The following is a 138,216-nucleotide window of genomic DNA, read 5'->3' as shown; positions in this document are numbered from 1 at the left end:
GGTCCTGCTTCGTCCCTGGGTCTGGTCTGGGCTCCTCAGGGTCACTGCAGGCTGGGGATAAAGCGGAGAGCTGAGAGAGAGTAGGAACATGGCTTGTGATGCCACAGGGCAAAGCGGAAGAGCAGACATGTAAGTGTGTGGGTAGTGTGGTTTCACTGGGCATTTTCCTCTAAAATGTCTAAATTCTTAACCTACTGGTGTTGTTATTGTTTTTTGGGGGGGGGAAGTGGGGAGGAGGGAAGGGAAGGAAGGTTTTGAGCTACAAAGCAGAGTATAAAATATTTCCATTTCAAATCCCTCAATCTAAACTTTGCCACCCATGGAAACAGAAAAACATAAGATCACAGGATATCTTGGGTTGGAAGGGACCTCAAACACCACCAGCCCCAACCCATGGGCTGGCTGCCTCCAGCAGCTCAGGCTGCCAGGGCTCCATCCCACCTGGCCTTGAGCAGCTCCAGGGATGGGGCAGCCACAGCTCTCTGCCAGCAGGGCCTCACTGCCCTCTGAGTAAAGAATGTTTTCCTAACATCTAATCTAAATCTTCCCCTCCTTCAGTTTAAAACCATTTTGCCTTGTCCTATCACTAAATGTCACTTTATTTTTCTCTGAAAACTTTTCTAAAGGGTTATTTTTCCCCTCTTCCTTTCTCTTTTCTTCTTTTTTTTTTTTATTTTGACATTTACTTGAACAGCTTCAGCACAACACTTACCAGAGGTGGAAAGCTGAAATGTCATCCGTCACTGAGGAGCAGCCTTGAAGGCTGGATTTTCTTTGTCACATCTCACCAGGAAGTTACAGGGATGTATCTTAGCCCCACATTCTTAGAGTGATGGAATAAAGTCTCTAAGTTCTTAGACTGCTTTAATCACCTTATCTGCAAGCCTCACAACTGCCTTTGTGGAATGGGGAACCGAGGCAAGGGCAGCGTAAGCTGATGCACTCAAATTCACATAAGGAGCCTATAGCTTAGCTGCAGGCTGAACTCACATCTCTTCCATTCTCCAACATCTTAGCTCCTAGGCCATCCAATGACGATAGCAAACTTGGCATTGCGATTTCTCTCCCTGTGTCAGTACACAACTCAGTCACGACCTTCTGCAAATACAAGCAGCCTAATTCTGTTAGTTTAGGTATGATAATGTAATTTGGGCCATTTCTAGGCGGCTGAGGCACTTTGCATAAATGGACTGGTGAGTCCTAATGACTGCTCTTCAGAAATACTTACTAACTGCCCATAAGCAATTTACTTAGCTTTGCTTTATCTCAAACACCACAGCCTGCTCTGGTATGTTCTCACGCTAACATCTGCACAAATGGTCCTGCACACACTGAGAAGTGCAGATCTCAGCAGGATTTTATTTTCTCTCCACACGATGCTGAAACACAAGCTTCCTCCTGGCTGAACGTCTTGGCCAAGTACTGCAGCCCAAGCATCCACCTGCATCAGCACATGCTCCCAAACTGCTTAGGGCTGGAGGGGAGCCAAGGGCCATGCAGACCTGCAGGGGCTCTCCAAAGAAAATCAGATCCATGCTGGAATTTGCAGGATCCAGCAAGAGGCAGATGACAAGGAACAGATGTTCATCCTTCCCACTCTTCTGCACTGGTCACCAGCAGTTTTCCTGTGCCTGGTACAAGGCACTCGGATCCACGAATCTGTGCCTAAGGCGTGGCATCAGTCCTTCTGACCACAGTTAAGAGTTTTGTGTGCTAGTGATTTCAGGAGCACGGGGACCTCTCTGGAATCTGACCTGTGCACAACCTAACACTGAGGCAGCTCAGTCTTCCAGGATATTGCCTTGCCATTGATCATCTCTAACTTGTCAATGTCCTATCCCTGGAATTGCTCAGGGCCAGGTTGGATGGGATCCTAGGCATTCTGACTTAGTGGGTGGCAACCAGCCCATGCAGGGGTTTGGGACTGGATGGGCTTTAAAGTCCCTTCCAACCTAAGCCTATTCTATAGTTCTATAGCTCTGGACAAATAATTTCATTTTCCCCTGGGCTAAACTTCCCTCACATCGCATTTCTTGTCTATAGCAATATGAACCCCCGTGTCTGACAATATGTGGGTACAGCTCCTGAGATGACCCCAGCACACCTCACCACTCTTCCTGCGTGCTCCTCACACTCAGCTGGGAGAAAGGATCTGTTACACTGACAGATTTTATCATCCTTTTTTAATTTTCTCAGTCTTTTCTTCCTGCGTGACACTTTTGTCTGCTGTAGAGCATCAATTAGAGCACGGAAGTGACACTTCCAAGGCAGCCCCACGGTGCTGCTGGAAATCCTGCTGAGTGCAATTAATGGGCTCCTGCACGTGGCAAGCTCACACGTCGCAGAGAAAGAACACACTGTCCCAGCTCCTTGCTGCTCTTGTGGATAGCACTGTTTTCTTAGCGCTTGACAAGGAGATGAACTCACCATGTGCCATGTCCCAAGCTCACATTGTTTGCTTTGCTCTGTGTCAGTGCCTCCAGCTCCAGAAGAGACCTGAGCCCAGAGGTCCAGCATAGCCCTGTGGCTCTGAATGAAGCATTCCTAGTTTCCTTTCTAGAAAAGAAAAGTGGCTGATGCCAGAGGGATGTTGCTGGGCTTTTAGGACAGATCTGTGTGTTGAGGAGTGAAAAGCAGTTCGTACCTACATTGCTTCCCTGCGCCAATGGGGGACTTTCAGCTCGGACCAGATTGGCTTCAAAGATGGCTCTTCCTCTTCTACTACTTTTTCAGACACCTACGTCTCACAGAAAAGGAGGAACTATTTTGTCCCAAACAAAAGCACTCTCTGAGCTCCTACCAGACAGTCAGACAGAGAGATGGGCTTTAGAGGGAAGCCCTCCCCACGGGCAGAAGCAGAGCTCTGTGCATCTCTGTTTTTGCTCTGTGGTTGCATTTTGTTGCTTCTTTCCTTCCAGATTTTAAATGAAAAACACCACCACCACATAGCTTGGGGTCAAAAAATCGTGTCCCACTTTCTGCACAAGCTTATTCAACTCCTTCCTAGCCTCTTTGGTGTAGCGTGTTGTGACATGGAGATGGAAGAAAGTTTCAGAATGAGCTGGAGGAGCTCACTCAGTTTGCATCCCTGTTTGAGCCTGAAGGAGGTGGGCACGGGCCTGAACCATTTGTTTGAACCAAAGTTTTGCTAGTACTAAAAGTGCATTCAGAAAACATATAGATGCTGCCCCCTTCCCCCCCCTCCCCCCTCCCAAATATTTCTCGTGCAATCTGATGGTGATGGGTGTACCTGCAGCCTACTCATGCTGGATGCAGAATAGCTGCTGCTCTGCCAGCTCCTTATCCCCGTGAATCTCAGGTCTCACCTCTGCCCAAAGTGATTATTGAAAAATCAAGCTGAGCCTGAAAAGTGATGTCTACACTTCTGTCTGTCTCTAATCCCACTTATTTCATCAAAGAAGGACAAGACTCTGTGTAAATAAATGGCTCTGACCCCATCTGCCCACAGCAGTAGCTTCTGCATTCCCAAGAGCCTCAATTAGCCTGGTTGTGCCAGTGAGGCTGCACTAAATCTGCAGCTCTGGTGACACTGTACATGGATTAACTGCTATGGTAACACCAGTAGGACCAGGACAAGCAGCTTTTGGCTTTAAACTTCCCTGCTAAAGACAAAACTCCTCCTATCCCCCATGGGGCAATAAACATATATTGCTCCTACAGTTAAGGTTAGTTTCTGCAGCTGCAACATTGCAGCTAGAAGAAAACCCAAGCTACCCAGTGTGGATCCCTTGACAGATCCAATTCTGCAGCCTTGAAACAATAATCCAGATTGTCCTTTGTCACTCAGGTTGGACTTTGCCATCAGGAGGAGGTTGGGTGGGTGCAGGACTTGGGGATTTCACGTGTGCTTCTGAGAGCTGGCTGCAGGATGAGCAACTCCTCCTGGAGGGAAGGTTTGGCTCTGAGGGGCAAAGCTCTTAGCAGGACCTGCTGGTGCTGATGATGTGAGATGTCCCAGCTGCAGGGAAAATCTTTTCTGAGAATAATGTCTGCCTGCAGTTTGCTGGAGGAGCTGAGAGATGCTTCCTGAAGCACACCAGCAGAGATGGAACCCCTACCTGATGGCCAGCAGTTCTGTCAGGCAGACGCTTAGCAGAATTGCTATGTTTCATTTTACTTTTGAGTCAGTGACTGCAGCTTTATGGCAGGGAGACAACTTGCAACAAGTTTTGTTTAGGCAAAACAGGATGAATTCAGACATGAGAGGTCAAATTACAGTGGCAGATGTTGCAAGCTGCTGCAGCTGCAGCCAGTGGATCCATGCTGACTCACACCAACAAACCTCTGCTCTGGGGAAGATGCTTCAGTGCTGCATGAAGCAAAAGCAGCCTTCACTGTGCACTTCTTGCCAAGCCAATCTCTGCAGGTAAGACTTTCCAATTCCTTGGCAGGAGTCAGTCACCAATATTGCACATGGTAAATACTTTGCAAGAGGTGCTGCCCCACCATGAGGAGCTGCTCTCCCTGTGGAGAGATTTGCAAGCTGGAAGGGGCCAGGTGATTTTTCCAAGGGTATGGACTGGTCTGAGGAATGTCTACCTGAAGCAAACCATCACTAGCTGCATTAGGAACCCAGCAAGAGGAGGTTTCAGAGAAGTGTCAGAATGGATGTCTCAGTGTGCGTTACTGCATTGGTCCTGGGATAATTTGTTCCCAGCCATGGGAAATTATCACTGTATGTGTTCCCAGGTGGGATGGTGGAAAGATGATGGAGGAAATAGAATGTGCAAAAGGAAAAAATGGAGCACAGATATTCAATGTAGTTGAGATTGGTAGGAGGAAAAAGGTTTCTTACTTTTGTGTGTTTTTTGGCTATAAAATACTGTATGGGAACTGCTCAGTCATGGCCTGAACCTCTGATTGATCACCTGAGGTGAGCCATGAGCCAGCCAGAGGAGCACAGGTGAAGGCAATTCACTGTACTGCTGGAAGGGGTGGAGGCTGGCTGCACCCCTCCTAGACCTATTTAAGAGCTGGCTACCAGTGGGGAAGGATCTCTTCTGGAGATCACCTCTCTTGGTGTCTTCTGGTGAGCTCAGCCAAAGGGTAAGCTCTTCCACTAATTCTCTTTTGTGATCGTTGTTTACTTTGCCTAATTCTCTTGATTATATTGTGATTATAACATCTTGATATCTATTGATTATACAATTATATTGTAATTATAACATCTTGATTATACAAATACCGACAGTGGAACATTAAGTCTTTTACAGCTAGAAGTGTATGCCTACTAACTGGGTATCATCTTCACTGGGTGCTCTATAAATGAGCTCAAGAAAGACAGGAGAATCTGGCAAAGCAGCAGCTCTTCATGCTGGGGCCTGCATCTCCATGTCTCTTGCTGGGAGCTTCCACCAAATGGATACTGCTGCCTTCTGCTGTGTCAGCAGATGGCAGGGATTGCTTTGCTGTTTCTCAGGAGATCGGGGCACTCATGTGTGACTGGGAGATGAGTGATCACTGGTTTTGGATGAGCCATCCTGATTGTGGAATTGTCTAAATGCTTACAACCCAGGATATATGATTCAGCCTTTCCATCTGATCTCTGCCATGGCATGTGCACAGGGAAACTTCTTCCTGGAAACAGCTCAGCATGGGAAGTATTTTGAGCATGGGAAAGCGTATGGACATGACTTATAACTTGTATTGACTTATGACATAGTAAGCACACAACAGTACAGATATGTCTGGGATGTGGGATCATAGGCTAGTCTCACTCAGATTGATGTTTCTGAGTGGAGATCTCACACTGTTTGGCCCAGAAGACCCCCTCTGGTGACAAAGCTAAGCTTCATGGTCACTGAGGCTAAACCAGAGCACCCCAGATTCACAGTGATTGAAAACATGGTGAGAAGAAACCCGTGAAGCCTACATACAATGACCCTCAAATGAACATCCCACCTTTGCTACTGATGGGAAGAGGCTTCATTAGCAGTGCAGCACTAACCATAGTTGCTCCAGAGGAGGCATTCCTTCCAGAAATTGCCATGGGACTCACTGAGAGCAAGCTGCCCATCACTAGCTCCAGGTTGGTGTCCCTGCCAAGTCAACTGTAAGCCAGAGGGACTTCTTGTACTCTGTGCCAGCTTGATACGGTATAAAAAGAGCTGGGAGAGAATAGGGTGTGTGAAGTAGAGGAATTGATATAGCAGGAAGAAGAAGAAACTATACACAGGCCTAATAGGAATGCATATCTCTATTCAGAGTCTACTGCTTAGTGCAGGTCCATCAAGGTGGCCAATGCACGGTTCTGCCTGTGACTGCAGGCACCCAGCGCATCAAACAGCACATTTCTCACCTGGAAGTGCTTCTGTTGTGTCTGTCTTGAGGTCCAGGATGGGCTCAGAAGAAGACATGTGTTTTTTAGGGCTCTGCTCTGTTTCTGAAGGCTGGGGAACAGGCAGACTGAGCCAAGAGCTACCTAAAAAAAATCAAGACCAAAAAAAGAAACTCATAGAAAGTGAATGATGCACAGAGAGCAAGGAAGGTAGAGTTGGCTGCACTCCACACATGACCATCACCAGGGCCTAAATGACCTCCCAGAGAACCCTGCTGTGTGCCCATGGTGAAAAGGGGTCTGGGCACTATCTGCTTCAATGCCTCCCAGATCCCTCCTGATGGTAATAGCCCATCCTCTCCATGACCAGGTCTCAGAACTGGATCGTCCCACAGTGCAGTAAGTCCAGACTGCGTCATTTCCTTGGGCTGATCCTGCTCTGCCTGTGACAGTGGCTGTGTTTCTGCAGGATATGCCTGTGGGGACACATCTACTAGAAATCCCCACCCAAATCATTCAGGATTGGCAAATCTGAGCTGCTCATGTATACGTCCAAAGGCTGTGATGTGCACTGAAGTTGTAAGGACACAGTGGGACACACGTGTCTATGGCCCACCGCACACTCTCATCCATGTAGGCCCCCTTTTTACTCTATATGGATGCTGGAGAAATAGGCTTTGCAGACAACCTATCCACACACAACTCCCATGAACCACAGCCCATGAACTCATGGGGCAAAATAAGATGCTGCATCCAGGAGAGGGCAGCAGAATCCCAGCAAGCTCCATGCCCTTTGTCACTTCTGAATTACAGTTGCAAACTCTTTCCTGAGCTGTAAACACAGCTTTTTACTCTCTATGGCAATATTCTTCGCCCAGACACTCTGGAAAAGTTTTTGTGGTCACCATGTTTCAGCAGGCCTATAAACGGTTCTAGTTAATGTCCCAGAGTAGCTATTGTTGCACCCTTTTCATTGCAGGAACGCTGTGCAGTCCCAAGTTGAGATGTGGAGGAGGAAGTCTGAGCTGAACTCTGTGCCACGGGGCCTTGAAACACTTCTGGGTGCTGCGTGGGTTGAGGGCAGAATTCAGCTCCTGAGCCATCACGGTGCATCATGTCCTTTGCTGGCAGACTTGTCCCCTCTTCTATGGGTTACAGGAGCGTAGGACATGGGGAAGAGCGTCTGCTCCCCCCATATGAGACAAGGGAATAAAGCCCTGAATTCAGGTCCTGACACATATGTAGAGGGGAGAGAGTTTCTGATGGAGTCAGACCTGCAAGGCTGAGGCTTCTTGGTGTGCTTTAGTGACCCCAGGATGCAGCACCAGGCAGAGTTGTGGTTCCCTGTGCTGTCATGCAGCAGATGAGAGCAGCTGTGCAAGCCAGCTCTTATTAAAGATTTAAAAGGCAAGCTGTCAGCAGTGCTGCTAAGAGGTGGCTTTTCCTGTTATAGCTCTATCCTTCTCTAATACTAATAGGATTTGAGGGAGGAGGAGAAGCAGCAGTGTGCCGGCCAGCAGAGGGTGAGTGCTTCTCTGTGCAGAGGCTTTGCACACCTGAAAGTAGATCTTTCTAATTTTTCTTTATTGTCTGGAGGCAGAGGGGAGGTAGCAGTCTCCATGTCTTTTTCATAATTATATATGTTTTTTGTTGTTGTTGTTGCAAGGGGTCAGTAAGGACTATACTGAGCCTTCTGCCCTGTGTCCATAGAATCCTCCCTTGTGTCCTTCATGGCATCCCACTGAAACCCCTTGTGTCAGTCTGGATGAGGAATTTCTATGGGAGAGAGCTGCCCAAGATTTCAGCCAGCAAATACACAGAGATGTGGAGGCAGTCAGGTCTGAATTCAGATGGAAGAAAAACCCAACCTCAGAACGATGACATACAACTCAGAGCCCTGGGAGTTGTTGTACTGCAGAGTGCTCCAGGCATAGGAGGGATTTCATGTGTTAATAGCAATGACTTCAACACCAATTAGCTTAGCCCACTCTTCAGTCAATGCCATACAAACATATAGACAGGCTGTATATCGCAGGCAGTTTATGGCTTGATTGAAAGTGATGGCTCTGAAGCCAGTACTTGAACCAGTAGTTCAAGTCATCGTAATTCATGTGCTGCTTTCTGCCTCCCATGCTCGGGACACAGCAAGTGGCTGGAGCTCTTGGTGCTGGCCCTGGGTTAAAGCCTTCTTTGGCAATGGGTGAAGCAGGACAGGAGAGGGGATGGGGAGAAATGCTAGGAAATGAATTCTCCCCTGGAGTCAGCCAGAGTTTGAGGAAACCCAGAGCCTGCCTTGTACATCTGCCAGGACTGATTCATGAGGATGTACTTATTAAAGAAATACGCATTTATTGCTTGTTCCCTGCCAATCTCCTTCCACAAGGAGTCAAATCACTCCAGCAGAGAAAACAGAAGTCCCCCTGCTTTCACTGATACTGGTGCAGAATGAGGCCACCAGAGCAGGGTCACCTGTTTCTACTGGTGCCAAAGCCTCAGGTCCATTAAGAACACCTCTCCTGAGCTAAAACTTCATGTCCCAACCCTCATCAAAGCACAGCCTCAGCTGTGAGATCTGAAAATTTCACTTCAGCAGTGAGAAGGTAGCAGAAAGGACTGTGCTATCCTGGCTCAGGTTTTCCACCTACCTAGCTGCTTCCTATCTCTAAGGAAAACTCAACTTGTCTGGCCTTGTTACTCTCCATTTTTTGCCAAAATTCAGCTACTGTTTGCCCTTTTGTATGGAAGACATCTCCCCACCCAAATGCTTCTTGTTCTTCCACCGTTTTATGGAAAACGATCTCAGTCATGGTCCCTGCGTGCAAAGTGGAAGGTTCCTTCAAGAGCATCAAGGAATCGCTTGTAAGGAAGCAATGAGGAAGGATTGGGAAAGTGCTTTCCAGAAAGACTGTACATTGGAACGTGCTGTTCCCTGGCAGTGTGTCCAGCACAAAAGTGGCTCCAGCTGTCTTTCTTTACACCAGAATATGCATTTCTGTATCATTTCCAGGAGTCACCTTTCAGAAAGCAGACCCACAGGCGATTTCCACACAGTGCTCACTTCCTCTCTTGTTACTTTTGCCAAGAAGAAATTCCACACACTGATGGTCTCACAGGGAGATTCCAGGCAAGACTAGGAGACTGCTCAGTGTGCTGACCAAGCTGGGGACATCAGGGGCAGGAAAGTGAAAGAAGAAGGTGCAATGATTGCAACCCTTAATATACTGGGAGAAAGAACAGCAGAAATCCTTTCTTCAAGCCAAATCAAATGTTCTGCTCAATCCCAAAGGGAAGAGTTCATAAAGAGCAGGGGATGAGGATCTGGGTCACCCACTCTGTCAGATGCCTTGGCCATGTAGCACAGATCTGTGTTTCTATCATCCAAGCAGAGTCTCAGCTTCTGGGCAATAAGAAAGGGAAAAATGTCTTCTTCACCTTTTCCTTTATCCAGAAGTTCTTTTCCTATTTTGCAGAACCTCTGTCCAGCCTGATCCAGATGAGTCAGTCAAAACAGCAACTTACTCCCAGTGTGCCCCTTTGTCTTGGAGTTTTCCACCAGATTTCCTGTTTTTAACTTTTCTTCTAATGTCAGTTTGGGGAGCTGAGGGCCACAAAACCACTGCAGCTCTGTAATGATCTGAGCTAAATCCTATCCCAATACACAGAAACGCAGTATGCAGACCCTTATGCCATGGGTCCAGCTCCTATGTTCAAGTGCACATCCAGCCAGAGTGGACAGCAGGAGCATCATTATCTCTTTCCAAAAGAAGTCATTGAAGGGTGAATAAATTTTCAGAGAACAGAAACCACTTCACCCCAAAACTGAGAGGAAGTCTTGAAACTGCAGAGTCCTCTGCCTACTTTACCTTTTTCTCACTCTTTGTGCCCTCTCAAAGAGAGTTTGAGACCAAGGCATAATACATTGGAAAATCTGCCAGAGTCTGATCCAGCCTGGGGAAGCCTCTCTTCCATGTTACTTCTGAAATTTTCACCTTTCCATTTCCTATTAGGAACATAAATCCTCTGGATAATGACTGTGGTTCAGACCTACAGCCTTTCCCCAAAGCCAAGGAATGTGTGGAAAGCATTTCCCTGTGTGTCAGGAGTCAAGTATGGGCTGAGAAATGCAATGCAATGGAGGCACTGTGCTTTCAAGGGAGATACAGTGTCTTTCAACTTGTCCTGTTGGTCTCCATCTCCATGTATACATGCTCACAAGAATGTCTTACTGAGGATCCTCATTCATATACTAAACACACAAGAGATGGTTACATCTCCCTTCTGCATCCTCTCCAGCCATCCTTGTTCTGATCAGCCTTCAAAGAGATTAAAACCCAGTATTTGGGAAGATTTTGATGTCCTTATTGAAATGTGTTGACTTGGCTTCACTTTCGGTCTCAAAACCAGTTTATTCAGCAATACAACAGTTTAGATGACATCCTGCAAGTGGGATGAAGGTCCTATGGCCACCAAGCACTGAATCTCCTGGGAATCAGGAGCAGCACAACAATATTACTGAATCTGGGCTCCTCAAGCCCTCCAAGACCATCTTCACCACCCAGCCTTGCCCTGACCATCCTTTGGGGTGCCTTTACCTGGGAGGCTGAAGTGCCTGGAGAGTTGCCTGGAGAGCTGTCCTCGCACGACAGGACCTGGAGAAAAGGAAAAGATATGGGTCTGGCTCTCTGCTTCACTATGACAACACTGGTGACTTCCCTTCAAAAAAGCACATCCCTTGGAGGGGTACAAGGAAAGGGAAAGAGCACCCATCATATGAAAAATGATGTCCAGTGAATTTCCCTTGGATGTGCACTGTGATCCCAGCCTGGTTTTACATGGTTTGTCATGAAATGCCTCTGATAGGTAATTTGATGCATCCCTCTAGAGCACTTCATATAATTTTGCAGTAGTGATTAAGATGAGACCCTACCTTAACCGAAGAATAGGACCACCAGCTCAACCCCCTCTTATTATTTCATTTGAAGAAATGCCCTTGCACAAGCTGGAAATGACCATTTTTGAAGGGAAGATGTTTGCCAAAAGCATCCTATAGGAACAAGAACAAGGCAATGGACTGCATGGCATCCCTGAGACAAGGGAGATGTCTGAGCAGGTGGATATCCCTCCAACCCAGTCCCCTTGGCACCCCTCAGTACATCAGCACCAAAACCCCTTCTAACAAGAGAGCTGTGGAGAGCAGCCAACAGTTTTCTCCTTAGAAAGCTGTAGGATACAACCAGCTGTAGGGTACAATCAAACATTTTTGTGCTTGTTGAGAAGGTGAATGTCTATGGGAAAGCCCCAAATGGTGTCATTTAGTTTAATCACAGAAGAAGATCACACTGAAAAGAGACATCTCTCCCTCTCTAGCTTGAGCTGGTTGCCATTGGAAAGAAATTTTCCCTAGAAACACATTAATGCAATGTGGGACTCAGGCTAAAATTACACTTAATCTTGATATATTGTTTGAAAAGAGAAAAACAGTATTTCATTTTAAGCTGCAGAAGGAAACACATTTTCATATGTCAGAAAAGGTATTTTTTCAGTGCTATTTCCTGTATTTTTGGTGTATTTGCAACTAGTCTTAATTAACACCTGCATTTTTTTCAGCAAATACATGGTTCAACTGAACACGTTTGCAAGGATCCATTCAGGAACTGGAACTGATGTGGTACGCAGCAAGCAAATTGAAATAGTTATTAAAGGCAGAGTTAAAAACCGTCTGCATGCTCCTAATACACAGGGCAAAAGTATTCATCTTATGATAAGTCAACAAAATAGTGGATAATGGAGAACAGTTAATACATTTTCCTGAGTGCTTTTTGATAAAGACCATCAAAGAGGCTTTTAAGAAAACTCAATTGCCAAGGGGGGATTGTCTGGCTTCCGCAGTGTATTAAAAGCTTATTAAGATGGAGAAAAGAAGAAATGGAATCAAGAGTTCATTCTCGACATATAAATAATATAATAATAGGACATCCCTGAGAGTCCATTTTAGGATGAAATCTTTTGTTAACGATGCAGGGGAAAGGGCAAACAGTCAAGTGGAAAATTTTTACAGAGAGCAGAGAGTAATATCTGCTGGCTGAGGCCAGGGAGGCTGTGTGGGGACTTAACGAAGGCGCGCTAATGAAAAGCCTGCCGACAGGTTAATTGAAACTCTGGGCAGTGAAAAGCGATGCGTGTGGGAGGGCATAGCTTGAGATTTTCGTGCACTTCGGTGGGTTTTGAATTAGAAAAATACAGCAAGACCCCGGGGCTGTGCTGGGCAGATGAGGAAATGCTGGCTAAGCGCTCTGAGCTGGTTGTGTTGGGCACAGAGAAGAGAAACCACAGAAGATCTATGCAAAAATACCCTCAGGGAATAGAGCTGGGCTCTAATTTTGGCCACTTCCCCTCGGGACAGACAGACAGGAGTAGTGTCTGCCCAAAGCTGGTTGTGAAAGGCACAAAGGGGTTTTTACACTTGGGAGGGTGAGATAGGAGGAGCATGAGAAAACAAGTAAGGAGGGAGTTGATGGGGGAATTGCTATAATCATAAAAACACATGGCTTTTAATGGGAAAGCCCTTTAAGGAGGCTCTCCATCCCCAAATTAGGTTAGATACAAACTGACATGATAGGAGACAGAAGCCAAGATGCTAAGGGGTGCTGGGCATCACCACAAGCTGAGGTTGGGATCCTCCCAGAGCAGGGCCAACACAAACCGTAGGGATTTTTCATGGGGTTTCTTCCACCTCAATCTGAAACATCTCTGCCAGGCACAGCCAAGGGCAGGACACAGAGCTGGGCTGATAAATCCTCTCCCAGTCTTTCTCTTTAATGTATTAGTTTGCATTTTCAGTCTGCTCACGTATCATTTCTAGATAGGTCAGGGCACGTAATCCCCCTAGGTTTATTCATTATTAGAAAGCTTTTCAGTTTTCCCTTAACATCCTTTGGAGCTGATGTGATTACAGAATACGTCCTCTGGGACAGGAGTGGGAATTCTGTGAGGGTGGTGCAAAGGATGGAGGTACTCAGAGGAGCTGAGAAAGGGCAGCAGATGAGTGGAAAAGCCAGCAACACTTTAGAACCCTACTGCTATTATATATTTTTTATATATACATATATATATATATTTCCCCTGTATTCTTAAAGCACAAGCAGTAGCTCCCAGGTCTGCTCCACCATCAAGATTTACTCAGTGCAAATAGTTCTTTAACTCCACATCCTGCACTCAGAGCTCCTGCACGTGGAAAAGTTGATTTCTGACACCATGCCCACAGAGAGCATCCTGCTTTATTTACAGGAGGGACAACATTCCCCAAGCAACCATCCCCGGGTGTTGGTGATTCTGGACCCAAACTTTATAAAGGGGCAAAGCCAGGGTGATTCCCCCCAGCCATTGTCTGTAGAAGAATCAATCAGAAAAATGCAACCTCACGGAGCTTTAAGGTTGGAGCTTAATCCCTTTAAATCAGTGTCACTGTACTCCCAGCCACTGATTATTTAAATAATGGCTTGATATTTTTAAAAATTTGTTTTTAGTCCTCAGAAGAAAAAAAAACCAAACCACTGGATTTTTTTTCAGATGTGAAATGGTATAAATGGAAAATCACAACTGTACTGTTTTACATCTCCTTGCTGGCTATGCAGGTCGGTGCCCTCACTGCAGGGAAAAGCTGGAAAAGACTGGTAAACAGAGGTGGGATTGCCCAGAGTGAAGACATGCCTGCCAAAGTCTCCAAAGCTGATTTTAGCCTTCTCCCTGGCAATGCTAGGGCAGGAGAGGGGCAAAAAAAAAAAGAAAAAAAGTACTGTTAGCCTTTCAGATGGTGTGGTTTTGGTGGCCCTGTGGTGAGCTATGGCTTCTCCTTTGAAAAAGGTGTCGAGGCAGAGAAAACCAGCAGTGCTTTGTGAAGACCTGGAGGAGAGATGATCTGGGTCATAACTGGAGTTCTTGCACTGCATCCCATGGATGTGAAGGGTCACTGCTGCCCAGTTGCTGGGCTGTAGGAGAAGCAAATGCCAGCACCAGCACATGTGGTTCAGTGACTGCAGAGCAAGCTGCGGGTTGTGGTGGCAGGAAAGCCAGGACAGCCTGGAACTCCTTGAAGAGCTCATGAAAACATGTTCCCTCTGAGTTACCTGTGTTCATAGACAGGCACCATGAATCACATTTGGGTGCTGCCAGTTGCCTGCTAGAGCCTTCCAACCTCTGTTTATTATGCGTTTTGAAATCTGTGTGTGTCCCCCACCTGTAGCTCATTTCCTGCAGGCACCAAGGAGATGCAAGCTCAGATAGGGCTGTGGACGCAGGTGGGGTTAAGCAGAAGACATAGGCAACAGTGGCATGGGTTAAGCAAGCAGGTGCTGGCAGAGCAGAGGAAGTGAGGGTGATGTAAAACAGCAAGATGAAAGATACAGCTGAAACGGAAATGAGAGTGCAGCATCTTCTCAGTGACAGTCATGGGGCTTCTTATGGTCTACCCCAGCCAGGCTGTGGGCAGAGAGCATCCCTGTGATTCCCTAGCAGCTCTGGAGCTGCTGACAAATGAGAGGGGATGAGTGGATTCACAGATGTGTTCTAGGGGAGCACTGCTGGCAAATGCTTGTCCAAATTTATCCAGAGGAGACACCAACCCTCCCCAGGGACATGCCTCTGGTGCTGCTGGAGCTGATAGGAGGTGTTAGTAACGCCCAGTCACTTCTCTGTGGCGACCTCAGTGTTTCTATTCTCAGCCCTTCTTACCCTGACCTTACAGTACAACTGATTACCATCCATTTTATAATTAAACTTAGCCTGATGCTGAACTGTTTTCTCGTCATCTTCTTTCTAGACTAAACAAAGCCCATTTCTTTAGCATTTCCTAATAAGCTATGGTTACTAGACCTCATCACTCGTACTTGGATTGGACTTCCTCCAGCTTGTCAACATCCTTCTTACTCTGGTGGGCAGTATGTTCCAGTCCCAGTGCCAGGCTGAGGAGAACATACCCATGTCTCCCACCATCAAGGCTCCTGCAAACATTGCTATCTGGCATGCATTTTTCTGCCAAAGTCTCTCCCCCCTGATGCATGCTAAACAAAGCATAAGCCTTTTCTCAGCTCTGCTTTCTGCTTGATTTTGCCCTGTTTTACACCTGAGTGACTGACGTTTTCTCAGCTTCTCTGGAGAATTCCTATCCTGTTTCTTTTGGGCAGATCAGAGCATCCCATGCATTGTACATGGGTTACTGTCCCTGCCACCAGCAGAGCTGCTAATGACAATATTGATTGCAGCTGGTCTGCAGGCAGACATCCTGCTTGTTGCTCCAGCAGCGTCTGCTCAATTCATCTAGACCAGGTTTCTCAGCAGCAAAACCTTGCTTAGGAGAGAACACCAGGGTGTAGTTCCTGTCCCACAGCAGGAACTTCTGCTCTGCCCCTCCCAGCCCATATTATCTGTACCTACGCCTAGCAGGGGCGGTTTCAGGCAGGAAACCTCCAAATGACAGTGAGACAGCTGGGGAGAAGTGCTGAGCACTGAGTGGGTGGGAGCTCTTCTGCAAATATGAGGGGAGGGCTGGGGTCATACTCATGGGCTCCTATCATCAGCTTGAGTGTTTTTCTTCCCAGCCATCTGCTGCGTGTGCCCTCCAGCTCCTGAACATCAGCACCTAAGTCCTGGCACACATCATGGCACAGGTGATGGAGGCCGTTGATGCCCATTCCTGGATGCTTGGGCTACATCAGAGCAATCCGGACCTGCCAGCCCAGACTTAGCTCAAAATCATGAGCACCAATCCAGCCCATACAGAGGTCAAAGCTCCAGGCTCAGCCTTAAGCTAAAATTATTTATTCTGGATTATTTATCTTTTTCCCTCACTGTCCCTCCTCCACAGTCCAGCTACACTGAGAGTTCGCAAGGTGTGCTCCCAGCTAACGAGGCTGCTTCTGTCTGAGATGCCCTAAACCACCTCTGTCCTCATCCTGCAGCAGGGGCAGGCCCCACAGACTCCTGGCACAACTGGTTTCCCTGCTGACCCCGGGTCTCCAGATTACTGTGAGTTGAGCTCATGCCGACAGCTCCCAGACAAGCGGCTTTCTCAGGAAGCGCCATCCTGGAAAATGCAGCCCCAGAGAAAATAAACTCCCCCGAGCCACAGAGAATGACCCGAGCCTGCAATTTCTCCCTTGCTGTCTGGAAACGACTGGGGTTTTGTTTTCCAAGAGATTAAAACACAGGGTAGGGATGTTATTTTAGGGAACGGCTGAGCCCCATCAAACCTCGTCCTGTTTGTGCAGATGCAGAGCTGGGCTGGGCTCCAGGCCACCGTCCTCCCCCCGCAGGGATGGCTTTGGGCTTTGGAAAAATGACGCACAGAGGCACAGAGGGGGCTGCTTTGCAGGTGGTGCTGAGCTATTCCAGCCACTGAGCACAAATGTGATTGCAAACACATGAAATCCTCCCCCTGAAAAGCTTGTTTATACCTGGAATTAATGCTGGGGATCATTGTGTGCAGGGGGTCGTTTCTGGCTGTGGATTTTGGCCAAAGTGATGGAGTTTATGATGAAGGGATGCTCTACAGAGTATTGGACATAATGTTCATAGGGATGGAGTTGGACTGAGGTCCCAACTGTGTCTCTGATCAGAGAGACCCTTCTGCTGGCAGCCCATGCTCTACCCTCCCCACCTTGTTCCATGGTCCTGCATTCATCTATATTTTTTACAACTCCCCCTCAAAAAGACATCCCAGGGGGCTGAGGCTGGGCACAACAGGTGGGCTGTCAAGCAGGGAAGAAACCCAAACCCAGAGTCTCTAGGAGTGTGCTGTGATTAATTTATAGTGACTCAGCCTTTTGAGCAATGGTTTCAGATGTAAATAATTGCCTGCTGCAGGTACACTGGCTGGATGAGGAAAGTTTACTGCTTGGCACAGCCATTCAACTACCACATGCATGAAGCACCATGCACTTTGTCTTGTTCAGCTGCTGACAAAGGCATCAATTGGGTCATTAACTTGAATTTCCCAATCAGTTTGGCTACCAAAAGGACCAACTATTATCTTTACATAGGGAATGCCCCATAAACTCCGTCACCTTGGGGCTGTGCTCACTGCCCTGGGAACCCTTTCCCATCTTCGTGGCCACCCACTGGATGATCTCTGACAGATTGATGACCCTATATTGTGGTACACAAACTATTCACAGTGCTTGAGGTGAGGCCACTGAGTGGGACAATGAAAGAAAGTGAGATTTCCACTCACATTTCCTCTCAGCACACAGCCACTACCAACTCCATCAATACAGAGGAGCAGACTGATCACTCAGCTGACTCCCAGACCCTTTCTGTCCAGCCGGGTAGTTCAGTTCAATGCTGAACTAATTGCTACAGAAACCCAAAGCACAGTTTCTTATGGGTTTTGCACACACATCACAAGTGTATCTTAAGCCTACTGCTCAGGTGTCTCATAGGACTCCTGGTGGAGTCCATGGAGAGACATCTGCACCTCTAATGCTGTGAATGCCCCTGTGTTAGATGCCTAGGTGCCACTTCCAGATCGGCATCTCATCCTCCACCACTTCTGCTGGACTAGCAAAGGACAACCAGCTCAGACTGACATCCAGCTTGAAGGTGCTGAAGTTGCAGATCAATGTATCTGATTGCACAGGCTATCAGCTTCAGGCAAGCAAAAACTGTATTGGTAATGGCTCCATGTTGAAGGTGCAACCTCAGCTGTAATGTCCTTGCTAGTGAGTATCCCCTCACATTAATAGCTCCCTCTGTGCTGGAGTACTGATGTGTGGAGAATGGGTTGTACTGCTGAGGGAGGGACACAGTCAGCTGCCCATCTGCAAGGAAGCAGTCCATGCTCTGGCACTGTGGGACCTGCATGTGTTAAACTGCAGATGTTCTTAGCCCCCTCCAACAGTTTTTCATCTAGGACGTTGCTAAATATCTGAGAGTACACAGAGCTGTTGATCTTATCACTGGTGGACATACGTCTGCTCAGCAGGTCACAGTGACCACTGCTAGCTGGGGGATGTCTAAGTGCAGGTGCACATGGGGAAGCCTTCTTTGCCCTGGGAGTCGTGTGAACATCTCTTCCCTAGTGAGCCTGCAGTCTCCTCTTGGCAGCCTCTGTTAAAAATTCTCCTTGATTGTGTTGAAATTCTTCCTCCTGCCTGGTTGTTGCATGCCATGGCTACCACTCTCCTGTCCATCCACTTGGCACTGGGGGTGGGAAATTCTGATGAAGAATTTCAGCTTAAATGGCTTCTTACTGAAACAGAATCTGGGGAGAACTAATTGCTTTCAGTGTGATTTTTAATGATTAACTACAGAAGGAAAATCAGAATTTCTGGAATAAAAAAAGTGGGTAGGTTTGAAGATGAGAAGGGAAAGGATGGGAAGGGGATGGAAGGGGATGGAAAGGAAGGGAAGGGAAGGGAAGGGAAGGGAAGGGAAGGGAAGGGAAGGGAAGGGAAGGGAAGGGAAGGGAAGGGAAGGGAAGGGAAGGGAAGGGAAGGGAAGGGAAGGGAAGGGAAGGGAAGGGAAGGGAAGGGAAGGGAAGGGAAGGGAAGGGAAGGGAAGGGAAGGGAAGTTCACCTTCCTGACACTGACAGATGACCTCAGCTACTGCAGAGAGAGGGAGGAGAACTGCCTACGGCAAAGTTCCCCGGTGCCAAGACCTCATCTCTCTTGGAAAATGCAAAGATATCCCATCACATGGAATACTCTTTGCTTTCTGGAATCTGCAAAAGCATTAAAATTGGAGTTAGGAAGGGAGGAATGCTAGGGAGAAGAGTTCCAGACTCTCTGGTTAAATTAGCCTGGAGGTATTTGACGCAAGGCAACAAACCCTTATTGTAACCCCAATGTGTTGAGTACACGTTCAGCTATCTGGCATGCTGAGAAGCACTTTCCTGCCCAGTTCTGCTCGTGTGACTTCAAGAAGACTGGGAAGTCTTCCAAGCTGGGACTTGGGGACTTCAGTTCTCCGGAGCAAAATGAGTGTTAAAGACCGCAGTGTGACTCCTTGTTGATTTTTGTTTCCCCGGGGTTTTGTGTTAAATACTCTCCCTGCACACAAAGAACAATGATATTTTGGGAACGCCCACCAGGAAATGTTTGGCCGCACCCTCACTTTCTCTGCCCTTGGCGTCTCTCCATTAAATTGAATGAAGTCAAATGAGATGTTTCCACTTACACAGACGAGAAGCTGGAAATGCAGCTGCGTTGTGCAGAGATTTTAAAAATGCAAGTTCTCCAGAAAAGAAAATAAAAGCTTCAAATGTCAGGGTGGCTCCAAAATCAGTGAGATGAGGGAGCTGCCAGATTGCATAGGAAGCCATGGTTGCGGAGCTGAGCAGAGCAGGGAGCTGTGCTGGTGACAGGAGGGTTGCGAAATGGTTTCCTGTTGACTTCTCTCTTGTTTATTCTCCATCAACCACAGGCTCTACCTCCAACACCAGCACTGGTGGGGAATCCTTATCCCTGACGCCCCACTACCTCTATTCCTCCTCTCCTGAACCAGGATGCAGCTGCATGTCCCTGCCCACAGTCCCTCGCACTGTCCCCTTGCACCTACAGAAGACCTCCTCCTGTGTTCTTCGTGGCATTTAATTCTTTGAGTTGATTAAAACAGTATATTCACAAAAAGACTTAGCTGTAATGAGAGAAATAGGGCATAATTGCATGGATTTCACTAAACAAGCTGTGATGTGTTGTTCTGCTGTAGAGGGGAAGGATTTGGGTTTTACCCTTTTTATTTTTGCTTGAAAGCCTCAGCTTTGGGGAAGCGATCCCCAGCTGGGGTAAAGCACTGCAGCTCAGTGGGTTTTCTCACTTATCTGTGGGGAGAACTCAAGGCTGTTTAAGCATAGAGTTGCACCAGGTGAGGAAGGGATGGAGTCTGGCTGCTTAAGAATATGCCAAGAGGCTCCTTGCCCTTAATGCTGTTCCCTCTGCAATGTGCCCCATGGATGAATGAAGAACTACGGCTTTGTTACCAGACCATGTCCCTTTGGGTGCTCAAGGGTAGGGAAATCATCAAATTCTCTGTCTGCAAGTATCTGCTAATCTGGTTCTGATAAACACTGACTATCTGGCCAACTCTGAAACACAAGACTGTTAAGGAAAACTTGACATAGTTTTTTTTTAAGTTTCCTTTATTTATTTTATTTGGGCCTCTGGGCCTTAAACTCATGCTTTTGTTTGGTTTTCGGTTTTGAGTCTTCCCTGTCACGGAAAAGGGCTTGGAATTAAAAACCAAACAAAGGCAAAAGCTGGGAGTCTAATGGCACTGCTAAGCTAAGCAGCTGGGGATTTAGCCCTCGTAAAACTGAAACTCTAAATGCCCTGGTGGGGTCTGTCCCATGTCCAGGCTCTGATGGCCGCGTTGGCTGGTCCATCATGGCTCTGGCACTGTCTGGTGGCTCTGGGGACAGTTTTGTACAAAGTGGAAGTCACCAAGCCTGCTTACAAAGCCTCCACAGGATTTACTTTGGATTTCATGTGCTCTTTCATTGGCCTGGCCTCTCCTTCCATCAGGGACTTCTCCCACCAAGGTACCACCACCTCACTCCAGACCCAAGTAGAAGGTAGTGGTTTGCTCAGGGTTTCATTCATTGGGCTCTGCCTGGTTGTCTTCAGCTAACAGCACAGCATGTTGACATCTGCTGGACTGCTGCCTGCTTCAGAGCATCCCTCTGGCTCAGATGCCTCACCAAGTTCTGGGGATTGCCCTTTACTCTCATGGCTATTTGATCACTTGGGCAAGTTCTTCTGGGTTGAAGGAAGAGTGGGCACAGGGAAGCCACCACTTAAGTTAGAAAGGCAATGGATGCTTGAGAGCCTCAAAACCTCCTCTGAGCTCAGCTCAAAGCTCATGTTTTGTTTCAACCGTGTGTTGCTTTGCAGTTGAGAGGAAATCCAGGCATTTATGAAACACTCAGCAGTTCAAACTTGGAGCTGTGCTGTTCTGGCTGCTTGATCAATAGCATCTGGCTGAAGCTTATAATGAAAAGCAGGTGGCTGGCTGTACAGGGGTAAGAAACTGCTGTGATTTGAACTAGTAAGAGTAGGCTTAAATCAGGGCAGGGACTTTCAGGCTTCAGAAACCTCTGCTGTTCAATCACCCATCTGATCAGACCTGGGGAACAGTACACAGCTGCACTGCACCAGCACTGCCTCCTTTGCCCTCCTCTCCCCACTTTGAAGAATAATTCATTTCTTATGTCCATTGGGCATTTAGGTGTGGGTACTCAGAGCCACAGTCTGGCAACATCTGTGGCTCAAATAATAAGCTTTAAGCATCTGAGTATCTTTGATACTCCAGCTCTGCTCAGGACCTCCAGCTGCCTCCATGGGGACAAAAATAGTTCTCTTCATATCCTGCAAGGGCTCAGCAGGCTGCTTGCCTGTACAGCTCACATAAGGCAGGGAACACACAAAGACTGTTCTCTCGTGTGCTTTTGTTGCTTAAGGGTTGAGCTCATGTCTGGGCAGGGGAGGGGGACTGGAGGAACATGGGCACTGGAGTGCCAACCAAAGAGCTCTCTGAAAGGCCCTGGGTGTCAGAATGAGCTGTGGTGGCCTTGATGTGGTTCCTGTCCTCAGGAGTTGACTCTAGCATGGAGTCAGCCATGGCACCAGCTTGGGAGAACATACCAAGGACCTCAGCCATGGAAAAAGAGGATGCAATTTGTTCCTCCTCCCTGCCTTGCTTAGAGGTCCTCTGAATGATGATAGGAGAGGACCATGATGAGGCCAATTTCATCTCACTTGCTTCAACTACCAGAAACATGATGCCATCCCTGCCTGCTAGTCCCTCACTAGCATTTGGCAAAGCTCCTAAATTCATCCAGGAAGGCTGGGCTTGTACAGCTCCTCCTGTACCCCCTGCCAGCTGATTTGTGTTTTGCACACAAATGCTTTTCTTAATGCTCTTTATGTCCCTGATTAGAATTGCAAGAGAGGGTGGCATGCAGCAAAGATCTGAGCTTATCCTCGATAATGGTGTCATGTTCATCTGCCTCCTGCTGAATCACATCATCCAGTTTGGGGCTGGAAGTAGTAAATTGTGGGGCTGAGTGAAGTTTTGTGTTCTCCAGAGTACTGTCTGAACAGGGGGAAAATGGATTTCTGATGGAAGATTCGTCCTGCTGCCTGGAATGTTGGGGTCCTTAGGAGTCATGTTAAAGGTAATGCTGGCAAAGTGCACCCTGCAGCACAGTGCCTCAAGCCTGGAAAAGGGTAAGGAGGGAAAGGGGACACAGGATGTAGTGATTGTTCTATGAGGTCGAGCTTCATTTAGATGAAATCTGTTGTAGCCTGTTTGCAAGAACGTTTTTCAATCAGATACTGCACAGCTCTCCCAGGAGAGGTGGGGTGATAACTCCCTGCCATCTACTACCTGGGACTATGCAAAACCTTTTTAACTGAAAAACCTTTTAAGAAAATCATCTGCAAGTCACAAAGTCACCAGCTTAAGCTCAGAGCAAGCTGTCAGCACAGACTGAACAAGCTTCCTTTGGTGAAGTGCTTATGCAGCTCTCCATCTTCTGATGTGCTGAGCAGTCTCAGGTCTCCTCCAGGTTGGGATTTCCAGGTGGTAGATAGGGATTCTGCATCTAACATTTCTATCTTCTGCTCTTTCATGAGGCAAGGACCCCGTAAGAACCTCCTCGTCCTCTTCCCAGCCACAGATACTGATCTCCTCCATCCTTATTGCATCCTGGCAGGACAGAGCAGAGCTTCTGAAACAACCAGGCATTTCTGCCACCGAAGTGCTCCCTCATGGAAGAACTGAAAACAGACCCAGAAACAAAACGTTTTCAGATGTTCTCTCACGGTGGCAGAAGTGTCTGATGGAGACAGATGGGATTTGGCTTCTGTTTCACAGGGCAGGCTGCTCAGATCTGCATTGTTGTGCAGAACAAGACGCCGAGAGAGCAATAACCAGCAATTTGTGGGCAGGGCGCTTGCCTGGGAATGCAGACCCATGGGTTCACCTTCCCACTTATTTGAATGAGTGATATTATTTTAGGATGGATGGTTTTCTAGGGACCTCTAAATGAAAGGGTGAGTTACATTATCCCTCAGCGGGAAAACAGGCTTTGAAAGCTCAGCCTCCCCCCTTGAGCACAGAGCCCTGGCTTTCTGAAACTCAGCAGCTGCTGCATTAGCTTGGGGAAGCTTTGTGGTGAGAGCAGCCACTGTCCCAAGGGATGCTCTCACCCACCGTGCTCCATGCTCCTCCGTGAGGGACCCCATACTTCACTGAGGCCACCTTGGGAGGTTGTGGGCTTCTTATGGCATGCTCAAACCCACCCGCAAAGCAGGTGGTCTGGCATATAGAATCATAGAATCATTAAGGCTGGAAAAGAGCACTAAGATCACCGAGTCCAACCATCAACCTGTCAAACATAGGGATGGGTTGGCTTGTATGCATCTAGATTAATGCAGTTCCCACCTCTCATTCACAGCAGGGCTCCCTTCAGAAAAGCCGATGACGGCTCAGTGCAGGTCAGATTGAAAGAATCACAGGGATACCTCCTGGCTGGGGACTTTTGCAAACACACGACTAATCCCCCAACACACGTGCAACCCATTCTGATTTACTACGGATGCTGACAGCAGTTGGTCTGCCCACGCATAGCCCACGTGCCCATCCATGGAGGTGCCAGCAAAGCCACCCGCCACTGAGCTGGGGCAGTCAGCTCCTCCTCAAAGCTCCGGGGGTGAATGAAGAACAGTGCTGCCCTCCTGGGAAGGCAAAGATCACCTTAGGTCCAGCAAGCTCCAGGGAAGCAAACTGAGCAAGACCCAACACTTCCCTTGATCAGAAATGCTCAGGAGAAGGAGCGGCAGGCAAAAGAGGTGATACCAGGAAAGCACCATCTGCCCTTTTTCCTTGAAACCCTGGTGAGAGAGAGCTTCCCTCCTGCCCTCAGCCACCCACTTCTTTTTGCCCTGCTTGAGTGACTTGCTGTGATGGCTCAGAGGCTAACAACCTCGATCAGATGATTTTCTGCACCACCTCTTCTATGCACATTGTTTCTCCTAAGGATCCAATTAACCAGGCTCTCCTCCCAGCCTTGGGCTGCAGTAAATGCACACTCTTTCTATTACTGGATGTATTCAAAGAAAATAAAAAGAAACAGCCTCAAATTTGTCAGAGCTGAGAGAGTTAGACCTCAGTGACAGTATTTTTACATAATGTATTGGTTTTCAAATGATTCCAAACATTCTGCTCCAATCATATTTTGCATGGGGTATAGTGCTTAAGAGCCCACGTCACACAGCCCTGCAGATTGACACCACATTCACTTTGTTGTTATGGTTCCCCAATTGGGAAAAACACTTTATCCCATGAGATACATTTTTTCAGACCAGTTCCAGAGGGGAAAAGCAAATATCTTAACATTGGCATTACTCATAAGGCAGCAATTTCTTTTTCCAATCAGTCCTAATTGCTTAAAAGAGAAAATCTTTAGTTTTAAAAAAACCAACAACTAAACAGTGTCCATCCTCCTCTACGTAAAAGGATTTTAATTCTGCCCTCACCCTCTCTGAAGAGCTAAAGTTCCCTTTTCTCTTTTGCAAGCTGGTTGTAATTTCCTCTTTAAAGTGCTGTTGCAATGAGGAATGTGCCCTTATAAAAATAGCGTTTTCACCTTCTGCTTCATCCAGACACAGAATGCCTTGCCGTAAAGTTGTAGCTATCCCTGTGTGCCAGCAGGCTTCAGCCCTCCTGCTTCTTTGGAAACCTGCTGCAAGCCTCCCTCCTGGCTGAACCCTGGGCAGAAATGCCTCTTTGGCTGGCATCCAGCTGGCAAAGCTCCCTAACCCAGGGCTTCACCTCTTGCTGCTCGAGGAGATGAGAAACAAGGCAGGGAGGTGCGTGCTGGGATGCTGAGATCCAGCACAGCCATGGGGAGGAATCAGGGGATGGACCAGGGAATGACAGTGGGTGATTTGGGATCGCATCAGCATCCCTGCAGAGCTGCCCAGCTGGCAGGGCTCAAAGAGGAGGAGAGGGGCAAAGTGAGGCAAGGTAGATTTGAGTTTGAACACAACACGCACTGATGCACATCACTCCCTTTGCCCTGCTCAAGCAACCCCCCGGGTGCATACACAAACCTCCTGGCAGACGCACACACGGGCGAGTGGGTTTTGTTCCTTTATTACACATCGCCCAGCAAAGCAGCAGCCAGCCCTGACAGGCTGCGGAGAGCTGCGAGTGGAGAGACCTTCAGAGAGACTGCCCAAAGTGCAACACATTTGGCAATTATTCCTTTGGACCTACAGCGGCTGAACCCAGATGATGCCTCCAGTACAATCCTAACCCATCCCCCTGCAGCCTGCAGAGAGGGGAGGGCACATTTTGGACAGCCCTCCAAGAGTTTGAGAGACGTGTAAGCATTTGACGCCCTATAGTAACAAGCCCTCCTCCCCCCCCCCCCCCCCCCCACCTCCCCCCACCAAGCATCTCAGCCCCTGCCCCCCCCATCTCACCCACTGAGGCACCCCAGGGCAGCAGTGATGCTTTGAACTAGAAACCCTGACACAGGGTGAGGGTGCGGCTTTAGCTAACCTTCCCCAGCACCGACAGTCGAAACGCTAAGCTGCTTACAGGAGCTAATGGCAATATATCCATGCTGTGAGGCTGCATCTTCCCTCCAGCTGCTTTTCCCTCTGCTGCCCACCTTTCTCCACATCCTTAACCCAACACTTGGGCTCCTCGGATGCTCAAGCACAGTGTCTGCAGCATGGTCCCGCTTGGCTGCGGAACATAGAGCATGAGAGCCAAGTTCAGTATCCATCACAGATGGATCCTGGGCAGATGGGATCCTGGCACAGTTCGGTGTCCCATCCCTCCCACCCAAAAACGCGCTGTGGCAATGTCCAAGTCCACGCGTCCGGGAGGGTTGGGATCTACTGCAGGATTTGGAGAGAGGAAAGGAGTCTGGTGGTCGACAGCTGCTGCTACAAGGAGGAGCCAAACAGGATCAAAGTGGAGAAAGGAAGGGAAAAAACCCAAGAACAAATTCAAAAAAGGAGACAAAAGGGGGGATGCTGGGATTCAGGGTATGGATGTCTACCTTCTAAAGGAACAGGAGAGGAATGGGAAAGTTGGCGTTCGGTGGTTGGACAGGTGTTTATTTTTGGTGTCACTCACGATAGAAAACATATTCGGTGTAAGAGGTCCAGATCCTGTCGTCTGTCTGGTCATGGGCGAAGGCACAGGTGCCTGTGGAGTTGCAAGCCACCATGTGGAAGCCAGCGTCGGCCAGTTTGTCAAAGGCTTGCTCCAAGAAGGTGAATTTGAGGTAGTACCGGGAGGTGTACCTCTCTGGAGGCCTGTCTGGGTCCCTGCTCTCATTCAAGGTATCCCCAAAAACCTCCTTGGCCAGCGACGTCTTGCCGCAGACCATGATCCGCGCCACCCGGCGGAACTTGGCATCCGTCTGGCTGTCCCTGCCCAGCGTGTAGGAGCCACGGTAGCCGATGGTGATGAACCCAGCCCTGCGGATGTCAGGGCCAGCAGCGCCTGCTGTGCCCGTGCCGCCGGCACCGCCAGCCCCGGCACTGGGAAGCGCGGCACTGGCAGCGGTCAGGCTGCGGGCAGTGTCAGCGCTGGGGGACGGCTCCTCAGGGTCACTTTGGCACGGGTCATCCCCCAGCGAATTCTGCTTGCTGAGCTTTGGGGCCAGCATCTTCACCAGCTCTGGCAGCATGAAGTACTCAGCCTCTCGCTGCAGCCGGCTGCGCTCCGGGAAGTGCTCGGGCAGCACCAGCTGCTGGTCCCTCATGTAATCCAGGATGTAGCGGAAGAGGAAGCCGTCCCGATCCACGAAGAAGCGGCCCTTGCTGTCGCGAGCCAAGGAGCGGATGTTCTTCTGCGTGAACATCTCCCAGAGCAGCGAGCCCGGCACGCTGATCAGGGTGGGGTGCCGGGTGATGTAGACTTGTCCGCCCACGTTGAGCTCAATGATTTCAGGGAAAGGCAAATCCTCGCTGGGTTTGGCACAGCCCGCGCTGTCCGCCAGGGCCATTGTGAGCTACTGATGCTTCCCACCTGCAACACAAAGCAGCACCGTGCCCGGGTTAAGCTTGCCAGCCAACGTCGTCCCGCCAACCCCAAACCCAATCACACTCCTGTTCCACCTCTGAGCAGTATGAGATCAGCCCTGTCCCTGTGGCAGCCTGGAAGTCAGCTCTCTTCCCTAATCCTTATCTTGGATTAGCATGCCAAGGGAGCAGGAGGGGAGTTAATGAGCCACAGGGCTGTCAGAAATGCAAGTGTACAGGACAGAGTGGCTGTGCTGCAGGCACTCCTACTCCATGCTGCTCCTGGAAAGTACTCAATAGAGGCTCAGGCCAAGATGAGGACTGCTGGGATCTCCCCAGCCATGAAACATTGCACTGTAGATCCAGCCATGGGTCAGATACCCCATATTCATGCATTTTCCACAGGCAAGCTTTTTATTTGACATTGCTGGACACTCAAAATTAGCATTCACATAAACCTGGCTCCCAGTCCAGTCCATGCTCTGTGCAGGGGTTTGGGACTGAAGGGAAAAGGGGCTTCTCTGCAGCAACCCTGGTAGTGCTTCCCGATGCTCTGTCCGATCTGATGCCAGCACAGCTCTCAGGTCGCTGAGCCCCCCGCGGGGCCGCGTCCCGCATCCACAGGACATCAGCAGGCACTGCCACATCCCCGTGTCCTGCCGTATTGCTCTGTGAGAGCGGCACCAAAGGATCCTCAACTCAAATTACACAGAAATCGGAGGGCAAAGGCAATAGAGCCGTGGCTGAGTTTTGCATCCGCGTGTCCTTCCAGCTCATATCAGAGGGACTTGAGTGAGAATGAGTTCTGAGCTCGCGCAGGGACGGAACGGGGGTCCCCCCGGCTCTGCTCCTCGGTGGCTTTGAGTCCGAGACCATTTTGGGGAGAGTATATGCACAGGGCAACGGGGAGGACACACAAAGCAGCCCCCCGCGCTCAGCGGCTGCGGAGCCGGAGCCGCTCCCGGGGCTGCTGGCGCTTTGGGGCCGCTCCCGTTCCCGGTTCCCCACCACCCCGTTACCTCCGCTCCGCCGGGCGCTGGGCAGGGCGGGCCCAGCAGTGCCGCTCCGTGCCGCTCCGTGCCGCGCTCCCCCTCCGTACCGCTCTGCTCGCCCGGCCCTGGCCTCGCCGTTTTATAGCCGGGAAAGCTGCGAGCGCCTTCCCCTGGCGGCCCCGGGCCCGCCTCGCCCCCGCCTTCTCTCCTTCTCTCTCCGCCCTCTCCCTTTGCTGTTTACCTCCTCTGCACCGGGGAGCTCTGGACCGGGAGATGCCGAGAGGGTGTGGGAGGGTCTTCCTCCAAATTAGGGATTGGTACTTGGTGCCCTCATCCTGCAGGGAAATCCTTGTGGCGCCTACACTGCAATGGCACCACGCACCAACTGGATGCGCATCCCCAGGCAAATGATGGCCAGGTTGCCCCTCATCCTGCCGCCTGGCCTCAGCCACCCTCCCATATCCCTACATCTGTACCCCCTTTCCCCTCTATTCCCATCACTGTGGGATTCAAAGTGTCCCTGGATGCACAGGGACGGCAGATTCCTGCAGCCACAGCTCTGTGCACTGCTTTGTCCTCACCCATGTTAGCACCCATGTCAGGCCTAACAGGGACACCGTGAGGCAAAATGCAGCTGCAGAGCCCTGACCTGAGATTATCTGCGGTTTCATTTGTGTGACATCTATCAAATTTTGTAAGGGCAGAAAGTGTAAATTTTTCTTCACCTGATGTTCAGACCTTGCACAGAAAAAGTGCCCCCAACTAAATAAAGAAACAAACAACAACAATAACAAACAAATCTGGGAAGAGAAATAGGGACTTTCAAAACATTATAATACTTGCTAAACCTCAACATTCTATTTCACCTACAAACGATAGAACTAAAAAGAAAAAGATGTTGAGGTCAGAGAGTTGAATTCCCCTCCATCTGTTGTGTAGCTTGATAAGAGGTGGCTATTTAACTGTCTGGGTGTGTGGATGGATGGATGGATGGATGGATGGATGGATGGATGGATGGATGGATGGATGGATGGAAGGAAGGAAGAATGGAAGAATGGAAGGAAGGTGGATAGATGGATGAATGAGTGGATGGATGGAAGGATGGATGGAGGGATGGGTGGGTGGATAGAGGGAAGAGTGTATACATGGGTGGATGGATGGATAGGTGATGGATATTGCTTTGCTTGCAAGGTAACTGAAGCACTCTTTGAAAATGGTCTGTGGGCAAGTTTCCCATCCCCATGAAGGTGGGGAAGCACTGTAGGCCACACGGAGAGGAAAACATGGAGGGGGAAGCTCTGGGGAGTGTATTAGCTTTTGGGTCTGGAAGTACTTACGTTTCTCCTCCATCCTGCCCACTGCTTTCCCCAGCTTTGCCAGGAAGTGGTCTTTTTGAGACTTTTTGGTGTTCCATCAAACTTAGCTGAAGTTGCCATAAAAACAAAAAACCCAAAGCCCATTGGAGAGGGCAGAGGCAAACAATCTCATACAGCACACACGTGTGAGTGCCTGCCCTGCAATCATATTAATCTTGCTTCCTTAGGGAAAGAGCCTAAAAATAACCTGAATTTGATAATGCAGTTGGAAGGCTGTCTTTGGGGAATGACTGGGAGGCTCCTCACTGAAAATCCTCTGCCTGCAATACTTGGCAAGTTGGCATTGGTGTTGTTGAGGTCCTGAGTGGAAATGGAAAAACTCAGCTTTGCCCTAATGCTCAGTTCATGGCTCCAGGCATGCAGCAGAGTAGTGAAGGTGTGTTTTTACCTGTTGTCTGTGCCAATACATCCTGGAAGATGTATTGTATACTAAGTTCAGAAGGCTGAATATTAGATGCCTCTTTCCTCTCCAGTTGGTGTTCAGATGCATTAGGCTCATTTTGCCAACAGGGAAGCACTGCTGCCTTCAAAAGGCCATCCAAGTGCAAACACATCACGTCCCTGTAGTGCTTTACCAAAACTCAAGTTGGTGCATATATTTTCATGAACTGACATGGGAAAGCATCCAGGCCTCTGATGACGTTTCTTGAGCAGTGTGAAGCATGAGCTCTGGAGGAATGGAAGGTGGTTGGGACCGTAGAAGCAATGCAGAAGAAACCACCAAGAGCTTTCATAAACCTTACAGAATGAATAAAACAGAATTTGGGTCCCTCTCTGACTTTCTAAAGACTTTTATCAACTGCAGCAGCGGAACATGATTCATCCACATCCCAAGAGAAGGAAGGAATGGGCTTAATTTGTAACTGTTTGCATCCACACTGTTATTTACTGAAAATGTGGTTTGATGATTGCAAATAAAGCACTGGCATAGCTTTCTGGCTGCTATTTTCAGCTCTTCATGTTCTCTGAGCTTGGACATAATTTGTTTTGCCTTGCAGGGCCATGACCTCCTCATTTGCAGACTGGGGGGCCTTGCTCTCTGCAGTTACCGTGAGCATTGCTAAACCCATTGTGCTACCCCGAAGCCCTTTGGAAAGTCTTTAAGGGTGTATTTTAAGGACAGAAAGGGCTATAAACTGAAAACAAGGCAAGTGTTTTCCCATTTTCTGCTATTTTTCTCAGCTAAGAAGGCAAAAGGTAAAAAAAAAGTCAGCTACAAGCCCTGGTCTTGTGCTACATCATGTTGAGGGATGCTGTCAGAGAACTGATGGTGCTACATCTGCTCAATCAGTTTCTTATCTAGAGACATCAGGGAGAAAACACTATTTGAGTGACTGATATTTGTTGGAGGAAAAGTCCCATATTCCATGTACGTCAGAAATGCCTGGCTGATTGCACACAGGTTCAAATTCCATCCTGCCGCTGTTACAATTCACAAATGAAGGCTGAGAATAGGGATCTTCTCTCTTCTTCATCCCTGCAGTATTTCTCGCAGCTTTCCTCTTGCTGATCCCACTTTACAGGCTGATAGAATCCCACTGCAAGATTTCCAAGTGTCAGTGGGAATATCAGAGGATCACGGGCGGACAAGAGGAGGATGCTTTCCCATCCTTAGCTGCCCACAAATCAGCATAAACCCACTGGCATCCCAGGGACAGAGCCCTGGCTCTCCTTCCCTCTCCTCCAGGAGCCATGCAGGTCTGCAGGGAGGCACAGACCTGCACACACATGAAGTTAACTGGAAGTGACCACCCCTGGAAGAAGAAGCCCGGAACTTCATCTATTGCCAGCTTCTATAAAAAGTGGTTAATCTGCTTCTGCTCGGCCAGGAGCTCAGGTGGCTTTGCAGCTCTGGGGACAGAGGGCAGGCAGCCACATACATCTGACCCCAGCTGTCATGGTTCTGTCTGCCATGGCTACTAGACTTCAGTCTGGCATTTCAATAATTTACTTATACATCTTATCTTTCCCATTTTTAGCAGCATCTGCCAACTTGTGCTACAGTTTTGTCCTTTCCATGACAGATCGGTTTGGACAAGGAAGGCGAAAGGCTGAGCTTAATGGTGCACTTTAATTGGCTTTTCATTATGAAGGCTCAAATGTCTTTGTGGCAAAGCACAGTTAGGAATCAGAAGCAGATGGGGATCAAGCTGCAAACTCCTCCTGAGATGTGGGAGTTGCTGAAGATGTAAGTTTTTGTTTGGTGTCATCACTGCAGGAGGGGCTAAGATCATCTCCGGTGCTGATGAAATCAACATCATCATCATCAGTGACTCCAGAGGTGATGGAAATACAAAATTGCAGCTGTGTTCCCATCCTGGTGTGGTATTTGTTAGCAGTGGAAGAATGTGCATAGCACTGATCTCATTTCCCCATCTGGAGTGAGGAGCTGGTGGCCACTTGGGAACTGCTCAGCCCTAAAGCAGAGATGTCTCATGCTGCCTTTTAGCATAGCATCATTAAGGTTGGAAAAGACCTCTAAGATCATGTAGTCCATCTACCACCAATACTGCCCATGAAACTATGTCTCTAAATGCCACATCTCTACAGTTCTTGAACACCTTCAGGAACAGTGTCTCCACCACCTCCCAGTGTCCAACCACTCTTTCAGAGAAGTTTTTAATGACATCCAACCTTTTCTTCATGACCTCTTTCAGACTGGCAAATTAAAACCATGCTATAGGACTGCCACTGAGCAAAACCCTAGGGAAGAATAACATGGGAACTAGGAAGGTTGGGATTATTTCACTATACTTTCAGTGCTCAGAAGTTGTAGCCGGAGGGAGAGAAGGTTAGGAATAGCTTGATCAGACTAGAAACATCTTCTGGAAAGCTGCAGAGCACCTCTGAACATGGGGTCACTCTCATATAGGCACTTGGGTACTCTTTGCAAAGCAAACATCCTGGCACAGCGTTTCTAGGAAGCAGATCACTCACACAATGGGCTGGAAACAACCTGAGGATATAAATCTTTCCCCACACACTCAGATTTTCATTCACAAGGGATATATTTAGGTGTTATATGGTAAGACCCAAGCTTGCATCATGCAAAAGAAAGATTGATAAGATGAGAAGGACCTGAAGTCTCAACCAAGGTAGATGGCAGGCGGGTTGCAAGAGGAACCTGTGTGAGTCCTGCTGCAGACAGTCTGTTCCTTGGGCTCTGCCAACACAGTGCCCTGGGGTGCAGATGCCATCTGGCTCTGTACATGCCTGTTCTCAAGCCAGGCTTTCTGCAAACCTTGCTGGCAGATTGCTTGCTGCATCTCAGCTTGGGGCTGGGACTGCGTGAAGGTGGAGGGGTATGGGGAAAACAAGGCATGCCAGCCCCACCAGCTTCTGTATTAATTTTAAAGATGAGAAAAAGAAAAAAAATCCTGTGGACACCTCACAAATCACCAAATAGCAAGGGGAACACATGGCCTTGCAAAGGCACATCTGTGATTGCAGAGTTTCTGCCCATGGTCAAATTTGTGATGGGTGTGAAGATGAACTTCAGCTTTTCTTCCTCTTTTGATCTGTGGTTTGACTGTTTCATTTTGACTGTTTCAAGGCCAGGTTGGATGGAGCCCTGGGCAGACTGATCTGATGTGTGGCAACCAGTCCATGGCAGTGCATTTGAACTAGATGATCTTTAAGGCACCTTCCAACCCAAGCCATTCTATGATTCCATGATTTTCGTGTTGTGTCCACAGGTTCTTCCCACTGAAAGAACAGATCTGCAGGTGTTTGGTTATGAAGAAGTGGGAGATCAGCCTTGCCACCAATAATTCCCTTCCCTGAGCACCCAGCCCACATGCAGTGTGTACAGGCCAGGGCTTATTAGATGGCATTCTGGTTATTGTTTTGACTTTTCCCCCCTTCTTTATTCCATTTATTTGTTTTTATTTTCCCAATACCATGCATCCTAAGCCATAAGTAAACCTCAATCCTCCCAACCTTTCCTGTGCTTCAAGCCCTGGACAATGCTTCCTCCTATAGGCTGTTGTGTTAATTTTCAGTATCAAAGATTCAGTTTTGCTGGCATAGCATAAGCTGCTATGGTCATAGCCTATATGACATCCTCTAGGTCGAAGAAAAGGACAAATCTTGTGCAACTTTGAAAACACAGTCTATCACAGCACAGTAGAGGGGTGGTTAGGAAGAAATAAATAATAATGAATGGAGCTTGGTTAAATAATCGCTAAGGTGGTCTCAGAAGTGGTTGAGCCCTGCTCTCTACTCCCCAGGCTTTGGACTCAGGCTTAGGAGTGATGATAAGTCCTGGGAAGGGATTCTTATCACACAGCACCCTGCTAGACCTTCAGCTCAAGGCTTTGGAATCTGGGCAGGAGGTGGGCAATGGAAACATTTCATTCATTCACCTCACCCAAGCCCCATCTCTGCTTTATCTCACTCATTTCCCATCCAACCATCACCTTACTGCCATTAGCAAAATGACACTTGTTTTCCAAGTGGATTGAACCCATACCTAAATAAACCACAAAATGATCTGCTGGAAATATGAAAGCTTTTGTTCCCTGACATCTCCTGACTACTTGCCATTGTGTTTCCACAGAGAGCATGTTGACAGTAATGCCAAGCTACTCCTAGAGAAGGTGACTCAGACTTTGCCCTCACCTCACCTGCAATGCTCATTTGTCAGCCCTGCCATGTTTCTCACTTAAATTATTATCAGATGCGATACCATGGCAATGCTAGGCAACCTGCATGCTAGGACTGCTGGAAAAAGCCTCTACAAATCATGATGATATTGTACACTTTCCATCAGAAATATCAAAACATGGGTCAGTGAACTCCTTTGCCCTTGCAGAGAGTAAAACTGTGATTACAGACAAAGAAACTTCCCAAAGATCATAGAGTCATAAAATTGTTAAGTCTGGAAAGACCAATAACGTCACCCAGTCCAACCACCAACCCATGCCTGTGACTGCTCCATACCACCTCACTTAGAGCCACATTTACCCTTTTCTTGAACGCCTCCAGGGACAGTGACTCCACCACAGCCCTGGGCAGCCCATTCCAATACCTCACCAAGACCTCATGGGCACTCTGCAGGATGGATGAGGGGACTCAGGAGATGAACACCCCGACTTCCACCATCTTTCCTGCATCTGTAACAGGCTCCACAGCTCTGGATAGAAACAGCTTTTTGTCCTTTTCTTATTCTTTCCCTCCATCCTAGCATCAAAAGCACCTCTGAGGCAGAAATGAGTTCACACTGATGATATGTAAGGGAGGTGGAGGGGATGATGCTTGATTGCCTCCCCCTCCAGAGGAATGCATCAGGACTGGGGCCAAAAGCACAACAGCTGTTAACGTCACAAAACTGTAGCCACGGAAGCATGAAAGAGTGCTGAATGGACATAAAATTGAATGCAGGAATTTAAAGAAGTTCACTGTAATTACCCTGTAGCACATCTGGCTGCAGCATATGGCTCTCCCTTCCATCACCATTCTGCTAGTGGCCTAACTTCTGATGTACCCTTGGTCTGTGAACCTATCTCCTCTCCCTCAAAGTGATTTTACCTCCTTTGTAATAATTAATCTCTGCTATGGAGTAACTGTAACCTGAATTGACAGGCAAGGTTACTGTCCTCATTCTACACACCAGGGCCCAATCACAGATGTGAGCCATTTCCCCAAGGTCACACTAGGAGAGGCACTGAGTGGGAAGGAAATGTTTTGCAGAGTGATGGAGAATTGAGAAGTGCTGCAGTTTGGCACTGAGCAGAAGCCAAGGTGTGTTGGAGGCTTTCCATGAACAAAATACAAGATCTCCCCAGCCTGAATGTTTCATTCCTTGATGTGAGTCAGGCAAGTAGGGACCCAGACTTGGTTCTGCAGGTGTGTGAGTCTTCTGCTATTGGACCAGCTACGTAAGGGTGGGAGATGCTGCTTTGGAGCAGTTATTCCATTTTGAGCCAAAGACAGTTTCACCAGGGAGATGTCCCTCAAAACTGGTCTTCTGACAATAAGAGATTTGATGTCCATGACTCAGTATTTCCATTTTCTTGGAGAAGTCCCAGACATCGCTCTCAGTGGCACAAGCAGAAAATGGACCACCTGAGCCCCAAGCCTCCCCTCCTCCCCTCCTCCTTTACCCTTCATTACCTCTCCTCTCATAAAGCTCATCCCTTGCTGCCAATAAAGCCTTGGCAATGCCAATGGCAGCAACTGGATTTAGAAACCAAGGACAGAGGAGCCGTCCTGCTGCAGACTGACAGTTTATTGCCCTCTGGCACTGCACGGACCTACTGTCAGCAAGTGGCAAACCGGCTTCTGTCAAAGCTTGATGCTTGGTATCACATGCTGAAGGAAAACGTTCTGGATGAAACACTGACTAATTATTGTAAATGGTAAATGATAAAACTCTTCCCCCTTAAGGGATGTTAAGTTAGGTGTTATCTTTAATTGCAGCCCCTGGACAGTGTGAGGGGTTGCTTTGCTGGGAAATATGTTTGGTCTGTGGTTCTGATGCCTTCCGTCATGCTGAGAGGGTCCAGAAGGCACATGGAATATTGACCTGTGTGAGTTTGTAATTGAAGGAAAGCACTCAAAGCTGTCACAGACCCTAAAAGCCCAGCAGTGTGATGGAGCAAATGCTGGCTATGTAGACTCCTGGCATAGCATTGGCCCTATCCACCAGACTAAAAGCTCTGGAGAAGACTGGGTGTGTGGTGCCCACAATGACCAGCAATCCAGAACAAGGACTGCATTGTTTGCATTGCCTCTCTGGTGTATATTGGGTTCAGCTGGTGTTGCATTAGAATCTAGAATCAATATCCCAAGTTGGAAGGGATCCATAAGGATCACTGAGTCCAACACCTGGCTGATGTTTCCTGCTGCTGCTTTTTGGATGAGGTGACATACTTGCATCTCCCAAGGTAGAAGCTGTTTGGAGGAAAACTGGGCTTTAAATCCTGCTTGCTGGTAATGGCACTTTGAAAGGGCATTCCTGCCACTGGATCAGTATGGACATTTTACTCTCGGTTGCTGCAGGTTTTGATTATGGGAATTTAGTGCTGATGCAAAGATATTTTGTCTTCAGGAAAAAATGAGAAGTGCTGTGAATCAAGAGGAAAGTAATCCCCCACATCTCCTCCTGGGGACTTCCTTTAATGTCTTGCAGGAAATGTTAAGGACCTGGGAGCCTATCCTTTAAGGTGGTTGCAGATGTGTTTATCCCTCTGTGTTTGGTGCTGTTGCAGGTCACTGAGGTGGAGAGAAAAGCTCTCCTGTGAGCTGCACTGCCAGCTCCCATTCTGCAGGATGCAGAGTTGAATGCTCAGCTGCCTTGCAATCTCCATCCCATCTTGCTTTATTGTTCGTGTCTCCTTGAGGGGAAGAAAAAAAAAATTTTGGTCCATAAACTCAAGATATTTGTCCTGCTGCCAGTAGCAACCCATAACAGCGATGCAGTTCTCACTGTGCTGCAAATAAATCAAGAAGCTCAGAGGCCCAGGAACTTTCCCAGCAGAGCTGGGCAGCACCCTCTAGTGGGATTTCGGCCACGACCGGCTTTCTGTAAGTATCCCCTAAAAGTATAGAGAGGATGGGGATGTGCAGCCATTCCTCCTTGATGCTCAAGGGCATGCTGAAATCCCCAGGGCTGCTGGCATGGGAAGGGGAAGGTCCTTTTGAATTAGCAGTGGAGATGCTTGTGGACATCCCACTGTCCCCAGAGACCATGATACATGCATAGGATTTGTTCACCATTTCCCAAAGTGGAATCTGAACCTTCCTGCCGAGGGCAGGCAGTAGTTAAAGCCAACTCCTGCTGCTCTGCAGTGAATAATCAGTAAGCTGCAGCCATCCCTTCACCCTTGTTTAACTGAATCCCATTTCCTTTCTCTTGGTGAGGTAAAGGGAAGGTTTTCCAGCTCTTGAAACAACTTCACACCTCAAGTGAGATGCAGCTGGAGCTGGAGCAGAGCACCCTGGGATGGCAGGCAAGGATGTAGGAAGGCACTGGGACCCCAAGGAGAGTGGAGCTGCTTAGCAGGAAGAAGCAAAGCAGAAGCTGTGCCAAAGCCCGTGACTCAAGCAGGAAGCCTGGTGGAATTGAAAATTATTCTGTGAGAATTTCAATTAAATGATATGGGGCAGAATACCTCCCTGCTCCTCTCCATAACAGATCACTTCTTCTTTTGACCCGATTTATTTCCTCTATCGGCAACAAATGCTAGGTGCTATCATGATGCCCCAGCTCTGATTTACTACATTAGAGTGGTATGCATGTCAGTGTGATCTCCCACATCAGATGCTGCCCGTGCCTGTCTGACAGCCACTGATTCCAGCCCTCTTGGGTTATCTTTAGATAAACTCAGATTGATTTTTGTAAACTGTGGAGCCATTTGGTTGACCCAGATCCTAAGGCAGTGACATCCCTAGGGCGATTGTATCTGGCCTGAAAAGACATAGCTTTGTGTTTTTTAATGCTTTGCCTCTTGGTTCACACACTGCCCTTTTGTTCCCAAGCTCCTTTCTCAGCATCACTGCTGCATTGACAGAGAAATAACTTCTGGAGATTTTATGGGATACAGAACAGAACAAATGGCCTCTCCTAAAATATTTCCTTTCTTTCATAAATCTTGATTATGCCTCTATATCCTTCCCAGACATACGAAACAGCTCTGAATCCAGTTGAAATTGCTGTTCTTTTTAAATTTTTTTTCCTTTACCTCCACATTTAGTTTGTCTAGTTCTTTTGGGGTGAAGAGCACAGAGCAAAGCACATGGCACGTTTGCAAGGCTGGGCTTGACCTGATGCTACCATGACTGTGGGTCTCTCTGATGCCCAGGTCTGAATCCAGTGGTTGGTGAGATGAGCAGAAAGATGCAGAGAAACACTGAGTGCATAAATCTGAGAGCATCAGATGGAGTCAGTGGGAGACCCTGCACTGTCCTCAGTTTGGGCCCTTGGAGTAACACTACATCTAACAGCTTTCTGTAGTGTGGAGCTGAGAGAGGTCAATCCTCAGCCTTTCCATTTGTTTTCATCAAGTCAGTGGAGAGAGATCACTCTCAGATCCCAGACACAGCAGTGAATGGAAAAGGGAGAAGGAAGAAACTAGCCCTAGTGTTGGCCAAGCTCCAGTACGATGCCTAGATTTATCCTCATGTTCAGGGAGGCAGATAGAGAGCAAAAGACAAATGGGCACCTTGATTTACCAGCGAGATTAAGAGCACGTTGGCAGAGCAAAAACATCTTTATAAAAAATGAAAGAAGAGAAGGCGGGTGGAAAGAGCAATGAAGATGAAGCTCCACGAGTTATCTGGGGCATGTAAGAAAACCATCAGCCCAGCAAAAATGTGAGAGGAGAGCACAAGAGGTGGAAACAGTGGGAAAAAACAAGGCATTATGTTTTATTAATTATACCATTTTACTTTTATGCAGTGTCTCCTTACAAAGATCATGGATAGTGACACGTGTGGCTGTCTGTACAATCTGACCACTAAATTTACCCTAAATCTCGCAAAGAGTAGGGGCCAGAAGGCAGGAGACAAACTCAGGCCATGGAGAATGCCTTGTGCTAGTTCTTGTCCATACATCCTAAAGACACCCTCAGGTTCTCACCATACCCTGCAGCTGCAACCCCATGGCGCAAGGCAGGCAATGAGAAAAGCTTGTCTAAATTCACCTGGGGGGTCCACAGTGTGTTAAGAATCAAAATTCACCCTCCCATGTAGCAAGGCTGGTTGCATCCGGTAGATGATGAGATACTGACGAAAGTGCATCTTCATTCTCTTGCAAGGGACCCTTTAGCTCATTTGTTCCTCCCATCTTCTCCCTCTCACTTCCAAACATTTAGAGAAGAAGGGCTGCTTCAGGTTTGCAAAGTAGAGCATCACAAAGCTAAGAAAGCCCAGTTCTGCAGCTGGCTCTGCAAAGCAGCAATCTGTCCCTTAGTGTCACAGAGAAAGAAGAGAAACTTCTACCTGTGGCTGCAGAAGACGTGGAAGAAATGAAGGATGTGAATCTTCCCAAATGCTTCAGATTCGGTCCTTGGTAGAGGAAAGCGAAAAGAAGTCATCAAGCAAATTGTCTCTTCAGCTTTCAGCTCTCGTCCTTCATCATACTATCAAGGACCATGTTGTAGCACACTGTGCTTCCAAGTGGGAAGGAGGACAGCAAGCCAAAAGAGATGAGATTTGAGCCTGGGGTGTCAAATAGTAAAACTCTCACTATTCGTTTTGGATTCCCATACTTTTGAGCAAGACTGGTGCAGGACAGAGGGCAAAGCAAACGAGAGAAGGAATGAAGGGCTTGGGAAAGCCAAAGCAGAAGAGCTGATGGGGACTTAATGGTGTTATGAAGCACTGCCACTAGTGCACCTGTGTGTTATGACACTGGTTTGGTTTTCTTCTGAGGATCACCCAATGGACCAAAGCAAGTCTTTTTGAGAAGCCATAGAATCATAGAATCACAGAATGGCTTAGCTTGGAAGGGACCATACAGGTCATCGAGGTCCATGGCCAAACCACTGCTCAGGTTGCCCAGGGTCCTAGCTGTCATCTCTACAGGGGCAATGGAAAAGCTGCCCATTAAACACCAAAGCTGTGCTGTGGGAATGGAGGTTGTCTAAGCACCAAAAATAAGATTTGACATCAAATAATGACTACAGATTCCTGCAGCAGAAAATTAAACAGCTTAAATTCTCTGCTGTGCTCTGCAGCAGAAATGGATTTCTATTCCCTCTTTTCGGAAGAGAGAGAAAAAGAAACTTCTGCAGATTGCTTATCTGGTCTGGCAATCAGACACTCCAAATTGTGTACGTTTTTGAACCCTTGAGCCTGAATGTTAAAATAATCAAATTATTGCTGCATTTGGAATTGGCTGGAAAAATGAATGCAAGGCACACTGTATTTCATTGTATTTCCCCTTTCCTTACTAGCTCACTTGGACATGCAATTTCCTAATTTCTCCTTGCGTGAAAGCTGTTTAAATACACCCTGCATTTTTAGAAGTAATTCATTAGGATTAAGAGTCTGCAGCAATTGAGATTAATTGGCCATTTGCATCACTCTTACAGCTGCTTCATCCTGCTCACAGATGCAAGCAGGGAAGTGCATGCCAGCAAGGCTTGGTGTTTCTGAGGTTTGTTTGCTTTTGCTTCCCCAGCCTTCAGAAAGCTTGCTGTATTCTCTGCTTAAAATACAGACTTTGATTCCTCAGTGTCTACATCAGCCATGACACTCCAGGGAAATAATCCAGGGGAATGCTCTGTCTGGGTGCTGGTGCCAGAGACTGCAGTGCTACAGAGCAGCTTTCTGCCTGGGCAGAGCAGCAAGCCTATGCTAATTCCTTCTTTCCTGCATTATTCCTGGAATTTTACTTTAGCTCCTTAAAACCCTCCTTATTCCTGGTGCAACTGGGGCTTGTATGCCTGTCTGCAGCTGGATGAGATATTCTCCACTGTTGCATTCATGCATAGAAAGCTCCCTCCCCTCTCCGCCCTTGCTGCCTCTGCAACATTCATGAATAATAACAGAGTTGTACACAGCTGGCTGGAGGAGAGACAATCTGCCCTGTGAGCAGCAAGAAGCTGAGAAGTTTTGTCATGGATTTTTTTTTTTTAATTTTATGGAAATACTATTTGTAGTGACAATGCAAAATCATGAATGGAAGCCCTGGCATAGCATCTTTACTGTCTCACAGTAAATGATGCTGTGGAAATGCAGTCCTGCTGAGTGGTGTGATCTTATTTTTCTCTTTTCTCTCTTTGCTCCATCTATTTTACCTTCCAAAGTGCACATAATGTCCTCGGAGCTCACAAATTAAGTAAGCTGTTTTAGCAAGGCACAAAACACAGCAGGAGTGTCACTTACTCGGTTGTGCTTGGCACACAGATATTCAGACACCTCAGAGTCTTTCACAACCTCTGTTACCTCAGCAGTGTACAGCCCTGATGCCACTATTACATGCAGGAGAAGGAGAGATGATCACAGGTCACAGTGGGCTGTGACTCGCAGCATCCCTGTCCCCATCAGCTCCTGGTAAATGAATAATTCAATTAAGTCACTGCTTATTCCCAGTGATTTGCTTTTTTATGCTGAGCTTTCCTGCAGGCAGAGAAGTACAGCATGGGTGTATGTCAGTTACAGTGAAACACACAAGCTGGTGCAGTGGTTTGGAACAGAGCCTCTCAGTGAATGATCAGGGTTGCTCAATGGGAGCAGGGTATGTTTAGGTATGCCAAACTTGGGTCTGAAGATAAACCTTAAGACAAAATGCAGGTTATGCACAAGATGGGTTGGTCTGCCCTCCTCCTAGCTAAGGACACTCTGCAAACTTCAATCATGTGGTTTCCAGGTGTTTCCTGGTACCAGGTGAAGGCCTTCATGTTGCCCATCAACCTGCCAATGGTTCAAACCCCAGGTGCATCCAAAACACAGGGAACGATGCAGTTCCTGAAGTCAAGGATGAAGATCACGTGAGCCAGGTCTAGAGCATTACTTTCTCAGGCTGTGGCCATGGGGTACTCCAGGGATTAGGCAAACACTGAGCTCTCTTTTTTTCTGAAACGCTTCCACCAAAAGAACACACCAGGTTTCCTCCCCACCTGAGCACCACTGAGGATGGATGGAAGAATCAGCCTTTCCAAAGGAACCCTGAAAGTGGTTCTTCAGGTATTATTTGCTGCTCTACAGCTAGACACTGGGACTGCTTCTGCACGTCTCCTTCCAGATCCTTATTCCTGGCTCTGGATGTTCTCTGGATTATTGCTTTTGTCTCCTTGAGCATAGACCTTAGTTTTTTCCAGGCTAACATCTGCATCAATGCCTTCTCCAAATGCCTTCCCTCTCTTGGCTTCAACAGGACCTGACTTAGAATGAGAGGCACTGACTTTAAGTTGATCTGGGGGAGGATCAGGTTGGATGTCAGGAAAAATTTATTCTCAGAAGCAGTGGTGATGTACTGGCAGTGGAGTCACCACCACTGGAGTTGTTACAGAAAATGGCAGCTATAGCATTGAGTGACATGGCTAGTGGGCATGGTGGTGATGGGTTGATGCCTGGACTAGATGATCTAATGGGTCTTTTCCAACCTTAATGATTCTATGATTCTGTGCATTACTTCATATTCAAGCACATCCCAAGAATGCAGCATGAAGCTTCCTTTATGCTTAAAGTTAAATCATGAATTTCAGTTATGTCTTGACCAATGAAGACACATAATGTGCCATTACTATTGTGGCTGGTTCCTAAATCTTCTTCAAATTTCTGAGACCTTTTGTTGAAGGAGGAAGAATTAGGAGACAAAGAGCTGAACTGCATTTGTTCCTCATCTGGCACTTCGACTTAATAGAGAAGCAAAATGGAAATGGAGGGCCATTTTGTTTTGCTTTGCTTTTAGTAAAAAAGACTTCACCACCAGCTGCTCTGATGCTTTGCTTGCACCTGCTTTCTGCAGATCTTGACATTTGCATGAGTGATTTCCTGCCCTGACCTCAAGCTACCCGCTCATGGGCTTCACTCAGGTTTTTCAGGCTTCCTGTTTTTCTCTTCAAGCTTTCATTTTACCAGCAGTTTCCTGTCCTAAGACTCCTTTGCGACTGAAATCCCACAGTTCATCCTCAGCAAGACGTGGCGGGTAAATTCTTTGAACAATTTTCCTTTCACTAACCCTCTCCTCTCTTCTGCCAGCTGCCTGGATGGGCAATGTCAGCCTCAGTGCAGATCTCCAGGTTTCACCAAGAAATTCACCAAGTATTTCTGGTGCTCTGTAGGAAATGGGGGTTAAGTGGCTTGGCCACAGAGTATGTAACTATTCAGTTACATTGGTGGAAAGGACTGTACTTTCTGCATCAGGGTATCAGCCAGCAGCGAGCCCTCCATTGCTTTGGCTTTCAATCAGTTGCCTTCAGCTGCCACTCAAGTGCTATTATAAATGTGTTAGTGAGCTTAAAAGCACCAGGGTTGGGTCTGGAGCTGCCATCCCTGTCTCTGGAGGTCAATGGCATCAGAGAGGTTGGAAAATTGATGGGGATTGAGGAAACAAGAAAACACCCAAGAGGGATTGCATTCAAAGAGATGCTTGCAGCAGTGGAATTATTTTAGCAGCAAATTCTCCCTCTCTCTCTCTTTCTCTCTCTCTAGCTCTTTTTTTTTTTTTTTTTTTTTTTTTTTTTTTTTTTTTTTTTTGTCACAGCCACAGAAGAAAAGGGTTTTAATAATTGCGGATGTGATTTCAAGCTTGCTGACTCTGTGGCTGAGCTGAAATCCCCATCACTAAGGAAGGGAGTTACTGGAGGTTCCATTTGTTTCAATGTATCACCAAGCAACTCATAAATTTTGGTAGCAGTGAGTTTTCTGAATGTTACTGTTTTCCTGCAGGCTGTCATTTATTCCTAATTCTTACCAAAATATTTGCATTAAGTGTAACTTTTTAGCCATAGCCACTGTGTTTATTTTCTCACCACCAATTCAAGGAACATAATATAACTGCTGCTTATTTCCCCATGTTTATACAGACATGAATTGACACCTCCTCTCTGATAGTGGGGAGGAATACAGCTCCAAGAGTTTTAGGTCTGATAAAAATTACCAGGCCATGAATTGCTTTTAGCTATTATTCTGTTTGTCTGCCCATGGACAAAGTCCTGTGGCTCAAGATGCTATGATGATTTCGAACAAAGGAGTTTTCTTTTTGAAGAATTATCTCTTGTATTTTCTTATGGAAGTGCTTAGCTATCCAATGCACAGTATATCAGAGCAAATAGCTGTTGGCTGCTCTGGAACTTTGCAGTTCTATTTAAACGCTGCTTTGACCATCCTTAGTCCTTGGAAATGTTGATATATCCAAGCTCCAATGTGCTATACAGCAACTCTCAGAGCAGATGTAATTTGGATGGCTTCCCACTTCAGCAGGGCCATGTATGGGAGCAGCCTGCCCTGGTACATATCCTGGTTGGAATGGAGTTATTCTTGATAAATACATATATAGCAGATGAGTAATAGGCCTTTGTGTCGTTCACTTTTGTCAGTGAATGAATATGTTGGGCAATGTTCTGGAGCATGGGGAAATGTGAGCTTTATAGTCCTTTTTTCCAGAATGAATTAAACTATACCTTACATTTAATGCATACCTCCCAAGTGATGGTTTGAACAGGGATACAATTTCACTGTGTGCAGGATGCACAGCAGTGTCCTGCTTGCCCTAGAGCAAACTTCTCAAGTTTATAACATTACTTAACACTCATGTTGTCTGCAAAACAGAGACTCTTATCCAGGAAATTAGTGTGGGGGGAATGTATCACACCAGTGTGCCAGGAGATGTGGGAATCAGCTCTCTGCCTTTTTTTTTTTCCTTCCAGGAGGAACCACAAGCACAGTAGAGCCATTGCATGCACATCTCACCATGGCTTCTCTTTGGAGCTCACTGGAAAAAGAGGTGTTCAACCCACAGAACAAGAAGCTGCTGGAAGCCATTAGTGTCTGGAAGACGGGGAAGAAGAAGAAGATGTCCATTCTCTGTGTAGTGGGTAAGGACCCTGGTGTGATAAGAGACAGGCTGAGCTGCAAGCCCTGGGTGGTTTCATGGAGCTCTCCCTCCATCAACAAAAGATTACTTTTATTGCCATTTGAATAAAATCTGTTATTAGAGCTCAGCAACAACATTTTCTAACACAACATCTCTTGTTGTCCATGCATGCGTTTCTGGTTGCGTCATCACTCTACAGCACCTAAGAGTGGTTAGCATAGATTTTTTTTTACATGCAGGGAAGATACTTTCTTGCCCACAAGCTTCTAGATAGCACAGCCACTTACTATAGGATTCCTTTCCAACACCATTAGCCACAGTGTTTGGTCTAAATGACATATTTTAATTCCTTCTGTAATCAATGGAGGGCAGGAGGAATATCTTCAAGGTATGATTCAGCCACACTACAAGCATCATCCAAAAACCATGTGTTACCCATGTAACAGTCCATGTCTCCCTTCTGAAGATATCTGGATCAGATGGGAGATCTAAATCATAGCCAGAATGAGTGAATCCAACCCAGATGAACCAAGATAAGATTGTGAGCTAATTTGTATTGGAACTGAATTTTTATGCGAGCACAGGTTTTCATCTTAGCACAGGTTTTACTCGAATAAGACAGTGATTTTGGACCCTGTGGTAGGGACTGCAACATGGCATGTAACCACTATAAATCCTATGGAAATAGGGGAACACATTCCTATCACCTGTGGATCTTGCTGGAATATTACTTATGTGTTACACACAGCACCATGGCCAGATTTACAGCTTCTAGAAATTATTGGGAATCTCTCCATTGGATTCAAAGTACTCTGGCTTAGTTCCCGGAGAGAACTTCCAGTTTGTAAAATGTGCAATCAAAAGCCTTGTAGCATATCTCCATACTGCATTCATGGAAGCCAGAATGCACAATCAGTGTCTGTCTGTCCTCTCACATTGTGCAGTTGTGTAGTGGGCTTATAATAACACTGTGAGGGTTTGTTCCTTTTTTTCCTGTCCCTCATTGCCAGTGGATGCCTTTAGGCCAATGCAGCCGTTTCTGGTGAAGGTCAAGGTAGACCGAGCAGAGCAGTACAAGATGGCGTACAGGTGGCCTTTAGCAGAGCTGAAGCTCGTGGATGGAAAAAGTCTTGATCAGGTAAGAATGATTTTCCATTTGTGATGAAGAACAGAACTGATCATAGGGGAGAGAAATGAGTATGAAACTAGAGACGCGTGCCAGGATCCATAGGGAGGTTTAGGTCCTTTGTCCATTCATTTGAATGTAGAAAAGAGCAGCGAGAGGGTCTCTTACCTAATCTAGGAGTGATACTAATTTGGGGGAAATAACCTCCATAGAAAGAAATCTCAAAGCCCTCTGCCTTCCCTCTCAGCCATTTCCCAGAGTATGGTGAGCTGAGGCCTCTCTATCTGTGCATGGTTCCTCCATTCTGCCTTGGGATTTCTTGTTCTCGTCTTTCATGGAGATATACGTGCCAAGGAGACTGAGGCTGAGATGATGTCCTCCCTCCTGAGTCATCCTCTCTTTTTGTTGGGAAAAATCAGGCTAGTTAAATCCTCAAGTAAGGTGAGCAATGAATTGTTGACCGTTGCATTGACACAATTTCCAACCAAATCAATGGGAAACTGCCCTGGAACTGTAATCCCAGTTGGGGCATCTCCTGAAGCTCTTTGCAGCAGCACCAAGCCTAAAGAGACAGCTGCAGTGCTTTTGCCAGATCGCCAGCACTTGCAGAAAATGTACTCAGACTTATCTGTTGATTTATGTTGACAAAGGATCTTGACAAACATTTGCATGGAGTGTTTAAAGATAAAATGGAGATATCTACAGAGTATTATAGGGAGCTGGAGCATGCATGAATCTGCTTTTAGGGGGACATGAAGATTTTTTGAAAAGGAAGAATGGACAAGATATTCCCTTTCTGCTGCTAGAGCTGGCAGAGTGGTGTTAAAGTTATTAAAATTAGTTCTTTTTATTAATGTGAATGTTCCAGGAGCCTTGCTGCAGTGCCTGGGTCTTCACAAGCATAGAAATAAATAAGAAAAAGAGCAGCTTTCCAGTTCTATATCCAGGGCAAATAAAGTACATCTGCACAGTTTGTCTGAAAGGCAAATAACACATGCAGGTTTGCAGGGCATCTTGATCCTGTGGTTAAAACTGACCTGATATTTTCAATGTCTTATATCTCCCTGTGCATGAAAAAATACATGCTGTCATCCTGTCTAATGTGCTTTGGCTGCTGAGGAGTGAGTTAGAAGATACCTCCCGGATTGCCAGTCCTTTCCCCTTTACAAGATAAATGGATTGTACCCTATTTTACAGCTGTTGTGTATTTTTCAGTCACCTCCTACTGGGAGGCAAATCAAGAACTTGTTTGCCCTGATAGCTAAAGCCTTCCTATGACTTAGATCCCTAGATTCTTGCCCACAGCATCCCATTCCTAGTGCTGCACCTGTCCTTTAGATCACACAGCTCTTTTCCTCTGCAGATGTAATTTTAGATTGCAGTCACCTCTCCTATAAACCTTCCTTTGAAAAGATGAGAGGCAAAGGCCTTAAGTTGTGCCAGGGGAGGCTCAGGTTGGATATTAGGGAAAATTTCTTCTCAGAAAGAGTGGTGGGCAGTGGAACAGGCTGCCCAGGGGGGTTACGAAGTCACTTTCCCTGGAGATGACCAAGAAAAGGGTCGAAGTGGCACTGAGGGACCTGGTGTAGTGCAGTCACAGGCATGGATTGATGGTTGGACAAGACAGTCTTGGTGTATCTCTCCAGTCTTAATGATTCTATGATTCCTGTGGGCAGGCTAAGCAGAATGACCTCATATTCTCCTCTTCTGCGTTGACTCCTCTACTCCATCCATCAGGACTGGAGCCCTCTTCTTTACCTCTCGTAGGCTGAATTCAACTTTCTTGAGCACTGGCAACCAGAATTGACCCTGTTATTACTAGAATAGGAACCACTGCCAAGATGAAACTGCTGCACAAGTGCCCACGGTCCCACATGGGGATGACAGCAAGATCCCCACTGCAGCCCAGTGCTGAAATCAGCACAGACTTTGCATCAGCACATGACTTGGCAGGTCCATAAGAATGCAGATGTGGATTTTCTGTCTGGCAGCACCGACCCCAGCCCATGGTTCTGATGCTCAGAGCATACAGCAGAGCTTGGTTATCTGTCTGCTCCGCTGTGCTGGGATCCCTGGCACCAGCAAAATCCTGACATTGCAAGTCCAGAGATGCTGAAATCTACAGCTCCCTTGACCAAAACAGTATTAATATTTATGAAGCGATTAACGGCTGTCTCCCTGCTTTAGTAGCTCCTCATAAGGCACGCTATAAACCATGCATGCTGTAAATCCTCCCCAGACATCACTGCTCTGCATCATTGCAGGGGCTGCTGCAGAGCATTGCAGGGTGTGAAACATCGCCGCAAGGTGTTTAGAAAGCAACTATTAAATATTGTGGGACTGTGTGAATCCTCACATTCTGCACCTGTTATGATGTTTAATATCAGTAATTACAAGCATAGCTTCTGAATTCTCCAGCAGATGGGACCAGGTTGTGCTAAGAGCTAATGAGACAGAGCAGGAAGGAGTTTCTTTCTGTGGGATGGTTTCTAGTTTAGCAATCACCCTCATTCTCTCTACACACATATATCCTGCAGAGGCAAATAAAACCTCCTGAATGGCTGTAGTTCTTCATCTATAAGGCTACATCCACTGGGAATACATACAGAGATATTGACCCTTATGTGGATGAAAACCACATGGAGAAGTGCTAGGGGTGCTCTTCTTCCTGCAACAAGTAAAAATGCTCCCACCGTCACTATGATGTGGAAGAGGGTTGCTTTCTGACCACACATCTGTCCATTTAGTAAGGAGAACATACAATTCAAAAGCTGTCCTTGAAGGGTTAGTCCTGCCCTTCCTGGAAAGACAGAAGGTCATTAGGAGATATGAGGTGATGTGTGCATGAACCATTAGGAAATCAGGGACAGTAGGTCCTTCAAGGGTTGTTAAACAAAGTGCTGTGGGTACAACCTCAGTGAGTTGCTAGGTCATGGGCTGCTGGAGGCTGCCAGGCAGTCCTGAAGGCAATACAATGCTGGCCTTGGGCTTTAAATGCTTTTCTCCCAAGCATCTGCTGGTGGCCACTGTCAAAATTCATCAGTGTTAATCCACCAAAACCTGCAGTAAGAGGTGAGAGATTTATGCAATATGAAAATAAATCAGTGTGCTGCAGCAGTATACCAGGGCTGGTTGACTGCCTGGTCTGAGTATTCTGAGTGTCTCAGTATCCTTTTCCAGGGTCAGAACTACTATGCATGCTGTTATTTCAGTGCTTTTATGATGTCTGTGACTATTTGCAAAGTGCCTCACCATACAGTGGTGTCAGAACATCCAGTGGTAGATTCCATGAGTCTGTGATTCCGTATGCATTTTTCCTCCTAGCGCACAAGGTGTTTTCACAACATTCAATACTGTCGTTAAAATGGACTATAACCTGTGTTAAGTGTACATCATGAAGTAAATGGCGTCTAATTGATGAAGTAATTAATTATTTACATGTAGGTGAACTTGGATTTTGACCTGCAGTTTGATAAGATTTACAAGTGGACTGCTAGCAGCTTTGATGAGAAGAAAACCTTTATCAGATGCTTGTGGAAGCTGAACCACCGATTTCTCTCCAGTGCTATCACATTTGTGAATGTCCACTCCTATTCAGTGGAAGGTAATTCATTTATTTGTCACATTTAGAGCACTGATTTTTGTTTGTTTTTTCATCATCATCACTATACACCTCTATCATTGATCCTTGCATGCTTTTGGCTTCTAGTGATTTTGGATGGCCTCTCAAAGATGCTGCCTTGCAGTCTGAGTTGTGTAAAATGAGCAGTAAAGTGCTACTAGCAAAAGCCCAGGGGGAGACTGGCTGCCTACCTGGCAACATTACCCAGCAGGACATCAAGAAATACAGGCACAAACATCAATTTTAGTATACAATCTACAACTATCTGCACAGTTGACAGAAATAAGTCTATTCACCCCTGAAATTTGTTTCAAATTTGTATAGCATCAACACATTCCTACACAGAGTCCTAGAGAAGTGAGCAAGGAAAAACCACAGCCAGAACTGAACCAAACGTCAGATATCCATTTTTTCCCTTAGGAAGTTGGTTTTCCTTTATCTCACCCATGGGACTTTCCTTATTCTATGTTGCTATGTTATTCTAGTAGAATGAGACGGCTGGATTCATGTCATTGAGGTCTCACGAGTCCAATCTGGTGTTACAAATGACAAAAGGGCTAATGGCATAATGAGACAGCTTTGGCCATATCCACATCTTCTCTTGTCCACACAGGGAGACAAGGGCTGCAGGAGGACAGGAGGGACACTGTGAAGACTGAGAACCAGGAGGAACTCAGTGTGTACCAGGAGATGACACCGAAGGAAGCTGCTGATGTCTTGAAGCTAATGGAGGAGCATGAGCCCCTTGTAAACAACTCCATAGCCTTTGCAGAGCAGCTAAGCAGGGATCTTCATGTGCTGGATGAGGTGAGGGACAAGGGCTGTGATTCAACAGAAAAAAAGGTTCCTAGCCTGCAGGAGCACTGGGTTGGGTCACTGGGTATTGACAACTCCTTCATTTGCTAGAAGCACTCAGCCCAAAAGTCATCTTGATGTCTCACACAGAAGTCAGAAGGATGGCTGTGGTGCACAGTGAACAAGCCACAGAATCACAGAGTGTCTTAGGTTGGAAAGGACCTCAAAGATCATCCAGTTCCACCCCCCTGCCATAGATAGGGTTACCATCCACTGGATCGGGGACCAGGGTCCCATCCAACCTGGCCTTGAGCACCTCCAGGGATGGGGTGCTGCTCAGAGGCCTCACCACCCTCTGAGTGAAGAATTTCCTCCTGGTTGAGGAAATATTCGGAAACATACTAGGAGCCACAAACTCTAAACTCAACCTCCTTCAGCTCCAATAGCTGCTGTATTCCCAATTTGTGTCTCTGTATGACTTATGCTTGGAAAGTTAAGTAGTTAATCTGGAAAATGGAACTCCTGATGTCTGTTCCTGCTTGCTCTCCTACAGGCACTTTGTGCCTCCATTTCCCAGCTGTAAAATACACTGCGAGGGCAGTTAATAAAACTCTGTTAAGCTCTTTGAGATGAAAGGCACTGTTGAATACATTACTTTAATGCCCTCTAATGAATAAACATTGCTGATTTTTAATACAAATTAATTACTGAGATGTTTCTATTTCTAAAGCTTAATCTATGATATTGAGGATAATTAATACCAGCAAGTTAGGCTAGCACATGCATATATTTAAACATTTTTTCCCCCACATCCCAGTGATAGCACCTTGTGTTTTTCTTCCAGCACTAATCAGCCTCTGCTAGCCCAGATCTTCTGGGGACTGTGAAACACTGTACCCACTTTCAGAGAGCTCTTATCGGCTTCGGGGGGAAGGAGAGCACGGCTGGGCATCTGGAAGGCCTGATTCTCACATACAGAGTATCCCTAAATACCCCTGGGATCCCAGCAATGTTGTTTGCTGTCCAGCAGGAGCATGGTACCACTGCTCAAGTGAAGATGCTCCATGGGCCCTTGTGCCAGCAGTGCTACCATGATGCTCTGCCACCCCCTGCAGCTCAATTAAGCTCTAATGAGATAATCCAAAGGCAAAGTGGTGTCAGGATGGCAGGAGGGTTGTGGATGGGATTGAGCATTTAATACTATGTGAGCATCCCTGGTGTGCAGCTAGAAGGCAGCAGTCTGGCAGCAGGACTGTTTGCTCCCTTGTACATCCTGCACATTGTTGTTGCTTTCTGAGCAGTATCAAGAACCAGCAAGCCCCACTTTCAAGATCCAGGTGGAGGCTTCAGAATGGCTTACACGCATTCCAGGAACACTTCTGTGATGCTCCAACTTCTTGCATGTGCCATTTCTATACCTGGAGCTCATCTTTATCCCAGTAGCAATGCAATAGGAGTTTGAAGTAGAAAAACCCCTTGATACAATAATTATAGATGCTCAACTGCATCTGTGCACATTTCCTGTGCAGGAAATCTGTTTTCAGACATATTCCTAAATCAGTGCGAGGGTAGGCAACCTGATTCAGAAGGACAAGACTTTGCTTCTCTCCTTCCTAGCATTTCCACCAGAAAGCTGAGTGTGGGGAGTACTCTAGGTTGCGGATGCTTCTGTTGCTGGTCATCATTTAATTAAAAAAAAATCAGATAATTGAAATATTTGAAAAGATATTCTCCTTTAAAAGTCTTACTGATGGAGAGAAAAATAGGAGTTTCCCATGCTTGTGTCCTTGATATCCTGCATGGTACTTGGGTCTTGAAAATGATGCAATTAACTTTTGGAAGTGGTTAATAATTAGTGGAGCTTAACTGCAACAATTAACACATGGTTGCATCTCTACCATCCATTGAGAGACTTCTGGAGGCAAACAGTGCCTTCAGTTTCTATACTAGAGACATACTTGTGCACATGCACATATCCATCAGGGGTTTAGGCTCTGAGCTGGTGCTGACACTGAAGCCCTCTGTTTCTCCTTTTCCCAGGCCAACCTGCAAGCCATCATCTCTTCTGAGAAGCAAGTGACACAGCTGATGAGCTTCATTGATGAGGCACTGGCAGAGGTGGCCAGAGTGGAGGAGACCTTGCAGGTCTATGATGAGCTGCTAGGAAGCGTGAAGCAGCAGATGGACCACATCCACCAGGAGAACTCCTTGCTGCATCACATCACATCTAACAAGGCCAAACTGATGGATGAGATTCTTTTCCTCACAGTATGTGGGTTTGCAATGTCTTCTAGTTGAATCTATTACAGAAACTCTCCAAGAACCCCAAACACTCTGAAAACTGTAGCTATAGAACTTCTCTGGCCTAGAAATGAGGGACATTATTCTGATAAAATAGGGACAACCACTCTACTGAGATGGACTGCCCCAGTGTTGGAGGAGTTCAAGGCCAGGCCAGATGGGAGTCCTGGGCAGCCTGATCTAGTGGCTGGCAATCCTGTGCACAGCAGGGGATCAGAGCTGGATGATCTTTAAGGTCTCCTCCCATCCAAGACATTCTATGATTCTATGATCCTACGACTTCAGATAGGCTGCAGCAATCGTGGTGCACAGTGCTCCCATTGTGATCCAGTGCTTTTGAGGCTCCCCCAAAATCCTTTTCATGGGCAAGGTGAACCTAGCCCTGTGTAATGCCATATGAGAAAGCAAATTACTTACAAAAGTAGTGTACCAAAAATGCTGGAACTAGGATGTAATAGTGTAGCTAGTCCTCACTTTCACCTCGATACCACTGACATTTTTATTTCTTAGCTGCTGCAGTTTTCTTAGTGCTTCCTTTCTCCCTCGCACTTTGCTGCCACCAGAGTTGCCAGCCCTTTTGAAACCCGTATTGGGACGCTTTTGATGGGAACAGAGCAGCAGGCTTCTTGATGGACAAATGCAGCTAGGGAGCTGAAGGCAGCAGCACTTGGTTCTTTGAAGCCAACAGCTTTCCAGGTGGGCTGGAAGGGATGACAAGCTGGATGTGCTTGCACCTGCTCTCTTCTGGCTTCTTTTCAGACCCACCTCGACCTTGGCAAGGAGCACTGTGAGGCCCTGAGCTGTGCAGATCTTTCCAGCCCCAGTGGAGTGGAAGCCTGTATTGCTGCAGCAGAGGCATTATCTGCCTGCATGAACATCCAGATACAGTCTGGTAGGGCAAGGAGAGATTTATGTCTGCAAAGAGCAGGAACATCAGCTTATCCCTGAGTGCTTTGCTTTTTCACCTGGTGAGAAGTGGGAGGGAGATTGGCTTAATTCCTACAGGAACCCAATCTGTGCTGCCAGTGGCAGAGCTGGTGCACCTATGCTATACCAGCAGGTCTGCAGACATCTACCACTGGGCTCAGGCACTAGTTGGTCCAGTTATTATTAAATTTAAGGCAATCTCAATGGTAAGCTTTAGTATGGCTCTTCTGAATACCTGGATGTAAGACATCATTGTGTTCCATCTGTGTGCAACAGGTCAACTGCTCTGTTTTGTAAAAAAATTGGTGGAAAGATTTAGAAATTTTAGTATCTTGGGGTAACCCAGTAGTCCATACCTGAGTGTGGAAAAACGATCATTCTTTGTAGCAATATCCACTGGATAAGTGGTGGAAAGCTGTTAGGTACAGGACTTGGTCTGAGCATGAAACTCCATGCCTTTTTTTTTCTGGAGAGGCTGGGTTTTGTCCTTGACCTTGCCCAGGCTGATCAACAATTTGTAATTCTGTTCTTAAATTTTAACTCCCTGCTTGTGTCTTTTTGTGTGGTAACACAGCAAACCTTCCCTTTGTTGCTTTTGCGTTGGGGGGCTGCATTCGTCCCAGAACTTGAAGACCACTTATACGTGTCAGTGTGTTGAGTGATGTTGGTCTGCAGCTGCAGCTCACACCACTCCATGCAACAACACCTCTTCTGTTTCACCTCAAGGTTATCGGAAGCTACAGGCTGTGGCTGAGCAGCTGATCATGTTTGAAACACTCAAGCAGAACTTCGAAAACCGTTTCATCGGTCATGTTACGAACATCTTTGAGCAGCAGGTGGGCTTCACTCTTCACATAGCGGCTTAAAATTGTTGCTTCTCAAACATATTCAGTACTGACAATCCAAGAATTATGAAGCAATTATTTTCCAGAGCTTTTCAAGGCTGTTCTACTCAATACTTACTGCCATTCCCATTGCTTTAGGGCAGTGCTCAGATTCCTGCTCTCACACAGCCTGTGGACAAGCTGTCTGCACCAAGCCACAGACTCCAGCATGAGGAGCTGGTGCCCTGCACCCCACTCATGGCCTGGCTGAGGAATGCCAGCCCTGTGCTATTCTGTGACCTCCCCAAGGTATGGCTGAAATACTGATATAAACTGCAAACCAGTATCAAATCAATCAAATGGCTTCACTCATGGTGGGAGCTTGGTTTCTCCAAACCCATCCTGCCTGTTAGCTCCCAGCAACTGGTACTTCTGGGAAAGAATCCACTCAGTTTGTCCACTTGATTCTAAGTACATGTGTGCTTAACAGAAAGTAGTCCCATATGGACTTGGTAATAGATACTGTATTTAAGAAAAATGTTTGAAATTCCAGAATTTAGTCTTTTTTCTTGTTGTCTGTCGTTCTTCTATCAAATGTGCATGATAACAATGAAATTAGTGTAGCACACCCTGTGTTTCATTCAACCGTGCTTTAGTCGTAGGGTTCTGGGAAGCCCTTCAAGTCCTTGACATCATCTGTTAATATGGACTTTGTTAAGTGAATGAGAGGGTTCTTTGTACATCGTTGAGGTTTGGTTTTCATTTTTCATGCTGGTTCTTGCTTTTCCAAAGGCCTTACACACTGAGATCAGCAGGCCTGTTTCAGTTTCCATCTGCTGACTTTTGCTTTAGAAAATATCTGAAGAAAAAGCTCTGAAATGGGAGCTGTTCTGAAAATCCATGAATCTATTTTGTCTTTCCAGGTCTATGCCCAGAACCTCAGCAGACTATATGATAAAGAAATCAAAGCCTTTTTTGAACAGGCCAAAATCCTCCTGGTAGGAAGAAGAAAGGGAAGTAAGTGATTTTCAAATATGTTCTTTGTGCTGCTAAGTAGTGATTTATTTGCAGTCATCCCTCATCACGGGTGTTCCTGTGCCATGAATTTACCTTCTCCTCTATGAGTCTGCAGCTGGCAGGATGCGACTAAGCTGGCTCTGGTTTGCACCAGGCAGCCTTTATGTGAACAGTAGCCCTATGTATTATTCAGCATCACTTAGCTGCTTCCCAGGGCTGTAGCTTCTGTGTATCTTCCTTTTTCAGGGCTCATAAATGATGCGTGAGTGGCTAAGATATGCCACGACAGAATCATAGAATGACTTGTGTTGGAAAGGACCTCAAAGACCATCCAGTACCAATCCCCTGCCAAGAACGTCTAACGTCCTAAGTCATTAGCAAGGGGGGTGTAGGGGTGCCCAGCTAATGCCTGGTCTATATTTCATGCAAGTATAACTGCTCAGACACTTTTCGCTGCAAAGGGATGGCACCAAACCTCTCCCTAAAGACACGAGTGTATTCATAGCAATATTACTGAGAACAAAATGATTTCACAGTGAGCCAACTGTGGGGCTGTGTTGTCCCAGGGTGATCATTTCAACAGAAAAGCTTGCATCTGACTCAAAATATTCCAGTCAGGTTTCTCTGAAGATAAAAAGAGAAACTGATCTGTCTCCTCTGGAAGTTTTTGATTACACAGAAATCACAATTTCCTTCAGAAAAACAAAGCACTGTAATGGAAAGTTCCATGCCAGTTTGGCCCAGCTTGAATGTCAAAACCTGCTTCACATGCTATGTTTAGTCCATCAGAGCACTTGCCAGTCTTCTTCCAGCTCTACACCTACTCCATCACTTGTCTCCAGGCCCAGGAGACATACCATGCACGTTGGCTAGAGCTGGAGGTCAAAGCCTGGGGAAGGAAAGAGAGCTGCTGGCTGCAGGAGCCAGCCAAGGGCTCTGTCTCCCTGCAGTGGTATGACCAACTGCAGTCCTCCCAGGGTGACCTCAGCGCATTGAGGTGATGAGGAACTTGTCCCAGGCTTGATACTGCATTCCTGTGCCTTGAAGCACTCGGCATTGCTCTGGTCTGCATCGCTGACAGCAGTTTCCACTTGGCAATAGCAGACCCAGCTGCTAGTTCTGCTCAGTCCCCCTCCTGTGCCTCAATACATCCCTAATGCCTCTCAGTCCAGGCTGCAACATCCAGATGCCGGATAGTGGTAAAAATAGGAGGTTGTGGTAAGGTGGAGGTTGGTCTCTTCTACCAGGAAACTGATAGAAAGAGAGTTAATGGCTTTAAATTGCACCAGGAGAGGTTTAGACTGGATATTAGGGAAAATTTCTCCTCAGACAGAGTGGTGAGGCAGTGGCACAGGCTGCCTAGGGAGGTGGTGGAGTCACCGTTCCTGGAGGTGTTCAAGAAAAGGGTCGATGTGGCACTGAGGGACATGATCAGTGGGCATGTGGGAATGGATTGATGGCTGATGGACAAGATGATCTTAGAGGTCCTTTCCAATCTTAATCATTCTATGATTTTCTCACATGCTCAGATACTAATCCTTAAGTAAAGTTTTCCATTTTGACATCTTGCAAGAAACAGAGAAAACGAATACCTAAAGGAAAACTTGTTGCAGTCACCAGAAACCTATTTTTCCATGCCAATCTATGAAGCCAAGAGAGAAACAATTATCACTAGACTGAAGAAAAACAATCCACACCAACCTGCTCCCAAAAGACCCCGACCAACCAAATGCAAAAAAGATCAAGAACTATCCAGCAGAAAAAGAATAACATGATAAAAAGCATTAAAACACAATATGTATGGTGAAAGTCAATAGGACATCACTATTCTCCTTGTAATTTAAAAGCAGGATAACAGGCAATAAAATCAGAGGGACAGTCTGCAAACTGCTGGTGGAAAATAATTGGTGTGCAACGCTGTTAACCTGCTGTACTTATTGCTGTGAACTGTCACTGATGCTGGAGGACATAGGAAAGCCTATAGCCAGAAGATAACAGGAAAATAAAATGAGTCTGTAGTAATCATCCCAGGATAGCTCTGAGATATGGATTTTTTGAAAAAGGAGAGCCTTTCATACGAGCTGTAAAGAAAGACAACTTTGCAACAGGTCTCTTGCAACCTACTCTGTCATCCTGATCATTCCTCCAGGAAGCCTGGCAGATGGGCTTTAGAGTCATACAATGGCTAGTGTTGGAGGTGCCTTGAGCCCCTGCCTGGCAGGGTTGCCAACCACTTGATCAGTCTGAAAGAAAATAACTGAAAGAAGATAACTTTCCTATCACACCCTGCACTCCTCAATGCATGGACACAGTGTTTCCTGGGGAAATGTGCTCTTTCTTGCTTAAAAACAGCAATTCCTGATAAGAGATAATGAACATATAGGCAGCAAGCAGCCCAGGGAATTGGTAGTGGGAAAGCAAACTGCTCTGTGGTTTGTAAGATAATGTGGCCAAGCCCTATTTCCTGAAGAAGGGCGATTGCTTTCATTTAAATAGAAGCAAATAACCAAAATTATATACAGGATAGAAAGGCTCTGGTGCCTATCTACAAAGTGATTAAGGGGCTCTGAATGGGACTTCAATCCTGTTGGGAAGCAGGAAAAAATCAACTCTCTTTTGTCTCCTAGGCATTAAAAGGGGAATACTGCAGATGCAAAGATGGCCTGGCTATTAAGGAGGCCCTCTATGAAGCCAAATTTGTTGAAAAAAAGATAGCAGAGGGCATGTGTTGCAGCCTGCCTAATAACCTTTTGTGCATGTGAGATCAGTTATCTGCTTTCAATACTTTGACCTACTAGCCCCACAAAGCAGGAGTTATTAAAGTACCAGGAGAAACTCCAGGGTGTGAAACCCACTTAAACAAGGGAAAGCCATGTGGATGTCTACAACCCTGTTACTGCAGTTATATATCTGTGTAACTATTTTATATATATATATACATATATTCCAAAGGTGACATTGCTTCTGCCTTCTTAGAGGTATTGCTAATGTTAGGTTTTGGGATTCTCAGTTTTCAATCCAAATTGGCTTGCTCTAGCTTTCACTGTCTCTTTCTTTTGCTTGTCTCTAGGGTGGTTTCCCTGCCTTGTAAGGGAATATTTGTGTTGATCACTTCTAAATATACCACCTGATGATTTGCGGTCTTGTTTTGGTATTTGGAGGGAATTTAGAAGGCAAACCCCAAGCTCTTTATAATTAATTGTGACTCACTAATTAAATCTTCTCATTTCCTCATTCCCTTTTCCACACTAAAGCTCATAGACTTGTAAATCTCTTTCCTATTTGCTGAGGGAAGATATTTTTTCCTGGTTTTGCCACTTTCCAGCGAGTGAAATGATCACCTCCCATTGCGTAAGGGTAGGAAAAGGATTATGAGGCAGCTCATTAATTTTCCCCATGGTTTTTGCAAGGCTGAGGTGATGAGCAGTCGTATCATCTCTCATTCTTGCCCACCGTGTAGGACATCTGACAAATCCTTTCCAAAGGTAAAAGCCCTGCAGGTATTGGCTCAAATAAGGATATTTCAGATATTACAGAAAATCAAGAGCTGGCCTGAGTTACCCAGGACCGCTGGGGATAGTGGAATGAAACCAACTTTTAGAATTAATTAGAAAATACTCAGGACATTTTGCTATTCATTTCCTCCATTGAATTTAATTACGGTTTTGATGCGCACTTCAAATAAATTTTTCAACTTCTCTTCAACTTAGACCAGGCAGCCAAAGAAAATGCTGTGATAAAAACTGGTAGTGTTTGAAATGTGTATTAATTTCCAGATGAACATTCATGATTGTAAAAAGCAACTTGCTGAAAAAGCCAACTGTCCTCTCCAGGGATATTTTATGACCAGCAATTTACAATCAAAATACGAAACAAACATTTCTCCTGCTACTCCTGCTGGCTTTTCTGCCAATTTATGCTCTTACTTCCCAAGATTTTTCATTCTCCAGACCTCATGAGTCGGTACTAAGCCCTTCATAGCAAAAGGGAGATGTTCATAGGGAAGCAAGAAGAAATTAATGGAAGTGAAACAGACGAAAAGGTAGATTTTAAAAAAGGAAAAAGAAGAACAAAACTGCATATCTTAATCTGACAAAAATCTGATAGGAAAAGACCAAATTACACAAAAAATTGGGGTAAAAAAAACACATTTAGTCCATTAAAGTGATGAGAAGCACTGAGATGTCCAATCAGCCACCAATGTGCTATGCACGTTGCAGGTCTCCAGGAAGGCTTGGAGAAGCCAACAGGGATGGGGAGTAGACAGAACCCATGGTGGAGCCTCCCAGGGAGCAGAGAAGATCAGGAGGACATGCTGAACAAAGGCAACGTCATCAAGGTAAGGAGCTGAACTTTTCTAAACGGCTCACATGTCCCACGGGGACTGTGCCCAGTGCTGCACCCATCCCCAGGGAGCTGATGGAGTCAGTGTTCTTGGAGGTGTTAAAGCAATGTGGAGATGTGGCACTGAGGGACATAGGCCAGTGGGCAATACTGCTTGTATGTGGATGATTGAACTAGATGATGTTAGAGATCTTTTCTAACCTTAGTGATTCCAGGATCCCAGGGTTCTTTCTCCAGCACTATGCACCTGGATCTGAAGCAGAGATATTCTGCTCCACTGACATCTCTCTGTGTGGTGGCATAGATACCACTTCAGGTGGACATGGACATCTGTCTCAGAGTACAGTGTTTTGGAAGGGATTTCTAACGTGCCTGATGGTTTCTAAGCAGACCTTGGAGCAAGTGCTGAGAGAGCTGCGACCCCTTTGCATCGCAGAGCAGCTGTTCATTGAAAAATTCTTCCAGTTGAGGCAGAACTCTGCAGAGCTGCAGGTGCTGGAGGTAAGCTATGTCCTCACCGGTCCCACAAACCAGTCCTCCCTGCAGGTTAATGCAAGACCCAGCAGGCACAGTGGAATGGCTCTTACCTTGTTAAAGATCAACATACGTGAGCAATCCTGTGCTCCTGCCCTCCAGCAGCAGTCAGTGGCATCAGGATTCAGTAGATCAAGATCTCCTGAGCGACAAGGAGAATTGAATTTAATCAGTGGCTTCAGGAAAATCATAGCATAGCAGCACTTTTGCTGAAATGAAACCCAGATCTCAAGCTTTCGTCTGGGAGAAGGGGATGAAATCATTTCTTCTATCTCATTCTTTATTACAGGAAGAAGGAAGCACTGCATCTCCAGAGGATCCTGCTTGTGCCAAGCCTCCGAGCCAGTATGTGGGTGATGAGATTCATTGCTCTGGTGTGGGCATGGGACAGGAACTGCTCAACAATGGATAGATGGACTTTTGTTGTCACTGTTGGCTGCATAAGGGTGGTCAGGAAAGTGAGGATTCATGGGAAAGCACTGCATTTTGACCAGTTTTAGTTCCTTATTAGCAAGGTTGTAAACTGAAAACATACTATGAAACCAATCTTTGAAAAAATGTCAGCATAAAAACACTAAAAATCTTCCTTTGAACATCAAAATGGGACATTTCTATGTCCTCCCCTAGGCAGAGCTGTGGAAGAGCTGAAGGTTGACCAAAGCATAAACATGCTGTGATACAGAAGGCAGCATTTTTTCTTCCTTTAGCTTTGCCCATTTCTTTCCAGCTGGCCACAGTGCCAATGTCCCTCCCTGTTTAATTGCATACTTTTTCTTCTTAAGACCAGAGGAACAGACAGCCCAGCTGCTGAGTGAGATCTTCAGTTCTCTGGACCCAGAGCTGAGATGTTTTCTAGATGTCTGCAATAAGGCCCACCCATTCAGCTGCCTGCAGATCCTGGTTACCCTGAATGACTGCATCTTTGAGATGTGGGGGAAGACTTCAGCTCTCCCCTCATCCTTCCTCAACACTGTTCTGGGCAACATGCTGCTCCTGGCCAAGAGCAGCTTCAACAAATGCATTGTGAGTGTTGGTAAAAGTCAGTTAAATAGAAATGAGTGATGTTTGACCTCCTCCATGATCTTTTGAACTTCTGACAAGAGCTCTTCTGAAGGCAGCTCTGGTTTATAGCAAACAGGGTTCTGGCTCTATGGTTTGGGTGAACTTAGCCCCTCATCATTTGTTTGAGAGAAGTGGGGTGCCATAAACTAAAAAGACACAGGTGTCTCCTCTTATCAGGGTGAGAAAACTGCAGGGGTTTTCCCTATGTAGAGTTCTTGGAAGGCTGTCGTAATACAGGCAGCATGTCAAATTGTTCTCTCTTATGGGCACAGCCAGGGACAAGCACTAGGGAGGAGAGTGTGGAACGATCAAGAACTGATCAGAATTGGCTGAGAAACCTGGGCCTGAGTATAATGAGGTCAAGGGAAGATGTGTTGACGTCAAGGGCATTTCTGCTGGGAGCTGGAGCAGCAAGTCTGCTCCTAATTTTGAGAAGTGCACAAAATAGCAGCAGGGCTTTGCTCTTGGGGCTGTGGGTGTATGTGAGATGGCAGACTGTGTCCAAGCAAGGAACCATGTAGCCTAAGAGACAGTGTACCACCTCCAGAAAATCAAGGAGTATCTTCCTATAGGCATTCATGAAGACAGACTGTTGCAGCAAGCCCAGATTTGTAAACAGAGAAAGCAGCACACAACTGCCTGCTTTGCTTGTTTTCTGGCCTTTGTCTTAACCTGCTGTAGGACGATCATGTCACACCTGAGCATGTGGTGTCCTGTGTATTGCTGCCAGGGGACTTTGTGCAAAGAGATTGAGGAAGCAAAGGTGCCCAGCAAGATGAAGGTTGGGATCCTGCCCTCTGTGAGCCGTTTTGAGGAGTTTGTGAATTTCTCGGAGGCGGTGTTCAGGACGGCTCAGCGCAGAGCAGAGTTGGACAAGGCACACCTCAGACTGGCTGATAGCGTCTTCAACAGCAGTGAGTACCAAGATTGGTAGCAACCACACAGCTGCGGCCTTGGGAGTCACCTGCCACCAGCTGAGCCAGCAGAGCAGGGTGCATGCAGACTACCTGCATGGGCCAGTGCTTCTGTGTCTCTCATCCCTCCTGACCCATCGCATAGGGTCTTCTCTCCTTACCCAATTTGTCCCTTTTTTAAAGTCAATAGCTTGTCCTCAGCAAACCTGAAGGTGAACACAGATATGGTCATGATGGAAAATTTCCACCACGTTCACTGCTTCCTGTGCCAAAAGAAGATCCAGTGCCTGGAGGGCAAGAAGAAAGAAGCCAAGCAAAGGTATAGTGAGCATATGGAGAAATATGTCATCAGGTCCCTGGGCCAGCCACTGGAAAAACTCAATGTGAGTATAGAATAATTTCACCCTTGCCCAAATCTCAAAGGGTCACTGCACTTCCAAAATTTATGCATCCACTGAGAAGGGTCCAAAGGAGAGAAATAAACAAAGAAAATCTAGAAAACAGGATGGAATGGAGGTTGTTTGCAACAAAGATTAGTAAGGGTTTAAAAGATATAGTTTTAAGATATGTATTATAAGATTAAGGGAGCAACTCATCTATGACCACAATAAACAGTACAGGAAGTCATGAGCTGAAATTCCCACGCCTTCTCTGACCACTTACTGCTGATTCTTGTGGTACAGCTCAGCGTCAGCTTCCCTTGGAAGAACAAGGGGCCAGCAGAGGCCAGCTCTGAAGCCCCTCTGCAACTCATGGCCGCGGTGCAAGGCACTGTTGTGCTCCTACTCTGGGTTGCGTGCCTCTGTCTGGCAGATGCTAGTTTCTTTTTTACACGGCTGCCTGGACCAATAAGTCTAGCCCAGCCTCATGCTTCCTGAATGGCTGCTTTGTTAACTGAGCTAAAAGCATACAGCTTTGCTAACTCAGGCATCCCCCTTCCTCTGAGACAGCAGCTGCTCCCAAGACCCATCCTTGCTCTGCTCCTCCTCAACCTGCTCACCGACCTAAAACATCTCTATTTGAATTATTTATTGAGCCTGTTCCTTTCAATTTGTTTCCAGTCTTTGCTGTCAAACACCTTGTAGTAGACTGAATGATCTGTTTGGCATCTCATGCTACCTTCAGCACTGATATGTCGATACCTTCAAATCCTTCCTCTCTGAGGGAAAGTACAATTTCATTGCTCAAAGTAACGTGAGGGTGCTTTGTGCACTGCTCAGACATTCGGCATAGCTATCTCTTACAGCCTACATAGCACATCAGGCTTGAGCTTGATTCACTAATACTGCAAAGACACCTATGTAATCTAGGATCAAATGCCTGTTTGTGAAAAGAATTCATGTTTAGGAATCTCTTTTCTCCTGAAAATCCTTATGACTTAGTGAATTTCTCCACTACAAACTGCAGCAGAGATACTTGAGACAGCATACAGGTTATTGAGTGTATTATAGATTAAAGGAAGAGTTGATAGTGCTCTTTTTAGCTTTTATTTGGCCAGATTTGAAATCTTGCCTCTAGCTGTGAGACCCAAGAAGGTAACTAAGAAGACATAACCATATCCATGAATTGTATAGCAGAATGGTGAGAAAACAAATTTTGGGGGGAAAAAAAATGAAAAGTTCCAGCTAGATAGGAAAAAAAAACAACCAGCAACAAACACTGTGAGGATAATAAAACATTGAAAAAACCTGTCCTGAGAGGTTTAACAGCCTATTCTTGAAGATTCTTAAAATCTACCTTGAGAAATGCCCAAGGCATCCTGGCCTGAAGTCAGTGGTGATCCTGCTTTCAGCAGGGTGTTGAACTAGAGATCTCCAGAGGTCCCAATGGGTTCCACGTTGACAAAAGCGCAGGTAGAAAAACCTGTCTTGCATTGAGCAAGCTGAGATTTTGTGAAGCTCCACTGCTCCTGGAAACTAGCTGAGGTCTGTATTATTTTGGGTTGACATAGCCCTGATCTCTTAGAAGCAGCAGCCATGCCCCTGGTTGGATATATGATCCTTTTGAAACACCTCCCTGTGCACCAGCCTTTCCTGTTTCCACACAGTATAGACTGGAAGAACTGAGAAAACTGGAGTTTGCTTTACACTTTAGCAGATTTTCAGATCCCTTCCCCATTCATCTCAAAACCTTTCTGGTGAGCAAAGCTGTATGAAGTCCCAAGGAGCACAAGTGATTTTTCAGCAATCCCGTTGCTCCACAGTAATGTAACACCTAGGGATCCTACATGCTGAGCAGGGAGGAAAGGTAGAATAGATGAAATTCCCTAAAGCTTTCCCAAGGAGACAAGCAATCTCTTTGTTTCCACTCAGTCAAAGAGAGGGAACTGAGGAAAGCAGCCAGGCCTCAGCCCTGGCACAGAAGTCCATCTTAGGGCACCTCATCAACTGATGTCTCCTTGCATTTCCAGCACTTCTTTGAAGGGTTGAAAGCTCGTGTTGCTCAGGGGGTGAAAGAAGAGGAGATCAGTTTCCAGCTGGCCTACAGCAAGCAAGAGCTGAGGAAAGTCATTGAAAGATACCCTGGCAAGGAAGTAAAAAGAGCCCTTGAGATCCTCTACAGAAAAATCCACAAGTGTCTTTCCCCAGAGGAAAACCTTTTTCCGGTAACTGCAGTGTGATCTGTGTCTGATGCTATGATCTTCTGGGGAAATTCAGGGCTACAACGCAGTGTCTTCTGGTGATGAAATGCCTTAGTACCTTACTACTGCTGTGCCCTACCTTAGTACGGCAGAGCATGCATGGCTTACTCTTCTGCCTTCATATATAGCTATCATAGGTTGATGTTCTGCTTTTCCCTAGGTTGTGTGGCATGCTATGGAGCAGGAGCTGCTACGCCAGTACCGAGAATTTGAAGATCTGATCCAACGCTGCTATGTGGGGTCAGGGATCACCATGGAATTCACTATGGAGGATTTGCTAAGCTACTTCAACTCCATCACTCTGTCCAGCATGTAGAGGAAGATGTTCATGGAGAACAGCTCAGGGATCCTTTGCAGCTGCACCTGTAGGAAGCTAAACTCAAATGTAAAACCTTCCCAGGCTGGAATTTGATATATTGAGCTCCACCTCAGAAATCATTGTTCATCTAATGAGAAAAAACTCCCAAACCTCAAATTTCCACCAAAGCTAGTGCCCCTGCTGCGCCTCTTCAACAAACTACTGCCCAGTGCCACATATAGCTGAACACTGAGAGTCATCTCTTCAGGAATTCTCTTCTTTTTATTCACCCTCAGATTTTACAGTGAATCCATTCTGAAGCACAAGGGTCTCAATGCACCAAGCTACCCCTGTGTGTGCAGTGTTGTTATATCCACAGGTCAGAACATGCACAGTCACTCTACGCTGGGAGTGGAGAAAATGCTACTGTTTTAGTTTCCCAGGGAAATTGGTTTGTCAACAAAGGTCTCTTCCTACCCCATTTTCTTTTGAAACCTTCCATTAGAATGTTACAGTTTAATGTTATATTTTTGTTTTTAAAAAATATGGCATTTACATAATTCTTGCATCCTATCTTGATGATCTGGAGGCCAACAAATTATCCATACTTATCTGTAAAATACTAAAGACCTTGAACTGCTTGGTTCAATGCAAAGTGTCAGTCAAAGCAAATAAAAGCACTGATCACACTGTTTGGATGGTCTGATTTCAAAGAACCCTCTAAAACATCATAACAGGTAGGGACCATTTTCTAGCCCAGATGTCAGTCTCCTTTTCCATGCAGTCTTCTGCAGTGAAACCAACCCCTCTCCCTCCCCTGACCAGGATGACCTTGTCCATTCTTACAGATGGCACTTGTCCTGTAAATCAGACCATCTGATGTAGTTCTAATGAATCTGGATGCATACCCTTATCATGCAGGTCTGTAGTAGCACAGAGTCGAGATCCAGGACAACAAGGTGCATTGCCATGCAGAGGCTCATCAGGGCCTGTGCTAGAGACCGACAACATGTTATCACTCAGAAAGTTTTAAGGCCCAGAGCTGAGCTTCCATTGGCTCCTGGACCCGTAGGTGTGGGTGGAGGTCCCGGAACTGTTAAAGGCTATTAGTGCCCTCAAAGAATGTCTGGCCTCAAAGTCAGTATTACGGCACCTGTAAGAATTGCTTTAATAAAATAAGAAAAAAAGGATTTTTCACTTGCTAGTGAAGGTTGGTAAGTCCATCTACCTATGTTTGTCTCTCTGTCTGCCAGCCAGTCCCACTACTGGACTGTTGAACCTCTCGATCATGCCATCTGGAGTAGAAAGCAGAGCAGAAATTGCAGAGATAGTTAGGTCTTACAAGCTTCAGACTTTTCAAAACTCCATTCTATTTTTGGCTGATTCGTTTTTTGTAGATTTCTAACTCTGCCTCTGGCCATAGAGGTCCCCTTTGGACAAGTCTGCTTGCACAGAGATGTATCCAAAAATGTGTCCAAAGCTGTGCACTTCACCCTCAGGCTCCTTTGCTATTGCTTGTTGCTCTACGCTGGCTGGTAGCATGACTCCTTTAGCTCAGAGATTCATTTACCAGCTGGGAGCACCTGGGAGCTTGCAGTGTTCCCTGAGAAAGCGAATGTCTCACAGGGTGTAAGACCTTAGCACATTGAATGACATAAAATAATCCTGGAGGCAAAGAGGCATGGAAAGCAGGCTGCTGCAGCTGCTTGCCATGACTTCTCTAGGAACATTCTTACTTTATTCTTAGCAGTATGTCACCCCAGTCTGAGCTCCAAGCTCAACAATGTGCTTGAATTTAGCAGATGAACACAGCTTTCCCTACCAAAGGGAAAGGTAAGTTGTTACATGCTCCAGATATTTCAAGCAAGTCTGTGTGGTTTGTGTTTCCCAACCTTCAGGTCAAAGTACACCTCTGTAGGGAGCAGTGCTCAGAGTTCCTGTTTCCAAGCACTTTTTTTTTTTAATTGTCTTCCCCTTTCTCCTGTGACGTGTCTCCTCGCACTGCTCAGCTCCAGGCAGCAGGAAAAGGACAGTCATAAATCCAGCACCGGCTCACCCAGCTCTGCTTCTCCTTCAGGTACGCATCCTCTTTTTGCAGCCTGGTTCCCTTGTGTTTGCTGAGGGGCCAACAAGCTTGTAGCTCACAAGGGACAGGAAGGTCTTGGGGAAGTTTGCTGCAGCTGGGACAAAAGAGCTCACACAGCTGAGGAGCACCCAGGAGAACCTGCTGGGAGGAAAGGGCTTTGTGGAGGCTCAGAGTCCAGGCAGATTGGAGGTGAAGTTGTCAACGACTAAATGCCATCTGTGACAAGAAGTAGAATGAGTTCCTATGACTGCAGGGGTGAGATGTCCTGGTAAAGCTGTGACTGGTTTCACACTGTCAGCCAGGCTTTGTCAGCCATTTCCCATGTACAGACAGGCAATGCCAGATGATATGAACACAGCATACAAGAAAAAGCCAAGTCCCATTGCCAATCAAGGCTGCTAAACTCCCTGTGTCTGGATGCTGCATCTCCATGAACCTCTGGTATCAGATTCACGCACTGCTTGCTGCTGGAAGGAGTTTGAAGGCAAAAAACAAAGCAAAAAGGGATCAACATTGTGGCTTATTTTCCCAATTTGTGCTTCTTTGTGCTGCCTTCATGTTAACAGGTTTATCTGCCATCAATTTATTTCCCTGAGAGGCAGCAGGAGATTTGGGATTCCCTTGCACAGTGGTGTAGATGGGGAATGTAGGGAGGGTCTCAGAAAAGTGAACTGTCATTTGTGTCAGGATTTGGGGCTTTTTGAGAGAGAGAAATAAATGTAGGTAAGTTGTTAGTGATTTAAAGGCAACTTGACTCCATTTGCTATTGTCACAACTCTCCTAGTTTCCACAGCTTGGTTTTCTACACATAAAATCAATCAAAACTGAAAGAAAATGAAAATTTCTCATCCCTCAAATACCTAATCAAGCTGTCAGAGCTAAATCTATTTATTTTCCATGGTGGCAAAGATATTCCCAGTCTCTGGGATGGAAGTTTCATACACATGGTCCATCCCTAGTGCACACAGGGTTCTTGGGGAGTTCAGCCATAAATGAAGTGATCAAGTTATTTCTCCAGATGTGATGTCAGCCAGGGGATCTGACATATCCAACCAGAGCTATGGAGGGGTCTGAGCCCCTTCTAGAGTGGAGAATTCATTGCTTCTGTACTTGTGCCACCTGCAGGCCAGAAGAAAACCCATTTGTGCTCCATTCATGGTTCAGTTCACAGCTGCCTGGATCATTTCCCTAAGCAGCTGGATCTTCCTGACCTTCATTTTCTGTGGTTTTGCACTCTGTTCCCAGTTCTGAGATGACGTCTTGGAAGGAGAAGAGTATGAATCCACCCCCGTGTTTCATCCAGCGCCTGGACCACCTTGTGTTGACTGTTAAGAGTATTGAGGACACTGTTGCCTTTTATTCCAAAGTCCTGGGCATGGAGGTGGTGACTTTCAAGGTAACAGGGGCCAAGCAAGTCTTGGGTCTCTAGGACTTGGAGTTGCAGTCCTGGACTGGTGCCTGGTTCCTGTGGTTCTAACGGGGGATCTGGGTCATTTCCATAGTGTGGGGATGGTAGAACCAGCACAAGATGCAGGCCATTAAATCCTGAGTTTCAGTAGGGTCAAGCTGAGTCAAAGAAAGATTCAAACTGCAGAAGGAGCCAAAGTGACCCCCCTCCCCAGAGAAAAGGAGAAATTGTTATTGAAAAACAATATCTAAGACTGAAGAAGACCACTCAAACTCACAAAACTTCTTTGGACTCACAGAATGGTTGGGTTGGAAGGGAAATTTAAGCCCACCCAGTTCCAACCTTCTGCCATGGGCTGGTTTCCCACAGCCAGCTCAGGCTGCCCCTGGCCTTGAGCACCTCCAGGGATGGGGTATCCACAATTTCTTTGGGCACCCTGTCTCAGTGCCTCACCACCCTCTAAGCATAGAATTTCTTCCTAACATCTAACCTAAATTTCCCCTCTTTCAATTTAAAGCCATTTCCCATTGTCTTATCATTATTATACCGTTCAAAAAGTTAGTCACCTCTTGCTTCTAAGCTCCCTTTAAGTACTGGAAGGCTGCAGTGAGGTCTCCCTGGAGCCTTCTCCAGGCTAAACAAGTGCAGCTCCCTCAGCCTGTCTTCATAGGAGAAGTGCTCTAGAACTTTGATCATCTTCATGAGCCTTCTCCTTCACCTCTCCAACAGCTCTGAATCCTTCATGTGCTGGGGATCCACTGACAAACTTAAGACAGGATAGCTAACATTTTCAGAACAACACCAATGCATCTCTTGCCTAATCATAGGGCAACTTGACATGTTTTGACCATATCCATTGCACCTCATTAACTCCAAAACCTATTTCATTGTCTCCTACTCCATCAGGCCTCTTAAAATCAGTTCCATTTACATTCCAGGACTGCAGTGAGCAATGATTTATTTTTCAGGCGGCACAAATAGCAACTCACTGCCTTGCATTTCCATACAGCTTGGCACTCAGTTGCTATGTAAGCTTGCAGAAATCTTGACCATCTGCAAAGAAAAGAGGTGCTCAAACCTCAGTGTCTTCTGCCTGCCTCAATTTTGTTCACTCTGCTGTTCTCAAAATGTGCATTATTATTATTATTATTATTATTATTATTATTATTATTATTATTTATTACTATCCTGCCTGTCCCACAGGCAGGATTCCCAAAACTGAGCACTTGTACCATCAGATCTTGGAAGTAGTTACATGTGGCCAGGGGACTTTATCGGGTCACTGCATCTGGAGGGATGTTTTGGAGCCTTGCAGCAGCCACTTCTTGCCTTGAGTTGCCACAGCAAGGGCCCAAAGTTATCAGCGTTACAACCAAGTTCCCAGGACTTTCAAGACTACACAGCTGAGGGGATGCTAAAAGCTTCCAATCCAGGAAGTCTCATTGGAGATTGATTCTTTTACTTGGGGACAGGGAAATTGCAAAGCTTTACGTTTTGGCAACCAGAAGTTTAACCTGCATGAAGTTGGGAAGGAGTTTGAACCCAAAGCTCGATGCCCAGTCCCTGGCTCTGCAGATATCTGCCTTATCACAGAGGCATCCCTGGACAGTCTCCTGGGTCATCTGAAGGTAAGGAAGGCTCAGAGTAACACAAATCCTTGTAAACCTGGGAGGCACTAAGCTGGAGCCTCACAAGTGCACTTTTAAGGACTGTGCTTTGGAGAATGTCAGAATTTTCTCATACAACAATTCATATTTGCAAGACTGGAATCTTTTAAGATTCCCTTGAGCATTAAAACCCTGCTCTTATTTTTCCTCCCAGGCTTGTGGAGTGATAATTGAAGAAGGACCCGTGGCCAGGACTGGTGCTGTGGGTCCAATAACATCTGTATACTTCCGAGACCCTGATGAGAATCTGATTGAAGTTTCTAGGTACATCACAGATAAGAGTGAAGCCAGTGGAGGGGAGCCCTAACCACGACCCATTCTCTGCCTGTGTTGCAGTAGGAAGCCTGATGCAAGTGTCAGCATTAATTTTGTAAACTTAGAACGAGGCTCAAATCCCAGCTAGAGACATAGAACTGCATCAGAGCTCTCCCAAGACAAGATTAGCTCTGGCTTGCTGAGATCTTACCTCTGGATATGAATCATAGAATCACAGAATCATAGAATACTTGGAGTTGGAAGGGACCTCTGAAGGCCATCTAGTCCAACTCCACAGCAATGAACAGGTACACCACAGCTAGATTACATTGCCCAGTGCCTTACCCAGCCTCACTCTGAAAGTTTCTAGGCATGGGGCATCAACTATATCACTAGGAAACTTGTTCTAATGCCTCACCACCCTCACTGAAAAATCTTTTTTTCTTATATTTAACCTAAATATACCCTCCTACTTTTATAAATCAACATCAATTGAGATTTCCTGTCTTTGTTAGAAGATGTGTCCTGCTGAAACCTACTGCCTATCTAGGAACTGGGAACTGGGCTCCAGTGTCTGACATACAAATTGCTCACAAGACTGAAGATCTGTGTGTCATACTCAACTCTGCATTAATACTTGAAAAGTGACAGAGTTTGTTAATCTGGGATGGGAGAAATCAGCAGTGAGGTGGCTGCATGGAGAGGAGGATGTGTAACGCTAGATATCTCATTGCTGACTTCTCCCATCCCACATGAACAGAATCCTATCACTTTTCAAGTCCCTGCAAAATTCTAGCTGAGGGAGAAAGAGGGTGCTAAGGGGACAGTGGTATCAGGCAAAGAAATTCTAAATTGGCTCCACTTTCAGCCCAGCCTAGTTGTCTAAGACTGTCACTATGTAAGTTTCCTTCTTTCTTTAATTCCTTCAATTATTGAAAAGCATAAAAGAACAAAGAGGGGTTACTTGGGGATTTTCAAGGAGAGCAGTTCCTCAGATGGCCACACTGCGGTAGTAACGTTATCATCAAGGAAATAGTGCTGGAAGACAGAGTGAGCTTTTCTGACCTCTACAGTCAAAATCACCTCTAAAATAGAAATAATCCGCGAATTGAGCTTTAAAAAGAAAAAACAAAAAAACTTTCTGATGGTATATCCTGTGAAGTCCATGGTGGGAAAAAACCCAAATCTTAATAAATGCAGTGCTTCCCATTACCCAAAACTTGTGGCAGTGGCAGTGGCAGGAGAGAAAGCAGCTTGCAGTTCGGATCAAACCACCTGTGGGAATGAAAGATAAGCTTTCCCATGGGATATGGAAACTCACCCTTTGCTTTGCTCGTGGAGAGCAAAAGGGGGCCCTGGGGGTGGGGACAGCTGGGAACGGGGACCTCGGTCTGGGAGCCCCGGGGCCGCGGCCGCTCTCCAGGGTGCTGACGACTGCCAGGAAGCGTCGCTCCTACCGGCCCTGGCTTCCCAGCTTCTCCCTGCCCTGGCTCGTGTTCCAGCCCAGCCCAATTCATTTTGGGCCTGAGATTGAGCAGTGAGTCCTCAGTGACTGCTTGCTAGCAGATGACCTTCCTGGCTATGTGCTGGAAGCGTTTATTTCACTGAGCTTGCAACTGTGGATATGTTTGTGAAGAAAGGTCTCCTTACTTTTATTTAAGTGTACTTTTTCTTGGAACAGCAATAGAAGGAAGGGCAAAGGATATTTTCTTACTCAACTGAAAGAAGAAGTGTTGTGTCATATTAATAACTGAATTATCCTCGGTGTCAAACAAACCTGCCCATAGTATCTACAGACCAATTCCTCTCAGATGGAAGACTGATGACAATCAGTGATCTCTGCTTCAACTTCAGCTCATCCCCTCCTAGCCTCTGCTAGCCTCTGTTGCTTTCCCCTTTTATTTGAAAGCCATTCTATTGTATGTGTTTGAATTAAAACTGAAAGACTACATAATGCGGCATTAGATTTTTGTGCAATAATAATAATAAAAAGAATTCACTTCATTTCTTTATTTAGAAAGATTCAGAGTAACTATGCTAGACAGTATGAGAGGATTACATTATGAGTGGATTACATCAGTTGGGCAAATATTTTCTTCTGACTTGGAAGTTCTTTGCGGAGTCCACTACTAGCAAGCTAAAAATGAACCAGCCCACATTGCTTCTTGCCTGTCTAGTCCCATCTCAGTCCTCTCAGCAGAAAACAACCCTGAATTTCCCAGCAGGTTCTGTATCTACATCATGATCATACTGGAAGCAAGTCCTTTGGATCAGCAGTCAGTATTTGTTTGATGAGCATAGGAATATTGCATAGTTCTACATCTTGCTGCTCAAAAAATACTAAATGTAAGAATTCTTTCAGTGAATGGTTACTCAGGAGTACAAGTCATAGATTTTACCACAGCTAGAAAGATGATTTAGGGGTTTCCTCTTTATGTTTTCTCCCCTGTCAGGGAAGAGAAGTAGGAAATTCCCAATGTGAATCACAGCATGCTTGTACCCAAGTGACAATCCAGAGTGGTCCATCTCTTCACTGACTACAAAGATGACCTCTGGAAAGCTAGCTCTGATAGCTGCCTGGGTGATCTGTCCAAACCCAGGAGGGATGATATGCCACAGCACTATGATCACCTTGCAGAAGGTGTAGGATGTAAATGTAGGACTGATGTAGGATTCCTCAATTGGCTGCCTTTCATTCAGATAAGACATAGAGGCTTTAAGAGTCACTTAACCATTCCTTCTACATAGAGAAGTGACAACAACTTCCTAAATATTGGACATATTGGAAGGTCTTGCTGGAAAAAAAAAAAAATCCTTCTCTGCTTGAGAGTTTTGCAGGCAGGGCTGTTTACAGTAACTCTGATAGATTTTTCATTTATCCAGTACAACTATCTAATCATGATCCAAAAAGTGCTCAGAGGAGTATTAAGGAAAGCACACATTTTGCAGCTGAGTGTCCTCCTCTTCTCCTCTTCCCAGACTCAGCAGTTAGGCATTCTATACAGAAATAACCTTGAACACAACTTTAAAAATATCTGGACTCTCCTTTGTAGGGAACCAGCTTCAAGATAATACTCCAGGATTTTCATAGATCCATGGGAGGTTTTGGCATCTGTAGTCAGCTTTCAGCTACTCAGAAACAACTGAGTTAAATTTAATCTGTGTACTAATTACACAGACACACTTTTTGCCTCATGGACTTCTGTGATACTAATGCATCTACTTTGACTTTAAGGGATAAGAACTTTCCTATCACTGGAAAAGAATAGTAAAGCACCAACAAAGAAAGGAACCAGTTTCTTTGAGATAAATCCCTTGTCAAAAACGCATTCTTTCACAGGCTATAGGCCAGATGGGAGCTATCTGACAGGTTCTCCAGATTGTCCACCATAGTAATGATGGTTTCTACCTTTTCTTCTGGAAGCACGTGAGAGGCATTGGATCGAAACTTCTTCAGGAGTGATTCCCTGCTGAGAGGCTTCCTCCAGTGCCCATAAAAAGTGTCACATTTTCCTGTCAGGACATCTCCACTCTTCAGGAGCACTGCCACCTCTCCGTACATTTTGTCAAAGTTAGCCACATTATCTTCAGGGTGTTCCACTACCACTTTGTGGAGCAGTTCCCTCAGCTCCTGCCGGTGGATGCTGCTCTCTGTGAAGGAGCTGAGGCCCACTTCTCCGTCCAGCAGGGCTGTACAGGCATTGAACTGGAAGGAGTGTCTGGCCTCGTGTTCTGAGTTGGGGAAAGGCCTATTGATGTACTTTGACACTGGGATCTTCAGCACAATGGTACGGATCAAAGAGGGAGAGAAGGACCCTGCATAGTTGATGAAGAGGTTCCGAACGGACAAGGCAGCATCCACCACCCAGTGCATCCCCAGGTGGGCTGGGAATCGCTTGAAAGCAATATCCTGTTTCTCCAAGAGGAACTCATGATGCTCACTTGGTGTGGACAGCGGTGTGGGTTGATAGATGCTGTAAAAAGCACTGAATCCAGAGCAACCAGAGATATCATCCAGAATGAAAGGGTTAGCTTCCATTCCTCGGGCAGCGAGCAGTGCTGCTTCAAAGCCCAGGCGGGTGGCATTCCCAATATGCAATGGCTTGGCTTGTGTGGCAGCATTTGCCATGGGTGCTCCTGCGAGTGAAGCAGCGATGCCCAAGGCATGGGTACACTGGGTCATGCTGAGAGACAGCAGCTTTGCAGTGGCTGCAGCACTGCCCATAGTACCGACTACTGAAGGAGGGTGGAACCTAAAGGGGAAATTGCAGGTATAAGCATTGAAGTGTCAATGGAAATCAACCAGTGGAAATCTCTCATGGATCTGTGGTGGACAGGGTTCTCATGACTCAATATTTAGCCATATGCAGACTAAGCATCTGCTTGAAACTTCACTGGAGAAAGAAGAGTAAGATTACCATCTCTAGAAAGTGTTTTTTTGTTCTCTCTAAGAGGTGGCATGACTTGTGCCCATATTGCTAAATTTTCACCCAAAATTTCACCCTTCCACACAGTGTCCTTATGCCACACGCCCAATGGCACTATGTCCTGGCTGATGTTCTCCCTGGGACCACACCAGAATCTCCCTGGGACCACACCAGAATCTCAGTTGTCTTGGTGGTTATTTTGGGAGAAAGATCATTGAAGGTCACCAAATGAACATGAGATAAGTGGTGCCTTTTTAGCCCTAGCAGAATTGGCCTCTGTCTCTCAGCAGAACTTCATCCTCATCTTGAGTTCAGACGGTCTTAGAGTGGCATTTAAAACCCTGAGCAAGCCCATGAACAGACACACCAACCCTCTTCTCATGCTCACTCTTTGTAGCCATGTTGAGTCTGTGGGGAAATATGGTTGACCTCTGCTTTTGTTTGTGACCTGGACATTTCCCCAGAGGGCTTGGTACAGTGGCACTGAGCCCATAAAGCTGCATGAGCTACCACAGGGAGATAAGTCGCATGCTTATGCTTGTTTTTGTTCCTGAAATTACTACACCACGCTCTAGCTCTTACCATTCACACCAGTCTACTAGGTGAACAAAAAGATTTACCTTTTGGGAATATTGTGAGCCTCGGTGGAGAAATGCATGAGCCTTCCTTGCACTTCCAGGCCCACATTAAATGCCAGCAGGAAATCCAGGCCATTGGGTTTGGAGTTTGGAGGTAGCATCTGAGAAGCTGCCAGCAGAGCTGGAAGAACAGCCCCTGATGGGTGAGTAGCAGGGTGCCAGGTATCATCAAAGTCCATGGAGTGAGTCTGTCAGGCAAACATAGATAAGAACATGATAGTGGGATGGGTGAGAGCTGAAGGGATCCTTGCTAATATCTCTGAGGCTACAGCAACTTCCACCTCTAATGCAGAGATCCCTATGGTTGCTGGTTATTCCCCTCTAAAAACAGTTTGCAAGACTACAGAGCCAACCATGACTTCTTGGCTTCCATTGTCCCTCCAAAGCACCTAGACATCTTCCTGTAATACTAATTACTGTTTTGAAGGCACTGCAAAGCAGCATTTCTCCTGGAAAAGCCTGCCTTACCGCAACACCATTAGTGAACGCAGCCAGAGTCGGGGACAGCTTCACACCAGGCTTGCCATAGACATTGCTCACGGCAACTGAAGAGTACAGCTCCTGTGAAAAGGAGATTCAGATTAGATCTTGAGTGAAGAAGGGATTGTGTGATGCCCTCCTGCAAGGCAAAGTCCTACAGTATCCATGAGATAAGGTCATGGTTGTGCTGACGGGGTCACAGTGGGGGCCACACAAATACACAGTAATATGAAGCTGCTCCTACCAGGCAGTACTTCAGAGCAATATCAAACACATGGGTTGTGCTGCCCACAAGGCCAACACCAATGCTGTCAAGGATCATTCTCTTGCTTCTGTGACGGACGATCTTGGACAGGTGCTCAGGTCGGACTGCGTGGATGAAGGAGGCAAAGCTGCTGGTCACGGTCTCCTCCGGAGCACTCCTGGCCACCACTGCAGCACCAAAAGAGAGGAGGGGGTTAAAAGTCTATGGAACATGTAATGACAGCTCACAGCTCTTCACCTTTTGGTCTGACTGAAATTAATGAAGAGGAAAGACAGGTGGAGAGTGCAGGATGTGGCCAGAATATCCCTTGGGTCACATAGCTGGAACTTCATCCCAATTATGTGCTATAGCTTCCATTATTTTTGCCAAGCAGCATTAGACCCCAAGCCTGGATTTTTCAATAAGCTTGGTCCTGTGAGGAGTGAGGAGTCTGGACTCAGCCAGCAAGCAAAGTTCTTGAGCCCTATGGACTGAAAAGGATGCTAGTGCTTAAGAAGAAAAATTCCTTTGTATATCCTTTCATTATTTGGCTCAAAATATCAGAGGATTTATAGCCTCTGTTTCAGAAGGGCATTAAACCAGAAGAACACCTGAGATTGGTATTCAAGGGGAAGTTTATCTCCATCTTATACCTTTGCTGTTAGGTAGGAAGGAACACATTCAGCTTCCCACGGAAAAGTTAGTGTCTGTATTTATGACCTGTAAGGTAGATATGGGCAGATAGCACTGACTATTGGCACCTTTATACTTGGAAGTCACCATTTCCAGATCTTTGAAAGTGTTACAATTCTATGGAAAATATCCAATTTGGAAACATTTTTATTTCAGTGACAAATTGCTTTGTTTTGATGAATTTATAGAGTTGCAGTTATTATGATCCACTATAATTTATAATATAAATTATATATTAATAATAATTAAATATTAATAATATTAATAATATTTATAATTATGAGAGGCTCACATGAGAGTAGGAAAACTATAAAATTCACTATAACTATATTTGCATGATTTCAACTCCATATATGTATATATAAATGTGCGTGCTGGTACGGTAGATGCATTTATACAAATAAAAGACAAATGAAACCAAATGAAACCAATACATGAAAAAGTCAAGATGAGTAAATCAAGAAAATAAAAACACTTTCTTTCCACACCTTGGAGGAAACATCATCAAAATCAACAAGTACACATGACACCATATTTTTTAAACAGAAATTTTCCCAATTAGACAAAATGACCATTCCCTAATTTCACTAGGATGCATTCATTCTTAAATGTCATGACTACTGACTCACAGTTTGCTTGCAATGGTGTTTGGACTCACCTAGAGCCGGGGAGTCTGAAATCCACTTGTAAACACAGCTGAGAATGTCATCATTGCTGTGACTCACAGAAAAAAAATCACCCCTTGCAGCAGCTCTGCAGAATGGATCACTATAGGAATCTGTACCACTCAGCAGTTTGAAAACCCTTCTGCAGACCAAATCAGTGCCCTCCCTGTGGGCATCTCCCTTACACTGCAAATGGGAGCACCAACGCCCTTGAGGAGGGGGAAACTGTGAACTCCAATTGGATTGGAGAGGCTGGAGGAAAATATGCCGGAATTGCGCTGCACCCATGAAATGTTGTTTTACTGTAATCAATTACTCTTTGTCACTGTGGCAGTGATATTTTTTAACCCTTCAATTAAAGACACTTAGTGACAGCAGTGTTTTCATCCTGCTACGACAGCCCTACTACAGAACTGAATTAAAAAAATGAGACTGTTCTAACAAAACTCGCTAAGAGCAAATGGATTTGCATGGATTATTATTTCTGTTGTTTCAAGTGTTTGAAGTGCCACAAATTGCATTTATTTCATTAAGAACCCATTCAAATGAAGTTAATAAGCAACATTTATAACAGACCAAGGGCTGCACCGCCCAGCCATGCTCGATTTGTCTGAAGAGGGAAGCTGTATGCAGCTGTGAGACAGGGAAAGTAATCAGAGAATCTCTTCAAGTAACGCTAAGAGCAAGGTCAGATGTGAGAAAGATGTAAGGGAAAACACAGGAGTTAGGAATCTATGCAATGACAGCTGCAATTCAAATTTCTTCAATTTATGGCCAAAGTGTAAGAATTTGGAAAGTCTGGTTCTCAGCCAGTTAAAGTCTCCATTTAAGCACAGGGCTGGTAATCAACATTTTTATCATTTGTTCCACTCAGGGCAATAATCAGTGTAACAAGACCCCCCACCCCCCCTCCCCCCCCCCCTCCCCCCCCCCCGAAGCACACTTTATCTTCCAAGAATTTGAGAGGATTATCTCAGTATACTTAGCAAGTACACAACTATCTTGAGATGCTCTTTAAGAAAGGATAGGGTTCGGCAGACGGATACAAACCGTGAGCAGCAGTTTTATGCACTTGCCGGGAGCTTGCCAGGAACTTCTGAGATTTCTAGAGTAAAGACAGAGAAAGATCATTTGTCACCCAAGCTGCCTGAACTTTTTCGAAGCCGTTTTACTGGTTGTGCCTCTAACATGGCAGTGGAAGGCACAGATCAAACGAGTGGATAAAGCTCACTTTCAGAGCAGACATATTTAAAGGAGAAAAAAAAAAATATTTTCCAAAGCTCAGCCCGGCAGGGGTGCCAAGAACAGCCAGGGAAATCGAGCAGTGCAGTGGAAGGGGCACACAGACAAGCAGATTTGCCATGGGATCCTCCTGCAGCCGCGAGCAGGACCAGCTCCGAGCGGGCAGGAGGAGACAGAACCACACAGCACATCCCAAAAACAGCAACCCCACCACAGCACCGCGCAGAACACATTTGGGATGTATAAAAGAAGCAGCCATGGAAGGAAGGGGTTAGTAAATGTGAATAAAGTGTCTGCGAAAACCGTCTGGTTTTGTCAATATTGGGGCAGGTTCCCATTTAATGCCATGATAATTTTGACCACTCTGGGAACCGCCTAGAAAGCGACAAGACCTCCTTAAAGTGAGAAAGGAAAGATCGGAGATGGATAAGTTCTGTACACAAAATAGTATTTACCTGCAAAGTTAAGAAGACCATTCTGGTGGCTGCTCCCACTGCTTAATGCCCAGCTCTGCGCTGCTCTATTCGAGGGCTAGGTTTGTCTGAAAGGTGCTTTGGTGTCAGGGTTTATATATGCTTCTGAAAGGCAATTTGCTTTTTGTTGGTGTGTGTGTTTTTTTTTTTTTGTTGGTTTTTTTTTTTTTTCTGAACTGAATTTCAAGTGAGATGACATCAGCCTCTGGGGACTAAGAGGGTGGGGGGAATTGATGAGGAGGGGTGGTTTTTCTGTGCTAAACAGAAGGGAAACCCCTTTGGTTTCAGGAAATAATAAAAGATTTAGGACAATAACTGACAAAGTTCAAGGAAATTCCTGTCTCCAAAATGCTACAATTGCCAATATGTGAAGCAACTGGCTGCAGGCTCCTCCTCCAGAGGAGGACTATAAAACTGGTACCTACCAGGAAATGAGAGGGACAAGACCATCCTCCCATTGAGCCGAAGTGTCACCAAACCAGGTAATCCAAGCTGCACAGGGAGAAGTGTGGCATTGGTGTTTCTCTTTCATGCTTTTTTTTTTTTCTTTTTTTTAATAATACATTTGTTGTATTATCATTTGGCTGAATCGTTTCCTAATTCTCCTCCTAGCAAATAGCCAGCTGTGTGATATTGCCAGCCATGTGCTGCCAGTTCATTGAGATCTCACTGCAGATCTGAAATGTGGGCTGGGGCTTCCAGGGAACATCGGGGACTTTCATCCCCAAATGAACCTTTGGACCATGTGTAAATGTCACAGTTTTGTTCTTTTGGCCAATAGTGCTTCTTGGGGACATTTAACTTTCTGCATATTCTGTATGGGATATCAGTTTGGTGTGGTACATCTTGTGTTGAAAGCCAGGTTGAATTTTTTACTAAATACTTACGAGACCTTGGTCACTGCAAACACAGCAATGTCTCTCAGGCAACTTTGTGCTGTTTTCCACCAGACAAAAGGCAGGGCTGTAATATTTGTTGCAGCTGTGTAGCCTCATAGTGCACTGTTAATCTTGCTATGTGCTTATCCAAAAGGCATTGAATTTCATTTTTTTAACATGCTTATCTTGAAAGACAGTATTTTCTTGGAGCTACGTAAACATTGGTTATCATTAATAAGGTGGGATGGAAAACCAATTGTGAAGTGCCACTGGGGAATAAGTGTCTGAAAATTTAATGTTGTACTTATATATATACACCCAATGGCATGCTAAGCCTTGCTCCAGCCTTCCATGGAGAAGATGTCCTGACACCAGCATATTCCCATTAACTCTAGGCAAGGAAAACAAGCACGAGTAGCAGAAGTCAGTGTGAAGCAGTTGAACACAGTGATATCTGCAAAGCACAGGTGTAAAGGCAAGGTGGGGTGGGGAATCAGAGCAGAATGGCCTTTTCTGGAGGGCATGATGGAGATTTACTGTAGGGGACAGGGTGCTCTGAGGCTACAGCCGTGTGGCATGGCTGTACACAAAAGAGCAGAAGAGCAGTGGTTGAGGCAGGACCTCGCCAGCTACTGCAAGACTAAGGCTGGAGCATGCCTGGGGCAAGAGGGAAAAGGAGAGAAGGTGGAGGAGATTGGTGGCTGCGGCTTTGCTCTTGCTGCCCAAGGATCATCCCAGGCTGGGTGTCCATTCAGTAAGCCAACAACTGGAAAGGCCTGGCAGTGCCCCCACTGATCCTCATGGTTCCCTGGGCAGTGGCTGTGCTGGCTGCCACCCTGTACACAGAGCCCTCAGACAGCAAAAAGGGATTTCCCACGTCCTCCTCTGCCGCCACACTACCCTGCATTGCCTACACCACTGTCACCTCAAGAGCTACATTGTGTGAATCTCAAGGAAGGACTTGATCTCTCCTTTCTCTGCTGCACCAAGCAGGGAGCAGAGGTGCTATCCATTTTCTGTGCTGAACTGGAGAAGCTGGTCCTTACAAAGTGCTGGAGGAAGCAGCTGTACAGCAACAGCATTGATGAGTGACTTCATTGTAGGCACAAGCAAGGCTTGGGCATATTTCAAAAAGAAAACACCACTGTTTCCTTGTTTCTCCAAGTCTTGGTGCAGCCCATTATTGATGCTGTGAGATTAATTTGGTGTGTCCTTATGTTGCCTGAAATGAAGGGAGGAGGTTATGGACTCTGCCTCCCAGCTGCTGAAATGTTCATAAGGCAGGGAGCACACGTGTGTGTCCCCAGTGCAAGCAGAGCAGGTCTGTAGCTGTTTCCAGCCCCAAAACTTTCTTTCACCCAAAGGAAGTTCCTTCATCATCCTCTTTTGGTATCTTGACCTAAATCCTCTTCTTTCCTTTCCCTTTATGCCTGGTGCCCTGATACAGCACATTTGGGTACTTCTCAAATGTCCTACGAAGGAGAGCACTGCAAGCAGAGGGAAACAGCCCTATGGGTTGTCTTCTCTTCCAAAACCAAACTATTGCAGGCTCTAAAACTGCTACCACGGTTAATTACACAAACCAAGTGAGTCTGCAAATAGGAAATCACTCCTTTGAGCCAGGCAGCCACCCAGCCAGCCCATCTTCCTCCATAAAATCCTTCTCACCCTCCTCCAGAGTCCAATTCAAAACAGAGTGCCTAGAAAGTTGCTGTCTGAGCTTCTTCAGAGTGAAACATCTGGAGGAACTTAGTATCGTATCGCTATTCCAAATATAACCACTGAAACCAAGCTGCCTTATAAAGTGTAAGAGTGCCTTATAAAATGTAAGAACCTCATGGAGTGCACAGGTGGCTGTTGATCTGACGCTTCTGAGCACACATCATTTCTGAGGGACTCCTTCAGGTCAGTAATTCATACCAGTGTTTGATGTTACGAGAGAGAGTTCCTTCTGCAGCACTGTGACACGGCACAGCTTTCTGAACTGAAAAGCCCAACATTTAGTGCAAGCAAACAATCAAAAGAATTAATTGTTCCCCAGAGATGGGACATGTTTCCTCTACAAATTTCATGAGAGTTTAATTTGTCAAATCTGTTCAGAGCTGTTAGGAGTCAATACGGATTGTTTACCTTTCTTTCTTCTTGTGAAAATTGCATCCTTTAAGATAAATAGAAGAAAAATGTTTGTTTTTCAATGAAACAAAAGAATTTGGAAGCCTGATATTTGCAAAACAGTACCTATCTGCCCAGGAATACTGTGTGTTTAAGAGCAGACACTGGGATTCAGGTTCATTAATATTCACACAATTGTTCTTTGGGTGGTGCAGAATCTGCTCCCTTCACTCCTCCTCACTTCCCGTATCAACAGGAGCTCTGCTTTCTTTTCTTTCCAAAAGGTTTTTTGGAATGGCTGAGAATGAAATACATCACCTTCTCCCTTTCCAGCTCATTTAGGTCACAAAATATTCTAAAAATACAGAAAAAAGCAAGAACATTACTGTTTTATTTTCATCCTTGTTTCCTAACAAAAACCTCCAGAGAGCAAACTCCAGCTCATGGTACCCAGGAGTGCAGAGGAATGGAAATGTGGGGGCTGCTTACAAATAGACGAGTTAATGGCAGAAGTATGAAGGGTTTGAAAATAGACTATTTAGTCACTGGGGTTTTAAGAAAGGGATGGAGTTGGAAAATTCCATCTGGAAGGGAGACTGTGTATGTGTGTGCAGTGCCTGCCTGTTTGTCTGTAACAGTGGATAAGAAATGTCCTGAATTGGCTCAAAAATACTTTGTGGGTTTAATCTGAATGTTTGTTCATTTGTGTTAGGCTATTCATTCCTCTCCATCTCCAGCAGCTCAGAGAAGAGAAGACTGGAACCATCACCACCACCTGCAATGCTTTGGGGCACCTCAACATGTTTTTGCCAGAAATCTTTGTCGCCTAAATAGGTTGTGTGTGTTTTTTCTGGATAGGCCTCTGGAAAGTAGGCACCTAAAGTTGTTCTTTGAATGGAGCTTTTGTCCCAAGTGATGAGGAGGGAGGCATGTTGGAAACACCTGAGCCTGTCACCAGCTTCTCCCTTTTGGAGCAGGGGCAAGGCTTTGGACTCTGGCTGAGCGCCCGAGGCCGAAGAACTCTGGTCTAGACGCAGACACATGTGGAGAGACGGTGAGGCTGTGGGGGTGACCACTGACATTGTTGTTTTGTCTGAAAGGGCCATGGTGAGCACGGCGGGCTTTGCAGCTGTCTTCTACAGCGAGCCGGCTGTGCTGGGGCTCCTGGCAAACGTCGTCAGCGCCTTCCTCCTCTGCCTGCAGAACTTTGCCACAGCACACACAGGCCTCGGGCCGCAGGGAGCAGAGGATGTCCTCGCAGGTGGGTGACAAGGCTCATTTGGGACACTTCTCCCAGCAGTCTGGTCTGAACCCTTCACGTGCCATTCCCCAGCCTTCATAGATCCAAACCAGACTGGTGCTCCTGGCCCCACTCCTCCTGCTGAGCATACCGGGGGGCTCCGTGGCTGCACAACAAGGCTTGGCACAGAAATTTGTCATCAGGATGGGAGCTGAGGAAAAGATAGAGGCCACAGGGCTTGGCACAAATGTCACTTGTGGGATCTGTGGCGGGATGTCCCTAGGTGTTTGGTCTTCCTGTGGCTTGCTTCCCTCCTGATGTCTTGCTGTGTCTCTCAGGTGTCCACCTCATCCTGATTGGAGGCTTTGTCCAGCTCCTGGCAGGATTTCTTGCCTTCCGGAAGTACGACCACCTCGGAGGCGCAGCCTTTCTCACCTTCTCTGCTCTGTGGAGTAGCTACGGAGCCACACGCATCATTTCAGCTGCTTATCCCCCCTTGCAGAACATAACACTGTCCTCGGGGAATGCCAGTCAACTCCTGTCCTCCACCACGACACAACTCTCTGCCAGCCAAAGTGCAGTGGCAGGGCTTGTGGCCTACATCTCCATTTCCTTTATTCTCTCCTTCTGCTCAGCTACAGTGAACTACATCATGCCTTTCATATTTGGGGCCATTGCTCTTGCCCTGGTGTTTGAAGCCGTTGCACTGTTTGGCCAGTGGGCCCTGATAGTGTCAGGTGTCATTGAGCTTGTCATTGTCCTGTGTGGGTTGTATGGTGCAATGGCTCTTCTGTTGAAGGGGATCACGCAGCGGTACATCCTTCCAGGCTTTGGGCATCCACTCTTCAATGTCTTGCTACTGGGGTCAGCACAGAAGAGCTCTTCCAAGGCCATTGGGGAAGAGAAGAAAAAGAATACAAAGTATGCTGAGCCAATGGCCCTAGGCAACATCTGTGACACTGTCTCTCCATTTATATTTGCTTTTTACTTCTTTGGGTACATGAAGACCTTCTGTGTTGGAGCAGCGTGGATATCTATAATCTCCAGCTGCCAGCTTCTCTCCAGCTTCTACAGCTATCTCAGAGGAGACGTCTACTACACTACGAAGTTTGGTGCCCACAGCCTCCTCTGGCTGGTAATGTCTTGGGAAGAGTTTGTACTCACCACCTTCCTCGAGCCAGGCAAAGCTCAGGAGAGCAGGCTGGGAATGTTTGGAGGGTGGTTCTTCTTGGTTGTTGCCTGCATGCTGTTTTTGATGTCAACCCACAAAGACACCCTGGAGATGTTGCAAAATGCTTCTTTCATCATCCTCACATCTGCCTTCATCCATCAGATCCCAGTGTCGGGTGCTTACCCATTCCTTGGAGCTGCCTGTAGCCTCTGCACCGCTCTCTCCATGTATGCCACTTTTGCCAGCCTTATCAATTCCATTGGGGAGAAGGCTTTGATTCCAGTTGGCAAACAAGCTATGTCCAGTTCAGCTCTTCAAACCACACTGATGGCTGCAAAAATCTGCTTCACTAGGTCCAAGAACCTCCCAAGTGGCACCAAAGCTGAAGTGCCAGATGCCTTGTTCTACATCTGCAATGGCCTGGCAGCAGTCTCTGCCATTCAGGGTACTCTCAGTGACCCCAGCAGGCAGCAACTCTCCATACCCTCCGTGCTCATCCCAGGAGCCATAATCCAGCTGTATGTCTGCAGGATCCAGGTTCAAGGAGGCAGAAGGTTTGGTTGTGTTCTCCCACTCTGCTATGCTGCTTTCTGGGGAGCATGGACCTGGCTTCGGTTTGCAGGTAACAAAATGCCAGGCTTTCTATTTTGCTGTCCCAAAACTAAGAGATGCTTTTAGGAAAACTCTATTTGATTTCTTTTGTATAATTCCTTCTCCCGGAAGATTTACTCAAAATTACCAATATTTCTTCTTGTAAAAAAAAGAAAAAAAAAGAAAAAAAAAACAGGGAATGGCCAAACAACCTGGCTTATACTCACACAATTAATTGCCCTTGATGCAGTTACTTGGTGCTCTGACAACTACAGGAGTCTGAATTATGTCTGTCTTTGATCCCAACTGAGGTAAAGATTTCCCTGCTAAACTGTTGTGAGACAACATTCAGACTGCCCCAGGACGGTTATTTCAGAATAACAGTTCATTACACACTTCTTAGGTGGCAGAATATTCCAGGTTCTGCATTTATGCTTCAAAAGCCTGGAGCAATTCATCTTAGCTGCTTGTAGACATGGAACAAGATCTCAAAATGCCTGAGCTTTATGAAGCCTTATTCAGCACCATGTTCAGAAGCATTTCATATGGCCTCCCTGCGAGGTCCTATTGAAATGAGTACCTCTGGGAAAACTTATAGCTATTGCCTAAGAGGCAGGAAGCTATTAGTCTCTGCAGCCAGATTTTCTTGTCTTTTACAAGCTGGAAATAAAATCATCAGGGTTTATGATAATCATCACCAGTTCTTTGGTTAATACCTGAATTAGTTTGCACTACAGATACAATAGGTTTCAATCCACTGGGATACTTCTCAGCAATCACTGTCAATTAACTTGAACTGCAGATATGCCATTCTGTTAATGGCTTGCTCTCAACTAAACATTCTGGTCCTATTTCAGGCCACCTGATGAATATTGGTGCGGGGAACAGTGAAGGATTTACTGCTGGTGCTATTGCCTTTTTGGTGCTCAATGCTTTTTTAATGATTTTAGGTAAGTCTCAGTACCACAGATGATTGACTGTTGTGGAGTGTTTGGGGCCAGATCACTTTTCTCACCTGTGGGCACTCTGTGGAGGAAGTGCACAAGAAAGGGAGCCTCAGCTCTCTCTGTGACACCAATTAGGCAAGAACTGAAATGTTTTGCCCACAGCCAGTAACAGAAGCTGAGCTGGGCTTAGAAGAAACAGTCATAAGGGAAAGGAAGAATATTTCAAAGAAAATAAACGGTTCAAATGAGGTGAAAGTGTTAGACGGACTGGACCACTGGCATATAACCACAGTCAAACTCCAGCCCAGCTGCTGTAAATCAGCTTCTTCTTGGCTCTCCGATAACTGTTTTCCATGTGAGCACAGAGTACTGGCAGATGAACAGCTTGGCAGTTTGTCTCCTGAAAGCCAAGGGCTAACTAAACCACATCCATATCTCTGTGAACAGGGAAGTCGGATCGGATACAATTAAGTTCATTTATGAACACTTCTGATGTTTCACACACACTTTTACAGGCATTTCTCTGATGTGGGTCAGTCCTGTTTATATTTCTTTCCACAGCTTCCTCTTTTAACATGGTGCTTCTCTGCATGACCCTGGCAGTGGAGCTCCTGACCATTTGTTTTCTGCTCTTCACATTGGAGATCCTCCCTTTGCCATTTGAAAGTGAGTTGTAGGTGAACTTGTCCTCAAACCCTCACCCAGCGGGTGCAGTGAGTGGGTCTCTCTTTGGGGAACAATATTCTGCATCAGTTCAGTATGGAGAAAAGCAAGCAAGCAAAAGATTGTGTGATCTCCCCTAGAAGACTGAGTATGTGCAAACTGCAGATGCTGAGCCTTCTGGCTCCACGGCTGCAGGAGGAAATGTTCCCTCATACCATCTGCAGCTGCTTGGGCGCCCTAATAAACATCTAGTATGGCAGATACTGTGGAATCAAGATGAACTCCTGAAGTTCTGTACAATTCTACTTTCTAGTAGTTGTTTGGTGAGCCAAGACTTGGAGTGAACTAAATATGCCATTGACGTGAATGGATGTAGTTCTATTCAAATTCTGGCTTTGTAGCAAGTGAGACTGACTTGAAATTATACATAGGGCTTTAGAAAGATGTTTTTTAAAAGGTTTTCCACCAGCAAATTAAAAAAAAAAAAAAGTCAGGTAGACCAGCCTGGAAATGCCTTGAATTTTTAGACTCACAGATGTGCTGGACTGTAAATGTAGTGTGACAGGAAAAGCTGAAGTAAGTTTGCAATTCTGGGAAGACCAGACACAAAAGAAAATAAAACTTTGCCAGCACTCTTCCTCCCTTTGACCTTCTGTGGTTTGATTTTCAGTTGTAATGTTATGCATCTTCAGCATCATCTGCTTCTACGGAGCAACAGCATCACTTGCTAACAGCATGTTTGGGAAGGACCTGATGATGATGGGACCCTCTCTGTTCACAGTAAGAGATGTTTTGCGTAACGGTATAGCTTCCTTGCTTAGGAGAATATTCCAAGGTATTCAGTCTTGCCTAGAGGAGTGCAAGTTTCTATCTCCCTTTCTTTGACTGCCATTTGAAATCCCTGTCACAGTACTGCTGTAGGAAGATTTGAGCTAAAAACAAGGTACTTTCCATTAGGAATAATGTGTATGGAAATTTGGGACACTTACAAGATTAATGTCACCTGCTTTAGGTGAAGCACACCTTAAAGTGCTGCCTCTGCCCTTTGAGGCCAAGAGAGAATGGCACAGTGAGATGTCTGTGTTCAAGGAGACCAAATCATAGAATCATCTGTGCTGGAAGGGACCACTAAGGGTCACCTAGTCCAATTCCCCTGCAACAAACAGGGACAGATCATCCCCTGTATTTAACATACTGGCTTATTCCCATGCTAATGGCTTTGATTACTGCCAGGCTGAGAACTCTAAGAAGAACACTGAAGATCCCCCACCCTGCATCTGCCCCAAGTCCCACTGTACCAGTGGCCTGAGGACCATCGCTGACTTGCTGAACACAGGGGCAGTGTGTGGGGTCCCAACAGACACCGTGTATGCTTTGGCAGCCTCCTGCAGACACCCTCAAGCCATTGAGAAAGTCTACAGAATCAAGGTGCGGATACAAAACTGACTTGTTGTACTGCTGGCATCCCATAGATCAGTAATGTATGCAAAGAGAAATGGGAACCCCTTCTTCCAAGTTGTTCTGATTCAGAACTGAGCAGATAGAGTCTAGCAAGAGCTTCACAAAAGGCCATGGATCATTTTTTTTAAGCTGAGCAACTGGCAGGAAGAGCATTCGCTGATTTGGGTGTGTAGCACTGGGAATTAGCAACTTTCTGCTTCACTGAAGGGGACAAAACAAAAACCCAATCTCAAACAGCCTTGACATGTTCCTAAGTGGGTCCAAACCTGTATTTGTCCTCTCTGCTTTATGAAGTGCTGAATCAAAATCCCAGATTTAAACTTGCCCAGACTTTGGGAGACATTCAGTGCTGGAAGAAGACCCAAAGTTTGCACCTTAAATACATCTTTTGCAGCCTGGCCCCTTCTGTTCTCCATGAGGCAATTTCCTGGCTAGCCTGGAGAAATAAGCATAACAGACTATCTCAGCTGGCACTTAGTGTGAACATCAGCAACAAAGGCAGTCTTTTCTGTCCTGCTTTGGTGCCAATGCTAACCTTCCTTGTCAATGAGAGAATATAAACAGAATGTAAATACATGCCCAGTTCCTTAGTCATTTGGCCCTGCTGAAAATGATGTCAGCTGAGGACTGAAATGACACTGCCTTGTGAGCTCTTTTATTTTCCTTCCATATCATCGCTCACTTTACAAGAAGTTTATGTCAAAGCATCAAAGAACTAAAGAAGTGGTCATGTAGATACCAGTTTCAGGGGGTTAGATTCCCCTTCCACCATCCTGTTGGGTTTTCTCTTGATTTATACCAGCATAAGTTAGAAGAAAATCAGGACTCTGGTATATTAAAAATACTGATAATGAGAAGAATGTTGCCCTGCCTGCGTTGGTTGTGTCTGAAGCAGGGGAATTGGGTGCATCCTGCCAAGATCCCAAGAGCAGCCTACTGTGCTCTCTCTTCTTCAGTTTGCACATGCAGACTGAGCTGTGGCACAAATCACAGCATGCAGTCCCCTCCTCTGCTCAGCTTTTTCAGCAGAGAGAGCGCCTTACTTGCTTGGAGCCTGTGGTCCCTAGGCAGTATACAGACTAGGACTCCAGTGGGCTTAGATCTTCTCGATGCAGACTTTTTTGTTTCTGTTTTTTGTTTTTGTAGGACAGGCCTCAAGAGAAGCCCATCTGCATCTTCATTTCAAACCTGGATCAGCTGCGAGCAGCTGCTCCCCCCATCAGCCCACTGCTCTGGGAATTCATGGAAAATGTTTACCCAGGTGGTGTTGGCTGCATTATCAAGAAGGGAGAGTGGCTGAAGAAGTTAGGTGAGTTGAACAGGACAACACCTTTCATGATTTCAGCAATCCATACACTCTCTGAGATGTCAAGGGAGAAAACATCTCTTACACATCTTAGTACTATGTGAAGCGTAGGATGTTAAAGTGCCGGAATGACTCATAGGCAATGAGAACCAGCATGATGGTCTCTTTAATCCAGTCAGACTCAAGGAAAGGGAGGCTCATCAGCCTGGGAGGGTCACATCTTGCAAGCTCATTGCTGTTAACTAGGAATGAGCAAGCCCTGGGTGGAGGATCAAAAAGAGATGAGCAGTCCAGAACAGAAGGATGTACTTGGGCCCTTTTCCTTCCTGACATATGGACTAAGAGAAAACACTGTGAGAAACAGTATGATTCGCACTTAGACTTGGTTTCTGGGAATCAATGGGAATGTTAGTAAACAGAGAAGCAATTATGCATTAGGAGTTATGCATGCTAACCTGGTGGAGGTGTGTGGCAAAGGGTAGGGAAGGTGGGAAACAATCGCAAAGAATTTGATTCTTGGATGTAGGTAAATCCATTATCTATGAAAAGAGCTATGCTGATCTGCAGCCACTGAGGTTGTGAGATTTTCCCTTCTGATTCTTACTATTCTCTTACTCCCAAAATCTTAGAGCTGCACTCATGGATTTCTGATCAAATGTGCTGCTTTTCTGAAAATGTGCAAGGAGTCTTGCCATTTTATTTGGTGTATGGAGCAGAGTCACTTGCAAGGAGAGTAGGCAGTATTCCAACAATGCCTTGCCAAGTAAACCTCTTTCAGCATCCTCTGTTTGTCTTTCAAGGAGTTGGAGAAGGCTACAGCAGAGTGGGAACTCAAGACAGTATAATGATCAGAGTGCCTGACCTGACTGTCCTGGTGCACCTCATTGACATGACGGGGCCTTTGGCAATCACATCTGCTAACCCTAGTGGAGAGGTTGACAGCACGCATCACGACATGGTCATCTCGTGAGTACCCTGTTCACTGCATTTCTACTGCTCTGCAAACCACCCAACAGGCGGGCAGCCATCATGATTTGGTGCTCTGTGTTGAGAGGAACTTCAGCATAAAGCAGTATGAAGTACCATGCCACTTTCTTTCTTTTTTCCCTACAGGCGTCTTGGCCATAAGCTGGAGGGTGTTCTCTGCGATGGAGAATCTGATGAAGTGGTAGCATCAACTGTGGTCAACTGCACAAGGATTGATGAAAGTGAGTGTCAGAAGCATCTTTCCAGTAGCATATTCCAGGGTTGCTCCCATTCCTTTCAGTAATATCAAACTGGCAGCACAGTGTTCTCAAAGAGTAACAGGTCTTGTGTGCTCAGACTTTTGTAAATGTGTTGACAAAAGATGTCTTTGGAGGGCCTCTGTTTTGGCAGAATGAGGCAGTCAGAAGCAAAGATATGCCTCAAAATTTGCCTTAGAAGAGAGAAAATGCTTCAAGTGTGAGGGTGAATGCTTCTGAAAGGAAGGGCATATGTTCCTTGTAGACCCCAGCATTAAGGTAAAGTAATCCACAGCAGTGTAGAAACACCAACTGTAGTCTTGTTTGCTGGCTCTGGGTCATCATTTGGGTGGGATTCTTTAGTGAAAAACTGAACTTTGAACTCAGCGCTGTGTTGGTGGGCGTCTTTATTTCTGACAAAGTTTATTATTTGGAGGCACTAAGCATCTAGATGGCTTTACTGGTTCAGTGTGTTTATGGTGGAACATAATCCCTTTTCCTTTCTTTCCCCCCCTGGGAATTATCCTAATTTTCTCATTCTTGCTCTGGGAAGGTGGCATCACCATCTTGAGAGAAGGCTGCATACCAGCAGGCAAGGTGATGCAGATATTTGAAAGAGTAAAGAACAGAGCAGTCTGACACCAAAGAAAACCTCACCTGAGCAAAGGAACAGCATCTACTCTCGCAAAAAGACATGATGAATCCCAAACCTCGCTGGAGCACTTGGCCTTGTGAAAGCCATACCTTCTGTAATCAAGCACTTACCTCCTTGGGAAGCAGCAGCACTTTCCCATCCAGTGTCTCTCCTGGGAGCGTTCTGTGGCTATTAATTGTTTATCTCCAGTAAGTGCCTGAAACCGCTGGGAAATCTGCCCACAGAGTGCCAGCAGGATCAGGAGCTGATGCTGCACTGCAGGAATTCCCAGAGTGCCAGTGTTTCCTGAGTGCCTTGGACTGCGGACTTCATGCTGCTTGTATACTCCCTTCTACAACATTCAGATCTGTGTATTTTAAACAGCTAAATTCAACTAAATAAATCCTCTTTTTGGAATATAAGGAAAAGACTTTGGCTTTCAGTTGCTTTCCACCAAACTGTTCGTACTCCAAAAACTGCAAAGCTCTACCACTAAGCGCTAGGGGAAGAAATAAATATTGGAAGGCACACTCCTGACAGAGGGTGTACAGTGAGTTATTCACCCCTGCCCTGCCCTGGCATCCTCACAGCCACTCCCTGCTTGGACCAGGACACCTCCCAGCTGGTCTTGGGGTACTTAATGCAGAAAGCAACAGCTGATGTGGGCCCACGGTAAATGGAGGCTGAGGGGAAATCAGGGAATTCACTCTTAAAGAAGACAATCCTTATTAAAAAAACAATGAGCTAGGGCTTAAAGGCTGGCTTGAAAACACAGATATGAAATTCAGATTTGGAGGGTTTCTGTAATGTTTTTCCCTGTACCAGAAGCAGTGTCCAAGCAGCAGATCTCTGCCAGTTCCCTACAGTTGTTCCTTCTCCTCCCTCCTACTCTGGGCAGGCAGATTGTTCCCTTGGCATGCATGCAACACCACCTCCTACCACCCAAGGGACAAGCCCCTTTCCAGCTCCCCTTTATCATAGCTTTGGAGTATCCTTTTCTGCTTCTCGTGGGCTTCTCCCCAGGGTCACATCAGAGCAGGAGTTCCCTCCCTCCCAGATCACCAGATGCTTCTCCAAGACCTGAGCAGCCAAACCTGGTGGGGCTTTTGGGGCTACATTCCTCCCACACCTCATTATGAACACGTAAACAAACACTGACTCTGGTTCTGAGCGTGCTCAGCTTGCTTTGGCACGGGGGTTGTTGTCCCTCTGCTTCTCCTCAAGGTGCAGCCTGCCATTTAGCCTGTGCTCAGAAGTCCCCATAAATAGCAGCCTTGACTCTGGCTCCAGGTGATGGATGTTATTTCACTACCCACAGTCCCAGTTGAAAGCCTTTGGCATCTGTTCCTCAGGTCTGAGCACAGACTACCCTTGACGCTGCAACCTGGAGCCTTCTGACCCTAAAACCCACCTGTACCCTCTGCCGAGGGCACTCACTGTAGGCTGTGCTGGGCACTGCAGGGCATTCCCAGCCTTCTCTGGTTTTTCAGCCCCTGCCAACTTCTCTAAGAGGAGTGAAGTCATGCTCCCCTCCCTGCACATACCCTCAGACAGCTAAACAAGCCTCTGCACACACAGTACCCTTCTTCCACACACAAGCACATATTATGCCCTGTGAGCCAGCAGCTAGCATAGCATCTATATGACCAGTCCGTGTGTCACCTTCTCCCCAGGGCAAGATCGTCCTGGAGCGGGAATCTCCCTTCTCTGTCCCTCAAGCACTTCACAGCACAGGTCAGAGGGTTCAGCTGCATTTGGCATCAGGAACCCAGATGCTGGGAAAGCCAGAGCAAGGCTGGGCCAGCTGGGAGGGAAGCAGGAAACCATGGGAGACAGAGAGGGCTGAGACGAAACAGTAGGGATTTCTGGGGATATTGCAAAATGCTATGATTCTCTCTGGTTCCGACCCAAAGCGGCATGCAACAAAGCCATCAAGAAGTCAGTGCAATAAAACCCTGCTTCTTCACGGGGCAGAGTTACATGTAGTTCTTGTGCATCCCAGCTGCGGATGCTGCCACTGAATGTTTAGTTGAAATGTGCAGATAAATGATTTGTGTATCCATATTAGAAAAACAGGGAGACAAAGCCACTATTAACAACTGGTCATTGGAGTAGTGCAAAGAGATGTTGATCTTGCAAGCCCCAGTGCTCTGAAGGACTCAGTAAATGTCTTTAAGGCCAGCTGAGGTCCATTGCCCAGCATACTGGACTATTTGAATGGTTGGACTGGATGATATTAGATATCTTTTCCAACCTTTATGATTCTGTGATTCTATATGCTTGACTTCAAGCATGTGGTGAAGTCCCACAACATGGGATTTCTCTCACGTTTCAATATTTGAGAAACTCCTTGACCTTCCCAAACAAATGTGGTTGTCAACAGTGGCCATAAATTGTTATAGCAATAACAATAAAAAAGGCAGGAAGTCTCATCTTGTCTTGTCCCCTCCACAATGTCTACATTAGACTGTCTCCATACTGGTGGCACAGGACTGAGAGAGTGTCCATAGTATTTTGGCTCAAGGCAAGGATGTGTGTTTCAACACAAGCTGTGATTAGTGCAACAAACAGCCCAGGATTTGATAAACCAAGACAAAGTATTGCCTGTGATCTCCTGAGCCTTTCTATGCAAACAATTTTCCAGCGGCAAGAGCAGCTCTCACCTTGCACTGCTGCTATCTGGCAGGTAAATCACAGCTGGAATGTCTCAGCCCTCGAGGAGAGCACCTGACACACTGTGATGATGAGAAAGTCAGGTTTGAAATTAAGAACCGTTTTGCAACTTCAGAGCTATAGACAAATCTACAATTTAGGTTATAAGTGGGGCAAGATAAGAAAGCATAGGAGCATGCTTTCTACTGATGGCAGACAAAGATGGCGAAAGTGTTGTCAAGATCCAAGATGAAAGGCTCTTTAAAAATTCCTTGTTTGGGTTGCTTTTCCCTCAAAACAAAACTCAGCCCTTTGGAGTCCACTGGGCAGGGCTTCATTTCTCTCCTCTGGGACAAACTCATTGAAGGACTTAAGGCAGGACTAAATTTCAGACTGTTTTAGATCCATGAAGAAGTCATCTAGCCCTGAAATCCACAAGCCTAACTCTATGGCTTTATGAAATGAGTTTATCTCAAACCAACCAGACACTTCTTTCCATCTCAGAGGACATAAACCCACTGAAGGCTTGATCCTTTCTTCTCAGTCATAATTTGGAGATGCCTGAAGTGCCAGCAGTAGCTATAGAGGGATCCCGAACTGTCTATTTTCACAAATAATGCTTCATGTATGTGTATATGCTGGTGAAATTTTCCCTCTTGGCTTCAGATGATGGCTTATTTTCAGGGAGAACCGTGATTTTTCAGAGATATTTCCTTGTTCTCAAGGAAATATTCTTGAAAATCAAAAGGTTACCTATCAGCAGAACACTATTTAATCAATAAGCAATCTTTGTGTACAGGTAGAGCGAAAGCCATAAACATAAGACAGTGAAGTTTCTATGCGCTGAGTTTCTATTGCTTATTAAAAAGCAAACAAATGAGGCTATAGAAAAAAAAGTCATTCATTACTACCTGGATTTACACTCAACCTTGTGAGTATTCTATTGATTGATGAGAGGTTATGGCAAAGAGATCTTTGCACTGTACCGATTTTCCAGTATCAGGTGAGAGACATCAAGGGGAAAACAGATGTTGTATTCAACATAATAAATTGCACGACTTCTTCCGCCTCCCCAATCTGTGCCAGGAATAAGCATGGTTTTCTCTTCAGCAAACAAGGAAATAAATTTTATTTCCTGTTGCTGTTCTGATGCTGCTGAATAGAGCAACATTTCCTTATCAGAACCGATTTGGGTAAATCCCCATTCTATTATCTCATTATTTCCATTACATTATCATCATGGCGAAGTCTTGTGATTAAAAGCTGTGACCTGTTATTTGTAACCTGCAGTGATTTTCGTCAGAAATGCCCAGTTGGATGTGGAAGACCACAGTAATACAGGAACCGTAAAAGTAAAGCTGACTGAGGACATGCCCAGGAAATAACTTCAAGAAAAGCCAAAGAAAAGTCCAGATGCCATTTGATGAAGTTCTCTGCCTTCAGGAGGGTTTTGTTCAAGTGTTTTCCCAGTACGAACAACTCCAAATCCAGCAGCTGTTGGGTGTCCAGAGATCTTTCATGACTCGGGTTAGCACATCAGGTTGTCCACTCTGCCACCTTACCCAAGTGTTAAATTCGCCAGCACACTCTGAGCTGTTACCATGACAAATGAACCTGGAATATGATCAGTAAGCAACCCACGGTGGGCGAGTAGCCCTGCGTCCCGACTCCACACATGTACCACGTCTTTGTTTCACAGAAATCTGGCTCAAGAACTTGGTGAGCATTAACAACTGTTGTGTAGTTGTGTCCTCACAATTCTTCACAGGGACTCAAAACAAACTCCCCAAGCCCGGACCACTCCTGCTAGCATTTTTGCAAGGTTAGAGAGAAACAAACACACCTCCCTTAGATCAACAACATGAGCCCTCAATCCCTTTATTCATTCTCTTTAAACACAGGGTCCTTTCATTAGGGCTATTAGCAATAGCCTTAATGCCTCTTGCTGTGTTTTCCATTGTGAGATGCTATGTACTGCTGAAGGCTCATTTCCAAATGGAAGCTGGCAATGAGCAATGATGCCTTTAGATCCCAACCAAAGGGGAACTAGGGATACTGGATTTCAGCCATGTCACATTTGTCCCTAAGTCTCTCCTGTGGATGGTCTCTTCATTCTGCCCCACTTCTCAACCTTAGTGCTTGCTCAGAAGTTAGCTGAGCTTTAGTGAGATAGTTTTCAAGGACAGAACATCAGTTCTGCTAGGGAAGAGCAGCACATTTGTGTGTGAATTCAGACAGGGGAAGGAAAGAGATGGAGAGGCACAGACAGGAGCAGAATGTTTAGACAAAAGGGCAGAAAGTTTCTGTTCTATTAAAAGAAACAGTGCAAAATACTGTTGCAAAACAGAATGTTGACTCACATCATCACAAAAGCAAATTGCACGGAATGTCACTGGTGGTGAAGGGCATCACTTCTCTGTTCCAAGAGAGATACTGAAGTGTGATAGATGGAACACCACCCCAAGAGGGACATGGCCATGACAGTATGTTTCAGGAGTTGGTTCCTCCACACCTGAAGCTAACTCACGTACAAAGAGTTGTGCTATGTGCTTTCAGTTCTGCTCAGCTCTACTCTCCTTACTTTCCTTCTTCCTCATTCTTGTTTTGCTTTTGGGGTTTGGGGCTGGTATTTTTATTGTTTGTTTGTTCATTTGTTTTTCACTCTTTGATTATTTCATGTAATCTCTCAATTTTATGAGACATTTTCCTGGAGACAGTGAGATCATAGCTCCGTGACTAGGCATTTTGTCAGTGAAAATTTTGAATATAATTTCATGCAGAGGAGGGGGGAAAAAAATCAATGTATTAGCATTTACTGTGCACACACAAACATGACTATTTCTTATCCTTCCCCTACAGATGTGGTAGGACTCACTTCCCCCATATAGAGCAGTACCTGTAGCACCACAGCCAAGACAAGCTCAAAGGACCATCAGACGTATGACGACAGCCTTCAGCTACAAGGCCCTGAGAGCTACCTTGCTTCATAGCAGACATTTATCTCTGAGGAGAGATGGACAAAAGGGCTTTAGCTTGATCAGTTCTTCACTGTGTCTTCGGAGAGCTAGGGCCTGGAAGTGCAGTGGAGGATGTAACACTAATACTGGTTCTGGAAGCCTATAGGAAACACATCTCAGCTCCCGTCATGGACAAGGGGAATCATCACACCTGCATCCTGTGTGCCACTGCTCATTGCTGCTCACTTGGATCTGATCTAAGCAAAGCTACTTTGTCTGCTCCTTCTCTATTTCTCCTCCTGTATCAACAGTTCTGCTTCCCACTAAAGGGAGGTTTTAGTAATTCAGACTTGGTTTATTTTGCAAGCGAACACAGCTGCTGGCAGCCACAGGCAAGAAGGGTCTGGAGACCTGCAGGGAGATAGGAAGGAGGACAGAGGTTGTGGAAAGCCCTAGGCCACAAGATCTGATAACCCAGAGTGGTGACTTGACCCTTTGCTAGGTTGCAGGTGGAAAGATGCCACAGGCAGTCAGCAGGCTCACGGGAATTTTGAGGACATAAGGTGAGCCTGGTCAGGGGCTGCAGATACTGACTCATCCTATGGCACAGCGCACAGAATGGAAACGTGGGCACATCCTGCCAGCTTAGGGTGGCTGCTCAAGGTCACAGCAGAACCTTTAAGAGTTACAAGATGGTTCTGTGCATGTGTCATGATTTCAGCAGATTTTTAACAGGGCTTCAGAGCCACAGCCAGGTGCAGGGGCAGCGCTGTACTGGATGCACAGGACGGATTTCCCCATCCTGATTCAAGAGCCTCAATTTCCAGACTGTTGGTATTTTCCCAAAAGATTTTTACACAGTCAATTTCTTCCATCATGCAGCTATCTCTTTTTTGCCTTATTCTGAGCCTCAGCACAGAGCTGCTCTATAAATTCCTTATTGTTACATCTGACACAAAAGCTGGGGACACCCAGCTGGCTCAAGACCATTACAGGTTGCTCGGCTCTTGGCAACACAGCCGTCACAGACAGAAATCCAATACAAGTATAAATGGATTGTGCAGAACAGTTGAAGATCTGGCCCAAGCTTTGAGATATGCTGTTTTTTTGTTGTTCTTAATATTCCTTCAAAATGTGACAAACCAGATTATCTAGCCATGCTGTAGTAATAACCCTAAACGCTTGATGTTACGGGGAGAAGTAACAGGAAGAATGCAGCAAGGTGAGTATGACAAAAAATCACTGCAGGTTGTGTTTTCACACGCCCTCTGTAGTACCGAGGAGATGTAAAGGTTTTGTTTTGACTCATTTCCACACCATAAGGAGGACTTGCCTTCTGCCTTTTCTTCCAGTTGATGTCCCACCCTGAGCCATAGGTGGATGCTGGCTTTCATATTTCAGCAGAAGGAGCCAAACAGATGAGGTCTGTGTCCCTACAGCTCCCAGTTCTTGGTGTTTTCTTAAATCAGAGGCAGTCATGGGGCATTTCTGACTCTGTCCAAGTCTCAGGCACTTTCTCAGCTGGTTCACTCAGGAGGTAGTGGTGATGCCACCCTTCCTCTCTGAACCGCTCTACCCACTGGAGCATCAGATCCACCCACTATACCAACATGCACCCTTACGAAGATGCCATTGAGTCAGTTCCTGTTCCTATGGCACAGTTCTATTCTCAGAAAGGTGAGTTGGCTTTTCCTGTGACTAGAAAATGCCCTTCTTTGTTTTCCATTCTTTTTTTCCATTGACACAGATGTCTGGACTGTACAAAGGGCAAAATCAAGGAGGAACAGGCCTGCTTCCTGGGTTGTTTCCTACCCCAGTGGGACTAAAGTGTTGTTATTTTCACAAACAGGCCCATTCATGAGATGATTTTGTGTCCCAGAGCGATCTTTCAGGCCTGAAGACCTCAGAGTCACTGACAATAACATTGGCCCTTCTTGGAAATCTCTTGATTTTCTTCAGTGACTTCAAACTCCTCCTTGGATGGATATTTGAGGGTCCCGAATCCCTTTACATCCCTCTTGATTGCCACACTGCAATGCAGCGACTCCTTCCCACTGCGCATGATGTGAGAGGAACAGCACCAGAAGGGCATACTGAGAGCCTCCTCTGAGGAGGGCTGCGCAACACTTTTTGACAGAACCCCATATTCTTAGAGGTGAAACTATTTTACAGACTCTTGTCAACATCTCAGCACAGATTTGATCGATTTTTTCAGCAAATTGTGCTGAAAAAGGCCAGAAGTTTATAATGGGAGTATTTGGGGTTTGACACTTGTAACAGTGGCTCTTTCTCTACTTCTTTTTAAAAATGTTCTGCTTCACCTTGAATACTGGGAAAACTCAGGAAATACTGGAAATTATTTTGCCCCTACTTAACAAAGTATCCCATTTATGTCTCCTCCTTCATCCCAATTTGCTTTTATCCCAATTTATTTGGTCCTGGTTTGCTCATACATAAGAGAGGTGTGGAGGGGTACAGCAAGGACTGAATTAAGTTGAAGTTGCTCCCTGTCTTGCACCTGTCATGTGAAATGGTTCCTGGCGAGTTCTCCCAGCATCCTGCTCCTGGCAGCAACAGTTCCTGTAAGAAACATTCACCAGGGAGAGAGGAAAAGATGGATCGAGGCAAGGCACCTTGTGAAGAATCCAGCTTTCCAAACTGTGGCACACTAAAACATACTATTATATGAAGCATGGGGAATCAGCACCCACACTTAATTTAAGCCAAGGCTGTTTTACATAGCAAAAGGCTTTGTAATGCTTCTTTCCAGATTCATATTTCTTACTGTGCTTCCTCAGGTTTCAGTGTTTATTATTTTTGTAAAACTTGGTTAAGAAAAGGAGCCAAATTCAGCCTTGTTGTTTATGAATTCATTAGCAGTACCCAGCAAGAAAGCTGGCACCGGGGGGCTGATGTTAGTTATTATGCTTTCCTCCCCCCTTGTCTCACATCCTGGAAAGGGATGCAATTTGATCCACTTGTAAGATCATTTGTGCACTGCTGGCAGCCCCAAAATGCCACGATCATATTGCTTGCAAAGTTTTTTTCTGGCGCTTGCTGCAGATGATAGCACAGCCCTGTGCGACTTACGACTGTTTATTGAAAATATTTTATTGCATTCTGTAAATCAGTTTTAAGAGACACCAAAGAGATACAGTAAGTAGACCAGTGAAACGATTTCACAAACTCAGTTATCTGACAGTTTCTTTCTCTGCGGGAAGAGAACCAGTTCTGTAAAGAACAAGCTGAGAAGACATGGTTCACAGAGGTTTAGCTACTCTGACTGCACAGCATTTATGCTTAAGTTCCCATAGTGCTCCAAGTGAAATCAATGGGATTGTTCATTGGTTTCAGCTGGAGTTTGATCAGCACCTTGCACCTGAGTCAGGTAAAAGTAATGTCAACAGTTTTCAGAGGCCAAACAAGCCACTAACTGTATGGCCATGCAGATTTCACCAAGGAAAACTCCTTGAGTTTCTTTGAAATTTGTTACTTCCTCCAGTTCAGGTACCACTCTGTACAAGATGTGCACCCTGAAGGAAACGTACCATGAAGTATGTACAGTTATGCCAAAAGGCAACAGACCAGCTTCTAGCATTTTCAAATGCAGTGCATATGATTCCTTTGAAATTCATACTCTGCAGAAGATAAAATGAGAAGTGAGGGTCTCCCATACTGCTCTAGCACTCCTAAGGCAGTATTGTTGGAGACATCAAAATGACAACTCTACCCTCAGACTGACTGTGAAAATCCAAAAATGGCACCTCAGACAACAGCACTTGTTTTAGTGTTGGCTTTTGTGACTTCTATTCAGAGAAGATCATATATCAAAGATAGCCCCAGCTCCCAAGACTACAGTTTGCTTCACCTTTTTAAGAAGTTCACTGTATTCACTAAGATAGTAGCTGAATACACCTTCCCTTCTTCCTGTTCCATTTCCAGCCTCATGCAGTGTTTGTTCCTTAACATATAATTATATAATGTTTCAAGTTAATTATTCTCCACCCCAAACCAAAGGCATTAACTTCTAGTGAAAAGAAAAAAGCTCTGATACCCTGGGCTCAGCCAGTCGCTGATGTAACACTTTCCTTTCAGTGAGAGCTGGCAATCTCTGTAAGTGAAAATACTGCTTCTACAAACTGGGTGAATGTGATTGCAAATCAGGGATATTTTAGCAGTATCTATAGAAAGGTGAATAAGTCACCCCTGTAGCTGAGAAATCTCTCCCATTCCCCAGTTTGACCTACACGTCATTTTCCAGCAAACACCTCCTTAGTGAGCTCATAACTGCACATAACAGAAGTCAGAGGCGAGTGTGGTTCTCACGGCCTCCATCAGCAGACCGCAGTGCAAATCTCTGTGCTGAGGCGGCCATGCCCACCCCATTGTGCACAGCATGGACATGATTCAGATGCTCCTCCTGGCCTTTTGTGGTGCAGCCATCACTGTTAGGGACCACTGAGTGTTTCTTCTGCACCTGCTCCAGTATCTGCAGCACCTGGATTTAACAAACACAGCAATAAGTGTGTTACTAGTTAGGGGGAATTTACTAATTGCTTCTCCTGCTGTTTACATAAACTCTTTTCTTTTTTAAAACTACCCGTCTGGGCCCATTCTTGGAATTGCATTAAGCATTTCTATCTACTCAAAGGTCTCTGGGACAGGTGTGAATACAGAGTCTGCCCCACTGAGATCAGAGATATTGGACCTCAGAGCCCTTTCTCTGAGGAATCAGTCTTGTGTCGCACGTTCCTCACGAATTTGCCCAGCACAGAGAAGTGCAATGATGGTTGCAGGATCAGGACACAGGCAACATGGAGATCTTTCATTCTGCACTGTGATAACTCCTCATGCTATCACACATTTTTTCATCTTTTTATAGAACAGGAAATTTCCAGTCTGATGCTTACTTCACGGAAATGGGCAAAGCAGAGAAAGAAAGGGAGAATAAATAAGATCAAGATTAATTTTACCTGAGACTTGGGAATTATACCAACTCTGAAGAATCCTATGTTTCCACTGTCAATTTTGGTGCAGTCCACAACAGTAGAGGCAATATTCTCTGGAGAAGGACCATCACAAAGAACTGCATCCACCTGAAGAGCAGCAAAATTCCACACCAAGTTCAGCACATGGGCAGCGAGATGGCAGTTTCCCCTTCTCAACAGAAGGCAGCTGTCAAGGGCAGCTCAGCTCCTTCCTACACCTCAGTATTGCCACTAACTACCTGTTGAATTTGGAATGAACTCAGAAAAAGCAAAGAGAGTTCTATGGGATGTGAATCAGTAGCAGAAGCAAAACAGGTTTGCATCAGCTGAGGAGCTTTGAAGGATTCCCATTTGAAAAGCAAAGGTATAGAAGAAGAGTTTTTTGAGGAGTTAGTGGTGAGAGATTTACATAAGCTGCCAAGAATATATTGTCCTAAGGATTTAGGATCTCAGGATATGTTAAAGCTCCAGTGCCTGTTTCAGATAAGCTTCAGGTTTAGATGGGAATCCCCAGTGCTCTGATAACTCAGTGGCAGCTAGAGCCCTGCCACAATTAAGCATCAGTGTTTCTGCTGCTTGTACAAAGTGAAGCATCTTTTTGTTGCTCGTATCATCCTTTGTTGGAAGACAAACTAATTCATGTTGCCAAGCCATAACTATACCATATAAAACAGAAGTGTTTTGGATTCCCACCAAGTTTTTCATTTTACGTTGTTCTCTCACTCCGTCACCAACACAAGGCGTGTCAATGACATATTTAATTAGATGTTCTCCCATATTATTGATATCATCTTTTGACTTGCCTACTGGGAACAGAGTAATTGTGTTCTTCCATCCTTTTGGGACCTGCTGGACTGAAAAGACACAAAGCCACAATTACCTTATCTCCTAGCTTGGCATACACTTGGTTGTGGTGTGTTGTGTCTGCCTCTCCTGTTGGATTAGCTGATGTGACCACAATGGGGCCAACCTGGTGACAAAAAAAAACAAACGGTAACAAGAGCTCTCAGCAAGTTCTGTGGTACACAACAGGTTGTTACCCAACAGCTGCTGCACAGGTAAAGACACTGAGCTACAGGTTGTAGCTGCTGTCATTCCACAACTTCAAACAAACCTGTGCTTACAACAAAAGTGTTCAAGGTGGGACCACTCACCAAGTCAATGAGGTGCGTGGTGACTGAGCAGTCAGGGATGCGGATGGCAACGCTCTGAGGGGTACCAACGTATTTAGCAGAGTCCTTCATTCCCAGGAAGTCCACCCATTTACCTGCATAAGGAAGAGTCACACAGCACTTACTGATGTGCATCAGTCCAAACACAGTGATCTTTCTAGAGATACTGCCGTGGAACACATGGCATTGCAGGGAAACGAAACATGACTTAAAATTGGAATTTCAAACCCAAATCTCTCCAGAGAATTTGGAAGTAGCAGATTTCCTCACCTCTGGGAATCACCAAGCTAATAGGAGATGGCCAGGCAGCATCCATGAAGTCCCAGAGGAGGGGGCTGAACAAATGTTTTGCAGGTTCTAGTTGCTTCAGGCTAGAAATCCAGAGTGACATGGGGCGCTCCTGAGCCTGGCGCTTGGAGCTGGAAAGGAGGCAAGGAAAATGAGTTTAGAAGTAAGCCAGAATTTAATTTCAAGCTGAAAAAGAAATGGCGTTGGACAGGTCTGGAGTTAGATGTAGTACTGCAGGCCAAGAGTCTGTAATGGAAGTAGGACTGTTTCAACAGACAATCTGAGAGGAAGGGACTTGAATGTCTGCTCCCAGTTACAAATTCCAAATGAAGGCTTTAGCTTCCTGTGTAGTGACAGGTACAAGACCCACTTTCCCAAGTTCTGAGGGTTCTCAGCTGCTTACAGAGGCATTTGTTAAACACAAGAGGGATTTTAGTTGTGCCAATATTTATCTAAAGATATGTACAATAACCCCCTGCTCTATTTTGACATTTCTTGATCGTTACATTTCCTTGTGATACCCAAGCTACCTGGCTCCATCACCTGTCGGGAGCCTTCAATATACTGTAGGACAATTCTGCTCAGCTCTCTCCTTTTTCATTTGGATCTTCTCCCCTGGGCTTGTAACATTATTGTCCTGGTAAAATTAAGGTACACGTCTCATTGCTCTGAATGGCTGCTGTAGCCAGAACTCAGTAGCAGATGTATCTCTGACAGGCTTCCTTAGCCTGGGAAGCCTACACCAGGGCAACGAGGCAAATACTCACCGGTGAGCTTTCTCCACAGCATCAGGCCGATTACAGGCTGCTACAAGCACATACACAGTGTCAGTGGGGATGCCGCAAGTCCCTCCATTCTTCAGGATATCTGTTGACATGTGAACAGGGCAGAATCCCTTGAGTGACTAGAAGTGAGGGTCTGTAATTCACGGGAGAGCTGTCACAGACAAAACAGCCAATTCAGTGCTCTCATCTCCTTTTTCCAACTGGCAAAGTATTTCCTCTGACAGTGCATTTTCTAGCATTCACCCAAGAAGAGATCTGGCATTTAGGGGAATTCTGGGACATATTCATCTGGGCTAGAAGTCATTCAGCCCTGTGGAGAAAGCAAGCACCATGTGCACTCTGTAGAAAGCTGTCAGTGGGAGCCCTAGCCTTGGAGGATACACGTTTCAGACTGCATGTGCTGACAGTGACATGATATAGGAGAGACAGCAGTGAGTTCACTGCTAAACCCAAGTCCTACCAAGGAATTGATCCTATTTTCCCCCATAGTGATTTTAGTTTCTAAAACTTGGCCCACTTGGTCAAAATACAATCAGATTATCATGGTTTCCATGTCTAGATTGAAAAAACATCCTTTTAATAGCGTTCTGCTACAAAATCTCCCAGAATTACCCCTCCACCCTGCATAATCCCCTATATATTTCCCTTACCTGCAATTCTCTTGACTGAGGAAGCTTTCCTGGCAGGCAGGTGAAGGCACTTGGTCATTCCTCCCCCCACACCACTAAGCTGCACAAGGGGCCTACCCATTGGTAAGCAGGAACCCTCAAAGGTGCTGTTGAAAAGGGCAGATAGGAAGCAGTAAAAGCTGACCAGACCAAAGATGAGAGTGGCAGCAATGTCATAGCCAGCTGGAAGAGCACTGATGGCATCCAACAAGAAGCTGACAGCAATGAGCAAGAAAGTGAGGGAGTAAAAGAACCAGCTGATGCTTAAGAAGAGCGTGCAGAAGACAATGAAGCTATTGAAGAGCATGAAAGCAATAATCCCTACTGCTGTGTGGAAGCTTCTGCTAGTGCCATAGAGGCCCCCGTATCTTGTCAAGCCCCAGATGATCCACATGACAGCATAAAGAATGAAGGCACTGCTCTCCAGGGTTTTACCCCGGGCAAAGGCCACTGAGCCACTTAGAAGCTTAAGGATCCCACCAGCTACCACTACCCATGGAATTACAACAGTAGCAAGTGGAGCTTGTGGGTCCCCAGTCACTGTAATTGAAAACGATGCGAGGACACTACATGCATAGCCAAGTACTTCAGCATCTGCATACTTGGAATACCCTAGGTAGGGTGTGTGAAGGTTTGCCCCTTCACGAAGCTTCAGAAAACTGCTGCTAGCAAGCAGGGCCTTCACAACACCCTCCCCTGTTGGGATTTTGGCACCTGCTTTCACATTGTACAGGTGAATCAGAGTCATCAAGGCTGAGGCCACAAAGATGGCCACATCCATTCCTTGGGGTCCGCCTTCGAAAAATCCCTTGGGACAACAAGCTAATGCAATGCAGTAGGCCACATAAAACAGCAAATACAGGCCATCCGCCAGGCTCTTAAGAGTGAGAAAAAGAGCCAAGACTGCAAAAAGAATTGAAAAAACCACAAGGAATGGGATAGGAAAAGTTGGCTCCTCTGTTTGCCAGATTGGGTATAGAAGGCAATAGCCCCCAGCAAATTTCAGGATGGAAGTGAAACCAAAGAATGTAGCCATTAGAGCGTCCATTGCACGGTATGATAAAATGCAGACTCCAATCTGGTAGATCCCGGCAGCCCACAGCCAGGGCACTTGACCAATAAATAGTTTGCTAGTGACACCCAGGAGCCTACAGCCGAAGACACTGGCAGACAGCATGTTCAGGATAAGACCAGTGACTGCAAAATGATTCATGCTGACACTGGTGGACTGGATCTGCTCACGGGCCTTATTTTTGGCAAGATCTGTGCCAGGAATGGCTAATTTCTCTTTGGAGAGGAAATAAAGAATCCTTCCTAGAGCAAAGTAACCACCAGCTAAGCAGACAACCATATAGTTGCAAGCCACAGCAGAGGAACCAAAAGCTGTGTTATAATGCATGGCAACTTCATGAGCACTGGCAAGTGAGACAGCAGAAGCAATCACAGCTAGAATGACCTCTCTGTTAAGGAAGCCCACCACTGCAATAATGAGTAGTGCCAAAATGAACGTGACCAGGCCAGGCACCAAGGCATTGCGGAAGTCACCGGTGTCGTTCAAAACTCCTTGCCCTTGCAGGATGAAGACCACTCCATAGCCACACCAGAACACTGAGATGGTCAGGAAAAGAGACGAGAATAGAGTGGCATTTCTTAGGCTTCTCCAAATTCCTATGAAACAAATGGCAGTAGAGACAGAAATGTGATTTTGACACAGTAGGTTATGGAAAATAGCACTTAGGACAAGCAGCTGTGCTACAGGTGCATTGTGTGTTGGAACCATGATCACTATATGAGCATGGAGCTGCATGATGGTCGACAGAGCTGCTGAGAGCTTGGGTTGGTCTGCACAAAAGGAACAACATGCCATTTTAACCCACAGATGCCTGAACAAGTCCCAGTGAGCTTGGAAACAGTTTTTAGAGAGCTCATATATTCACTCTTTTAAAATTGTCATGATCACGATAAAGCATTTGTTCAAAACTAACATTTATCTCTTTGGTTGCTTAGATCGGAAAAAAGTGGTGTGCTGGTATATTCCTCAAGCAGGAGACGTCAGTGGTCTGGCAAGGCTGCCACAGTTTGTACTAACATGTTGGCAAAGCAGACCAAATACATGTAAAGCTATAGAAGGGGAGGCCTACAAGCTGGCTGCCTTCCGAGTCTTACCTGCATATGCCAAAAGAGATGATAAAATCAACAGAAGAATCCCTAGAGCTGTGCTGGGGATCACAGGGGCTGCTCTGAGTGAACTGTAGAAATGCACTGCCAGCAAGAGTGATCCTGCGTGTGACAAAGGAGGTGGAAAAAGAGAAAGAGCTTGTAAACTTTGCCCCCCCCAAAAAAAAACACCAGAAGAGAGCCGGAGTGACAGGAGCAAGGAACAGAGAAAAAATAACAGTAGAAGATCTGTAAATAATAAAATCAACAGGGAGTGTTGTAACTTGGTTTGTGACCAAGGTCTCACGACTTTCTGGGTGCCCACTTTTGAGAAACTTGAACCTAATTGTATTTGAGGTGCTCCCTCATTGCTGGAAAAAAATAAAAACCAGCTCTCTGATTCCAACAAACACACAGACACGCTCTGAAGATGATCACATAAACCTCGTGACTACAGAAAACTCGCCTAAAAATGGAAAGGAGCAGCACTCAGAAAGATGAAATGCGAAGGACAAAAGAAAGGGAGTGGACACAGAAAACAGAGCAGCAGGAGAGACAGAGAAGAGAGGAAAGTGCATTAAAAAAAAAAAATCACTTATGAAAATGACTATCAAAAAGCTTTGATTTGCTTCCCACCTAGGTTGAAAGAAGTACAAAAATTCAGGCCAGCATTTTAAAGCCAAGACAAATATGTTGTTGGCTGCTGAACCAGGCAGAGGGATCTCCCGTCTCTGAAAATTTTACCCAAGCGGAGAAGATTTTGAGTAAACAGACTTTTTAACCCCTTCAAAAAGGGGGTTGTCCATGAAAGCTAGTCCCAACCCCATCCTCCCGTGCCAAGAAGACTCGATCCCTACCTGCGGAAATGCCCAAGAGCCCTATGGAGTAATGCAGTGACTCAGCTTTTCTGACTGCCATCGCAGAGTTCGCTGAAGACCCAGATGCGGGCTGAAATGCTGCCTCTCTTTCTTCCCTAGCTCTTTATAACCAAACCAACTCCACTGGCCTGTGTTCCTCCCTGCTCTCCACCCCTTTTCCCTACAAACATCTTCTATTAGTGTTTCTTTCTGCATGCGGGAGGAAATGCAAACGAGTTTCTTGCTGCAATAAATTTCAGTCTGAGTCAGAATGGACTGCTGGTAGCTCCCTCCAGGGGCCTGTTAATTTTACTGTTGATTAACCCTTGTTAAAAAAGACACTTGAAAAATAACATTTAGGTTTATTACTATTACTGCCTTTTTGCTATTGCCAGTGAGGAAATTACACTGGTTAAAATCAAGGGTTTTTAAAGACTCCATCTTGCTGGAGCAAACAAGTATTTTGTAAGCCCAGGAGATCCCCGGGGACCAGTTATTTGTCCCAACACCTGCCACAGTCCTTCTGTTTGCCCCCATCACAGCTATGAATGCCTGGCACCAATGTTCTGTGCTGGGCAAGCCCAGGGCATGTTCAGTGCCATTCCCATAAAGGTGACTTTTGTCCATGTGCCACTCCACATCCATCTCATCCAGCCTCTCTGCACACACTCCCAGGGAACTCCTCCTAATTCCTCAGGGGCTTTCATGAGTGAGTTGTCAGTGCAGTCTGGAGACCAACAGTGCGAGGATAAAATCTGGAAGTGTCTTACTGGCTTTCCAGGAGAACTGTGCATGCAGCAAAGTGATACCAGACATTGCCATGATCACTGCTGTATCCCAAAGGTGACATCAAGGACCTTTTCACAGCTTCCTCCTGCTTGCTATGAGAATATGTGAGAATATGTGATCAAGACGATGCAGGAGGCCATGGAAAGCAGTGGTCAGTGGCCCATGGTCATAATGGGATCATGTTGGTTACACATCAACTGGGAATCCAGAACAATCCCAGGCTGGCAGGATCCACAGATAATGCCAAAGGATGCTGCTCCTCCTGCTTGCTGAGCTGCATGGACTGGGATGGCATGCTTCCACTGAGAAGTTGGATCCTCATACAGGCCCCCAAGCATTTGTGGTTTCTTCAGTGCTTTGGAGGATACACTTGGAGAATAGCTACAGTGCAGAAGAGTTCCTTCACACTTATCTTCACTAGAATATTAATGCAGATTTAAGCAAGGTATCGATGTGTGCAGACACTCTCATTTAGAATGGAAAAACTTAGCCAAAAAGCATTAATTATCAAGAATATATCTGTAAAGATCTGTAGATCTTTAAGTTTAATTTGCCTATTGAGATACACCCTGTCACACAAGGAAGCAAGCTCTAGAACAAGCTTATTTTGTTCAGTTACACGTAGACAATTATTTCAGTAAGGGGAAACAATGCTATCAGTTTTCAATATGCAGAGCTACATGATGTGGTTTACAGCAAGTCCAAAGTTCACTTCAGTCATTAGCCATGATCAGTCTTACAATCACAGAATGGCTTGGATTGGAAGGGACCTCAAAGATCATATAGTTCCAACTTCCCTGCTATGGACAGGGTTGCCAAACTCCAGATTAAGCACTAGATTCAGTCAGCCTGGCCTTGAACAATCCTTTTTCTATCATTAATTGATTGCTCTCCTATCAGTATAAGTAGGAAGAAACTGTCTTTTCAAGTTGCAGCATGATTCAGCTGTTTTTGTTTTCCTGTAAGAGGAAATAATACAGTTCTAAATTATGCTTATAATAACTTAGATATGAAACCAAACAGAAGAGAAAAGGCTTTGGGAATTTCCCCCACTTATCTCACATTTTAATTTTTTCATGGATAATAAAAGCTGTTTCTCTACCCATCAAACAGGTGCTTTATTCCCGTTTGTATAGTTGAGTATAGAGTGCCTGACATCACTGTTTTTAAGATGCATGCAGAAATGAAGTCACATGTATCAGAAAAGAACATCTTTCTTATGCCTGTATGACTAAGGAACTTGCCAAGAAACTATTTCACTAAAAAAAAACCACACTTCACATCTCTTCTGAGAGAGAGACAAGGGCATTTTCTTACAAATAAGCCTAGCAAAATGTTCTTTAGTCAAACTGCACAAATTTTGTTGTTCACTGAAAAATGACAAGATAAGCTTAAGAGGTTATTTCAACACTGAAAAGCTAAATCAGAAATGCTCATTATCTTTTCAGGTATAAGCATATCAAGGACAAGAGAGAACAGGTCTCCACATGAGCCAGGAAGCATCCCCGCCACATGCTGCGAACCTTGCAACCATGTACATCTGTATCGGTCAGGGTTCTGCCAGTTCCTACTACCATTTTCCTTGCAAATGTTGTTGTTACCTCCTTGGACAGATGGTGCTGTTGATGGGGAATTGTGTTATTCATTCCTAACTCAGGACCTGAAGGCCAGGAAACAACTGCAAAACTGCTCTTCAGGGAGGGTGAGGACACTTAAGGTCAGAAAAGGATACCTTGGTGTTAAAAGGAGAGAAGCTGCTGGTGCAGTGTAGGGTCTTCAAAATGGGGCACATAGAGCAACTGCACTGGCTGGAATACTTGCTGTGGGCTAGCTCCCTGTGATACCATCTTATGCACAAAGATTTTACTGCTTTAGTCTGAAGTAGAATGGAAAACCGACATCTCAAAAGGAAAAACAGCTGCTCTGTTGAACAGCTCACGTCAGTTGGGGATGCTCTGGAGACAACGTGCTGGTAAGAATGTCTGCATGGGAGCAGTCAGTTGAGGAAACAAATAATATTTACACGCCCTGCCTGTGGTGCTGGAAATAAAACCATCTTGCCAGTAAGAAATTCAGCCCAACCCTTCTGGCCCCACCTGCTCCTGGGGGAGGGATCAAGCTATAAAAGGCTCCAGGCAGTTCACAGAGATGCACAGCAATTTGGGGCTCTCCGGGGAATCCTCCTGCTCTTTCTGTGACCATGGGAAAGAGAGTGGCTGTTGTGCTGTCTGGCTGTGGGGTGTATGATGGCAGTGAGATCCACGAGTCTTCGGCTGTGTTGGTGCATCTCAGCAGGGAGGGGGCACAGGTAAGAGGCTCCTGCCCCATTTCTGTCTCCTTTTGCCCAGGCTCTGCTTTTCACTTTGTCTCTCTTGCACAAAGCACTGCTCTTAGCAGCTTTGCATCTTGCTAGACCAATCAAGTTTCTCACTTTCGCTGGGGCCGTTGCAAAGCATTAAGTGAGAGGAGTCAAAGCAGACAGCAGTGTCAGGGCTGCTACAGCAAACATGAAGAATGCTTTGCTCTCTGCTCTGCACTCACAGCTGTGCTCTACGAGAGGACTGGCTGTGTGCTTTGTGCTCAGCAACTCTGTGTGCTACTCAAACTCTGAAGCCAACTTTCTTAAGTGAACCTCTCTGTTTCTGGCTTACACTTCCTCTCTTCTGCTTTGGTACTTCTGTTTCAAAGACTACCAATGACTTTGGCTGTTTGAAACTCATCCTTTCAAAACACTGAGGATTGAAACAGGAAATAGATGAAACCTTGTGAGTTGAACTGGAGAAAGGGCAAAAAAGGGTGATCCTGCAGCAACTGCTGTTACACCACTAGTCACAACAGCTGCTCTTTGAGAGAGGAAGAGTAGAGAGAGGAGCCCTGTGCAATTCCTTTCAGCTCCGAGCCACCCACAGATCTGGGTTGGAGCTGCTTTCTGGGAAATCGGAACTGCTCCACTAAACATGAAGGCACAGTACTGCAGGGCCTGCCCACCCAATTCCAAAGCCTTCAGACTGTGTTCGCAGTGTGGGTTAAAGCTGAGACCTGTCTAAACTGTCTCTCCGCTGCCTGTGGTCTCGCCTCTTTTCCTTCGCTCCTGCAGCTGCTGCAGTTCTCCCGCCTTACCTTAAACTGTCGAGCTTAAAGCATCGCCCTGAGCTTATCCCTTGATTGGCAGGGACCTCTAATGGAGAAAATTCAGCGACTGTGTGGGATAACTGGCTTTATGAGCACAGACTGGGCCCACCGCAGCAAAAGTGATTGCCTGGGACATGAATGGAAAACTCTAGGAAATGAGCTTTGTGCATGGCTCTTGGAACAACTTGTTTTCTTGGGAAGGAAAGGAGTGGCTGCTCCTTCTCCACCATTTCAGCTCCCAAAATATAACACTACGTATAACAATAACCTTCCTGATCCCACTATTGCATACAGGTGAGCCTGAGGCTCATTGCAACCACCAACAAAGGTCTTTCCTAACAAAGCAACTCAAGTGCTTTAATTTGCTACCTATGGTATTGAACATGTTTAGAATACGTGCCTGAGGGATAACAGACCTTTTCTTCCCTTCTCAGGCGGAGGTTTTTGCTCCTAATGTTGACCAGATGCATGTGGTAGACCACGTGAAAGGACAGCCAACTCAGGAGAAGCGCAATGTACTAGTTGAAAGTGCCAGAATAGCCAGAGGCAACATCAAGGATCTAACTAAGCTGGATGTCAAGGGGCTGGATGCCTTAATCATACCAGGTAGGTTGGTATGTGGGGTCTGCACGTCCGTGGTCTTGGAACAGCTTAGATATATGTAAGCCTTGAAAAATATGGGCTGAGAGAGATTGGGCAAAGCCACTGGGGGAGAAGATAATTTGGGAGACAGGACTGGAATGATGGACATCCTCCATCTGTGCTTGCATAAACTTATATTACAAGAGCACATGGCAGAAATTTGTCCCAGGCAGAGAGAGCAGATAACCACCAGTTGACTTACCCTCTGTACCATCTACTTAGCTTCTTTCTACTGGATGTAAGACTATCCCCTCCCTCACCAACATGCCTGCCTTATTATCAAGAGAAGCAAAAGCTGGGACACAGAGAGGGTGACTCAGAAGTGAAAAGTGCAGTCTCTTCTGAAATCAGTCTTCGGTGAAAGTATTTCAGTGGGGTTGGATGAGACCCGGAACAAGGATTAAAAGACAAGTGAAAGCTTGTCAGCGTGCTGAAAGAGAAGAGCTCAGAAGTGGAACAGGGTAACCAGCAGTGCACTGATACCTCTCCGGTTTTCTTTAGAAACAGAGGTGGTGCTTTAGAATCTTATCATGTGGTGGTCAGGAGCTGAGAATATTCAGGGGCTTGCAAAGGTTCTGCTTTCTTTCATCAGTATTGCCTAAAGGCTTCTTTCCACCAAATCCATTTTAACATTCTAACAAACCATACCTGACAGAAGTCCTGCCCCGGAGCACTAATCTTCCTGTCTAACCTGTTTCCCTCTTCTCAGGTGGCTTTGGAGTGGCTAAAAACCTGAGTACTTGGGCCACCCAAGGAAAGAACTGCACAGTCTCCAAAGAAGTGGAGGATGTCCTGAAGGCATTCCATGCTGCCAAAAAGCCCATTGGCCTGTGCTGCATTTCCCCAGTGCTGGCAGCCAAAATCTTCCCAGGCTGTGAGCTGACTGTCGGTCATGACACAGAGTGTGAGAAGTAAGTAACCTTGGGATGCTAATACATAACTGTACCATGAAAGTCACAGAATCAGCAATCTCTCCCCAGTGTATCTAGTACTGTGCGTTGTGTGCCTTTCGGTCCCAGGGCAGGAAAGATGGCGAAGATGCCGCACCACTGACTGAAAGTTAAGCAGATCCTGGCTAGGAACAAGATGGCTGCATCATACATAAAAGGCAGGGATTAAGACTGACGTTATCCATCCATGAAAGCTGTGACTGAATTCTGCCAGTGGCAGGAAAGAAACTGATGGCTCTTGTTAATGGTATAGAAAGCTGGTGAAGAAACCAAACCCCAAAATAAGTCTAGAGTGCATAGAATTAAGCAGCAGAACAACTATGCTGGAACATCAAGGTTTTATGTCAGCTTTACTTCAGCACTGTAATCTGGAGATTTTCCTGATGCTACAGCCTTAGAAAAATTCTTTTGACAGGGAAAGATTTAGAACCTATAAAGCAGGCTTTTTATAGGGACCATCCATCTCTCTGTAACGGCTGAGAAGATGCTGTTGTGAGGTGCAAACAGGCTTTTTATTGTAGGCTTTTCTCAGATCCTCTACACTGGTCTTTTTTCTTATAGATGGCCTTATGCAAAGACTGCTGAGACTGTGAAGGAACTTGGCTGCAAGCACATAAACAAACACGTCACTGAAGTTCACGTGGATGTGAAGAACAAGCTGGTGACCACCAGTGCCTTCATGTGCAATGCCCCCATTCATGAGATCTATGATGGTATTGGAAAAATGGTCAAAGAAGTGATCAGGCTTGCCTAAATGCCACAAAGCCAAATGTCAACAGGCAAACTGCTACTCAGAGTTCTTCCCCACACTGCAACACCAGTGGCTGCTGGAGTGAGAGAACTGGAGCAATGTAAGATTGGCATATTTTATCATGGACATACCATTTACTGTACTGACCCCAAATCAGCAGCAGTTCTGTGATTCTGTAATGAGTGTCAGTGCACCATAAGCTGGCACACAGATGCCAGATGTCCACAGATTGCCATCATTATCTGTGGTTCTGAGTAGCTGGGCAGTTGCCTGGGTCTTTTCAGTTATGATTTGGCTGACCTGACAAGCACATCATGTGTGAATGGGAATTGTTCAGAAATTTGTTATAAATCTCTCTCTCCCTACTTTTCACCATATCACAGAATAGATGAATTAGTGGCAAAAGGAAGGAGCACAATTTTGGTACTGAATAAAACAGACATATTTTACAAAGGCTGAATGCTGCTTTTATTTTTGTCTTTTACTCTGTGTTAGGATATGTTTTTAGTGCTGGTGGCTGGACAGTAAATGGGTAAAATAGCACAGAAGGAAGTCACCAGAAACAACCCCCCCTAGTTCTCCTAGGTTTTCTCAGAACTCAGACATGGTAAAAGCAGAAGCAAACCAACATTAGCAGGAAGGTTTAACAAGAAGTTGTTAAATTCTTCTCTTGTATTAACGCGAGACCAGTTACAATAGCATGGGGGTATTTTGGAAGTAGTCTAGGCGGAAAGTGTCAAGGGTGAAATCTGGGCATCCCAAAGAAAATGCTGCAATTTCCAACTGCTTTCAATCTCTAGGAAAATTCCTAGAAATTATGTGGAAGCAACAATTCTGCATTGCTACAGGGACAGACAAGATACCCATCTAGCTGAAACTGGAATGTCAGGCTGGAAACTGGTTGGGTGACAGTGAATTTTGGCAAAGAGAAGACACTAAAAATAACTGAGTACTACATACAGTTGTTCAGATAACAGGCCAGGCACTGATTTGTAAGGCCAGAAGGATCTATTCATCTGCGTAATCTGACTGCTCTACAGGAGCACAGTAACTCACGTTTTACTGAAGCAAACCTGCTGAGCAGATTCGTTCTTTGCTTAGAGACACTGCTATGCCATTTGATGGCTCATTCCTACAGTTAATCACTGTTATTTAAGATAAGCCATGCCTTATTTCTTTTTGTAGCTGAACAGCTTACTTCCAGCTTCAGGATTTTGACAGGTTTGTCTCCATTAGATTGAAAAGTATTTTAGATGGTAGCTTGTATGTTCATATATAGGCTCTTATTCTATATGCAGCATCACATAATAATTGCAGGCTGAACTGTTAAATTCTCACAGTATTCAGACATTTTTTCTAAGCTAGTAATTATTTTCTGAGACTCTCGTCAGGCTCTTTACATCCTTTCCAAAACACATGCACATTTTTGCACGCTCAGCAACATGGCAAGATCCTTCAAGACTATACCAGTGATCAAAATAGGAAGGAATGTACCCCCATGCTGCAGTGGAGCTGCAAAGAGGAACTCGAGCACTTCTGGCAGGGTCACAACGGCCCAGAATGACAATTGTACCACCTTGTTGGTTTTGTTTTTAAATCAAAATGGCCCTTAGCTTTTCTATATTTTTTCCACTGCTTCTCCTACCAATCATTTTTAAGCAATTGCCCACCTTCCATAACATTTACTAAAAATTGAAAAGCCTGCAAGACATGAAGGATCAGCCAGTTTGGGGGCAGTAGCTGCCAGGAAAAAGACGGAAATGTATGCTTAGCATGGAAAGTCTACAGATCCCCTGGTCGACAATACCCAGAGAAAACTGTGCTGAGCATTCCAATCATGAAGAAAATTCAGTCTGAATTTGCATTTCATTAGGAAGGAAGCACAAATCCATGGGAGACCTGACCTCATTACATCTTCTAGTCCCATAGCTGTATAGTTGTTCTCCTGTACTGCGACTTCGGAAGGGAAATTCAAAGTCTAAGATATTCACTACCTTATGGAAAATAACTGCTCCCAAGCCCTCAAACTCTTGTCTTTTACATAATACCAGAGAATCAGGAAAGGTACAGAAGTTTTTATCATAAATACTAATGTTTGAAATTTATATTTTCTGAGATTAAGAGTGTTTTGACTAACTTTATCAGGCTGAAAAGCCATGGGATGCAGTTACAATAGAGAGAACTCTAGGGGAAGGCTAATGAATTTGAATTAATCTCAACCTTTAGAATTAACCCACACAGACACAGAGCTAGCAACAGAACTGTTTACTGGGATATAGAAAACTGCCTGCAGTGATGGAGCAGAATCAACACCAAAAATGAAACATCTCAGTGTGTTTTCACACCCAAGAAAGGCAACACACAAAAAAATTCAAAAGCTGGAAAGAAGTGATACTGCAAACAGTTGTTTACAATTGAATGGGAGAAAAAAAGAAAATCATGTAGTTACAGGTCAGACAATGTCAGAATCCGCAAAAACTCTTCTGGATCCACTTCCCCATCTCCATCCACATCTGCTTCATCAATCATCTCCTGTCAGACAACGAAGATTTGGGAGACCAGATTAGGTGGGATCTGAGAGGATGGAGGGTCATAAAGCCTAAACACCAATAAAGATCTGAGGCAAGGCTTCTTGTTAACATAACAGATTGTGTCTTGTTGCAAAGAAACAAAGCACAGTTTCCCAATCAGTAAGCCTTTACACTCCCTCCCTGAGCAAGAGAAATATGCTTGTGCTTCACAAACCTGCAGCTCCTCGTCTGTGATGTCTTCTTTAACCTCACTAGCCACCAGCTTGAGTTTCTCAAAAGAGATCTTGCCGGTGCCATCATAATCAAACAGCTTGAAACCTTTCAGGATCTCCTCTTTTGAAAATGGCTCCGCCTTAGCAAGGAAATGAAAAATGTCTTCATGCAGGCATGACATCACACCACTCTACAATCCCTACTCAGACACTTTACCCAGCAAACATTTGGAATAAAATCCAAGGCATCATTTTGAGTCACAGAGGAGGGCTATTTGCCATTGCTGTTCCTCTTTCACTTTTCTTTCACTTTTTTCCTCTTCTTTTCTCAGTGTTACCATGTATTAAAGGAAAAGCTAAAACAGAAGTTTTTTGAACAGTATGGGGACTTGGCCTGGAATATCCTGGCCAAGCTTCGTCAGGAAGAGAGAGATTAGCAACACTACTGAAGTGGAAGCCGCTGCCAAGAACGATCCAATGGCTACAGCTGTATTTTATTTCAAAAGTGAGCCAGGCTTGCGCTGGCCATTGCTGCCTTTATTTACCTCACACACAAGCAATGTGTACACAAGCCTTCAATTAGGTGTGGGCTTTGACTGAACGCCAAAGCATTACTATGGGGAAAATATGGATCTTCACTTTGCTCTTAGCATAGGTCCAAAAACACACACCCTGGCAACTCTGATGGCATGTACACAGGAATGGCAATGCCAGCTCTGACCCAGTCATCTCACCAAGCCTTGCAATGAAGTTACAAGGATGTGAGGGGAAAAACCAGTCATGCCGGCGCTGTTTGAGAACAGCCTATGTCTGCACGCAGCCAGGTACTAGAGGATACAGAGGTGTATGAGCAAAGGAATCCCAGAAGGGCAATGCAGACTAGGACACGTGAAACAAAGGGCTGGTATCAAACAGCAGATCTGAGGACACTCCACAGGCTCGAGTGGCTATTGCCCACAGGAGGGGATTTTTCATTTTCATCTGATGTCTGACATTTGCTCCCTGCTGTTTTGGTTTTGAGAAGATCTAGAACTCTGAGATTATAAATACGGAGCTGAAATTCCACATGTAAAGATTTAAAGGGGGAGAGGGGAGACTGCACTCATTCCTATTAGGTCTATCTCTGCTACGGTCTGAGGGCTGACAGTGGGACTCCTTCCTGGAGATTTCAAGTCCTTCAGTTTCCAAGGAAAGATCCCAGGCACTGCGCTCAGTGCACTCAATGATAGGGAGGAATTGTCTGCTGAAATGCAAAACTACCTGAACTAGCCATCCTAGATCCTCGTGGAAAAGGCAGGAGTGGTGAAGACAACTCACCCAAGGGCAGATATCTAAAATACCTCAGATAAAAGTCCTGTTTCTGTCCTGCAGGGAACCAGTAACCCAATCTACTGCAAGTACCTGCATTGTAAAGTTAGGCAAGAGGAATTTCAGTCTTTGCGACCAGCTGGGCTCACACACCATTTTCTGGGTCATCACCCGCAGAAATGACTCAAAGTTTATCTTCCCTGACCCATTCTCATCAACTTCAGAGATAATTCTCTTCATCTCCGCTTTTCTGAGTTCGCAGCCCAGAGCTCTCATCGTTAGCTGCCAAATGAGAAAGCAGACCAACGTCACTGTACAAGTCAAAAAGAAACAAAGCAGAAAAGACATTTGAAGCAAGCAGGTGCACATAAAGGGGGGTTGGGATGGGAAGGGGGAGGAACAACTTTTTGGCTCCGTGGAAAGATAACAGGACAAACAGCCTGTCTACAGTGCAGACAACAGAGCAGCCTTCTGACTCTGCAGTGAAACTGGGCCTGTGCCAGAAGGCTGCACACGTTCATGAAGCCAACTTGGTGACAAACCTGATTAAGAAATTTCAAATCCCACAGCCCCATTCCAGGTGCTCATTTTTGCCCATATATTGCAGCTTATCAACACAAGCACTTATTTATCAGGCCAAACAGAAAAAGGAGTTGCTGAAATCAGACGACTGAAAACAACCATCCTTGGAATGTAAAGGTCTTTTAGAGAAGACCTTTTAGAGATCCAGGATGTGATTTTTCAAGGCACAGTCTCTGACACACTACTTGCTTGCTGCTCTTCACCATTCCCATCAGCTCCTTATTGCTCCCCTGCCAATTAGCACTGCATTCCTCCATCTCAACAGTGCCAGGAAATGATATATTTGCATATGTGTACATATTTTTGTAATATTAAATTTATTTTTAACCCAGATCACTTTTCCCATGCAATTTCCTCCATGCTTCTGCAATTAGCTAGGACAATTGCACATATAATTGAGACAGCAACAAATGGAAGGGCAAGAACTGTGCTAACCAGCTTGTCTCCCAGCATCTCCACGCAGGCAAGCTGGCTCAACCCTCCTCTATAAGTGAATGGGAAGGAATTGTGTGCAAAATATCTGAGCAGCAGGAGAGGAAAGGGCTGTACAAAACACAGAACAAGCCATTCATCCTCCATTTTGTCCCTAAAGAACAGTGTTCTGTAGCTGTCTGATGTCAGCAGTACGAGGTTGTGGAAAACTGGGAGGGAAGATCTGTGGGAAGTGCCAAGGAGAAGGAAGGCTTCAGTCCTTCCTAAGGAAACCTGGCTAAAACACTGACACCATTCTTGCATGATTGCTGGCTGCATAACAAGCCAGAGTTCTAGCAGCAACGCCTGACAGCTCGGCAAGTGATCCAAAAGCAATAAGTAGCAAACACTAATTGCTCTGTAACAGCTCCACAACAGGTGGAGCTTGTAAATTATTAGGCTTATTTGTGTTTGTGAATGATTAACCTTACTTGCAACATTTCTGTTTACTGTCTCCTTTGTTTGACTACAAGTAATTTTGGTTCCGAGAGCGCTTGCGATCACAAAGCATCCCTGTCAGCTCTCCGGGCCGGGGATCCAAGCCCAAACATCCCCTGGGAGCTGCAGCCCTTCAGCTACACAAGGCACGTGCCGTCCCTTGTAAAAGCCGCTGATGCGGGGCTGCTAGAAAGCTTCGCTTGCACATCTACAGAAAGTGATTGCTGTGCAAAGGAAGAAAGCAGAGGAGACTCCTGAGCAGCAGAGGGGAACGGGCAGCTTCAGCCGCCCCGGCGTGCCTCCCTGCAGGGAGGGGCTGCTAAACCGCGCAGCCTTCGCTCCGCTCCCCGTGCTTCCATTTCACCAGTGAACACGCTGCATTTTCGCGGCTTCCTGCCTTCAGGTCCTTGACATCTATCAGGCCGGAGCCGTCGGGGTCGAACGTGTCAAAGGCCTCTCGCAGCTGCTGCCTCTGCTCAGCGCTGACCGGGAACGTGGGAGCCGGCTCCTTCCCCGGAGCCTTCGGGCCGCCAGCAGCCTGCAGCGGAGAGACCCGAGATCCTCGGACCAGCAGCAGCCCCTCCTTGGGGACCGCTCACAGGACCGGCGGATCCCACCAGCTCACCATCCCGCCGCCGGCAGCGCCCAGCCTCCCGGCGCTATGGCAACCGCGCTGCCGTTGGCCACCACACCTGCCTGTCAGCTAAAGCGTGCGAGCTGATTGGGCGAGGCGCAGAGCGGGCGGGGGCTGGTGCCGCGGCTCCGTCACGCCGCCTTCTACCCGCCCGCCGGTGTCCGCGCTGCGGGGTCGCCAGGCTTCCAGGAGGAAGGGTGCGGCGCTTCCAGAACAGCACCAGGGCTGGGGCACGGCACCAGGCTCGTCCCGAGGGAGGGAGCGAGTCGCTGTTGTGAAGGATGCAGCTTTGCGCTGGAGAAAATGAGCGTTGCGTGGTTTCGTGTGGTTTGTTTTCAACCGTGGCTCTATCCTGGAGGTTTGCTCCCAGAGAAAAGCGCACAGAATCCTTTCTAATTGGCAGCAAATAATTCGAAATAAGCCCACACTGTCCTGTATTTGAAATTTGGACGGGTGGCTCCTCTGCCTGGACAGCGTAAGTCTGAAGTGCATCATTTCTGACAAAGAATGACCCGCGTTGTGCATCTCTGCAGGAGGACCATCAGCAAGGAACTGTGTATTGCACTGCGGTTTTTAGGTTAAAAAAATGAAGTTTAAGGCTAAAAGTCAGATTTCCGCAAGGCAGGATTAAACAAAACCGTGAATCACTGCAGCAGCAATAGAAAGTCACCCGAGAATGGAGTGGAGTGGATAAAAGACTGGAAGCTGTACAGCAACCGACAAACTTGCTAATAAATTGAGCTCGTTTGATGAATAAGCCGAGCTTTTGACGTTTTTGCCGTTTTCCTGTGCGTCTTCTCCTTCGCCACACGGGGGCACAAGAGACTGCAACAATCTGCTCCCTTCTGACACATTGCTGCTATCAATCAGTTTTCAAAGGCAGAAAAAGGTCTGAAAGGAATTCTACGTAATACAGGCCGAGTTCAATTATTGTTATCTTTCATGTCTAGTTTAGTTTTCGATTTTTCCCCATGTTTATGAATTGTTCGAGTAAATTGGTCAGCAAAGGGAAAAAGGCAGATACTGACAAAAGCAAAGGAATTGTTTGAATTGAGGAGCCTGGAAGATATTAAAATTTCTGCAGAGGAAGAATTCATTCTTCTCTCATCTGAGAGTGAGGAGGGAGGATGCCAGAGGAACTGCTGGAACAAACAGAAGTAGCGGAAGGACCGGGGTGCTTGTTTCCTTCCAACACAAAGCAGAAGCCATCCTTCCCTTCTGCTCTCACCTCAGACAGATGCACTTCAAAGACAGAATACAGCGTAGTTTTGTGTCTCCAGCCAAGCATTTCGAAACTAGAGCCCTTCTGGAGATTTCAAGTCTCCACTTTGAAGTACCCATAGGAATCCTTTTTATTATTTGCCCAAAGATCAGACAGTGCTGTCCCAGTGGAGATGTGTTTTTGTATACTTCTTTCCACAACTCTGATGGTTTAAAATAAGACATTTTATTTGAAGTACAATCTTATATTTTAAACCACTGAATATTCCTGCAAACATATATATCACCAGCACTGCTAATTTTCTGCAACGAGATTCCTTTAAATGTGTGAACTGAATAGCAGGAGGTTAAGTTGCAGTAGTCCATTTACTTACTTTTTCAATTTTAAGAACATAATAAAAAAGGGGGAGGGAATAATCACCATAAGACAGCGTAAAAAAAGCTGATCCCCACAGATATGTCATATAAAGAATTCACTGTAACTGAGCCCAAGTCAAGGCATTAAACTAGAAGCTTCAACTGGGAAATACAACTTTACACTTTAAAATTTTAGTTCTTTCTTTTCCAAATCATAATGATCTGACATGTGTCTTACAGTCAGATAAGGATCTGAATACTGTTACTGAAAAATGTAATGTCTGTCTTGAAAACGAACAGTGCAAACACCTTACAAGTGCAAACAAGCAACCACGTTGCTACATGTAAGCAGGTTAAGTTGGTAACTGTTCACAAACACAAGTTTCAGATCATTTGCTTAAAAGAAAGCATTGACCTACTGTTTTGGTCTCTTTATAGAAATAAAAAGCTGGAAAAAAGTGAGGCACCTACCAGACATACACACACGTGTGCAAACAAATACAACAAAATTCAGTTTCAGTAAAGGCTGGTCTTCTTCATGATCCGCAAGAATTCCTGCTCGTTCACTTCCCCATCCCCATCTCTATCTGCTTCATCAATCATTTCCTGAAAGATATTTGTGTTCAGAAATGAGATGCAGATTAGAGTAGAATCAGAATGATTAGATTAATTCAGAATTAGAATCACTCTTTAGTAAATAGCATTGGACAGGACAGTGTTGGCTCAAAGTCAGACCTAACATGCTTTGAAGTATTTTTTAAACCAGGTAACGTGTTTAAATATGTTTTACAAAACTATGTGTAGGGTATGTCCTTTTAAAGGAGCTATCCTGGAAGAAATGGAGAGCTTGGAGCAGTTGTTCCTTTCCCATCACTGTAATTCCACAGAGAGTGACAGTTACTGTGACACAATTTAACCACGTATGCTTAACCCATCTTTGGCCTTAGAACCTATTTCTGAATTGACAGCACTTTTCTGTTTCTTTAGGGAAAGAGCTTAAATTAAGCATTACAGCTTAATAGCAAAGATCCCATGGGATGCTAGAGGACAGCATCTGAAACTGAAAATCATAGTGACCCCTGAAGTGGCTTCCTTCCCCAGTGAGAAACAGATTCTCACACTTTATTCTCAATAGTTAGACAGAGACTTCAGCTCCCCAAGCAGGAGGAGAATGAGATTGTGGCTATTTACATGGATTTAAAACTAAACATGAAACCAACTAATACACAAACATTCTACTGTCTTTCAATTCAGTGAAGAAAGCATAACCTGGACCTTTAAACACCCACAATCCACAAAGGCTGATAATGAGTGTTTGTGCATCACATGATGTAGGGGAACTGCTGGGTCACAGCTTGAACTGGTAATTGAGCATCTGGTGAAGGGGTGAAGGAGTGTGTCTGGCCCAGGGAACACAGGCAAATTGTTTACACCTGTGCTCTACGCATGGCCAGAAGGGGTGGACCTACGGTGGAGCCTCCCTGGGCTCATATAAGAGCCAGCCACAGAAGGGAGAAACCTCTTAGGTGTGGGCTGCTTGCTGAGAAGAAGTGCTGCATAGCTAGAGAGCCCCTTCACCAGCTGGGTAAGCTTGCCCTTTTCTTTCTTCTGTATACAGTCATTGTGTACCTGCTAATACTTTGCTTAGTATCACTCAGAACCTGTTAGAAGTGATGTTGTCCCTTTGTGAGGGGAACGCATGGTTGCTTACACCAGGTACAAACCTGCAGCTCTTCATCTGTAAGATTTTCACCCAGTTCTTTGGCTACACGTTTGAGGTTTTTGAAAGAGATTTTGCCAGTTTCATCATCATCAAAGAGTTTAAAAGCTTTGAGAATCTCCTCTTTGGAATCTTTATCAGCCTTAAGTTTAAGGAGAAAAGCATTAGTTATACTACATATAATACTCAGAAATTGCAATTATAGCATACAAGAATTAGAAAGACTAAGAAAGTCTCATAACTTTAAACATACACACAAAAGCTGAAGGTAGAAAGACACAGTAAGGCTGCTTGAACCTCAGGGCTTCAAGTTCTTTTCTTTCATATCTTGTTAGACAACTTCAGGATTTCAGTGTTAGGATCCTTCACTGTTAAATACTTGCTTTTACCCAATATTTTCTAGGACTTTTAAAAGCAGAAATCTCATCTGTAAATATCTTTTATCCATGTAATGCATCAATGCTCCTGACAGAGCTCTGCATGCTAGAGTTGTCTTTCATCTGTGATAAAAGTTCTGGTTCCCTTGTCATACGTGCATAAAACTGATTGTTAAAGAAGCTTATTAATGACATTTCAACCATAATATTCAAGTAAATGAGTGAACTGGCCTATGACCAGGTAAGATTTAACTTACTTGTTTAGCATTAAGAGTGAACTATAAATGAACACTTAAGCCATAATATGACAGAACTTAATGTTAGTAACTAAATTTGATGAAGCTTTAAGATAGGGAGAACGGGGAGGTGTGTGGTCTGTCTGCTTTTTCCTGCCTAAAACCAAGAGGAGGTGAAAGTGACTCATCCATTTTCAGAATTTCTTCTTCTTTGCCTTCTAAAGCTTACATACCATTTTCTGGGTCATCACTGCCAAGAAGTCATTGAAACTGATTTTTCCTGTTCCTTCCTTATCGATATCTGATATCATTTTCTTGATTTCTTCTTTCTTAGGTTCAAACCCTAGTGCTCTCATGGCCACCTGTAAGGCCAAAAGAAATTAGTCATACAAAACTACAGCAGGAAAAATATCTCTTAATGACAAACACAGTTAAACTTTGTGCCATACCACAGTAGATCATGTTCTCAATGAGAGCATCAAGGTCAAGGAGCTCTCTTAAAGCAATGTTTTTCATTGCACAAGGGCATGTTGGGATGCAGAAAACAGGCAGCCAGTTGTATTCTTCTAGACATCCTTCCTTCCTTTTCTTTAATTCCAGAGTTTCCTAAACACACTGAACCACTGTGGCGACACCCTCTTGTGAGAACTGGCAGGGAGATGGAAATAAGCTTGGGTAAAAAGATTTCTCAAAAGAAATCTGGATTAAGTCCTAGCATACCTGTTTTGGTACATAACAGTTTAATTTCTATGGTGGGGATTCATAATAAAAGAATAAAAGTATCCTGTTTTTTTAAAACAAAAAAAAAAATCAGAAACAATATTATCATGTAGTGCTGTAGTGATTTCCAGTGCTGCTAGAAGACAATACAGCTGCTTTCCTGTGAGAATTGCTACTAACCCTCTCTTTCACATGACAAATGTGACACTGAGTAACAATTCAAAAAAGCTCACTTCATGCTCTTGTGTAAGCAAAGTGGCAACTGTAAGACTTAGAAATGTCTTTGAAGGAAGGTTTAAAAAAAATTAACCATGCTTTAATACAAGTGACTCCATGCAAGAAGCTTCTGTCATACTTGCTACTCAATTGAACTCCTTGCAGACTTTAATCTGACAGCACAAAGATGGAAGCTCTTAAGCTTGCAGACCACAGGGAACTTCAGGTTTTTTCATTTTTGTGAGAAAGCCTTAATGAATGTACAGGAACACTTTGCATGGTTTCAAATGCTCCGAGCACCTGAAAGTAGTAAAAGTTACAGCTAGAGGGCGATGTGCTCATTGACAGCAAGGGTTTCACTCCAGAAAACACATCTGCAGGTCCGTTCCTGTGTCAGGCCGTGCTTTCAGCAATAGGAAGCCTCACCTTCAGCTCCTTAACATCAATGTTCCCGGTGCCATCTGTGTCAAACAGGTCGAAGGCCTCCCGGATCTCCTGCTTCTGCTCTTCAGTCAGCTCCGGCTTGGGACTCGATTTCTTCCTCTGGGACGCTGCTCCCAGCGAGGGCTTCTTGAAGCTGGAGGCCTTGGCATAGCAACACAAGAGCAAACGGGCATCAGACCGCCCCGGGAAGAGCGGGAAAGTCCTGCGGAACGGCGACCCCCTCAGCTCGCCCCGGGGCCGCTGCAGGCTGACAGGGGCGGCCCCGCGACCCCGTTGCCGGGAGGGCGGAGCCGCCGGACCGCACTCACCATCCCGGCGGCCGCTTGCCTCGGGGCGGTTCCAGTTCAGTCAGGCCGGTGCTCAATACTACCTTCCCCCATTGGCTGATGCCGCCACGCCGCTGCCATGGTAACCGTCTCTCTGATTGGTGGAGAGACGAAGGCGGGAGGAGCTGAAAAGGTGGCTATTGGTCAGCAAGTGGTTGGGGCGGATCCAAGAGGCAATGGGACCTTTCTGCCTTTCGTCAACGCGGTTGGCCGAAGTGAGAAGGGCGAGCGGCCAATCAGCGAGCGGTAACTGCCTGGCGCGATGCTCGGCCCAGGGCTCGAGGGAGGGGATGAGGGGAGCTGTTGTGCGGTGGGCGGGGCTTTGCGAAAGAACGCGCGCTGATTGGTGGAAGGGGAGAAGGGGCGGAGTCGGACGATTTCTGTGAGGGGAGCTGAGGAGGGGGTGAGGGCGGCGCGGTGAGGAGGAGTCGCGGTGCGAGGTGCGGGAAGAGTCGCGGAAGGGGCAGCTGAGGGGTGTGAGGGAGGGTGGGGATGTATGGAGGCGAGATTGAGGGGAATCTCTGGGATGGGGGTGAAGGAACTGAAGGGAAATCGGAGGTAAAGCGGCTCCTCAGCGGCGGTGAGCGGCGGGACCTGTCTTGAGGAAGGGCGGGGAGGGGCAGCTGGGGATCAGAGCTCGTGCCTGTTTTTCCCAGCCCGCGTGGTGTTACTGGCTGGGCGGGCACCAGTCCTACTTTCCTGTTTTCCTCGTCACCTCGGAGATACCTTTTCAGATAACAAAAAAAAAAGCCAGCCGCGTGGATTCTTAAGTGAGCTAATTCAACAGAGCTGTTCTCATAGAGCTGTAGGACGGCTTGGGTTGGAGGAAACCTTAATCATCGACTTCCAAACCCTTTCCACGGACAGGGATGCCAGCAGTTCAGGCTGCCCAGGGCCCATCCGACTTGGCTGTGTGCCCCTCTAGGGATGGGGCACCCACAGCTGCTTGTTTTCCCGCTGGCTCTGTGCTCACAGGTGTGGTACTGCGACGGCAGCACTGCTGTAGCTCTTCCTGAGTCGGTCAGGTGAGGTGGGTCAGGGCATGCTGAGCAGCCCGGGTGGGAAATGATTAACCCAACATCCACGTCAGTGTGCAGGCAGTAGGAGGCAGTGTGAGCCACCGGCTGAGTCAGGAGCGCGGAGTCAGCCTCTATAGCAGCGGTTACCAATGCTGATTTTTCTTTAAAAGTGATTGTAAAACCGTCAGAAATCTTTGTGTAGCTCACTTCTGTGATGGAAGCAGATCTGGATAAGTATGTTATCTTTTTCTGCTTTTCTATGACCTCAGCCAATATTGGAGTTTAGTTTGCTATCACAGGAGTAAGGATGTGTTTCAATGAAACTGGTGCCATCAGCAGTCTGTAAGGCAAGAACTTGGCAAATCTCAGCTCTCTTTGCAGGCATTTGTTCCTTGGTGTGTGAGCATGATGCTTCACTTCCGTTTTGCTATTCCAAACACCCTCCAGCAATTCTATTTTTGAAGAGGGAACTGCCAAAAAAAAGAGTCGTTTGTGGTTTTGTAGTATAAATGTTTGGGTTTAAAGGAAGTGCATGAAGTTATTGCTAGCCAAATAAAAGGATGCCTTTGATATCAGGTGTATTTGATTTTAGTGGAGTTATGCCTTTGAGAAAGCTGTTTGACGTCAGTGTTAGCCATGTGTTACTTGTCTAGTTCAACAGGGCCTGGAGATTTAATTCACTTATTAATATTTTTGCTTTAGTGTAATGGCTTTGCCTCAATTCTGTTAACGAGAAATTTGTTTTTAAAAAGTTATGCTTGTGTTAATGACATGCTTAAGATGGCTGTTGCATTGTGAATAAAATTATTCTCCCTTTTTTTTTTTAAAGGAATTAAGTTAATACTAAAACAGCTGAGAAATGGCCACACGCTTCAGATCGGTGAGTTGAGGACTTCCACCTTGCTGTGTGAAGATTTGCCTGATAGGAAGGTGTTTTCATAGATAAGTCTTCTGTAACCAGGTGAAATGAGGCTGCTTCTGCATTAAGGCCTGCTCCAAAGCTATTGCTGGTGGAAAAGTGATTTACCAAGGAATGTATTTGCTGCCATTACATTCCAGAGAGACCCAAGTGATACTTCAACTCCCTAAAAACCTCAGGGACTTTGGCAGGGCTGCCAAATGAATTGCAGATCTTGCATGTCAGAATCATTCTGATGTATCTTAACTGTCCTGTGTTCTCATGCAGGTGAGGGCCTGGATGAGGTCCCTGAGGTCAACCAGACTGTTGTAACCTCATTCTACCATTATTACACTGACTGCAGGAGGTTTTAATATCCAAGGAATAACATTTTGCTTCCCTTAGAGGGCAGTTTGGGTGCTACATCAGAAGTATAGTTTGATAAGCTGTTCTGTTAAGTTGCCTGTGTTTCTTTTTATAGGCAAATTTCTACATTCTGGACCATATTCTCACTTTTTCTTCTGAGATACAAGTAAAACCAATTAATCTCAAATAGTTAGGAAACAAACAGAAACACAGCAAACAAAAAAAATAACTGTAGCATTGTGTTAGAGTGCATGAACAGCCTGTTGTATCTTTGTGGTGCAATGTTAATTAGGTATCGCATAGATATTACCTTAGGAAATGAGCTCATGTGTAGCCTGACTTTCTGCTAACCTTTTCTAAAAGGCCAAAGAGTTCAGGAGTAGCACTGTGAGCTGCAGTTATGCTGATTCTGGTTCTCTTACCCCTTTCCCAAAAGGTGCATGTATTGCAGGTTATAAATATGCTCCAAGGTTTATTTAATAAATCTCACAATCAATAAGAATGCTGTTCTGCTTGGGAAGCAAGGATGTGTTCATATAGAAAAGCCTGGATTGCATCAACTGTGGTGGGAGAAAACTGTGATGCTGCTGCTTCACCAGACAGAGGGCGTCATTCTGCCGTTATTTAAAACTTTGAGTGCTGTGTGCAGTTTTGGTGTGTTGATTTCACAAAGAAGATGCTGGAATGAGAAGAGATACAAGCAAGAGCAAGCTAAGGACATTGATGAAAAGGAGCAACTGCCTTTTGAGGAGGGGCTGAACAGACAGAGAGGGGACTGCAGAGGGGAAGGGTTCATGAAATCAGGAGGTGGATGAGCAAAGCAAATGCAGACAAATATAGTGGGGCCGTGCAAGCAGCTGGGACTCCTTGAAAGTCCTTGGACTCAATTAGGCTTCCTATATCATCTTTGGTTTTGATGACTGTAGGAGAAGAGTCCAGTACCAGATATACAGTTGGTCCAACCCAGTGGAACTCATATTTATTTTTTTAATGCTTTTAAGCAGTCTCTGCTTTGCATGCAGAGTTCCAAGTAGCTGGCTATGTCTTACTTAGTTGCTCAGTTTCACTGAGCTTCTCTTATGTCCATTGCGGATAACTGACACTTTTGCAGTTGAATCTTTGTTGAACAGTGTAGTGCTTGGAAACTTCCAAACAACTGTTGTCTTTGTGTGGTTTCACTGGGTTAAAATTTCTTCCAGAAAAACTGCCAAGGTAGGTCTTTGCGTAACAACAAAAAGGTACAAATCTATTTCCACCAAAAACAGAATGGTCTTTGTACAGAAACTTCCTCAATCATTGCTTAAATGTTCTGTGATGATGGTGAAATCAGCAGAGTCATTCCAGTGACCAGACCAGAATCTGTTAATTAGTGACTTCAGCCACTGAATTAAAAAGCATTTAAAATAAATGAAGAACTAATGACTAAATGAGGAGGATAAGCTTTGCCTTTACCTGATTGCTTTCTTGGTTTGGAGGAGCCTAAGTTCCTCGTGCTTTGAAAATGGCTTCGTCCTTCCTAGCTGTGATGTTACTGTTTTGTTACCTGTGTTGTGTGGCTGGAGTTCTGTGTGCTTTACATTAGGATGCTGTTGATGTACATCTGTTTGCTGTAATGCTTTTTTTCTCCCTGTCTTTGCAGGCTGGTAAGAAATGTACAGTGATCGGTGGCTCCGGATTCTTAGGCCAGCACATGGTAGAGAAGCTGCTGGACAAGGGTTACTCAGTCAATGTGTTTGATATTCAGAAGGGATTTGACAATGACAGAGTGCAGTTTTTCCTGGGAGACCTTTGCAACAAAGAGGTACAGACCACTGAAAATTGTGTAGATGGGAAGGATGCTGTTTGTACTGGTGTCCTTACAAACATACAAGCAAGCCTTATTTGAAACATTAAGTGGCCTGAAGGCATCTGAAAGAGTACCTGTGTGCATCTCCCAGTGTTTTCTGGTGAAGCTGGTAGCCTCATCTAGAGCACTTAAATATACTCAATGTCTGCCTAAAGTGGAAAGGAACAGAACTTGTTTCTGGATTACAGTTTGCTTTACTGTTAGCTCAGATAGACAGCCTAATTACTGCCACTGTTAGTAATTGCATGTAGGCACTCTCCTTGCTAACCTCCACTGCAAGAGAATGGCAGAATGCGTTATTCCACACAGTTAAGATGCAGTAAGAGGCTTTGCCTTAAGTCATGCATGTGAGTCCTGGCATAAGCATTTGTGTGCAATGTGGAGAGAGGTCTCTGTGCCAGCATGAAGTATCATGTCTCAGACTGCAAGGCAGTCACCTCAAAGACAGACAGTGCCACGGGTGCTGTTGGCTGTTAAATGTATTGCATGCAGATTTTTCAACTCCTCTCCCCCAGTAATTTTGAGTCTCATGCCTGCACTTGAGGTTGTTGTATGTGGTTAAACTTTGGTAGCCTCCAGGTCTCAGAAAGTTCCCAGGCTCTTGTCTGGAAAGAAAAGATGGTGTGGTGCTTTTTTTTTTTTTTTTTTTTTTTTCCCCCTAACAAGAGATGCTGTGAAGACCAGTAAGGCTGATCCTATTCCAGCTGCTTGCTTGCCATTATGGAAGGAACTTGGCTTGAAATTATGCAGTTTTGTTTTCATGAGAAAAAGAACTGTGCTTTTTTTTTTTTTCTTGAGTAGTCACTGTTGCTGTTGTTTCACTGCTATCTTGAGCAACATATCTTCTTCTTAGGCCTTACTCCCAGCTTTACAAGATGTTTCAGTAGCATTTCATTGTGCATCGCCAGCACCTTCAAGTGACAACAGGGAGTTATTTTATAAGGTGAATTTTATGGGAACCAAAGCAGTCATTGAAGCCTGCAAAGAAGCTGGAGTGCAGGTAAGGATAGAAAAGTTTGTGAAGCATGCAAGTTGTTCATGTGAATTTGTGACTTCTGAACCATAGAGCAGTTTCAGTCTGGTTTGGTAGACTCTGATATATTGAATTACATATTGAATTCCTACTTGTTTTGTGGAAGTTAATTGTAGGAGAGCAAGACTCTGTCCTTAGCATCTGATATAAGCTCAGTCTGTATTTGTCCCAATGCATTGCAATTTCCCTTAGTGTAGGAAGAGCATCCATTAAAATTTGTTTTATCAGACGTTTGGGGAATCCCTTAAGGGAGAACTGGCAATTGGATTCTTTCATGCCTTAATGAGGGGGCAGCTCTAAAGGTAGCTTTTCCTGCAGTGGAATTATTCACAGCATCTATTACTTATGTGAATTCACTGACATCTAATGAAAAGGAGCACATTTGTGGTACAGTCTTAGTATAAATTGGTTTAGAAAGTCATTTACACACAAATGAAAGAAGAAACCAGGCTGCTCAAGGCAAACTTCTTGTCTTGGTATGTTATGGTATCACAGGTTTTTAGTCAAACTCGTACCACGTTGTCAAGCACAATGTCTGAGAAGTTCCCTTACTCTGGGCAGAGATGCTGCATCCAGAACGTTTTGTACATTGTCCATTCACAAATACAGACCTGATGATGTTTAGAATTCAATAATATATAGGACTCCAAGCCCACAGTGGTTTGGCTTGTTTTTTTAATTTTTGCTCCCCCTCTTTGAGTTGTAAGCTGTTGTAGGGAATGGGCTGTGCAGTGTTTACCTTCTGGCTTAGTCTAGATTCTGTCAGAGCAAGAAGCCCTGTTGGAACTTGCTGGATCTAGTTATCTTTCTATTAAAATGTAGATCTTGTTTAAAACCACGTGTTTCTGATTATCCAAATATATCACTGGATTCCTGTTTGGAAACTGAGGGCCTGTTTTTAGCCAACAAAAACATCCTGGGTAATTCTTTTTTTGTTGTAATCTGGCATGAGATTGTTATCTTAAAGATGAGCAAATACATCTTAAAAGCATTCACTGGATGTTAAATACTAAACTTACTGCTTGTTAAATACTAAAGATGCCCAGCCAAGTAGAGGCTGTGATTTTTTTTGAGAGATTTCCCCACTGACTCCCCCACTGATTACCCCTGTTTCCCCCTGATTCCCCCACTGTTACTCTGGAGGCATGAAATATTTTCACTTTCTTCAGGAGGTGGTAAATGATGTTATGGAGTCCCATTAAACAAGTGAAGTTTTCTTACCTGGTTTTAGATCATCTTCTGTTAGCCTGTGTTGTTGTAGACACAGTTTATTCTCCATAGGTACATTTGATTATTATTGTCCTTATTCAACTTTCATAAATTACTCTTTTGCCTTAAGCTTTAAACTGCAGTTTTCTTTCACGTGCATTGCAGAAATTGGTGTTGACTAGCAGTGCCAGTGTTGTTTTTGAGGGGACAGACATAAAAAATGGAACAGAAGACCTCCCTTATGCAAAAAGACCTATCGACTATTACACGGAGACAAAGATCCTACAGGAGAAGGTATTCATCACCAGCTGGTTAACACTATCATTTTCCATACTAAAAAGTGCCTTTTCAGAAGTAATCCTCTTATGTGAGTGTATGGGAACTGCTGAGTCATGGCCTGAACCTGTGATTGATCACCTGAGGTGAGCCATGAGTCAGCCAGAGGAGCACAGCTGAAGGCAATTCACCTGTGCTGCTGGAAGGGGTGGAGCCAGGCTGCACCCCTCCTAGACCTATTTAAGAGCTGGCTACCAGAGGGGAAGGATCTCTTCTGGAGATCCCCTCTTTTGGTGTCTTTTGGTGAGCTCAGCCGAAGGGTAAGCTCTTCCACTTATTCTCTTTTTGTCTGCTTTGCCTTACTCTCTTGATTATATTGCGATTATAACATCTTGATATCTATTGGTTATACACAATTATATTGTGACTATAACATCTTGGTTATACAGTGAGTGTTAGCCTTTAAGAATTTTTCTTATGTTATTTGAAAAGAGTTTGGTTAAAAACAGTGTAAAAGCACCTGTTCATTCACAAGCATAACCACTTTGCTGTGAAGTGGACTAACGATGTGGAAGCTTGTGAGTAACAGAGCTAGCCCAATATTCTTCTGATTACATCTTTATTTTGGGCGAATGGGTGAAAGTAGTCAGTATTTATCTGCATGTGGTGTTCTTGAACAGCTGTGGAAAATCAGTAGAACACTTTGGAAACTCCAAGTAAAATGAAATCTATGTAGCACTTGGTGCTCTCAGGAAAAATGGATCACACTCCTAACTGCCATCAGCAGGGCCCATGATAAAAGTTTTCCGTTAACTGACGAGAAAAATTAGAACCTTCAGTGGCCTTCTTCTCTAGCATCTGGAAAATTTATCTGGACTTCATGGGGTTGAATGAGAGTTCCTTCCCTTTGCCTGTCAATTCGTTAAGCGTTCAGTAATGAAAAAGGATTTCTCTCTTTCTCATTAAAGAGAAGGAGATGAAAAAAGAGGAAGGGTCATATGTAAAGGTATGGATGGATAGTGATTCTTCCCAAGATGATGAGTGAATACCCTGTCTGCTCTAATGTTGCTGTTGGGTTATGTTACTAAGCTGTATTTTTCCTAACTTCTCTTTCCTTACAGGAAGTGCTGAGTGCAAATGACCCAGACAACAACTTCTTCACTACTGCTATTCGCCCACATGGAATATTTGGCCCTAGAGACCCTCAGCTGGTTCCCATCCTCATCCAAACAGCTAAGAGTGGCAAAATGAAGTTCATAATTGGGTGAGCAAGGTTTAGTCACTTTTTAGCTTCTGTTAAACTGTTTTGGAAGGAGGTAGCACTAAGTCAGAAGCGGTGTTATTGCATGGAATGATCTTCTGATATAAGAATAGGGTAATTCGTGATAATATGCAAATCAGGGCCCTTGTCCTGAGTGTTCAATGTCAGAGAAGGCAGGATTTAACCTTCTGCATCTTTTTTGGCAAGTGCAACATATTTCTGGGAGGAAAAAAATGTAAGTTTCTGTAACTTTTCACCTGTGATCCAGGATTCATCTTCCATAGCCCTCTTGTACTAGGGATTCATGCGCTCAGATGAGAAAGAAAAATACATACTGGTGTTTGAAGATGTTGTGTGTATGACAGTATTCTTTGATCTTAGTGTCATGAGTATTAGATGCTTGCCTTGCTGTTAAGCCCTGCGCAGCTTCCAGTGGACCACTGAAATAGCTCATGCTGCTCCTAAGGAGTTTAAGTTTGTATTACAATCTTGAAAAGAAATGTGCTCTTTAATTTATAATAGATTTTTATTGCATGCAGGAAGCTGTTCTGTGTACATACCCATGTGAATGAATGTGCTGAGGATAAGAGAAAGAAAGGGAATGGGGCTGTTTTTCTGTTCTTATTCTTCCTTATAGTTCACTTCTAGACTAATCTCTCAAATTGATCTGTGAATGGCAAGCCTAAATAAACTTGACCTTTTGTTTTGTCTCCACTTTGTTCCAGCTCAAACATGCCTTCTTCATTTGAGTTTCCCTACTGCTATAAAGACCTGCATATCCCTTCCAAGAAAGCAAATAGCCATTCATCCACAAAAGTTGAAAGTGAAAAGTATTAATTCTCGGAAAGTTGGATTGCAGCAATGTTGTTTTTGTCCAAATGAGTGTGGTGATGGTTTTGCAACAAACCATTTGTTTGATTTAGTTGGGTTCTTGAAAGTGGTATGCACATCTATTTTCTGTAGCTGTGTAGAATTGGATTTAATGCAGTGGGTTGAAACTCTTTCAACTGTTTTGGACTGAATTTGGCTTACTGAGTAAGTTAAAATTTCATAAGCCAAGAAATTCATAATTGAAAGCTTGTCCTCAAGTGACCTTCTGTGTGCTGCTTACCACTGTTCTGCTTCTGTGGATCACTGTCCTGATTCTGGGATCTGTAGGATCTGCAGCAGTCTTAGATAGGGTACTGTTATGGGAATATAAACTTTCTGGGGGTCTTAACAAGAGTTGAGGTAGTATCTTTTCCTCTGCCTCCAAATGAGGTGCATCTTGTATCAGAGGGCCTGAAGTTGTGACACAACACAGGGAAAAGAGGAATCAGATTGGCCTTCTAGTGTTTAAAGAGAAATGAACTTTATACAGGTGTAGATAGTGACAGGACAAGGGAGAATGGTTTTAAGTTAAATGAGAGAAGATTTAGTTTATATGCCAGGAGAAGTTTTTCACTGAGTGGTGAGGTGCTGGAACAGGTTGATTGGAGGTTGTGGAAGCCCCATCCCTGGAGGTAGGTTGGTAAGGGCCAGGTTGGCTGGGGCCCTGGGCAGCCTGATCTAGTACTTCATTTAGCAGTTAGCAACCCTGCTTGCAGCAGAAGTGTTGGAGCTTGGTTTGAAGTGATGTCAAGGATCACCCAAGTCATTCTATGAGATAAATGTATATATAGGTTGTGTGAAAGTCATTTTGCTACAAGTAGATTTTTCAGCCTGGATCCCCTTTGGGCCAACTTCTTCCTTTAATCTGTGCAGGGATGGGAAGAATTTAGTAGATTTTACCTATGTGGAAAATGTGGTCCATGGACATATCCTGGCTGCAGAACACCTTCAGAAAGACTCTCCTGTGTGTGGGAAGGTAAGGAAAATGAATGTGTAAGAAACGTAGTTACTTAGCTTTTGTGTAGTAGAGTAGAATAACAGAAATATTATTGGGGTTGGACTCGATGATCTCTGGAGGTCCCTTCCAACCCCTACAATTCTGTGATTCTGTGATATTAACAGATTTTCATAGCACTGTCATGTTCTGGGCATGCTTTAATGTGTTTGTGTTGTGTTGTCATTCATTTTGACCATTTGTGAGTGTCCTAACCTCTGGAATGTCAGAAGTAGTTGTCTTTCATAGCAAAGAAGGGATTCACTGCTTTTCAACTGGTGGTAGTTGGTGAAAAGTAGTTTTTAGTGAAAACATGTTTGCAGTTGAGTGAGAGATGCCAGCCTTGTGGGTGTGAACATGAGCTGGGCCATTTGTACAAACCACTTTTTTATCTGACTTTTTGTCTTGTCTTTCAGGCATTTCATATCACAAACGATGAACCAATCCCTTTCTGGGCTTTCATGTCCCGTATCTTGACTGGCTTGAACTACGATGCTCCCAAGTACTATATTCCTTACTGGCTGGCATATTACCTGGCCATGTTCTTGTCTCTAGTGTTGTGGCTGTTAAGTCCACTGGTGACCATCAAGCTCACTTTTACCCCCATGCGGGTGGCATTGGCTGGAACATTTCACTACTATAGCTGCGAGCGGGCCAAGAGGGACCTGGGCTACAAGCCAGTGGTGAGCTTGGATGAAGCAATAGACAGGACTATCCGGAGTTATCCCCACCTACGCCGTGCTAAGGCCTGAGAAGTCCTGGATGGATTTCATTTCTACTTGATTTTCTTAATTGTTTTGACATCTTAACGTGATCACTGAAGCAAATTCCACTAATTCTGTGAAGCTGAGTTTGCCCGAGTCGTTCCTCCTCATCACTATTACCAGAACAAATTTCTCTAGATTGGAAAAAACTTCATGTAGTAGCTGTGCTAACAGTTCTTTCTTCTGATGTGATTTGTTGTTCCAAAGCAGCTGCCTAACCCTAAGGAGTACAAATTAACACCCTGCTGTGTCCTCTTCAGTCCCAGCCCCATGCATCAGCATTCCTTCATCTTTCCTCTCCACCCTTGTCCTCTGTTTTGTTGCTCTGGTGATAACAGCCAACTCTTATAACTACAGATCCATTGATGAAATACTTCACAACTGATTCCTCTCCGTGGTTTGGCTTTTTCAATACAAGAGTGATGAAATAGAGACTCACACCAAAAAGGATCTCTGCCACCATTTTTTCTTTTTAAACTGTTGAGATTGACTTTGTTATTCTGAGGCTGCTTTTAGATTTCACTGTGATTGATGGGTTCATTTGGTCTCTTACTGAGGAATTGGTAGGAATTGAGATGAGAAAAGGCACACTGGGCTTCTTGTAAAGAAGCATGAGCCTTTACTTCTACTGGAGCTTGGTTCTATTTAAAAAGAATACAAATAAAATAGGAGAAATTCCAAACTTTGTGTTCCATGTTTGAAAGGGCAGATCCTATTCTGAGCATCTCAGCACAGACTGTTTGAATTATTCCCTTTGTAGGGGGGAGGAGATCTTTGCTGTGGCCATTGTCAGTCAGCACATTTTACTGTAGTTTACTTGTTTCCATAAGAAAATTATATTGATTGGAGGATCTATTGCACAAGGCTCTCATCTTGTCTGCCACATTATTGTTGGTAATGGGTATTGTGTTGCATCGACCCTTAGAACATGGGAAATTCTTCCATAAGAGAATGGTTATATTGCTAGGTTCACTGAACTGTTTACTTTGCCACTTATA

The 138,216-nt window shown here is 45.5% G+C and overlaps 11 protein-coding genes across 16 annotated transcripts in view; 5 read left to right on the top strand and 6 right to left on the bottom strand.

Annotated features, from left to right (window-relative positions):
• Positions 1–11,068, bottom strand: part of LOC125699766 (BTB/POZ domain-containing protein KCTD16-like) — an 11,787-nt gene extending 719 nt beyond the window's left edge. Inside the window, exons 1-3 of one of the 3 annotated variants that reach the window (XM_048959635.1) lie at positions 10,891–11,068; positions 6,320–6,442; positions 1–51 (exon numbers count right to left, since the gene is read on the bottom strand). The exon at positions 1–51 is cut by the window's left edge and continues 719 nt beyond it. In XM_048959635.1, the coding sequence (XP_048815592.1) occupies positions 1–51; positions 6,320–6,442; positions 10,891–11,068 (352 nt within the window). Of the gene's footprint in view, positions 52–2,427; positions 2,557–6,319; positions 7,269–10,890 lie in introns of those variants that run through there. The other 2 variants (XM_048959638.1, XM_048959637.1) reach the window with 2 other exon arrangements.
• Positions 11,069–26,398: 15,330 nt separating this feature from the next.
• On the bottom strand, positions 26,399–28,457 carry LOC125699765 (BTB/POZ domain-containing protein KCTD12-like). Its single transcript, XM_048959634.1, has 2 exons — positions 28,357–28,457; positions 26,399–27,344 (listed from the first exon to the last, which is right to left on the bottom strand). Exon 2 carries the CDS (start codon positions 27,319–27,321, stop codon positions 26,437–26,439), a length of 885 nt encoding a protein of 294 aa, XP_048815591.1. The 5' UTR covers positions 27,322–27,344; positions 28,357–28,457; the 3' UTR covers positions 26,399–26,436.
• Positions 28,458–42,135: 13,678 nt separating this feature from the next.
• Positions 42,136–66,713, top strand: LOC125699808 (exocyst complex component 1-like). Of its 2 annotated transcripts, XM_048959737.1 has the most exons (19): positions 42,136–42,338; positions 43,221–43,302; positions 45,026–45,193; positions 46,203–46,330; positions 49,763–49,922; positions 50,554–50,747; positions 52,776–53,003; positions 53,796–53,928; positions 54,690–54,799; positions 54,947–55,096; positions 55,711–55,804; positions 60,025–60,143; positions 60,539–60,649; positions 60,972–61,027; positions 61,465–61,705; positions 62,475–62,658; positions 62,842–63,041; positions 65,069–65,263; positions 65,460–66,712. In XM_048959737.1, exons 3-19 carry the CDS (start codon positions 45,070–45,072, stop codon positions 65,613–65,615), a joined length of 2,583 nt encoding a protein of 860 aa, XP_048815694.1. In that variant the 5' UTR covers positions 42,136–42,338; positions 43,221–43,302; positions 45,026–45,069; the 3' UTR covers positions 65,616–66,712. The 2 variants fall into 2 exon arrangements, with proteins under 2 accessions (XP_048815694.1, XP_048815695.1); XM_048959738.1 differs by lacking the exon at positions 43,221–43,302 and having other exon boundaries at positions 65,460–66,713.
• A 658-nt stretch (positions 66,714–67,371) lies between these two features.
• Positions 67,372–73,017, top strand: GLOD5 (glyoxalase domain containing 5). The gene is made up of 4 exons (XM_048959500.1): positions 67,372–67,674; positions 68,929–69,079; positions 70,564–70,719; positions 70,913–73,017. Exons 2-4 carry the CDS (start codon positions 68,936–68,938, stop codon positions 71,063–71,065), a joined length of 453 nt encoding a protein of 150 aa, XP_048815457.1. The 5' UTR covers positions 67,372–67,674; positions 68,929–68,935; the 3' UTR covers positions 71,066–73,017.
• A 364-nt stretch (positions 73,018–73,381) lies between these two features.
• Positions 73,382–78,448, bottom strand: LOC125699758 (cis-aconitate decarboxylase-like). Its single transcript, XM_048959622.1, has 5 exons — positions 78,154–78,448; positions 76,803–76,990; positions 76,547–76,639; positions 76,061–76,266; positions 73,382–75,266 (listed from the first exon to the last, which is right to left on the bottom strand). Exons 1-5 carry the CDS (start codon positions 78,446–78,448, stop codon positions 74,348–74,350), a joined length of 1,701 nt encoding a protein of 566 aa, XP_048815579.1. The 3' UTR covers positions 73,382–74,347.
• Positions 78,449–80,315: 1,867 nt separating this feature from the next.
• Positions 80,316–92,804, top strand: LOC125699874 (uncharacterized). Its single transcript, XM_048959862.1, has 11 exons — positions 80,316–80,357; positions 83,966–84,126; positions 84,444–85,898; positions 86,725–86,817; positions 87,376–87,480; positions 88,148–88,257; positions 88,711–88,905; positions 90,085–90,247; positions 91,045–91,210; positions 91,358–91,452; positions 92,021–92,804. Exons 2-11 carry the CDS (start codon positions 83,970–83,972, stop codon positions 92,104–92,106), a joined length of 2,625 nt encoding a protein of 874 aa, XP_048815819.1. The 5' UTR covers positions 80,316–80,357; positions 83,966–83,969; the 3' UTR covers positions 92,107–92,804.
• Positions 92,805–100,694: 7,890 nt separating this feature from the next.
• Positions 100,695–108,901, bottom strand: LOC125699703 (uncharacterized). The gene is made up of 9 exons (XM_048959529.1): positions 108,626–108,901; positions 107,778–107,891; positions 105,594–107,279; positions 104,926–105,025; positions 104,141–104,289; positions 103,853–103,965; positions 103,579–103,668; positions 102,684–102,806; positions 100,695–102,208 (listed from the first exon to the last, which is right to left on the bottom strand). Exons 1-9 carry the CDS (start codon positions 108,684–108,686, stop codon positions 102,014–102,016), a joined length of 2,631 nt encoding a protein of 876 aa, XP_048815486.1. The 5' UTR covers positions 108,687–108,901; the 3' UTR covers positions 100,695–102,013.
• Positions 108,902–111,555: 2,654 nt separating this feature from the next.
• LOC125699701 (glutamine amidotransferase-like class 1 domain-containing protein 3, mitochondrial) lies at positions 111,556–115,562 on the top strand. The gene is made up of 4 exons (XM_048959527.1): positions 111,556–111,722; positions 112,981–113,152; positions 113,898–114,099; positions 114,700–115,562. Exons 1-4 carry the CDS (start codon positions 111,615–111,617, stop codon positions 114,890–114,892), a joined length of 675 nt encoding a protein of 224 aa, XP_048815484.1. The 5' UTR covers positions 111,556–111,614; the 3' UTR covers positions 114,893–115,562.
• Positions 115,563–116,910: 1,348 nt separating this feature from the next.
• On the bottom strand, positions 116,911–123,121 carry LOC125699928 (uncharacterized). The gene is made up of 5 exons (XM_048959974.1): positions 123,115–123,121; positions 120,829–121,025; positions 119,094–119,222; positions 117,635–117,772; positions 116,911–117,421 (listed from the first exon to the last, which is right to left on the bottom strand). The coding sequence occupies exons 1-5, from the start codon at positions 123,119–123,121 to the stop codon at positions 117,335–117,337; spliced, it is 558 nt and encodes a 185-aa protein (XP_048815931.1). The 3' UTR covers positions 116,911–117,334.
• On the bottom strand, positions 122,685–126,741 carry CETN2 (centrin 2). Its single transcript, XM_048959528.1, has 5 exons — positions 126,665–126,741; positions 126,339–126,497; positions 125,210–125,338; positions 124,368–124,505; positions 122,685–123,249 (listed from the first exon to the last, which is right to left on the bottom strand). Exons 1-5 carry the CDS (start codon positions 126,665–126,667, stop codon positions 123,160–123,162), a joined length of 519 nt encoding a protein of 172 aa, XP_048815485.1. The 5' UTR covers positions 126,668–126,741; the 3' UTR covers positions 122,685–123,159.
• Positions 126,742–126,816: 75 nt separating this feature from the next.
• NSDHL (NAD(P) dependent steroid dehydrogenase-like) lies at positions 126,817–137,900 on the top strand. Of its 3 annotated transcripts, none has more exons than XM_048959524.1 (8): positions 126,817–126,928; positions 128,531–128,581; positions 130,605–130,766; positions 131,665–131,811; positions 133,219–133,347; positions 134,451–134,593; positions 136,334–136,436; positions 136,871–137,900. In XM_048959524.1, exons 2-8 carry the CDS (start codon positions 128,561–128,563, stop codon positions 137,204–137,206), a joined length of 1,041 nt encoding a protein of 346 aa, XP_048815481.1. In that variant the 5' UTR covers positions 126,817–126,928; positions 128,531–128,560; the 3' UTR covers positions 137,207–137,900. The 3 variants fall into 3 exon arrangements, with proteins under 3 accessions (XP_048815481.1, XP_048815480.1, XP_048815482.1); XM_048959523.1 differs by lacking the exon at positions 126,817–126,928 and adding an exon at positions 127,039–127,122; XM_048959525.1 differs by lacking the exon at positions 126,817–126,928 and adding an exon at positions 127,242–127,262.
• Positions 137,901–138,216: the final 316 nt, after the last annotated feature.

This window comes from Lagopus muta, chromosome 13 (assembly GCF_023343835.1).
Source record: "Lagopus muta isolate bLagMut1 chromosome 13, bLagMut1 primary, whole genome shotgun sequence".
NCBI classification, from domain to species: Eukaryota; Metazoa; Chordata; class Aves; order Galliformes; family Phasianidae; genus Lagopus; species Lagopus muta.
This window is presented reverse-complemented; position numbering and strand designations above follow the sequence as displayed.

Bases quoted from the DNA above. Each gene is read 5' to 3' on its own strand.
- LOC125699758 (XM_048959622.1), bottom strand. From the start codon at position 78,448: ATGGGTGCAGCGCAATTCCGGCATATTTTCCTCCAGCCTCTCCAATCC. The intron at 76,267-76,546 runs GTAAGGCAGGCT...TTTGCCTGACAG, and splicing joins CGTTCACTAATGGTGTTGCG to ACTCACTCCATGGACTTTGA. The intron at 75,267-76,060 runs GTAAATCTTTTT...TTTCCCCTTTAG, and splicing joins GCTCACAATATTCCCAAAAG to GTTCCACCCTCCTTCAGTAG.
- LOC125699703 (XM_048959529.1), bottom strand. From the start codon at position 108,686: ATGGCAGTCAGAAAAGCTGAGTCACTGCATTACTCCATAGGGCTCTTG. The intron at 104,290-104,925 runs GTGAGTATTTGC...CCTCCTTTCCAG, and splicing joins GCTGTGGAGAAAGCTCACCG to CTCCAAGCGCCAGGCTCAGG. The intron at 102,209-102,683 runs GTAAAATTAATC...TGTTAAATCCAG, and splicing joins GTATAATTCCCAAGTCTCAG to GTGCTGCAGATACTGGAGCA.
- CETN2 (XM_048959528.1), bottom strand. The intron at 125,339-126,338 runs GTGAGGCTTCCT...TTGGCCTTACAG, and splicing joins TTGATGTTAAGGAGCTGAAG to GTGGCCATGAGAGCACTAGG. The intron at 124,506-125,209 runs GTATGTAAGCTT...CTTAAACTTAAG, and splicing joins CAGTGATGACCCAGAAAATG to GCTGATAAAGATTCCAAAGA.
- LOC125699765 (XM_048959634.1), bottom strand. From the start codon at position 27,321: ATGGCCCTGGCGGACAGCGCGGGCTGTGCCAAACCCAGCGAGGATTTG.
- GLOD5 (XM_048959500.1), top strand. From the start codon at position 68,936: ATGACGTCTTGGAAGGAGAAGAGTATGAATCCACCCCCGTGTTTCATC. The intron at 69,080-70,563 runs GTAACAGGGGCC...ACTTGGGGACAG, and splicing joins TGGAGGTGGTGACTTTCAAG to GGAAATTGCAAAGCTTTACG. The intron at 70,720-70,912 runs GTAAGGAAGGCT...TTTTCCTCCCAG, and splicing joins GTCTCCTGGGTCATCTGAAG to GCTTGTGGAGTGATAATTGA.
- LOC125699874 (XM_048959862.1), top strand. From the start codon at position 83,970: ATGGTGAGCACGGCGGGCTTTGCAGCTGTCTTCTACAGCGAGCCGGCT. The intron at 86,818-87,375 runs GTAAGTCTCAGT...TTCTTTCCACAG, and splicing joins TGCTTTTTTAATGATTTTAG to CTTCCTCTTTTAACATGGTG. The intron at 90,248-91,044 runs GTGAGTTGAACA...TTGTCTTTCAAG, and splicing joins AGAGTGGCTGAAGAAGTTAG to GAGTTGGAGAAGGCTACAGC.
- LOC125699701 (XM_048959527.1), top strand. From the start codon at position 111,615: ATGGGAAAGAGAGTGGCTGTTGTGCTGTCTGGCTGTGGGGTGTATGAT. The intron at 111,723-112,980 runs GTAAGAGGCTCC...TTCCCTTCTCAG, and splicing joins TCAGCAGGGAGGGGGCACAG to GCGGAGGTTTTTGCTCCTAA. The intron at 114,100-114,699 runs GTAAGTAACCTT...TTTTTCTTATAG, and splicing joins CATGACACAGAGTGTGAGAA to ATGGCCTTATGCAAAGACTG.
- LOC125699928 (XM_048959974.1), bottom strand. The intron at 119,223-120,828 runs GCAGGAAGCCGC...CTCATTTGGCAG, and splicing joins TAGATGTCAAGGACCTGAAG to CTAACGATGAGAGCTCTGGG. The intron at 117,773-119,093 runs GTGTGTGAGCCC...TTCCTTGCTAAG, and splicing joins GGGTGATGACCCAGAAAATG to GCGGAGCCATTTTCAAAAGA.
- NSDHL (XM_048959524.1), top strand. From the start codon at position 128,561: ATGGCCACACGCTTCAGATCG. The intron at 131,812-133,218 runs GTAAGGATAGAA...CGTGCATTGCAG, and splicing joins GCAAAGAAGCTGGAGTGCAG to AAATTGGTGTTGACTAGCAG. The intron at 133,348-134,450 runs GTATTCATCACC...CTTTCCTTACAG, and splicing joins CAAAGATCCTACAGGAGAAG to GAAGTGCTGAGTGCAAATGA.
- LOC125699808 (XM_048959738.1), top strand. From the start codon at position 45,070: ATGGCTTCTCTTTGGAGCTCACTGGAAAAAGAGGTGTTCAACCCACAG. The intron at 53,929-54,689 runs GTAGGGCAAGGA...TTTCACCTCAAG, and splicing joins GAACATCCAGATACAGTCTG to GTTATCGGAAGCTACAGGCT. The intron at 55,805-60,024 runs GTAAGTGATTTT...TGCACGTTGCAG, and splicing joins GGTAGGAAGAAGAAAGGGAA to GTCTCCAGGAAGGCTTGGAG.